Source organism: Equus asinus, chromosome 8 (genome assembly GCF_041296235.1).
Source record: "Equus asinus isolate D_3611 breed Donkey chromosome 8, EquAss-T2T_v2, whole genome shotgun sequence".
Lineage (NCBI taxonomy): Eukaryota > Metazoa > Chordata > Mammalia > Perissodactyla > Equidae > Equus > Equus asinus.
The window spans coordinates 42687484-42816773 of NC_091797.1; the positions used below are offsets into that span (position 1 = coordinate 42687484).

At 41.9% G+C, this 129290-nt stretch overlaps 17 protein-coding genes and 6 non-coding genes across 24 annotated transcripts; 16 read left to right on the forward strand and 7 right to left on the reverse strand.

The window, feature by feature from the left end:
• Window positions 1-11501: 11501 nt before the first annotated feature.
• On the forward strand, window positions 11502-11572 carry TRNAG-GCC (transfer RNA glycine (anticodon GCC)). Its single transcript has one exon. It is a non-coding gene; the product is annotated as a tRNA-Gly (tRNA).
• A 376-nt stretch (window positions 11573-11948) lies between these two features.
• Window positions 11949-12020, forward strand: TRNAM-CAU (transfer RNA methionine (anticodon CAU)). Its single transcript has one exon. It is a non-coding gene; the product is annotated as a tRNA-Met (tRNA).
• A 4225-nt stretch (window positions 12021-16245) lies between these two features.
• On the reverse strand, window positions 16246-18454 carry LOC106823452 (histone H2B type 2-E). Its single transcript, XM_070515448.1, has one exon. It carries the CDS (start codon window positions 18452-18454, stop codon window positions 18074-18076), a length of 381 nt encoding a protein of 126 aa, XP_070371549.1. The 3' UTR covers window positions 16246-18073.
• Window positions 18455-18768: 314 nt separating this feature from the next.
• LOC123288470 (histone H2A type 1) lies at window positions 18769-19161 on the forward strand. Its single transcript, XM_044777086.2, has one exon. The coding sequence runs from the start codon at window positions 18769-18771 to the stop codon at window positions 19159-19161; it is 393 nt and encodes a 130-aa protein (XP_044633021.1).
• Window positions 19162-20262: 1101 nt separating this feature from the next.
• On the forward strand, window positions 20263-24651 carry LOC106823468 (histone H3.1). Its single transcript, XM_070515447.1, has one exon. The coding sequence runs from the start codon at window positions 20264-20266 to the stop codon at window positions 20672-20674; it is 411 nt and encodes a 136-aa protein (XP_070371548.1). The 5' UTR covers window position 20263; the 3' UTR covers window positions 20675-24651.
• Window positions 24652-29681: 5030 nt separating this feature from the next.
• On the forward strand, window positions 29682-30510 carry LOC139046079 (histone H4). Its single transcript, XM_070516851.1, has one exon. It carries the CDS (start codon window positions 29682-29684, stop codon window positions 29991-29993), a length of 312 nt encoding a protein of 103 aa, XP_070372952.1. The 3' UTR covers window positions 29994-30510.
• A 352-nt stretch (window positions 30511-30862) lies between these two features.
• On the forward strand, window positions 30863-32216 carry LOC139046078 (histone H3.1). Its single transcript, XM_070516850.1, has one exon. The coding sequence runs from the start codon at window positions 30863-30865 to the stop codon at window positions 31271-31273; it is 411 nt and encodes a 136-aa protein (XP_070372951.1). The 3' UTR covers window positions 31274-32216.
• Window positions 32217-34406: 2190 nt separating this feature from the next.
• Window positions 34407-36547, forward strand: H1-5 (H1.5 linker histone, cluster member). Of its 2 annotated transcripts, none has more exons than XM_070515449.1 (2): window positions 34407-35161; window positions 36319-36547. In XM_070515449.1, exons 1-2 carry the CDS (start codon window positions 34485-34487, stop codon window positions 36545-36547), a joined length of 906 nt encoding a protein of 301 aa, XP_070371550.1. In that variant the 5' UTR covers window positions 34407-34484. The 2 variants fall into 2 exon arrangements, with proteins under 2 accessions (XP_070371550.1, XP_044633016.1); XM_044777081.2 differs by lacking the exon at window positions 36319-36547 and adding an exon at window positions 36036-36174.
• A 437-nt stretch (window positions 36548-36984) lies between these two features.
• On the forward strand, window positions 36985-37365 carry LOC106823476 (histone H2B type 2-E). The gene has a single exon (XM_014829188.3). The coding sequence runs from the start codon at window positions 36985-36987 to the stop codon at window positions 37363-37365; it is 381 nt and encodes a 126-aa protein (XP_014684674.2).
• Window positions 37366-44837: 7472 nt separating this feature from the next.
• LOC106823473 (histone H2B type 1-N) lies at window positions 44838-55801 on the reverse strand. Its single transcript, XM_014829186.3, has 2 exons — window positions 55207-55801; window positions 44838-45706 (listed from the first exon to the last, which is right to left on the reverse strand). The coding sequence occupies exon 1, from the start codon at window positions 55690-55692 to the stop codon at window positions 55312-55314; it is 381 nt and encodes a 126-aa protein (XP_014684672.1). The 5' UTR covers window positions 55693-55801; the 3' UTR covers window positions 44838-45706; window positions 55207-55311.
• Window positions 55802-55886: 85 nt separating this feature from the next.
• On the forward strand, window positions 55887-57918 carry LOC106823469 (histone H2A type 1-D). The gene has a single exon (XM_070515450.1). The coding sequence runs from the start codon at window positions 56018-56020 to the stop codon at window positions 56408-56410; it is 393 nt and encodes a 130-aa protein (XP_070371551.1). The 5' UTR covers window positions 55887-56017; the 3' UTR covers window positions 56411-57918.
• Window positions 57919-62718: 4800 nt separating this feature from the next.
• On the forward strand, window positions 62719-62997 carry LOC106823478 (large ribosomal subunit protein eL43-like). The gene has a single exon (XM_014829191.3). The coding sequence runs from the start codon at window positions 62719-62721 to the stop codon at window positions 62995-62997; it is 279 nt and encodes a 92-aa protein (XP_014684677.1).
• Window positions 62998-64037: 1040 nt separating this feature from the next.
• On the forward strand, window positions 64038-64507 carry LOC106823480 (histone H4). The gene has a single exon (XM_014829193.3). The coding sequence runs from the start codon at window positions 64078-64080 to the stop codon at window positions 64387-64389; it is 312 nt and encodes a 103-aa protein (XP_014684679.2). The 5' UTR covers window positions 64038-64077; the 3' UTR covers window positions 64390-64507.
• Window positions 64508-70490: 5983 nt separating this feature from the next.
• LOC106823477 (histone H4) lies at window positions 70491-72289 on the reverse strand. The gene has a single exon (XM_044777080.2). It carries the CDS (start codon window positions 72272-72274, stop codon window positions 71963-71965), a length of 312 nt encoding a protein of 103 aa, XP_044633015.1. The 5' UTR covers window positions 72275-72289; the 3' UTR covers window positions 70491-71962.
• A 3167-nt stretch (window positions 72290-75456) lies between these two features.
• Window positions 75457-76804, reverse strand: LOC106823472 (histone H2B type 1-C/E/F/G/I). The gene has a single exon (XM_070516852.1). The coding sequence runs from the start codon at window positions 76802-76804 to the stop codon at window positions 76424-76426; it is 381 nt and encodes a 126-aa protein (XP_070372953.1). The 3' UTR covers window positions 75457-76423.
• Window positions 76805-77111: 307 nt separating this feature from the next.
• On the forward strand, window positions 77112-77504 carry H2AC13 (H2A clustered histone 13). Its single transcript, XM_014829183.3, has one exon. It carries the CDS (start codon window positions 77112-77114, stop codon window positions 77502-77504), a length of 393 nt encoding a protein of 130 aa, XP_014684669.2.
• Window positions 77505-79149: 1645 nt separating this feature from the next.
• On the forward strand, window positions 79150-80169 carry LOC106823479 (histone H3.1). The gene has a single exon (XM_014829192.3). The coding sequence runs from the start codon at window positions 79153-79155 to the stop codon at window positions 79561-79563; it is 411 nt and encodes a 136-aa protein (XP_014684678.1). The 5' UTR covers window positions 79150-79152; the 3' UTR covers window positions 79564-80169.
• A 2002-nt stretch (window positions 80170-82171) lies between these two features.
• LOC106823470 (histone H2A type 1-H) lies at window positions 82172-82870 on the reverse strand. The gene has a single exon (XM_070516853.1). The coding sequence runs from the start codon at window positions 82847-82849 to the stop codon at window positions 82463-82465; it is 387 nt and encodes a 128-aa protein (XP_070372954.1). The 5' UTR covers window positions 82850-82870; the 3' UTR covers window positions 82172-82462.
• A 246-nt stretch (window positions 82871-83116) lies between these two features.
• LOC106823475 (histone H2B type 1-C/E/F/G/I) lies at window positions 83117-83780 on the forward strand. Its single transcript, XM_014829187.3, has one exon. It carries the CDS (start codon window positions 83157-83159, stop codon window positions 83535-83537), a length of 381 nt encoding a protein of 126 aa, XP_014684673.1. The 5' UTR covers window positions 83117-83156; the 3' UTR covers window positions 83538-83780.
• Window positions 83781-90967: 7187 nt separating this feature from the next.
• Window positions 90968-91039, forward strand: TRNAQ-UUG (transfer RNA glutamine (anticodon UUG)). The gene has a single exon. It is a non-coding gene; the product is annotated as a tRNA-Gln (tRNA).
• A 5386-nt stretch (window positions 91040-96425) lies between these two features.
• Window positions 96426-96497, forward strand: TRNAQ-CUG (transfer RNA glutamine (anticodon CUG)). The gene has a single exon. It is a non-coding gene; the product is annotated as a tRNA-Gln (tRNA).
• Window positions 96498-98796: 2299 nt separating this feature from the next.
• Window positions 98797-98868, reverse strand: TRNAM-CAU (transfer RNA methionine (anticodon CAU)). The gene has a single exon. It is a non-coding gene; the product is annotated as a tRNA-Met (tRNA).
• A 23044-nt stretch (window positions 98869-121912) lies between these two features.
• TRNAV-GAC (transfer RNA valine (anticodon GAC)) lies at window positions 121913-121986 on the reverse strand. The gene has a single exon. It is a non-coding gene; the product is annotated as a tRNA-Val (tRNA).
• Window positions 121987-129290: the final 7304 nt, after the last annotated feature.

Consider the following 129290-nt stretch of genomic DNA (forward strand, 5'->3'; position numbering starts at 1 on the left):
CCAACAGTCTCAGTTTGCCCTGGACTCTCTAGGGTTTAGCATTGAAAGTTCTATGTCCTGGGAAACCATTTGGTCCTGGGAAAACGGGGGTAGTTGGTTACCCTATGTGTAACTAGACATATCTCTGGAGAAAACATCAATAATTTTCATCAGATGACATCAAAATAGTTTAACTTTTTACTTAGGCTCAACCCCTGGCTACTATTCTTCAGGAAGAGGTTGGATTTTTCTGATTTTCAAGTTACCTCTTTGGTCAGGGCCAGCTTCAGCCATCTTTGATAACTGACATTCAAATAGGTATACTTGTATCTGTTTCTACGTACATCCTTCGCAGATACCTCTAACCTCCCATACACACACACATCAACTTATGAGTATTTAGACTAACTTATGAATATTCAGTCTCACAGATCTGAAACCTGAGTGCCTTTACTGAGAATTAGACTGGACAAGAAGATATTTGACAGATACTTTGTAATCCAGTTGAGTTAGTAGTCAAATTTTAAAAAGTCAGCTGAAATCTAGGAAGAAGAAATCACATATAATATATAACCAGGTAGGTGATGGAAAATCCATCCAAGGTCACCTTTATGACCTACATTAAGTGAGGTCATAAAGGTGGGTGGGGCCCTGATCCAATTGGATTGGTGAGGTTGTAAGAAGAGACACTAGAGTTCTCTCTCTCGACACACACACAAAGAGGTCATGTGAGCACACAGATTAGGTAGCTGCCTAAAAGCCAAGAGAAGGGACCTCGGAATAAAGCCTACTTTACTAGCACCTTGATCTTGCACTTCCCAGCCTCCAGATCTGTGAGAAATAAATTTCTGTTGTTTAAGCCACCAGGTCTGTGCTATTTTGTTCTGGCGGCCACAGCAGATTGATACAATGTTCAAGGCCTGCCCATCCTTCTGTATTCCCTGTCCCTGAAAATGGAAGCGGTTTCCTCTCAGTGGCCCCCGTAGGAAACTTGAAAGTCAACCTTTACTGCTTTCTGCAATTTAATTTTGAAACTGTCTTTTCCAGAGTTTTGGCCTCTCTTGACTGACCAGCTGCCCCTATTCTCCATGAATTTCTTCTTCTGAAGTCAACACTGGATGATCTTAAGGATATAATATGCCGATTTCTTGTGGGAATAATGGAAAGGGACATAAGAGATAGTCTATAGTTTAGATTCTAGACCAACTTCCAAACGGTACGGTTGCGGTAACCAGAATCTAAAAAGAGAAATGAAGCTATTCTAAAGAGAAACACCAGGATTTTCTTCTCAGTGTCACCCCTTAGGACCCAATGATCTGAGTCAGGGTACTTAACTTTAGCGAATCCTCGTCTTTTCCTTTTGTTTATTTTGGTCATCTGGAAAATGGAAGTAATATTTGTGTTTCAAGGTTGCCGTGAGGATCACGTGAGGAAATTACCATATATGTGATTTGCACACAGGAGTGCACGAGAGAAGTCTAGAAGGATAAACAGCAAAATAACTTTAGTAATGGTTATTCCTGGGTGGTGAATTTCCAGTCATTTTGGGAGTAATTTTATCTCTTAAAAGATGTTTTTCTGTAGTCGATATGTGTTACATAATAAAAAAATAAAACAATAAAAGAAAAAGGAAAAGTGTGCAAGGGATATGATCAAAGTTTTCTCAAATTATAAAATGTTTTCTAAGAAAGAGAAAAAGTGTTTAACTTCATGGGCAAGGAAATGCAAGCGATGAAATTCTACTTTTTAAAGTTTTAACTTAGCAAATATATTAAATGTGAAACCCTATGCAGAAGAAGCTGCACTTGACATAATTACCAAAAAACATGCTGTTGGGGCCTTTCTTGTTCAAAAGAGAATGCTCACTCAGATCCTCTTGACACTAAACACAAACAAAACATCTACACACTGTCACAAGAAAGTTCTCGAATGCCCTTCAGATTGATTTCACCTCCTCTGTAAAGACTTCTTCCTCTACCCTTGTTCACACGCGGGCATCTCGCAATACTTTACACTGTGTCTTTTAAAATACTGCATAGCCATCACTTCCCAGATGCCTCTTATCCCTAAAACTGAAGTCACTTGAAGTTGAAACTGTCTTCTCTTCATCACTCATTTTGTGACTCCTCTGTGCCTGGTACAGGGCTTCAGACACCCTGGATCTCCAGAAAGTTGAGTGGCAATTATGTATTTTTATATTAATAAGTGTCGACACAAAATAACCAATAACCATTCTACAGGTAAGAGAAATAAGGTGAGTTTATTATGAGCCAGAGTGGGGATTATAACCCAGGAAGGCCTCAGAAAGCGTTCCAGAGAAGCATGGTTTTCAGTACAGTCTTATATTTTTTAGAACAAAAAGGATACGTTAAATACACCCAGGATACATTTTCAAAGCTCCAAAGAGGTCTTTAGTTGCAAATTAGCAGGTCAACATGACCCTGATGTTGGGAAAGGGACTGATACAGGCATTACCACAGGGCATAGGAGGGGAGGTATGGTTCTCACGTTAAGAGAGTGCATTCTTTACTTTAATGGTTAAAGCAGATCTACAACCTATGTTTGATAGGCCATAAGGCAGCCTTCTTTAGTTCAAGCTGAATCAGTTTGAACTTGAATAGTTATCCCATATACCTCAATATGTGAAAATCTCTTGACATAAGGTATAAATATTCCTATATTCAATTCCTGATTTCATTCATTATCATTGAGTGACTGAGGACGAGTGACTTACCCTCTCTACTCCCTCAACTGAAAAACGAGGACAGCAACCCTGGCATCGGAGGTTCTTTGAGAGGTGCTCAGGGAAGTACGCACTGAGTGTATTTTACGTGGCCAGCACTTCAATGGCATTTTCCTTTTTTTTTTTTTCACTGAATAGTATGCCATTTTATGGATGTATTATCATTTGTTTATCCGTTTTCCTGTTGGAGGACATCTTGGTTGCTTCCAGTTTTCGGTGCTCATGAATAAAGTTTCTATAAACATTGATGCACAGGTTTTTTTTAAAGCTCCAGTCACCTTGGGGATGTCAACCTAAATAAAGAAGTAAACTGAGGCAAGCCCAAATTACCAGAAATTGAGTTTACTTGGGAATAGCAGAGGAAATTCATGTCAGGAAATGTATGCTGTAGCAAGCTACAGGCAAGTTCATTAAGGGTTTAGGGTGGGCTGTATTTATAGCAAGGAGGGCAAAGAGGGGGAAGTCCAGCCAGAGTTCAAGCAGTAAATTCATTGGCTTGAGGATGGGGAGAGATTCTTGGCTAATGTTCATTGGTCAGGAGATAAGTCTTGGTCTTCTTCAATCAGGCATGTATGGGAAATCAGTCTTTCCATTCTTAAATTTCCTTCCTCTGAAAGTGTATGCATGAAATTCTCCATTTCATATCCTCTGGCTCCATTTTAGATTGAAATCCTTTCACAGGGTCAAGGATTTGAATCTCACCACTGCCCAGGGGTCCTGGGAATTTTGAGACTAAAGATGCACATTCCCTGACCTCTGGGATTTTCACTTCTTAGAAATTTTCTCGTTGTCCATCAGCTTGTTACTGAACCAGGTTCATTTTTGCCCACCTCTCAGAAAGCCAAACACCGAGATGACGAGATTGCAGCAGAGAGAGGATTTACTCACATGGCAGCCACATGAGGAAGCGATAGCATGAGCCTCACATTCACTTCCCCGAAAATAGGGACTCAGGGATATTTATGGGATGGGGACAAGGTGGTCTGAAATGTGGAGGTAGATGATTGGAGGTGAGGAGATGTGAGGTAACTGATGATCTGCGCAAGCATAGTCAGACTTCATGCCTCTTCAGAGGGCACATGCTCACAAAATGGTGGCGTTAGCATGATCTGAGGGTGAAGTTTTTAGCCTGTTGATGTCAAAAGGCCAACTATCAGACCTCTGTGTGGGCCCAGTTGATGAGCTGGTGGTCTCGACTGGCCTGAAGTGGACAAGCAGTTCTAATTCCTGAAAAACAGGTCATACATCCATTACCATGGTGACCCAGGCTCCAGGAAGATGTTATCTATAGGAGCCTAGTGGGAGTCAGATAGCATATTCCTAAACAACACAGTTAACAATGGGCAGGTTAAACAGCTAAAAGCTATAATCAGTAATTGCAAAAAGGAAAAAAACTTTAGTTCCTAGCTACTTAATCATCAACAGTTATTTGCCGGTTTCAAGCTTACCTCCTCAAATTAATGAAGACCAAGCCTGCCCCAGGGAGAAAAGCCCAAGGCATCCTGCCCTATATACTGATCTATGTCATCCTCCTGGGAAGCATAGGACATCCTGACCTGATCTGATCTGATTCTTCTCCAAAGTTATAGGACCCCTGATAACCAGACTCCACCTGCACTGATCCCATTTTAACGAATTTTTTACATGATCTTTCTTTTGTCTTGTAAAGAAACAACTTGCATACCTATGCCTTATAAATTTAGCCCAACCCTCAACTCATTGCAACTCTTCACTGCCCCTGGGTCCTGTCCCCATGTTACTCCATGCTACTCTCTGAATAAAGGAGCACTACTACCAGACCTTGAGAGTCCAAGAAATCTTTCTTTCGACTCCTCGGCTTGCTGAGCCGGCATTAAGATGAGCCTCCCCCACACCTGTAAATTCACTGTCTTCCACCTTTGAGCACACTTTTCTCTCTCCCAGGGGAACTTCCTATTCAGCATCCAACAGACAGCAAAATTATTTCCTCCACATTTTTACAAACCTGGTTTCCACTGCCTGGATGTCTCTGGGAAAGAGAAAGAGGCAGAGCAGGGTTGGGCACAGGAAAAGCTCCTCTTTCACCCTCACGGAGTAGAAGTTACTCTTTTGTAAGAGAAATTTACATTTATAAGATAAATCTCCATTTGTAAGAGTGTCTCCCACTCTGTCCCATGAAGAGGAGAATGACAAAAATCTCTGGAAAGTCTTATCAATGGAGAAGGCACCAACATAAATCTGCATAACAACCTTATCCTTCTTTATTGTGCTTTGCCTGAAAATCTCCCATAACTAGATTCCCCTTCCCCCTCCAACATCTTTCTTTTGTCGTTAGCTGCAGAGGGTATTTAAGGTGGTGGCTTGAGTCACTTCTGGGACTTACTCAGTTTTCCTGGGTCTCTCCCCTGTATACAGGAGGTATACATGTTATTAAACTTCTGTTTGCTTTTCTCCTGTTAGTCTGTCTTTTTATTACAGGGGTGTCTCAGCCAAGAACCTAGAAGGATAGACGGAAAATTATTTCCCCCCCCACAGGTGTGACATCAGGGAGGCTGGTGTGCCTTAGTGAAGTGAGCAAGGGAGAGAAGAGTAGGAGGCAGACTAGAGGTAGAGGTATGAAGATGTTGATGCAAAATAATCAATAACCATTCTATAGATAAGAGAGGTAAGGTGACTTTGACTTGAGCCAGGCTGAGGACTATAACCCAGGAAGGGAATCTTCACAAAGGAAGAAAGCATTCTGGAGAAGCATGGTTTTCAGTACAGTTTTATACCTCTTTAGAACAAAGAACATACATTAAACACTCCAAGGATACATATTCATCAAAGTTTCACAGAGGTATTCAGCTGCAAACTAGCAGGTCAATATGACCCTGATGTCCAGGAAAGGGAACTTACCTTCAGGAGTATTAATATGGGCATTACTGACACTGGTGGGCATAGGAGGGGAAGTATGCATCCTTATCTTCAAAGAGGGCATTCTTTACTATGAGATAATGTTTAATGCATTCTTTACTTTAATGGTTAAAGCAGATGTACAATCTATGTTTGATAGGCCATAATCAGGCTTTTTAGTTCGAGCCAAATCAGTTTTGAACCAGAATAGCTACCTCATATACCTCAATATGTGAAAATCTCATGTCAAAGGGAATCAGAATATGCCACCTCAAAATACGCCACTTTAGTATATGGATTATTTTGTGCTGAAGGCAATGGAGAATCAACAGATGCAGAAAGAAACCTTGGAGTTTCCCTTAGCTGACTAAGAGCAGAAAAATCTGAGAAATGAGGACTGCCATAAACCTCTACTCTGGGGGAATTTTATGGCCATGAAGAAGACGGAAAGTCAGCACCAAGATGAGTCTGCACAAACAAACGTTACTAAAACAACCTTTATCTTCTGTTAATTTCCCCATATATTTCCTTTCCACAATTTATCACTCCGACAAGCCCAAACCTCTCTTTCGTTTGTCAAGTTATTTCTCCAAAATTTTTCACCCCTTTTGAAATGATATATCAGCTTCCATGTCTAGCTACTTCCTTGGCTTTTTCACTTATTTTCTGTGGAGCACCTGTGCACATAAAATTAAAAATAAAATCTGTGTGCCTTTTCTCCTGTTAATGTCTTTTGTCAGTTTAATTCCATCTTTGAAGATAAGGATGCATACTTCCCCTCCTGTGCCCACCAGTATCAGTAATGCCTGTATTAATACTCCTGAAGGTAAGTTCCGTTTCCTGGACATCAGGGTCATATTGTCCCAGTTACTGAACATAAGAGGGTAGAGGGAAAGCTTTTTCCTCCCCTTCAGGTAGGATGGGCCACTGTAGGATTTGTCTTTCACAGTGGGTGAGAGGGTGCCACTGGAAGTTATGAATAGAGGAGGTACATGACAGATTATAATACAAACAGGGCAGAAGCAGGGAGAGAAGTCAGGAGAGTATTGCAGTAATTTAGGTAAGAGATGCTGGTTGCATGGACCAGGGCGGTAATGATACAGATGGTGAGCAGTGGTGAGATTTGGGCTACATTTTGAACGGAGAGCTGACACTGCTGAAAGATTAGACATGGCCTATGAGAGAAAGAGAGGAGTCAAGAATAATTCCAGTTTCCAGATATCCTCTTCTCAAGTCTGTGGGGATGACTGAAGAGGAGCAGACTATGCCAACCCAAAATATGCCACTTTGGCATATGGATTTTTTTTTTTTTTTGAGGAAGATCAGCCCTGACCTAACATCTGCTGCCAATCTTCCTCTTTTTGCTGAGGAAGGCTGGCCCTGAGCTAACATCTGTGCCCATCTTCCTCCACTCTATATGCAGGAGGCCTGCCACAACATGGCTTGCCAAGCGGTGCCATGTCTGCACGTGGGATCCGAACCAGCGGACCCTGGGCGGCCGAAGCGGAACGTGCACACTTAACTGCTGCACCACTGGGCTGGCCGCATATGGATTATTTTTAATTAAAGGTATTTGAGAGACAGCCAGTGGAATAAGGACACTCCTTTTACTCTGTCTCATGTCATTTTTACTGTTAGACCAGCAACAGAACCTAGAAGGGTAGAAAGAAAATTTTTCCTCTTCTACAATCATTTCGAATTAAAGTTAATTAAGAAATAGCCAGTGCAAGAAGGACATTCTCACACTCCTTTCTCCCCCTGAAAGCAGGAAATAAATCTCCCATGTGAAAGATACCCTCCTTTGTACCGGAAGAGTAGAAGGCATCCTTATCACCAGAAGTAGGGAATTTAGGGCCGAGAAGGTTGTATAAACCCACCTTGTTACCTCGTTAATTTACTACCCCAAGCCCTAACTCTTTGTCCTGTCAATCTTCACAAATGTATTGTTTCTATTGTCTAAAAGATATAAAAGCTGCCTGCTTTGGTCATTTCTTTGAGTCGTATATCTTTATGGGGCTCCCACATATAAGAAATTAGTTTTTCTCCTGTTAATCTGTCTTACGTCAATTTGCCTATTAGACCAGCCAAAGAACCTAGAAGGGAAGAAGGGAAAAGTTTTCCACCCCTACACCTGCATCATGGCTCACGTCCAGCAGAAGAAAAAGGAAATCTCTTTCAGTTCTTCAGTAGAAGTCCTTATCTTCAAGGTGAGTAGGTCGACATGAGTATGTGCCCATTTGGACCAAGACAATACAGCCGGGGGAAGCCCTGCATCGAGTAGGTTAAGCCTGGATTTCTGAAGCAATTACTGCCAACAGGGTATGGCAGTGCCCTGATTATGGTTCTTTAAGTGTGGTATGACCTGAGAATTTGTTACAAATGCAAATTCTTGGGCCCTACCCCAACTTACTGAATTAGAAACTCTAGAGTTTGTGGCCCAGCAATCTGTGTGTAACTGATACCAGCTCAACACAAGGTTGACATAAGGGAAGCCACATTATAGAAAAGAGACCATATTGTAACTTTGAATGACCTCTGATTAACTAACCCAACTGGATTGGCACCCTCCAGGAGATATACATGCTCTTTAGATTTCATGGCCCCTCCCAGCTGCGATAAGGTGATCACTTTGTTCTTTTGAGTTCCCTCGTAATGTGATGACCCCCAGACAGAGATTCTATGCTAATATCCAGGACAACTGAAAGATCTGGTGTGGCCACTCCCAGTCTGCAAAACCAGAGGGTCAACATTCCTATCCCCCTCCCCTATAACCCACTGGCCTATATATCTGCTTCAAGATCTGTGGCCCCCCTTAAGGTGGTTCTTAGTTAGTCCCCCATCTTCCTCCTTGTTGGCAAGCTATAATAAAAACCCTTTCTCTCCTACCACCTTGCCTCTCAACTGTTGGCTTGTCTTGTGCTGAAGAAGACCCCCTTTCATGGTAACATAACAAGCCCTCTAGGGGATTCTGATGCATGCTGAAGTTTGAGAACCACTGGTTCAAACTAATTGGAAGATCTTGAAGTTGGAGCTTTGTATTGTTAATTTGAAGAGGCAAAAGATGAATGCTGAGGAGTCAATCAACATTGTGCCCCTCAAGGGTGTACTATATGTACTGTTGGGGAAGTGGGAGAACCCCCCCCCCCACTTTTCCTTAAGGTTCTTATGGCTGGTCAAATAATTAAAGAGGCAGGTTAGCAGGAGAAAATCAAACGAAGTTTAATAGCATGTATACATGGGAGAAACCCAGGAGAAACTGAGTAACTCAGCCATCTGGCTAAGGGTGCTTGTTTAAATATCTTCAGCTACAGACAAAGATGATATTGGGGCTAGTGATTTGGAATTTCAGAGGGGAAGCCAATTTACATGGAGATGGAATGCAAATGTTTGTTAAACAGGTTTTTCTGGGCCCAAAAACGGTTTTGTTAGTGTCTTTTTATCACATCTATATTACATTATACTATAGCCATCATATGGTATGAGCTCCTTCCTGGAACAGGCCTTCTATGTTAAATTCTTTTAGGTAGTTTTTGGGGGGAGGTCGGATGCTCTTCCTGAGTCTTCTGAGCCTTTATTGTCTTCAGCTCAACATAATCCGCATACATGAGTGGTACATCTTGGGGCAGCCTGCCCTAATGCCATCATACAACACCAAGATAAGAGGCGCAAATTCATTCATTCGTTCAGTTGATAAATACTTACTGAGCATCTAGTAGGTGCCTGCATGGTTTCAGGCATTGTAGATACACCAGGCATCTGTTTGAGGTCTCTAATCTGGTAAGAGGACAGAAAATAAAAGTAAAACTTATGGTATGTCAGAAGGAACTAACTGCTATAAGAAAAGCACAAAGCCAGAAAAAGGGGAGGATGTGTATGTTTTTCTGAGGGAGGGTGTTGTCTGTCAAATAGAGTGTTCTGGAAAGGCCTCAAGGATAAAATGACATAATTCATAATAATAATGACATAATAATAATAATAGACACTCTTAAAGAGGAGAGAGACTGAAGGAGATGAGAGACCTGGCTGAATATCTGAGGGAAGAGCTTTATGGGCATAGGGAAGAGACACTGTAAATGCTTGTTCTGGGCTTGTGCTTGGAGGGTTCTGAAGAGCTGCATGGTTCTTCATGGTTGGAGCCCAGTGAACAAGGCCTGGAGTGAGAAGAGAGGAGGTGTGTGTCGGGGGAGGCAGGCATGGAGGGCCTTGTGCATGACTTTAAGGAATACAGGTTAACGTATATCCAGTTACACATTATCTCCTCCCCTCCCCTAATCTAAGCTGAGGCCCCATGTGTTGCCTTCATACAGGAGAGGCTGCAGCTCCTGAAGAGGGTAGGAGTGAGAATGAATGAATGAGCAGCACGGGGAGGATGGTACTTAATGAAGACAACCTTCCCAGTTAAGAGGGAGAAGAGAGACACCAGAACTACTGGAGAAGAGATTCATCCTCGGCCCAAAGCCTGAAATTGAGTGTAAATGCATGTGTGTGTGCACAAGCTTCTGGGGAGTGTGTCCAGGTCTTTTATCACATTTTTGCAGGGATCTGCGAAACCACATGTTAAGAACTTCTCACTCTAAGGGAAGATGATCAGAAGCAGCAGACCAGCGCCCTTGGCTTTGAGCAATGGTGAGCTTTTAAAGGTGTGTTTAACTTCTGAGTTTAGCCCTTGTGTTTGTACTCAGAGACGGCAGAATTTCCCTGAAAAAGAAAAGGATTGCTGGGAAAATTTGCACTTCATGGGAAAATTACAGCATACCCTTCTGTGTCACCTGATTCTGGTTCTAGGGGAGCTATTTTACAACTCTGTAAATTGTAGGTAACTGACAGCAATAGAAAATAATTCGTGTCTATAGACATGCAAATTAATTCTGTCCCGTGATGGGACATTTTCCCCCTTCCCAGCTCCCTTGGGCCCCCCTCCCCACTACTGAAAAGCCAGTTTTGACCTTATTTACGCATTCTTTTCAGTATTCCTGCTGTATCAATGACACCCATTCTTTGCATTCTCCTGTGAACTGGTAGGACCACCTCATCGGTTACCCCATTAATCAGTAAAGTAAAATCTTCTAAAAGAGGTTCCTTTTTATATTTGTCTGAAAGTCATGATCGTACCTTTATTGGGAAAATTATCTTTTAACGAGACTTTTGTTCGCGATTTGACTGGAAGGAGTTTCTCGTGCCACCTCCATAACCATGGCAACCGAAGCAGACGGCAAACCCACAGAATTCCTTAATCCCCAGTGATCAACAGACAACAACGCTGGGCTCCAGTTTCCCTTCCCCTTCCCTCTGGCTCCTCCCCTCCCTTTGCTCCCCCTTTCCCCTCCTTCTTCCTCTCCTCGGGTCTCTTCCTCTTCGATCCTCCTTTCCCTTTTCTTCTTTCTGTCCCGCCCTTGTTCCCCGTTTCTTCTACTCTTCTTCCTTTCAGGAGCTGCCCGGGCGTGGAGCCTCCTCAAAGACACAAAATATTCCCCGCCTCCCGAGCAAACTGGGGAATTAGGCATCCAAGGCTTCCGGGGATGCTGAAAAGTCCGGAGCCTCAGAGCACTCCACAGTTAGATACCCAGGGCCCTCGAGCGGCGGCGGAAAAGATGCCGAGGGTGCTAGATGCCTCGCTAGTTGCGGGGCCGAGGGGCTAGTGTCGCCGGAGTGGTCCGAGGGCGCCGCTGAGACGCGCCAGGGACTGGCCGCCCACGCCAGGGCCGGTCGACCCTGTCGCGGGGGACGCTCCGAACTTGCAGTGAAAGGGGGATTTTCCTGAGAAGAAACGAAGAAGGAGCATTATGAGGTTCTAGTGAATAAGAGCGAAAAAGGAAGCATCTTTTTGTAAAGGAAATATAAATATTTCGATAAAAATAAGAAGGAGAAAACATTTCCATTCTTAGCAGGAAGGCTTCCTCGCCGAGCATTGGTGGTTCAGTGGTAGAATTCTCGCCTGCCACGCGGGAGGCCCGGGTTCGATTCCCGGCCAATGCAGCGATGTGTCTGAGACTTTTCTTTTTTTTCCTAATTCTCCCAATCATCTTGGAGATGCTCCAGTTTAGAAGACGAATACTTTTTCCATTTGAATTTTGACCTAATCTTACATTCTGTGACAATAAGACCTGGCTCGATTCTGCCAGGTGAAAAGGACAGGTTGGCGACGGGCTGTTTTCCTAATAGGATGGTCGAAATTTTGCTTTCAGAATATTTGAAGTCAATGTACTCTGGATTCATCTACCTGTTTGAAGCATGAGTATAACCAATGAATGACGTCTGAATTAAAAAAAAATCATTTTATTACATTTGGAAGCAGAAACCTTTAAAGGAACATAGAATAAAGGACTTACTTCAAAGCCACTGTCGCATGTCTAGCAGAGTGGCGCAGCGGAAGCGTGCTGGGCCCATAACCCAGAGGTCGATGGATCGAAACCATCCTCTGCTAGTTGTTTGTTTTCCCCCTGGAACATATTGGAAGCATTTAAAATATTAATCGTCCCAACTCTGTACCTAAAAAGACCTTGGGCAACCGCAGGGCAAGTATATTCAGACCACGGATGGCTTGTGGTCAAAATAATTCACAAATCGGAAAGTTTTTAATTAAGAAATGTCAAGTGCTCCGTCTCAGAAAGCAGAGAATTAATAATAACCCATCAGCGGCAAGGTCTCCATTTTTACCTGCTCCCATACTGTAAACAAGAATGCACATTTAGAGTTCAAAAGAACCGTATATCACTAATTTCAGTTTCTCTAACTCAGTTATAGGGAGTTGGGAGTATTTAACGACTCTCCCAACAATCCCTCCGTTTTTGTTCCGTTTTCCTCCTTAGCACTTATCACTATGTAGTATACAGTATATTTTATTTATCCATTTAGTATTTTCTCCCCCATGGGACATAAATTCACAAGAGCAGAGATTTTTGTCTGTTTTGCCACTGTGGTTGCTATAGTATCCAGAACACAGTGTGGCTCGTGTTAGGCGCTGGTGATTTGGTAAATATGTTAAAAGTTGCAATTTCTAATACACCAAACACCAATTTTGACATTATTTTTCACCTTCTTTTTCTACCTTTTAAAAAATTACAGAAGAGTACAAAAATGGCCACACAGAATTGATCTACTATTTAACATTATGGCATATTTGCTACAAATCTCTCTTATATTTAAAGAAAAAATAAACCCACATAAAACTGAAGTACTCTTCAACTGCTTCCCCACTCCTAATATCCCCTTTCTCAGGGCAAATCTCATGAATTTGATGTGCATCTCTCCCATTTCATTTTTTTTTTTAATGACTAATTTTCATTTGCAAAGAGGCTAGGAACACCTAGCATGAATGCTTTCATTTAAATAACACAATGTTTATGTTCAAAAGCATTTATTTTATGAATATCCACATCAAAGGCTTTCCTTTACAATGCTGTTGATATTAAGTCTATTTCTGTGTGTTAATTTATGACAGATTACCTACAAGCATACCTAATGTTTACACAGGTGTCTAGAATGGGAGGTCAAAGGGCTATATTTGATTTTCAGTCGGTTACAAAATGGAGGCAACGTCTTTATCAACTTGGCAATACAGGTTTTAGAAATCCTGTCATTAAAGTTCTTTTATTGACTGTATTTAATTGTTTTGTCACATGAAATTCCCATCACAGTAAAGAACCACAGTATTCAGTTTAGGTGCTAGGTGAGACCCCATTCCATTTTCACTTTGCCTACATAATATGCCCATATAATTCCCACCTGAAATGAATTTTAAAACACTATTCTCAGTGAGAAGCTTTCTACTCTCACAGATCACCAGAGGCACATGTGATTAATCTAAAAGAAAAAAATTGCCAAGAATGATGAAATATTATTCGCTATTTTCTCCTGGGTTCTTTTTAAGAAATGGATTTTCAGTTTGTTCTTGGATAATGTAAAAATAGATTGAGCATCTTCTCAAAGAGGTAAATTATTTACCTCCTAATCTTCTACAAGGCACTAATTCTGCTCTCTAAGAAGAGTTTCTTATTAACAAGCATAAAAATGAAAAGAGAACACCTGTATTAAGATAGTCATTTTGAAAAGAACCAGGGACCGTGGGGCCTCAAAGCACACTCTCTGTATATAGCACTGCTTTTTCCCAAGATTGAAACGAAGCTCGTCATATGTTACATTTGCTAGCGACAGTTAACAAATAACCCTCATGAGATTGATTTATGTTTACCACCAGATTATTTCTGCTAGAAGAGACTTCTAAGATCACTTTTGGTTGAGGAACAAGGGACCAGGAAGATCAGACAACCCCTTCCTTGCAGCTGCAGAGGAACAGATCCGGTAGGGCTTCATAAAACGGACCTGGCCACTGATGTTTCTGATGAAGGATTTTCAAAGACATCAACTTCAGAGATTGTTACTCTGATCTATGAAAGTAACATTTAAATTCTGTCTGTACGTGATTGTTTTTCTCTTTAAAAATATATTGCCCTAGTAATAAGATGCTAATTGGCATCTCCTTTTTGCCTCAAGATCATTATCTTTGTGATATTTCTTTGTTAAATCAGAAGAAGACAATTGATTCTTCCTACTTCACCCATATGTGTGGAGGTAAAATAAAAAAAATTAAATAAAATCAATGATTCACTAGATAGATAGCTGATTTAAACAGAATTCGAGAGTAGAATTTGAGAGCATATGCTTCATTTAAATAGACATAAGGGGCTAAAAAGGGACAAAGAGAAGCTGGGTTCAGGGAACAAGGGTAGATCATTTGCGGCAGGCAGTGATACTGGGCAGGGAAGAGGCGGAGCTTCAGTTTAAGATCCTTGTGGCCTCTACCTTCCTCTTTCCTCTTACTCATTTTGTTCAGAAGAGATGGGAAGGAACACTAAAGAAAAGGGAGGGAATTTTGAGACAGGACCAAAGAAAAGTAGGTAGAGGAGAACATATTACAATAAGACAAATGTAACATAATTAGAAAAGAATAGGTTTATTTATTCAGATAAGTATTCATCCACAATAAACAACGCGAAACACCTTTCACCATTTTTACCTCATTACAGGTGGTGAGCTTGAAGGATTTTAATTTTTTTTAGCTCACTTCTTTATCCATTTACTTAACTTGCGGAAAGTAGCTCTTGAATGTCTGCTGTGTGTGTGAGCCCGTGCTCTGCCCAGAGCTGCCCAGTGAGGAACAGATACTTTTCAGCTGAGGAGTTAGGAAGCTGCGGAGATCTGGGCATTGGACCTGGGCTGTGGTGGCAGGGAAAGTATACTGGGCAGCTTGTCATGGGCACAGAAATCCCTGTTAATGTCCAGAGATCTCCAGCTGTGAGATTAACGGTTTGATGAAGCTTGCAGACATTTTTGGTTTACTCTGCACCATGTTATATATTTTTTATTCATCACCCATATTGAAAATTTAGAATATTCCTTATTAAAATGCATATCCTCTTGGAAAACTGAAAGACTCACTGTCCCTGGGCCTGCAGCCCCACAAGGCAACAATCAAGAGAAATCGCGTTGCACGGGCTTCGTATTTCTCAGTTCCCACGTGTTAGCTGGCATTTATCAACATCCTTGGGCTCCGGTTGTTCTTACAGCAGTATCAAGATAGGAAACTATGCTATTAAAATGGGGAAAATGAAATACAGTGTCGAAAGTCTGTGTGCTTCAAGAAAAATAGCAAAGAGCTCCTTTGTGGAGATGAGGCATGGATTCTAATATCCAGCCAGTTTTGCTCTTGTCTGCTGGGCCCTTGTGAGCATTTGACTTAACCACCAGTTTAGGGAATATCACAACTGTCTCTTTAGCCCCAGTTTAAGTTAAATGTAGACATTTTATGAAAGACAATTTGGAATAGAAGGTTGAGATCAAAGCATGGAGAGTGGCCTTAAGTGTTGAACTGTGTTCCCCTCAAATTTATGTTTGAGCCCTAACCCCAATGTGACAGTATTTGGAAATAAGGCCTTTGAAGAGGTAATTAAGGTTAAATTAGGTCATAAGGGTGGGATGCTAATCCACTAGAACTGCCCATGCGCAGACAAAAGACCATGTGAGGACACAGCAGGACGGCCAGCTGCCAGCCAAGGAGACAGGCCTCAGGGGAAACCAGTCCTGCCAACACCTTGTTCTTGGACTCCTGGCCTCCAGAACTGGGAGAAAATAAATTTCTGTTGTTCAAGCCACCTGGTGTGTGGTATTTTGTTGTGGCGGCCCCAGCAAACTAATACACGCATTTTAATAGACGTTTGGACTTGGCTAAGCAGTAGACACTGTCAAAGGAGGACTAAGAACAGAAACATTTGGAAAGGAAAGGAAAAGTCTCCCTTCAAAGAGGGCAGAGCATTAGACTTTGGGGAAAACACACACACACACACACACACACACACACGGGCAAACACACACGTATATAACGGGGAGGGAACCTGCAAAATGACCAAGGTTACCAAGTTTACATTGGCCTGTTTATGGTGGAAAAATTGCAAGTTAGTCACCTCATAATTATAAGCCCTGACATATCTTCAAAGAGCAGCCCAGCAAACATTACAGGTATCATTGTTTTGTCAGGTGTTTAGGTTTACAGGAAACGTTCAAGCGTTTACTACTTTGAGGACCAGAACTAGAGAGCACATAACCCTATCATTTTTAATTTATTTTAATGTGCACAGTATTTTGGTTTTTGATTTTTTTTATTTGGACAGCTCTGACCAAACCACAAAACTCAACACGCCTTTCTCCCTCTCTCACCCCCTCTCATGCCCACGAGTCAGTCTTGGAGAAAATGAACTCCAGTGGTTGAAGGGAGACAGAAATGGCAACTCTCACCTACCCCAACTCACTGATTGTCAGCGGAAAGTTGCTGTTAGGAAGGAAGCGTTTCGATTGGATCTGGAAAACACAGCGCCTTGGACCTGTGCTTCTGCCTTTTTGCCACAAGATGGCAGAAGAGGGCAATAGTTCTATGCCGTCCACACTGAGTGTAATGATCTCTCAGATGATCTCTCAAGGACGGAGGGAAAAAATCTGTCAGAAAAAGAGCAAAGAACAAAAGGAGGAGATGAGTATGATGCCGACGAGTGCAGGAACACGATGAAATTAGGGGACTGCTCTCCACCAAGTTGGGTAGCTTGTCGGTGGGCTCTGTTGTCAACCCCCAAGCCTTAATGACTGGAGCAGGGACAGGGGAAAGAGAACTCCATTCTAGGGAAGTGAATGACAAAGCCCCTGACCTGTTGGCATGACTTCGGGGATGTTTGTTGCCTGCGACAGGAACAAGACTGTTCGTCTGAGATTGAATCCATTCCCACAGCTTAAAGGAAAGTGACAATAGAGAAATACAGGGAAAATTAAGGGATGATTTTGAAGCCTGGAGTAGGGATGCGGGTGGAGGGCTTGTTATTTTGTGTTAATGAAAAAATAGATTTACAATACCAATCACTTGCTCAAGGGAGGGGATGACAGGGTGGCAGAGGATGTTAACGCTTTGAAATGCAAGAAAGGAGAATTTAGGCACTATTGAAAGATGCAGGGGAGGGGGAAATTGAAGGACTTTCCTCTTTCCACTGTGCTTTGGAAGTCTGCACTCCCTGGAATTGCTAGCTAGCCCACGCTTTTAGACCATTTTCTGTCTCCGTGGTTTTTTTCTGCTTTTCTTTAAACACTGGGTTCTCTGATTTCTGTCGCAGGATTCCTAACCGTGAACTCTCAAATCTCATCCTGAAAACTGCCCTCCTGCCCCTTCACCGATGAGGCCAGGCATACCTCCCAGCCAAGGCATTCTGATTAAACGTTGGGAGAACGCGGCTTTTCCAAGTTGCTGGATTCCTTGTCAAATATTTTATGCCTAAGGAGCTTCCCCGACCTTTAATGTTCCCGCTGCGCTTTGACATAAATAATTTCAATTCACCCTAATATCTCCGTAGGGTACGCAGGGTTGATGTTAGTGACTATTCGGTGGTGTGTGGGAAATGGGCACACACAAGTTAACTTCGCTCAGCATCCGACTGCAGAAGACAGAATGTTAATTTTCAGTTTATGACTCTGGCTCCGGAGTCTGGTGCACTCCCGCGGATAACGAAGTCATAGTTTTACTTTCCAGAGAACCTCTCAGAACAGCACAACCCGACAACAGACTATGTGGCAAATGGCAGCCCATGGCGGGCTTTTCAAATAGTACCGCTGCCCAATCAGGAACTGGTACGTCAACTTGCATTGATACAGTGTAGGCAAAAGCGAAAGTTTTGCTATCGTAGGACAAAACTGAAATTCTTTTTCAAAGGGCGTCAAAGGAGCAGTGAAATTTGCATCCCACTGCGCCTAAATGTTTAGCCAAAACGCGCGTGGCGGGCTTTTTTAACATTTTACCCTTCTTTCCAGTTTTCTTCTGCTCCCAAACCAGCCCCCAACCCTTCTAAGAGAAAGTAGACTACAGACAAAATGCACCAGCTATTTCTCTGAAAGTGTGGGTGGCTCTGAAAAGAGCCTTTGGGTTGTGGTTGGCTGCGGGCAGGCTCACTTGGAGCTGGTGTACTTGGTGACGGCCTTGGTGCCCTCCGACACTGCGTGCTTGGCCAGCTCCCCAGGCAGCAGCAGGCGCACGGCCGTCTGGATCTCCCTGGAGGTGATGGTCGAGCGCTTGTTGTAATGCGCCAGGCGCGACGCCTCGCCCGCGATGCGCTCGAAGATGTCGTTGACGAACGAGTTCATGATGCCCATGGCCTTGGACGAGATGCCGGTGTCGGGGTGGACCTGCTTCAGCACCTTGTACACGTAGATAGAGTAGCTCTCCTTGCGGCTGCGCTTGCGCTTCTTGCCGTCCTTCTTTTGGGCCTTGGTCACCGCCTTCTTGGAGCCCTTCTTCGGGGCAGGGGCGGATTTAGCTGGCTCCGGCATAATAGAAATGAGTTAAGTCCTCCAGAAACAAAGAATGTGCGCCAGGTGGGTCGTGACTTTTTTATTTACAACTGCGTATGCAAATGAGATATAGCAAAGTCCTACGTCTGATTGGCAGATACCAGGGATGACGTCCACGTCAATATTGTCCAATCAGAACACGCATTCAAGGAACTGTATTTGTATTGCTTAAAATAGAACTTCAGCTTTAGCCAATGAAGCAGCTTCTTTTTCGCGCCGAGCTGCAGCTATAAAGTGTGCATGTTTCTACTTTCTATTCAGTCACCTCTGGGGTAGATCACAGGTATTGCATTATGTCTGGACGAGGCAAGCAGGGCGGCAAAGCTCGCGCCAAGGCCAAGACCCGCTCTTCTCGGGCGGGCCTGCAGTTCCCCGTGGGCCGAGTGCACCGCCTGCTCCGCAAAGGCAACTACGCCGAGCGGGTCGGGGCCGGCGCGCCGGTGTACCTGGCGGCGGTGCTGGAGTACCTGACGGCCGAGATCCTGGAGCTGGCGGGCAACGCGGCCCGCGACAACAAGAAGACGCGCATCATCCCGCGCCACCTGCAGCTGGCCATCCGCAACGACGAGGAGCTCAACAAGCTGCTGGGCAAAGTGACCATCGCGCAGGGCGGTGTGCTGCCCAACATCCAGGCCGTGCTGCTGCCCAAGAAGACCGAGAGTCATCACAAAGCCAAGGGCAAGTAAAGTCTGCATTCATACTTAAGTTTCTAAGACAAAAGGCTCTTTTCAGAGCCACCCACCATTTCTGTGGAAGAACTGAGCACTTTGTTCTACCTAAGTTTTTAAAACATTAAGTATCCAATCTCTTGATTTTACCAAGTTAACCTAAGAAGGGTAAAGATCATTCAGTTTGTAGTTCGTTCAGTCATAAGGCCACGAAACCCTCACTTTTGTTGTCCCCTCCGGAGGAATACACCGTTCTGGGTAGTTAAAAAGCAGATTTCTAGTGGTTTGCTTCAGCAAATAGTTAAATATTATGCCAATTTTTTTGGTTTTCTTTCTGAGTCTATCACTGGCAGAGCTTGAAAGTCCATTGGTCAACTAAAACTGTCTTAAATTCCAACGCTCTTTTCAGTGCTACCCCTATTTACAGGAAAAGCTCTAACACTAATCAATGTAAATCTATCACCACTCCATACCTGCTGACTAAATTAAGTACACAATTTACATATTTAATAGTCCAATCAGCTGTTTGATTGCATCAAAATCAGTTAATGAAGATGCCATAACCACTCACTGGTATTTAGTCACGGACGTATCAAGCTCCCCGTTCCCCACACCGTGCTGGGCAAACTAAAGTTCTGATGTTCCAGGGGGCCGGTGTGCCAGAGGCTATTTGAGAATTTTCTTTGTTCTAGGTCTTGGTACAGTAATTAAAAGCAGAACTTAATGGTGCAGTTACGAAACGGTACTACTTTTTAGAGAGACTAACGAATATATTCTGCTGTAAATCTTTTCCACTTTGAAAAGGGAAAAAAGCTCCAATGAAAATGCATTTCTTAAAGGACAATTTAGGCGCTGACTTCCACAAATTCCAGGTCAGATTCCCTTTTCACTGGTGGAACCTTAACATTTTGCTCGAAAACAGTAAACTCAGACACGATGGAGTACAGCATGGAAAACAAAACCGTTTCCGCGGTGGTAGGAACCAAATGAAGATTAGATTAAGAACCAATCAGGTTACGCCTGCAACCATTCTGACCAATCAGGATCGGATCATCAGTATAAAGCCTGGTTCGGCACCAATTCTCCAGTTGCTCGTTTCTGCAGCATAAGTTCTCTAGCTATGGCTCGTACGAAGCAGACAGCTCGGAAGTCCACCGGCGGTAAGGCGCCCCGCAAGCAGCTGGCCACCAAGGCGGCTCGCAAGAGCGCGCCGGCCACGGGCGGCGTGAAGAAGCCCCACCGCTACCGGCCCGGCACGGTGGCCCTGCGCGAGATCCGCCGCTACCAGAAGTCCACCGAGCTGCTGATCCGCAAGCTGCCGTTCCAGCGCCTGGTGCGCGAGATCGCGCAGGACTTCAAGACCGACCTGCGCTTCCAGAGCTCGGCCGTGATGGCGCTGCAGGAGGCGTGCGAGGCCTACCTGGTGGGGCTCTTCGAGGACACCAACCTGTGCGCCATCCACGCCAAGCGCGTCACCATCATGCCCAAGGACATCCAGCTTGCGCGCCGCATCCGCGGGGAGAGGGCCTAGACTGTCATTCCTAACCTTTGTGGGGCGCGCATTTGTCTTTTTCCTAAAGGCTCTTTTCAGAGCCACTTCTATTTTCATTCAAAATTGCTGCTGCACTACTGGTTTGGGTATTTAAAATGTAAACTCGGGGAAGCGTTGATGAAAATTCCGAAGAAAGAATGGAGTTTGCTCCAATAACTAGGGTATCTTATTTTCCTATGTACAAAATAGGTTTAATAAATGTGACTGCTAAGACCGTATGTGCTGTAGAATTAGCTTCTTAAGCAAGGTAACAGCAGTTACCCTTTAAATGCAACGGTGTTTCTGCACGGTCGTCAGTTGGACCCTTGCGACTGCTTTGACTCAAATAATCCACGTGTAAAGAATTAAAGGGAATCAGTTAACAAGAGAGGAACTTTGCCAATGCCAAACAAGTAAAATAGGGTTCACAGCAATAGACAATTGGCACCTTCCACCCTCACTCCCTCCCCCACCGCGGGTATAAACAATCTGGGAGAAAATTTCTGGTTAAGTTTGTTCTCCGATGTATCCACACCACGTGGAAAAGCACCTTGCATGTTGGATTGTTCTGTAAAAGTAAACTGATTTGAAATGGAAGGGTTTCTTCTAGTTTAAGTTGGACAATGTTGGGTTTTTGCCTACTATCTAGCAGTATGGGCAGACCTCCCATTCTCTTACTGATACTCAATTTCTTTTATACAACTCCAATAAAAACAAAAACCTAGAATTTGGCTGAAACTAGCTCTTTACCAAGAAAACAGGCTAGTGTTCAGACTGAGCGTTTTTGTTCTGAGAATTGAGTTTCTCGTTGTTTAGCAGTAACACCTGGTAACTCTATAGCATAAAGCAATGAAATGTCTACTCTCCTTCACAACCATTCTAAGATTGTGACGTAAAATTAGCAAATTAGCCCTCTTTTTTGTTTCCCGGCTTCCAGGAGCCTGTAATGCAGACGTGTGCGTGAGGAGCCATCCACAGGCACCATGCCATCAACATCTGGATGCTGAGCCCTGGAAGCCAATCATTTGACATACTGGTGACTTCCCTGAGGTAGAAGCCACAATGAGACCATTTGGGGTAGTGACACCCACTATCCCACCTGAGAGCACCCCTATGACTCATATCCCTTACATGACGACGCTCACGTTTGCAATACTAGCTCCGGGAGAGTGTTCCCTCCAACTCTGTGTGAACCTATGTTTTAAGTCAAATAAGTTTTGCCCCATTTTCTCTCCCAATAGACTGTACATGTCATAAGGCTAAAGATTTTTTGTCCTGTTCACTGTTGTATATCTAGAATAGAAAAAGCCTGACACTGTATTCTAGTTGAATGAATGTATTGTTAATTTTCTACCTTTTAGACACAAGGTAGCTCCCAGTCAGCCTCAGGGATTTGCTGAGCACTTCCCACCTCCTGCATTAGACATTTCATCCCAGATAGTTTTTGTTGCCACTATTTTGATTCCCATGGTGAGTAGATAAAATATCAATGACAACTATGTAAAGCTTTACAGTTTCCAAAGTATTCTCACATCTTTTTTGTATGTGAACCTGATAGTAGCTCCTGGAGTTTAGACAGGACATATATTACTCCCTCAGTAGTTCTAGAAGTATGTTTTTGCCAAAGTGTCCAAGTATTAGGGGACAAAGACGGTAGATCTCAGTTTGGGATTCTTTCAACAAATCCTAAAAGGGAAGGAGGAGATCTGGATAAGCCTTCAATGGTTGTAGGAAAATAAAGAAGAATTAGTTTTAAAAAAACCAAGCTGGCCAGAGGCAGAAAGCCCTGTTTTCCTTTAAGTGGACAGCAGAAGTTACGCTGTTGTCTTCCAACTCCTCAGCAAGGACATCTGCTGGGGTTTGAGATGCTTTTGAGATCCGAACTTCAGATCTCAGGAGTGTACTATGACTCTGTAAGGACATGTTCTATTTGAAGCCTAAGTTTGGGCATATATAAGATGGTTTTCGGAAATGATCAAAAAGTCTTTGATAATCTTCCCTTCAAAAAAATGGGGCCTAATTCCTCTCCCCTTGAGAGTGGGCTGTATTTAGAGACTGGCTTCGAGTGAACAGAATAAAGCAAATGGCATAACGTCAAAAGGATGGTGAGCTACTGCAGAGACTAGGTCATAAGGGGTACTGTGCTGCCCACTTGCGCTCTCTCAGGTGACTTGCTCTGAGCGAGCCTGGCTGCCATGTTGGAAGGACACTCAGGCAGCCCTGTGGAGAGGGCTGCATGATGAGAATCTGATGCCTTTTCCAACAGGCACTGAGGAACTACCAACAGCCCACGTGAGAGAGCCATCTCTGGCCCCAGTCAAACCTTGGGTCACCACAGCCCCTGCTGACAGCTTCACTCCACTTCTTGAGAGACCCTGAAGCAGACCCATCCAGCTAATCACTTTCTCATTCCTGACCTTCAGAAACTGTGTGAGATAATATATTTATTGTTTTAAGCTGCTAAGTTCTTGGGTAATTCATTACACAACAATAAATAAAGGATGCCATAGAAAAGACAAGAATAGTTAGGAGACAGCAGATAGACTCCACTGGTCTGGGTGAGATGGCCACATCCCGCAGTGCTGCACCTCCCCACAGGGAAGGCTGGACTCACAGGAACTTGCCTTAGTCATTGCTCACGAAGTAGCAGGATTCTCTTTTCCTGCTGTCCAGAGAGGCTGGAGACCAGCTTAGGACTGCTAAGGATCTAGAAAGAGGATGAAATCTATTGGCTGTTCAGGTAGGGCTGTGTTGCAGGTACATACCTGGTATGATCACTTCTAGCTATCAACTTTGGAGGGGAAAAAAAAATCTCACTTCTTTTTCTTTTAGTTCACCTAGCAAAGAGTAAGACTCCAAGGAATCAGATTCCACGTGACCAGACGTTGACTTACAAATCACTATTCAATATTTTTTTAAAAAAATTTGCCATTTCCCAGCAGAATAGCTAACAATTAAAATTTGTATGTCCTTCACTTTATAAAGCTTTTTTACATTTATTGTCAAATTTGATTATTAAAAGAAAATTGTGAAGTAAGTTGCAACTGGGAAACCCTAATTAAGGCCCAGCTATTTCACAAAGAGGAATTCTTGGCTTGGGAAGGATGGCATTAATGCAGCCTGGGCTAGAGACTACAGCTGAATCCTTCCTGGTCTCTCTCAGGAGCCAGCCCTTCTTTATGGAAAACTTCTACTTGTCAGAGGTACCATTTCTAACGGTCAGATATACTTGTTAAACAAACCATTACACATCATTATTCTGTGACTCTCCTTTTTCCAGACCCCACACCAATATAGGCTAACAATCAATTAGATTACAGGTTATGTTAGATGCCATTTTCCTTAACTATGAAATGAATGCTTTATTTCCTCGAGACTTGCTAGCAAGGTTAAGTGCAGTAATACAAGAAAGTGTCTAGCTCAGTGCCCCAGAGAACATATTAGTTACACAATACGTACTCATTGAACCTAATTTCATCTCGGAATCTTAGTTTGGTGCACTTCTCATAGAACTGGGGAAATACAACCAAATCCTCTGATAAGATTAGATTGAGGAGTCACTGTTGTCATTGATTGAGATTTTAGAAACAATCCAATTTGATCAGTAACACATAAGCAAGTCATTTTACTGATGTGACTTCTGCTGATGGCCAATCCTATTTCTTTGATGATATCTGTTAGTTTCTGTCTCACAAGTTGAAATTTCTCCATGGTCTCTTCCAATTCTGGACACTATTTGGAACACAGGAACGATCTCTGCTTAGCAGGCAGGAAAGATGTTGACACAATTAGATGAGAAAAATGCTTTCAGAACTGCTCTCCCCAAACTCCCCTCCAGAAAGCTTGAAGCTCTGAGAGGATATAAACAGGAAAGCAAGCAAAGAAATGAAGAATTCATTATAAATGAAGCTTGGATGATACTCACTCTGCAATGGGATCTGCAGCCAAAAGTCTTTCCCACTGATGTGGTTCTCGTTATGAAAGAGGTTCTGAAATGTAAAAAATGGATATTTTATATATCTTTGCCAATGATAATAAGGTTTCTGATATGGACAAGATTAGAAATAGTATAGGAACTGGTAGAAGCTACATTAATTTTTTTACCTACATTAGTGGCCTGGAAGAGGGTTTATAGGAATGATAGTTCTGTGTAAAGAAATATGCCTTGAGTGTATTTATCTCTTATCTTGAAGAAAAAAATCTCAGGTTTTAAATGAAGATACGTGAATGGTTAATAATTATATGAAAAATTTTTAACTCCACTTGTACTCAGATAAACGCAAAGTAAAACAACAGTGATTAACACCCATCAGATTGGCAAAATCAGAAAGCTGGGTATAGTATAACCAAGTGTGGGTATGGGAGGTAGAACTTACTTTCACGTGTTGGTTTACTGATGATGGTTTTGCGTGAGATATTTTGAAGAACTGGCTAACTTACTTAGTACAACTGGGTGCACCCAGGATGATGCCCCAAGGAAACTCTCCTATAGACCCATAAGAGGACAAACCAAGAATATTCATTAAAGTGCTATTTGTGATAGCAGGAAGATAGACATAATTCAAGAGACTGAATAAATAAAATATAATGGATGCATAATAAGAAATACTCTTTCTTCGAAGGTCAAGAAACAAGTAAATGGCAAAAATAAGACTTGAACCCAAGGCTCAGTCAACCTTGCCTCAACACACCTGTGCAGGATCTCCAACAACATTTTCTCACTCTACTTCCAAATAACTGGAAATAACCACCAAAACCAAAGGCACCAAATCTAAGTACTTCTTAAAGAACGTGACTTCAGAACACCAGTGGCTTAGTCTGCTTGGGCTGCTATAACAGAATATCATAGAATGGGTGGCTTATAAACAAGAGAAATTTATTTCTCACAGTTCTGGAGGTGGGAAGTCCAAGATCAAGGCACTGTCAGATTCAGTGTCTCCTGAGAGCCCACTTCTTGGATCACAGGGGGCCATCTTCTTCTCGCTGTGTCCTCATATGGTGGAAGAGAGGATGGATTGCTGGGGTCTCTTTTATAGAGGCATTAATCACATTCATGAGGGCTCCGTGCTTATGACCTAAGCACCTCCCAATGGCCCCACTTCCAAATACCATCATATTAGGGATTAGGTTTCAATATATGAATTTTGGGGAACAGAAACATTTAGTCTATGCCAACCAGTCTGCTTTTAAGAATAGAAGCTTAGGAACTGTGTTCTTAGCCTCTGTCCCTGTTCTGAAGCCAGGAGGATGAAAGAGTGGGGGACCCCACACCAGGGACCCTCACCTTCATTTTGACTCTTGTTCTCTCAATAACCAACCCTGGAGATGTTACTAAGGTGAGGTGAGTGAAAGAGAATCAGAGTTCCTGGCAACTATTGTTTGATATATTTCAAATATGGAAACCAGTTAAATTAAGAGAAACTTAGAAGGGAATATGAAAACCATCATCGGTCATATGGTAGTAAGAAATTGAGGAAACAAGGCAGGGCATTACATAAAACAAGGAAGGAAGGCCAGGCTGAAAAGCTGTGTATTTTGGAGAACACATTTAGGTCTTGAGAGAATCTGAGGAGAAAGTAAGGGGTTTCTCTGATAAAAGAGTTTTGCAAATCAGGTTTCCAGCTATGAGGAGATAAGTACGGCAGAGTGAACTTCAGGAAAGAGGGTGTGGTAACACAAAGAGGAAGAGGCCTGGGAAGACAGTGGATTCTGTGTCTTCAAATTTCTTTAACTGGTCTTAATAGCACGTGGAGGCATAGAAGCTTAAGGCAGCTTAAGGTTGAGAGAAGGGATGGTGACTGCTCTGAGGTGTGGGACCAAGGAAGAAGGGAAACTCCATGCTTCCATGCTTCCATGTCTCATATTTAAGGGTCTGATCTGGTAAAAGGCCAATATATGTGGAAGGGTGAGACACTGCGGAATGGAAGAGAAGATTTGAGAGGATAAGTTCATGGAGTGGAAAACACTCCAAAGGGCTAGTGGTGTTTTGGATTAGTATATGTGTGTTTATGCATGAGTGTGTACGTGTTTTGGGGACAGGAGAAACGAGAATTAGGAGAGCTACTAATTACCAGTAAGCAAATTAATTTTATGAAGAACAATGAAAGAAAGGTGAAAGAGCTGTAAAACACAAGGTACCAGCCAATTCCGAAGCCTTAATCAAAACAAACCAAACAAAATCAGGTGTCAAGGAAATAATATGTAGCATATCAAATTGAAAATATAACAATAGTGAAAAGGCTTGAACCCAAAACTTGAAACTAATAACGTTAAGAAATTGTCAACTAAACAAATATGGATCAGTAAGAAACCCCCATAACACTGGAAAGGCAAGTACACCCCATTTATTCTTCTAATTAAGGAGGAAAGGAATCCTGTGGAATTTAAAACTGTCAATATTTCTTTTGGAAAAGAATCTCTCTCCTAAAGTGAGAAAAAAGGATCCTGATGCGGGGTCGGTGAGCCGAGGAGTCGAAAGAAAGATTTCTTAGACTCTTAAGATCTGGAAGTAGTGCTCTTTTATTTAGAGAATAGTGTAGCATGGGGACAGGACCCATGGGCAGTCAGAGCTTTTGCTGCCGCTGCTTCTGCTGCCCCCGCTGGCAGGGGGACAGGGCCCATGGGCAGGCAGAGCCGCTGCTGCTGCCCCCGCTGGCATGGGGACAGGACCCATGGGCAGGCAGAGCTGGTGCGTGGGGACAGGACCCACGGGCAGTCAGAGCTCCTGCTGCTGCTGCAAAGTTGGGTGGAGAGTAAGGCTAAATTTAAGGCATAGGTATGTGAGTTATCTCTTTACAAGACAAAGAATATGTAAAAAAGTTAAAATGGTATCAGTGCCCGTATGGTCTGGCCATTTGGCGGCCCCACAACTTTTAGATAAGAATCAAACCGGATTGAGTAAATGGCAGAAGTCAGCACTTGAATTTTATCCTCGGCTAAAGACAAAGGAGAATTTGTGGGGGGGGGGGGGGACAGTTACATGAGGTTGCCAGACAGTAACCAACTTAAGTTCTTGCCTCTGGCATTGATTAAGAGCTTCTAGAGATAAGACCATCCCCCCCTTCTTCCTGGCACAGAGAGGGAGGCATCTTCACAGATAGAGGTTTCCCTTAGAAATGTAAATGTTTCCCAACAAAGGGGCAAACAAATTCCACTCCTTGGAGCCTGAATCTCCTCTGTAGTTTTAAAACTAACCAGGCTAAAAATCCTCATCATAAGCCATTTTAAAATTAAGCAGCCTAAAAATCCTCATCAGATTCTAAGTATTTATCCCAATTATTCGACAAGAATTTTTTGGGCAACTCATGTCAGTTAGCATTATTATTTGCTAAGAAAAACAAAAAGGAAGCATTTTCATAGTACTTAATTTAAATGGAAGAAGATTCTTAAGTTCTTTTTAAGCTAAGAAACACACAGAGTCAGTCTATGTGTTTCCTCTGCAGGTGGGAGAAGAGAATTAACAAAGTATCTAATTTAACAAAACGAGTTATAACTTTTGAAAGATAGATGTGAATATCAATATTTCCAGGGCAAAGCACTGTCAAAGCAACCAAACCAAATTACAGATCTTTCAGAGTATGTTACCTTCACCAGAGAAAGGAGCACTGATAAGCTTTTTTCAGTGTTTCAAGACCTTGTCCTGAAAAGATTGGCCTTAAAATAACGTATTCAAGAACAGCTGCTAGCACGAAGCAAAATGCTGCCTGGTTTTTCTATAGTTGCAAGGGAAGAGGATCTCTTAGATTATTCCACCAGCTGATACAAGGTTTACACCTTCAAGGTTAAGCACTCAGATGCCAATATGACACAGGGAGAAAAAGAGGCCAGACTGCAAACACAATAAAAAATAGATGAATAGAACATGGACATGTAATGTTTTGCACATACAGTAGTCACAGAGGAGTCTATAAAGACCTTGGAAACTGACTCCTAGAATAAAATTAGATATTTGTTAAGGAGCAAATAATCAATCACTCACTTTGAAATAGAAAGGGTAAACATTACTGTTGCTGGGGAAAAGAGAAAGGTGAACGTGGGTGGAAGAAGGCAAAGTTTCCTGGGAGAAATGGAATTTGATACCTGGAAGACAAACCAGGGCCAGAGGGAGGTGATTCCAAACAGCTGGAGTCATGGAAATCATCCACCGCTCGATCTTTCAGTTTCTTTTCCTGGGACAGAGTCGTTCCTGATCTCTACTTTATGCACTTTATTTGCAAATTGAAGGTACAAGGTTTCTGGGTGTTGATTTCCCAGTTCAACAAAGAAGGGAAGGGGGAAGAGGGAGCTCTGAAAGGCGTTTTCACTAGCTCATCGATTCGTCAAGGAACTGGTGGGTAAAGCTGATCTTCTTCAAATTTCCTAAAGTGTTTCTAAGCCGGATGGAGAAAATTTGAAAAGCCCAGTTCTCTCCCCAAAATGTGGCAGCGAGAGAGGAAAGGGAAAGCTAGACGATAGGATGACTAAAAGGTAATGAAAAGTGTAGAAAAGTCAAGTTGAGAAAGGTGAGGAACTCCACCTTGAGGCTATCTATAATTAGGCAGCATTAATTGCAGTCAGCCACTTCTCAGGCTAATCGAGATTATACAAAGGCACTTTGCATACGAGAAGGTTTCACAAACGCTCGCAAATGCCTGTAATCACAGCTCAGGATGGGCCACTCAATTTCAGCAGCCACAAGGCGCTAGAGCAATCGATTCTAAGAGGTGACAGGAACAAAACAGACCGCAAGGCCTGACCCAGACAAAGGAATGGCTTCTGGCAGTGGGAAAGCGCAAAACACTGTAGGGGGAGAAATTAGACAGAAATTTTTAATTAGGCATGTCTTTGGGCCAAAGAGTTTAAGCACCGCCCTTTCCATTTTTCCTGAAAACATGGGCAGGGCTTCGGGTCTGTGAATTCACTGAGCGGATATAGCTGGCTCGGGGCAGTTCTCAAACAGGTCCGACATACCACTATATAAAACACTGCCGCAGAGTACTGAAAGGCTGTATTTGTGTCAGCTGCAGATATGTCAGGTCGTGGTAAAGGCGGCAAGGGTCTGGGCAAAGGAGGCGCAAAGCGCCACCGTAAGGTGCTGCGGGACAACATCCAGGGTATCACCAAGCCCGCCATCCGGCGTCTGGCCAGACGCGGCGGCGTCAAGCGCATCTCCGGCCTCATCTACGAGGAGACCCGCGGGGTGCTCAAGGTCTTCCTGGAGAACGTCATCCGGGACGCGGTCACCTACACCGAGCACGCCAAGCGCAAGACGGTCACCGCCATGGACGTGGTCTACGCGCTCAAGCGTCAGGGTCGCACTCTCTACGGCTTTGGCGGCTAAATTTGTCTTAAGTCACTGTTTTGCTACTCAAAGGCCCTTCTTAGGGCCAACCACAAGATCTGTCAAAGAGCTGTAGGCGTTTTTCAAGTGCTCCGTTTTTCAGTAGGTAACAGCATCGGGTTGCTGTTTTCCGGGAATTTATGATCTGTGATAGTAATGTCCATAAAACATGGCTTGCGTTTCGGTAGCCTCCCACCTCAGCTCCCGCCCCTCCAGCATCTTCATCACCTAGCAAAGTGACGTTATCCAGCCAATGTTAAACATACGCTGCCTGTTTTTACAACGATTAAGCGACAGGCGAGCTCATATTTACTGTCGACAACATTCGCGCTACAGTGACAAGGGCAGAGTAAAGACAATACGGCCCTCTGCCTAAAATGCTATGACTTTTTAAAGGTAAAAGAGTTGCTTAACCCTTGTTTTAGTAAGCTTTGGTTCCTAAGCACTCTGAAATTTCAGAATACTGGCGTAGCTCATAGTGGCTGGAATTTCAAGCCGCTTCAATGCTTTCATGTAACATTCTCAGTTCCCTTTCATGTTGTCTTTTTGTCGGGAATCCAATCATGAAACCTTTCGTTTAAAATTAGTGCAAGGTACTTTCAGATTCTGAAGACAACATTTTCTTGAGAATCTCGATGCATCCTAGAGGCTTTTTAAAAAGCCAGGAAGATACTTTGCACATTATCTTAGGTGAAGTCGAGGCGGGAAAATGCTTCCTTTCTTTACTGAATTAAACCAAGAACCAATTGTGTGGGCGGGGCAGGGTGGGGCAGCAGTCTGCTGTCGAATCAGAACGCGAGGGGCATTATAAATACTGGGACGGCTCGCTCTTACTCTCATTAGTGCTAAGTAGTTGGCTCTGCTTCACTATGGCTCGCACAAAGCAGACAGCTCGCAAGTCCACCGGCGGTAAGGCGCCCCGCAAGCAGCTGGCCACCAAGGCGGCTCGCAAGAGCGCGCCGGCCACGGGCGGCGTGAAGAAGCCCCACCGCTACCGGCCCGGCACGGTGGCCCTGCGCGAGATCCGCCGCTACCAGAAGTCCACCGAGCTGCTGATCCGCAAGCTGCCGTTCCAGCGCCTGGTGCGCGAGATCGCGCAGGACTTCAAGACCGACCTGCGCTTCCAGAGCTCGGCCGTGATGGCGCTGCAGGAGGCGTGCGAGGCCTACCTGGTGGGGCTCTTCGAGGACACCAACCTGTGCGCCATCCACGCCAAGCGCGTCACTATCATGCCCAAGGACATCCAGCTCGCGCGTCGCATCCGCGGAGAAAGAGCTTAAGCTTTCCTAGTGCTAATTTGATATATCTACCAAAAGGCTCTTTTCAGAGCCCCTCAGTTGTCACCAAAAAGGAGCTGTTCTGAACAACATGCAGTGGCCCCATATGAAAGAAAATGCGAAGAGTTTTGATGGAATAGTTATTGTGGGTTCAGTTACTTTGGAGAACAGCCTGTGGAGGTGGCTGTGTATTCTGTAAACCCAACAACTTCATTCCATGGGAACTCCTTGCTCATACTCTGTGCAGTGAGGAGCTGTTTTCTGGATAAGCATTCTTAAAATGGTTCAACCATTTCATAAACACTTGGCTACACGAAGTGACTGAAGGGAAGCGGACTCATGCCTTAGGAAAGCTGTAGTTCAACCTACTGTGGATAATGGTGCAAATGACAAGTGTAGCTTAATTTTGCCAAAGTATCCCTGTAATTTGACTTAAAATGTATCTCTTAATCTTTTCTGTGACACTAAGAAATAGAACAAGTATTGTCATGAGCGTTTAAAAAATTTGGTAGCTTTTTTGTTGCTTTGTAATGTTTAATAAAAGCATTTGTTCTGGGCTCTGCATGTGTGTGATTATATGGTACATGGTGGGCCCACAAAGGCCTTCATGCTTTGACTTGCAGGCTGTCGACTGCAAAATGAGCTCCCATTAGCTAAAAAAAAAAACAAAAAATTTGCCCAAGTGTTTTCAAAATGTGTCTGTCAGTTTAGGAAGTTAGATTTTCATATTTTAGGTGTTTTTCTCCAAATAGAGAATAAAATGGAATTAAAGATGAGATGTCATTTTAAAGTTTTTCATTGTTTGCACACTTACAATTTTAGGTTTTCTAACCAAATTGGAGTCCTTATTAATGTCCAAAATGTTCAGCTTTTTAAAAAGTCTCTTCACGTGCTCTTCATGTATGGCTATCATTGCCTCATTTTGCTGTTTACCTTTTTGGGTACTCATCCTAACTCCTGGAGGTAGCAGTTATATGAAGGCAAGTTTTCTCCTGAGTGTTTGTAGGCAGGTCAGCCACCTGGGCCTGCCTTTCTTTCCCCTATCTTCATATTTGCCCTTCCAGAGAAGCATTTTGGAAACTCTTGGACCTGATTCAGCAAAATGGTTCTGATCCATGGAGCCAGAAGCCTACAGACTAATTTAGAGCTCCTTTAGTGGCTGGCTGTTAGGTGTGGGGACAATATGATGCTGCCCCTTCCAAGCTTCAAAGATGCTTCTCTCTCTCCACCCCTTCTAGGATCTCACCATCATAATGGAGCTGAGGCCAGGTGTTCTAGGTTCAAACTCAGAGCTGCCAATTACTAGCCATATAGGCTTTGGCAAATTACTCATCCTCTTTCTGGGACTAAGCTGGTACAGCTGTAGAATGTGACTAATTGAAACTTGTAGAGCATCTTAGGTTAGTTCCTGGCACTTAGTAAATGCTCGGTGAGTGTTAGTTCTTGTTGTTATAACCCTCTCCTGCCCCTTAAACATGGAGGGTTTTTTCTCTCCGGAGCTTCTGAAAGGTTTGTGATAAAAACAGCGGAAATGCTTGATCAGAACATTTTCTTGTTAAAATCTTTTAGTTCTCAATTTGCATTGTTCTGAAAAAGGCAAATCTGTAGCAATATATCAACTGTGTCTACATGGAGGAGTTCAAAATACAGCAAAAGGGGCAGATAGTAAATAGTTTAGTTAGGTTTTGCAGGCCACATATGGTCTCTGCCACATCTTTCTTTTCTAACACAATTTTAAAATATAAAAATCATTCTTAGCTTGAGGGTCATACAAAAACAAGCCACCGTCCAGATTTGGCCATGGTTAAATAAAGTTTCAACTCCAGGAGCTCCTGGAGAGAAGATGGAGTGTGTTGGTTAACAGTTTTTCACAGGGAAGCACTGACTGCTGATTGCACTAGAGATCATAGCTATTACCTCATCTACTGTTGTCCAGGCACAAAATCCTGTCCATTCTCCACCCCACCCCCAAATAAATAGCAAACTTCACTCTCCATTCTAACTCATGATTGTTGCCTCAACTCCCTCAGATGTTAGCGTTTTCCTGAATTCTTCAGAACCTCTCTATATAACCTCCTGTCCTTCAATACCCAATCCACCCTTCTCATAGTCAGTAGTCAATTATTTTTCTAAAATACACATCTATCTTCACTTAAGCACATAAAAAAAATCCACGTTGATGTCTTCTGGTTGTTTACAAAAGAGGGTATTCCTGACGGTGCAATTTAAGTGTTGATGGAGGCAAGGAGTTTGAGTGAGAGCGTTGGGAAGAGCACCTTGAAAACCTGACAAAGTCCCATGTCATCTAAACAGTTTGTGCTCTTGAGGCCTACTGGAAGAAGGTTTCAGAGTTTTTCTAAAGCGCATTATCTGGGCTAAGCATTTTTCATCCTTATTTAATGGATTTACATAGGAACTAAAGGGACAAAGCATCTCAATCAAAAACATACCGAATTTAAGTTTGAATTTGAATCCAAGTCTTCAGATCCTGAAGCCAAAGCAATTTCTATTCTTCCTGCTGCAAAGTGGAAGAAATCACTCTGGCAATTGAACTTTTCCAGGCTACGAAATACTATTCTCTAAAGACATTGGCATGTGGAAACTCCCAGGAGGCAGAACCGGTTTTTAAAGTAAGGTCTATGTGGTTAACTTGGAGCTGTAGGCAACCAGCCACCCTATGCCTGTGTTACTTGCTACAGTTTGAAACAAAGTTTATGCCCAAACCAAGTAGCCTAGTGTCTTTCCTCCTGCAAAAATCAAAGGCCTAATTTAGGGACAAATCCTTTTAAAAAACGTTCACTTGATACTTAATAGAAATTTATCGCAACGTGCAACTAACTAGCGCGATGCCTGAAGCCAGGTGGATTCATATGAAAAGCTGAAGGGATTTTTTAAAATATCTCTCATCAACTGCGCGTGACTCATGAAAACACAAACAAATACGTGAACCTGAAGGCTGTTTTCCTCCTTTGGAGCTTCAAAGCCTCAAATTCTGTACTATTATTTTCAGCATTTAATCAAATTTTGGGGACTAAGAAACACAATTTGGGAGTCCAACCGGGAGAGGCGGGTGCCTGAGGGCGGTGGATTGGCCGCTCCACCAATCACAGGGCAGCACCGGCTTATATAAGTCCCGGGCCCGAGCACTACAGCATTGCAAAACTTGCTCTTTGGATTTTGAATCTCTCTTCCTCTAGCGGGTACTCTCATCACTATGTCGGAAACCGCTCCTGCTGAGACGGCTGCCCCGGCGCCGGTGGAGAAGTCTCCTGCCAAGAAGAAGGCAGCCAAGAAATCCGCGAGCGGTGGCGCGGCTAAGCGTAAGGCTACCGGGCCTCCAGTCTCTGAGCTGATCACTAAGGCGGTGGCCGCCTCTAAGGAGCGTAATGGCCTGTCTTTGGCTGCACTGAAGAAGGCCCTCGCGGCTGGCGGCTACGACGTGGAGAAGAACAACAGCCGCATCAAGTTGGGCCTCAGGAGCCTGGTGAGCAAGGGCACCCTGGTGCAGACCAAGGGCACCGGCGCTTCGGGCTCCTTCAAGCTCAACAAGAAGGCGGCTTCCGGGGAGGCGAAACCCAAGACCAAGAAGGCGGGGGCAGCAAAAGCCAAAAAGCCCGCAGGGGCCACCCCTAAGAAGCCCAAGAAGGCTGCGGGAGCCAAGAAAGCTGTGAAGAAGACCCCCAAGAAGGCCAAGAAGCCCGCGGCAGCTGGTGTCAAGAAAGTGGCTAAGAGCCCCAAGAAGGCCAAAGCTGCTGCCAAGCCGAAGAAGGCTGCCAAGAGCCCCGCCAAGCCCAAGGCAGTGAAGCCGAAGGCGGCGAAGCCCAAAGCCTCGAAGCCTAAGGCAGCCAAGCCCAAAGCTGCAAAGGCGAAGAAGGCGGCTCCCAAGAAGAAGTAAGTAGTCGGCGTTTAGGACTGACAAAACCCCAAAGGCTCTTTTCAGAGCCACCCAGAGGTCTCCGAAAATAGCTGTGCACTGAGTCACCTATGCTATCATTAATGTCACCTTCTCACCGGTTTACACAAGAGCTGTGAAACAGTACATTTTTTTTCTTGACGTGACATAGGTATTCGCAGCTTTTCTCCTGCTTGTCGTTTTAAAGCGAAACTGTTAGTGTTCGCTAATGGCGTAGTAAGCAAAGTTCAGGCGTTTAAATCCTAAACCCATAGGAGTTAGGAGCCGTTGCCAGTGGCACCCCCTGTAAAACTGTCCCAGAAATCTTGTATGAGTCGGTGACGGTCGCTTTTTAAGATGTTTGAATTCTCGGTGCGTAACAAGGGAGAGGCTGAAATTTGAAAAGCCCGCGCCGCGTTACCATTGGGCAATTCTTGCTCAATCGGCAGTCCTACTTAGATTTATGTGCCACCTAAATGCCAGTTAATATGCTACTTTAGGTGATCGACTGGCAGTATATGCATCCATATAAGCCACAAGATCTAACCAGGGGAGGAGAGGGGCAAGTATCCTATACGTGAACGCTATAGTGCATTTAAGATTTTAAAACTAAATCGACACAGAATAGAAAGTTAGCTGGTACAGCTGTGGAGGTATATACTGAATTTTGCTTTTTCTGAACGGATATGTAAAATTGAATTTAGTGCTTGGACACATAAATTGTAAGCTCAACAAAACATTACGTGTTGGTCATTTTTCTTTGACTTTTAAAGTCTATTGCAGTAATCAAGATGAAATACCAACTTCTAACTACCCTTACCAATTTCAGGGCCTAATACTGTTCTTTCCTAACAAAATTCCTGTTTTTTGCAGACGCTCCAAGGAAAGCACTATAGTAGGGATCCAAGAATCCTAACATGGCATGTAAAATCTGAACATGAAAACTTATTCCTTAAAATTACTTGCTAAACTTGTAGACGAAACGATTTCCTTCTCCCAGTCAACAGTGACAACCAGATGAAGTGAAACTATTGTCCCAGCTCTTCTGTAGAAATAGTAGGTGGCTCTGAAAAGAGCCTTTGGTTCGGAAGAGGTTGTTATTGAGGCCTTACTTGCCCTTGGCTTTGTGATGACTCTCGGTCTTCTTGGGCAGCAGCACGGCCTGGATGTTGGGCAGCACACCGCCCTGCGCGATGGTCACTTTGCCCAGCAGCTTGTTGAGCTCCTCGTCGTTGCGGATGGCCAGCTGCAGGTGGCGCGGGATGATGCGCGTCTTCTTGTTGTCGCGGGCCGCGTTGCCCGCCAGCTCCAGGATCTCGGCCGTCAGGTACTCCAGCACCGCCGCCAGGTACACCGGCGCGCCGGCCCCGACCCGCTCGGCGTAGTTGCCCTTGCGGAGCAGGCGGTGCACTCGGCCCACGGGGAACTGCAGCCCGGCCCGAGAAGAGCGGGTCTTGGCCTTGGCGCGAGCTTTGCCGCCCTGCTTGCCTCGTCCAGACATCGTTGAACAGCACTAAGCAGAGAAAGTAAGATCTGAATTAAACCACTCAAAGCTGCAACACTTATAGTCTTTACTAGGCGCGAAAAGGAAGCTGTGTCATTGGCTAAACTTACAGTTTCACTTAAACCAATGGAATTGTGGTTTTGAAATACTTTATTTTCATTGGACAAATATGTGACGTCATCCAGATTTCACCACCAATCAGACACGTGATTTTGTCAATCACCCTATTTGCATAAGAAACTGTAAATAAAGGGGATACCTACTACCCCACACTCATTCTTCCTTACTTTTCCGCGTCTTTGGCAGTTGATTTTCGTCATGCCAGAGCCCGCCAAGTCTGCCCCTGCCCCGAAGAAGGGTTCCAAGAAGGCGGTGACCAAGGTCCAGAAAAAGGACGGCAAGAAGCGCAAGCGCAGCCGCAAGGAGAGCTACTCCATCTACGTGTACAAGGTGCTGAAGCAGGTCCACCCCGACACCGGCATCTCGTCCAAGGCCATGGGCATCATGAACTCGTTCGTCAACGACATCTTCGAGCGCATCGCGGGCGAGGCGTCGCGCCTGGCGCATTACAACAAGCGCTCGACCATCACCTCCAGGGAGATCCAGACGGCCGTGCGCCTGCTGCTGCCCGGGGAGCTGGCCAAGCACGCAGTGTCGGAGGGCACCAAGGCCGTCACCAAGTACACCAGCTCCAAGTGAGCCTGCCGGCAGCTACCCACAACTACCCACAACCCAAAGGCTCTTTTCAGAGCCATCCACGCTTTCTAAAGAGAACTGGCACCCAGTTTATCCCGTTTTAGAGGAAGACAAAGGCAGGTTTTAATCCGAACCCTTTATTGTTCCTAATTTTGTACAAAAGTTAATTTTTGGTCTTGTGTGTTTTAAGTAAGATTTTTTTGTGTGCATTACAAAGATCAAATCCAAAGTGAATTTTGTTGTGCTTATTTCACTTAGTATCCAGACTCAGTGCTGAGAGTCACTGATTAAATTTGTGGCTAAAAGATTTCAAATGCTCTTTCATGTGAAAAAAAACCCCTAACAACTCTTAGTGAAAATCATTGGATGAACATCTACTTCCTTTACAGGTTACACCACCATTTTTCATCTCTACCCACCAACAGTAGGATGCCCTGAATATCACATCAGTAATAATTAGTATACTTTTAAAAAATTTTATCCTTGTGCTTTCTGGCTTTTTGTGTGTGTGTATGAGGAAGATTGGCCCTGAGCTAATATCTGTTGCCAATCCTCTTTTTGCTTGAGGAAGATTGTCACTGAGCTAACATCTGTGCCCATCTTCCTCCATTTGTGTGGGATGCTGCCACAGCATGGCTTGACCAGCGGCGCTCATTCCTCGGTCAGGATCTGAACCTGTGAATCCAGGGCCACCGAAGAGGAGCACAAGAGCTTAACCACTATGCCACTGGGCCGACCCCTTCACTTGCCTTTTAATGTTTCACCACTTTTCAGGATGGCATTTCTGTACACTGATTTTTACATGGTCAAAATTTTTCTTGGGAAAAAAGTTTTAAAATGTAGGTCAGTTTCTTTTCTGAGTCAAGTCAACTCCATGATACATTTCATTGTATTCCCCCCTAACCTTTTTTTTTTTTTTTCTATAATAAGGGAGACATTCTAAATGAAATGGCAATCTTTTTGAACTAAGAAAGAGAGAGAGTGGCAGGAGGGCATTTTCCCCCCGAGGGAAGCACAATCTCCCGTGTTTAGGCAGGTGTTTTAGAGCTTGTTCAAGAATCAATGTGGGAATACAAGTCCCTACGATTCTAGAGACCATCAGATATTAAGATCTTAAAGTCCAGCATCTTTATTGTCTTTCTAGCTATTACTCAATCTTTTTCCGTTAAAGGACAGTAGGCCCTAGAAGGGCTTGTGTGAATAAAAAGCACAAAATTTTGGCTGAACTCTTTGAGCTCAGAGAGCAAAAGACAGAGTTAAGCAACCAAATCCACTGACACAGACTGTGGCTGTCTTCCCTCCAGCCTTGATAAAGTGGCTGGAAACACTTGGATAATAGTAATGAGGTTTAATATTAGTCCATTTCCTTACTACATCAATCAATATCGAATATAAAATTACTACTATTACTGATGCAGTGAAGAAATCAACTAAATTAGGCTCACAAAGGTACAATTATTTCCTGAAATGTACCTTAGAGCTGTTCTCTTGATGTAAAGTCCCTGTTCGTCTACCATCCAAATCCTGTTTTTCCTTCAAAACCAACCCCAAATCTAATATCCTCTGAAATCTTCCCTGATTATTCCAGTTTGCATTTGTTTCCCTGCTTGAAGCTTCTCTAGAGTTTTTTCTTTCCTGTTTCCTGTTTCAACCTCTTCCACATCCATACACCTTGCCTATGTGCAAACTGGGACCTCCCTCTCTTTCCCGTATCTTTGCAATTTCATCTCCATTAGACCTAATAATTTCAGAAGTGTAATTTATTTCTAAATAGTCTTCTTATAATATTTAACATTTTTGTTTTTGTTTTATAATCCTTTTTTTTCCTTTGGTGAGGAAGATTGCCCTGAGTTAACATATGTTGCCAATCTTCCTCTTTTTGCTTGAAGATTGTCCCTGAGCTAACATCGGTGCCAATCTTCTTCTACTTTGTATGTGGGATGCTGCCAAAGCATGGATTCATGAGCAGTGTGTAGGTCTGAAACCAGAATCTGCACTGCCTGAACCGCAGGTTGTGGAAATGGAGCACGTGAATTTAACCGCTATGCCAATGCTTTTTTAACTGACATTACCTATCTCCTCTATTATGGTTGGTCTATGAGACCTATAGTGGTACCCAGTTTTGAAATTAGGAGACCAATTCCTAAAATATTTGGCCATTTACTTCAAGAGGCCAGCATTTTGACTTCTCTGAAACCCATTTTCAGTATCAGTAAATTGGAGATAACAGCAATTCATAGTCACATGACTATTGGGAGAATGGGTGAAAATGCTTTGTGAGCGCTTTATGAATTGTGGATTATTATGCACAAATATATTTTTATATATTAAAAATGAATCTTATACATTTATTTAGTATTTGAAAGGGTTAGGACATTTTCACTTACTCATCGAACTGAATCTCAAAGTTCAGCCCATACAGTGTTGACTATAGTTGTTTCCTAGTTCATTTTTAAATTCAGTAAATATTTGTTGGCTACATATTATTTCCCAGAAACTTCTCTAGGCACCGGAATTATAGCAGTGAACTAAACAGAAAAAGAGTCATGGATTCATAGAGTTTATTTTCTCTGATATGTCAATATGGGAACAGACGAACACATAACAAAAAGAGTGTGAGAAGATATTAAATGTTTGGGAGGAAGACAGAGCATAAAATGAAGATAGGGAGTGGTTTTGTGTTTTCCCCTTTAAATAATATAATCACAGAATGCTCATCAAAAAGGTGAAATTTTAACACCTATGAGATGAGGGAGTGTGCCATTGGGGAAAATTATTCTAGGCAGAAAGAAGAAGGAACAAGTAAAGAAGCTCTGTGGTAGATCTGAAGTGGGGAGGTGGCAGTGTTGAGGGGTGAGGAATACCTGGTTTTAGTCAAGGCACAGCAGGTGGCCAATGTGGCTGGAATGGAGGGAGCAAGGAAGAAAGTTGGAGGTGGGGTAACTGAGGTAGGAAGGGGGCTTTCCAGAATGTGTAGGACCCTATATGACAGAATAATGGCTTTGGATTTTATTGTGATATATTTCAAATTCTCAGTAGCTGCAGAAAGCTGTGGATTTGGGGTGATCAGCTGTGACTCATCTCAACCCATGATTAAGGACTTCAAAGGGACAACATGCAAGGTGCTCTGTGTGTGAGCACCATTTTGCTTCTTGGCTAAAACCTCCTAGGGAGGTTAGAGGAAAGGAGGATTCCTAGGTTAAGTCAGGGCATCAGGGACCCCAGAGAATTACCAGACCCTTTCCTACAGATATGAGCTCTAGGCCCTTTACTCACAATATTTACTTTTTGTTCCAGAACAGTATCCTTCTCCACAGCCTCCTGAACTGAGCAAATTCTTGTGGGAAAATCACCAATTTTGAACCTGCTTCCAGCTGGGGTCACCAGGGACCACACAAACCAAGGGCCTCTGACAAATAAGACTGTCTTTCAAATACTAAATGCCATGCCTACCATTTAATACGTATGTCCACTCCTGAATTTTAACTTTTCTGCCACTTTTTTCTTTAACTTTTTCTGGCTGACCTTATTTCCACCTTGTCTCAAGCCAAGAGAGCAAAATCTCTCATATTTCTTGTCATGGTACATTGTCCATAAAACTAGCTAATAATCAAATGACCGCTCTCACTGGATCAGTTACATATTCCCAGTTTCTCATTCCTCTTGCATCCAGTGGTTCATTGGTGGTAGAACTTTGGAAAAAAAATATGTCATTGCCTTGCTTCCACCTCAGAGATTATAATTTAATTGATCAGGAGAGAGGCCTGGGCATCTGGTCTATTTGAAACTCCTCAGATAATGCTAATGGCTATGGGGGTGGAGAGGAACACTGTGCCCACCATTGGAAGTAGCCTCTAAGGTCTCCCAGTGACATCCTGCCTTCTGATATTTGTGCCCTTGTGTAGCCCTTCCCACATTGTACTAGGGTTAGCCAACAAAATATGGCAGAAGTGATGGCACGTCACTTCCAAGGTTAAATAAGAGACTTCCATCTTCATCCCTCACACTCTGTCTTGGATCACTTGCTCCTGAGGAAGGAGAAGGAAGCCAGCCCTTGTCGTAAGTAACCCTACAGAGATGCCCACATGGTGAGGACTGAAGCCTCCAGCCAACAGCCATATGAGGGAGCCTTTTCTTGGACCTTGGGAGGGAGCTCCAGTCCCAGTCAAGCCCTTCTTCCCAGGTTGAACCTCCTCCAAGAAACTTTCCTGATTGCCATGTTCCAGAATAATATTTACTTCTCCAAATTCTTACAGCAGTTAATATTAAATATAGTTTAATGTTATGTTATTATTATTACTTATATTACACAATATTATATTTCATATAACTTCACTTATATATTTATAATATATAAATTTTCTATATTATCTAATATAATTAGCATTATATTAATATTAAGATATAATTTATATATTTATATACCATATCTAGATATATAATTTATTTAGAAATATAAAATGTCATCATAGTATCATTTTGCTATGTACTGTTTTGACATTGCTTACATTGTTTTATTCAGTAGTGTTCACACTTCAGTCATTTGAGTGCCACTTTTACAAATTTTTTTCTTTTTGTTATATCTAGGTACAATCTATACTATTATTTACTTAAGATTTTTCTTTAAATATACTCTTTAGAAGATGAAATCAATTTATTTTAAAAGACAACTTTACATCCCTACTCTAGTGGAAAATTTCTACCTCTGACCATAAACAGAAGGTCAATGTAAAATAATATTTTTAAAATATACATATTGTTTAATGCCAGTTTTATGCTGTTTGCTGCCTACTACTTTGAGCCTGAGAGTTGTTCTTTGTTATACAGTTAGAAAAGGGGGGGTGAGGAGGTGTTAAAACATGATAGTCAGGCCTTAAAGACCCTCAGCACGAAACTGGCTCTTCTCCAGTTACTTGAAGATTTAAATAGAGTAGGAAAGAGAATGATATATTCACTCTCTGTTGCAACATTTCAAACACCAAAGTCCGGGGAGTAGCCCCAGGGCTGAGCGGTTAAGTTCGCGCGCTCGGCAGCAGGCGGCCCAGTGTTTCGTTGGCCTGAATCCTGGGCGCGGAGATGGCACTGCTCATCAAACCACGCTGAGGCAGCGTCCCACATGCCACAACTAGAAGGACCCACAACGAAGAATATACAACTACCTACCGGGGGGCTTTGGGGAGAAAAAGGAAAAATAAAATAAAATCTTTAAAAACAAAAACAAAAACAAATACCAAAGTCCACATACTACTTACAACAATTTCCCATGCCCCCAGTGGTACTTCATACAGATCTGGGAAAATGCCAGTTTAATTAATGTATTATTTAATTGAGCCACTATTATATGCCTAACTCAGGAAATATAAAAATATACAACCCAGAGAAGCTCACATTGTGGTGGAACACATAAAAATTATACTTATTTTTATTTCTCACACTATTTAACAAATACTTATTTTCTTGAAAGAAAAAAATCTATACAATGCCTTTTTCGTAGTAACTTTCACATAGGAACCTCATCCAGGTCCAAGAACGTGCTCGGAAGCAGTGTACGTCATCTCATAAAGTCCTTCTGAGAAAACTGGGGCCTTATTATTGGCTCCATTTTGCAGAAAATCAAGAGAATCACAGACTTGTTAAATTTTCCAAGATACCCAGCCAGCAACCATGGAGTAGAGCATCAGTCTCCAAAGAGTTTCCAGGGCCTGTGCTCCTTCCATCTGTTAAGGCTGCTTGAGTAGCTTCTTTATTAATGTGGACTATCAGAATGACCTGCTTTGGTGCTCTACCCAGTTTTTATATTTTCAGTATTTTATTCTCATTCTTGTTTTTCTCTTGCTTATTGCCCTATACATCTGGAAATTCTTGATTCAGTTTTCTCTAATACATTGCTATTTGTGGGGCTACTGAACATCAGAGTTTACAGTATGGCTCTGCACTTAAGGATCTGCCCTCAAGGAAAAAACTGTACAGCGCTTACATCTTGCTTTTGGAATATGGATGAAAAATAACTTTATCAGCTGGCATTTATTAAGTGTGTACTATCTTCTAGACACTGTACATTCTCTAATTTATTTTTCCAATCCAATGAGGCAAGTACTAGCAGTATCTTAGGTTTACAGACAAACAGACAGATGATTCAGAATGTCACATTATATTAATGTGTTGGCTGCTATATTAGTTTGCTATGGCTGTCACAGCAAGTTACCCCAGACTGGGTGGCTTCAACAATAGGAATTTATTTTCTCACAGTTCTGGAGGCTAGAAGTTCGACATCAAGGAGCCAGCAGGTTTGCTTCCTTCTGAAGGCTGTGCGGGAAGGATCTGCTCCAGGCCTCTCTCCTTGGCTTACAGATGGCCATCTTCTCCCTCTGTCTTCACATGTCTTCCCTCTGTACATGCTTATGCCCAAATGTCCTTTTCTTTAAAGGACACTTTTCATATTGGAGAAGGGCCCACCCTCAAGACCTCATTTTAATTTAATTACCTCTTTAAAGACTCCATTCCCAAATACAGTTACTGTGGCACTGTGGTTAGAACTTCAACATAAAAATGTGGGGGGGGCATGGATATAATTCACCCCGTAACAGCTGCCTTCCTTTAAGTAGAATAGCCATAGAAATCAGGGGTGCTCTGGACTAGGCCTAGCTTTGGTTCTTTGACAAAAAGCAATGAGACTGACAAGAGGAAACTAAGAATAAGGAAAAGTTAATGTTTAAACTGCTATTTCAAAAAAATCTATTGAAAATAATTAAACAACATTCGTGTGTCATCTACAGTGATACCTTTTAGTCTTCACGTGCACAAATCTGGACCGCTACCCTCTGGGAGCGAGAGCATAGAGGGTCTTCCCATTGGGGCTGCTGCTTCAGAGAGATGACTCTCATGGTCTATTTCATGACAGCCTTGAAGGCAGAAATTACGGTTAGATGTGAGATATACTAATAGCTCCATTCAGGGGCCTGGCCCGGTGGTGTAGCGGTTAAGTTCGCACACTCCATCCCGGAGTTTGCAGTTTCAGATCCTGGGTGTGGACCCACACACTGCTCATCAAGCCATGCTGTGGTGGCAGCCCACATACAAAAAATAGAGGAAGGTGGGCACAGATGTTAGCACAGGGCCAATCTTCCCCACCAATAATAATAATAATAATAATAATAATAATAATAAAATAATAATAACTCCATCCATTGGGCAAGTTTCTCTCTGCTCTTTGGCAGCACGATTTAGCTGCAAATTGGCACACATTTCAGACAAATGATATACAGGGTGTCTGCAAGCACTATGTGATTGCAATTTTTGAACGTTAACTTTTGGAAAAGTTACATATAGATTTTAGTTTATCTTAATTTCAGTACAATATTCAACAGGGAGACTTTGCTATACATGCTTGTTGCCCTCAGGAAAGGAAAACATTATTAATTGTATGATGATAGGGAGGAGTTATATGACCCTCCAAAGAGAATTTGACCAGAGTTCCCCAAGAAAAAGTTTCCATTTTATTTTTTTCCTGTCCTTGGGAACAAAAGGAGGAAAAACATTTTTTAAGTAAAGAATGGCATCTTATTTGTGCTATTAAAACAAATATGAACAGCTCATCTCCATTTATTTCAAAAGAATTTAGTTTGATGGTATAACAACAGACCACAGAATCTATCATTTTTACAGTGAAGGTCACTGCCATGAGGTTCATAAACAGACTCTGTCATTGATCCTCCAGCTACTTAGACAAAGTACTCCCCTTTTCTGTGCATCAGTTTATTCATCTATAAAATAGATACAGAATGATAGCAGCCTTAAAGGTCTATTGCAGGCCATTCATCACCTTCCTGCAGAGAATGAACTGACGGCAGGGATACTGGAGCAGCAGGGCACAGTGCAGACGAATTTGTATGTATTCTTCTATAGTTCTTAACTCCATCAAATTACAAGTGAAAAGTTATTTAAATTATGGTTTGTAGCTTGTAGAAGTCTGTGGGTGGGAGTAAGCAACTACTGCAGGTTGATAAAGCTGAAGAATTAGGCATCCCAACTTAAGAAGTCAGGACGGTATTCAAAGATTTCCCTCCATCTAGATTTTCCAATCCAACAAAAACACGTTAGAGGATCATCAGGGCGGCAGAACTGGTGAAGCCATTGTAGATGTCACTCTTAGCTCTCTGATGAACTCAGTGTTCTGATGGCTTGAGAAGAATCGTCTTAGTGCAAGAAGTGGTGGATGTAATTGTAGAAAACAGGGTGGAAGTGAAAGTTCAAGGAAGAAAGATGTGATTAGCAGATAAAAATGTCCTAGTTGGTGAGGTGAAGATGTTTGAGTGGTTGAATGTTAAGCTCCTTGGTGTGAACCCTGCAAAAATATAGAGCCAGAATGAAATGCCTATACTTCAAGAAATTTGACTCAAATATGACATATACTTTTTTAGGTACATCCTATTTCCTTTACCAATAAGGTGGTGGAATTAATCTCTGTGTTTTTAAACTTTGTACTTCACAGACACTTTAACTATAAAAGTTACTGATTTCTTTAAATTTATAAACATGACTTCTTGACTCAACAGTATAGTGTTTAGTCTCTTCCTCTAGTCCTATGACCAGTTATTTATTTACATTCAATTGGCCATCTCTTTTCTTTGGTCATTCACAACTAACTCACCATGGCAACTGATTTGCTAACTTGAGCATCATTAGTGAGAACTTGAGTTAGTACATGAGGAATCCATCCCTGGACCAGAGGGAATGACTGTACCGGCCCATATCAATTTTATACAACTGCATTTTAAAGATTTTAAGGATTGGAAATCCTAGAGAAATTTAGGTGCTGACGTTCAAAAAGCATGTTAACGACTACTATACTATTGATTATATTTCCAGTAATGGTAGACTAGACAACTCAAATCAACCCTAATGCTTAAAACAACTACAAAACAATCTGATTGAAGGGATCAGGCAGCTATCAAGAGAATGAAGAATTACAGAGCCAAGAATCGGAAAAAGAAGAAAACCCAGAGTATTATGCAGCTGGAAAATAAGACAGAAGGAAAAGCTTCATATGCTGTTATGGAATGATCTTCAAGATATATATTGTCAGTGAAAAAAGCACGTTAGAGAAAATGGTGTGTAAGATGTTACTGTTTATCTAATAGAGGGCTGTTAAGAATACATACATATATTGCTTATAATTAACAAACAATGGAAAGATAAACCATAGTATGAAAAGTTGACCTTGGAACTACGTAGAATATTTTATGTAATAATAAAACCAAATTTTAAAAGCCCAATCCTTAAACATAAACAGCAAAATGAAGCAAATGGATCTGTGTATCCAGATGGTAACATAAGCACACAGGAAGGAATGTTCCAAATACTTTTAAAAAACAGTAGTTCCAGCATTCCTAGTGTGACATACCCTAAGGCAGAAGCTCTCAAACTTTCCAGTCTCATGACCCATTTACACTCTTAAAAAGTGCTGAGGATCCAAAGACATTGTGTTTCCACAGGTTATAGCTATTGACATTCACCTTATTAGAAATTAAAACTCGGAAAATATTTATCAGTTCATTTTAAAATTACAATAATAAAGCCATTTTAACATATCTATTCTACAAAGATAGCTATATTTTTCAAAATAACAAAAGATTTAGTAAGAAGAGTAGCATTGTTTTACATTTTGCAAATATCTTTAATGTCTGGCTTAATAAAAGAAAAAGATTCTTGTATTTGTTTCTGCATTCAATCTGTTGCAATATAACTGTCAAGTGAAAATGACAGTGGAAAAGGAAAGTAAGTTTCAAGATAATTATGAAAACAATTTTCTCCTCACAGATCCACCAAAAGGGTCTCAGGGACTTTCAGGGTCCCCAGACCACAGTTTGAGAATCACTGCCTTTAGGACAAAAAAGAAAGCAAAGCTTTCATTTATTTATTTAGTAACCATATTGTTGGTGGTACCATTGGGGTGGCTGTGTCAGAAGCTGATACACAGGATAATTTGAGAATGCCTCAGGAATTAGAGTTTGGATTCCCAACAAAGGCAGTCATTAAAATGAAATTTGCTCTTCTGAAATGAAATTTCAGTGAGTGAAGCATCAGTGGGTTTCTCAGGGAGCTCTTTTTTGAGCCTTGATCTATAGGACTGCAGGAGGTGGAGCTTTCGCTAATGTAAGTACAACAGAATCTTAAGAGCGAGAGAATGGGTGCTCTCTGGGGCACATGATGCTGATCTCAGCCATGTAGGGATCAATGACCTGGGAAAAGATGAATTGTGAGATGTGCAGTGTGAACTTCATATTCAGTTCATCATAGTATTTGTTCCAATTGATTGTTATCATGGATTCTTGGCTTTTTACATGCTGAATCTATTCCAATTAACAAGAACGATTTTTCTGTTTAATCTTAATTCTCAGATTAGCACTACTTACACAGTGGGGATTCTTTCAGTCTTTCTTGCCTCTCTCCTGCTCTTTTTTTTTTTGTATGGAAGATTGGCAACAGATGTTAGCTCAGGGCCAATCTTCCTCTATTTTATGTGAGAGGCGCCACAGTGTGCCTTGGCAAGTGGTGCTAGGTCTGTGCCCGGAATACGGGAATCCCCGGGCACCGAAGCAGAGCCTGTGAATTTAACTACTCCACCACTGGGCCAGCCCCTATTGCTCTAACTCTTTTTATTGTTAATCCAGAGATCTGAGATCATCCTTGCTTTCAGTCAGTATGATGTCCTAGACTCATCGGGAATTCCCTTGCCTCAAAACTTGTAATCAGTTCCTCTTCAAGGACTTTAGCTTCTTGCATAGAGAGAGAAATCTCCATAGCAGGGTTTATGTTCGATTATTCTGCACGAGTGCTGATGTACCCAGCTAGCTCAGGGGACCTTGAGACCACTTTAATGACACATTAAAAATACTGTTTGTAAAGGCTAAGTGCATGTTACCCTTTACACTGAAAGTTTTTTATCTTGTCCTAGCATAAAATACTTTTTTAATCTAACTCATTTTTCTTCCTGAGCTAACAGCTTCGAAAAAATTTTAGAAAGCATACAATGGACTCTTATCCAGGTACATATTAAAAGAATTCTCATGATACATTAGGAATTTTAATATTCCACTTTGATGGGCTAGCCCAGTAGTGTAGCTGTTAAGTTCCAGTGCTCACTTGGGGGCCCTGGGTTCTCCAGTTTGGATCCCGGGTGCAGACCTACACACCACTCGTCAAGCCATGCTGTGGCGGCATCACACATAGAACCAGAAGGACATACAACTAGGATATACAACTATGTACTGGGGCTTTGGGGAGGAAAAAAACTCCAAAAACCATTGCCATAATATTCCACTTTGAGCTTTTGCAAAAATTAATATAGTCCACAGCTAATAAATATGAGAATACTCTTACTATGGTGGGGTTTTTTTTCAATGTATAGTTCCAAATGATTCTCCCTGTCATTATCATCTGCACACCAGTTATTTCTAAAAAATGGAATTTTAGCATTTCTAACCACTCTTACTCCAAGAGGACACCAAAAAATACAAAGGCCTTGAGTGTCCTGTTTCTGATTATTCCATTAATTCCACTAAATATGTATATGCAAAATATATGTATAATATCTATATATTTCAGTGTATGTTTGAATGCATAAAGTGAATTTTGCTTCATGGACTATATAGCTAAAATTTGGAAGGATAGGATCTATCTATACTCCCCTTCTCCCTACTGTTCCGTACCATGAGCATGAAGTATTTGGAGACTGGACAGACTATGCCTCTGTGTTTTTTGGCACCTTCTTGGAATAAGAATTTTGTAAAAATTAAAATATAAAATATTTTAGTGTATATGTCTACAAATAATACATATTTTATATGTATATACTATATGCATCATAAATATATGCACATATATAAGCACATATGCACTCATAATGATTTTAATTGCAGGCAGCATTGAATTTCAATTTCTTAAGGCTTTTGCCAAATACAAATACATTAACACATACAGAATACCTTAATATTCCACTGATTTATTTTCAAGATGTCAGTTAAAAATGTTGGAAACAAACAAGTAAATTAAGATGAAGCTACAGTGGAATCAAATTAATAAAGAATTATTTTTAAAAGGCTGGTGTTACATTTATACAATGGTATCTTTCAAATTTGAGTGGGAGAATTTTATATGGTTCCATATTCTCAAAACACTGTTTCACAAGAACCAACTGGTAAAAGACACTGGTATATTTGGATTATAACATATTTTAGATGCAACTCCATGTTTACATCACATATACATACTCCTAATATTAATTAAAGTGCAACTTGATAGTTTTCTTTTTGTTAGACAAGTGCGGGAACTTCAGACACTCACCATCATCAAACATTTAGTTCTATGCTGATCCTGAATATTTGCATGAATAGGCCATCCTTATACTCTCAATTTTATACTCTGTATTGCTTTCACAATTAAAGCAGACATGATATAAAAAATCATTTTTAAAGAATTAAAACACATCAAAAATGTCAATTTATTAATGGATCTGTTCTTCATTCTAAGCATCTGAGGAAATCCTCTGGGAAATATTTTGTTTCTATGTTTTATTATAACATATGTTAAAATTATTCTTTTTAAAGTCATGTCTAATATAAAAATTCAGAAATTTGGAATTATAAATAAATTATAAAGGAATATTATTTATTTTAATAAGCACATTAATTAATAATTTAACTGTTAAATTAATTGATTTGATTGAACTATCAATTTAATTAATTTATTAAGAGATAATTAATATTCATTACTTTGATATAATATACATTATATATAATATTATATATTATAAATAATTATAAATAAATTATAAATACAGTTTCCAAAAAGATATAGTCCAGACCTATTCAATCTGAATGTGAGACGAAGATTCAAAGTAGTGTGCCTCTTCCCCGGTCTCAAGACCTTAGCCTTGAGAGACTTTTCACGGTAGGCAGTCATTTACATCTTGCCATATGGCAAATTAAACATATTAAGTCACCTATATATTTTCATAGGCAGTTTGAACAAACAGGAAATTTGGCATCGAGTGGTCAATTGGTAGAATAGCGTATGTTTTGTTGTTCTTGAGTGACAAGATAGTTCAGAAGTCAACTAGCTAAATACGTAAGAAATGCATAAACAACTATATGTTGCATATCTTTGCCTTTCTTTTTTTTAAGACTTTATTTTAGGTTCACAGCAAAATTAAGAGGAAGGTACAGAGATTTCCCATATACTTTTTGTCCCCACATATGCATAGCCTCCCTCCTTATCAACATCTCTCACCACGATGGTACATTTGTTATAAGTGATGGACCTACGCTGACACATCACAATCTCCCAAAGTTCATAATACATTAAGCTTCGCTCTTAGTGTTGTACATTCTGTGGTTTGGATAAATGTATAATGAAATGTATCCATCATTATAGTATCATATAGAATTTTTTTCTAAAGATTGACACCTGAGCTAACAAGTGTTGCCAATCTTCTTTTTGTTTTTCTGCTTTTTAATCCCCAAATCCCCCCAGTGCATAGTTGTGTATTTTTACTTGTAGGTCCTTCTTGTTGTGGCATGTGGGATGCCACCTCAATGTGGCCTGATGAGTGGTGCCATGTCCGCCCCCAGGATCCAAACCAGCGAAACCCTGGGCCGCAGGAAACAGAGTGCGCCAACTTAACCACTCGGCCATGGGGCTGGCCTCTCATATAGAATATTTTCACTGCCCTAAAAATCTATCCTCCACCAATTCATCTCTCCCTCCCCCCAAATGCCTAGTAACCATTAATCTTTTCACTGCCTCTATAGTTTTTGCCTTTCTCAAAATATCATACAGTTGGAATCATATAGTATGTAGCATTTTCAGATTGGTTTCTTCCACTGGTAATATACATTTAAAGTTCCTCCATGTCTTCTCATGGCTTCACATCTCATTTCTTTTTAGCACTGAATGATACTCCGTTGTCTGAATGCATTACAGTTAATATTTATCCATTCACCTACTGAAGGACATCTTTGTTGCTTCCAAGTTTTGGTAATTATGAATAAAGCTGCTATAAACATCCACGTGCAGGTTTTGCATGTATACAAGCTTCAACTCCTTTGGGTGAATATCAAGGAGCACACTGCTGGATAGTATTGTTTAATAAACTACATTAAGCATTGACCTCACAGGTCATCCATAAACACAGGTTGCAACCCCCACTGCTTCTCCAAATGGCTGCACTAGGACCTGGCCTGAGTCTCTGCCCTTGTGTCTTGAAATTTAAAGGTTCTCCTCAAATTAATATCCTTGGCATCCCAGTGTTCCCTTACAGCTTTTCACAATTTCTCCATTAAAAATAATTGCTTATTTCTAATGTAAACACAGACCTTTGGCTGAGGCACTTAAGTTATTCTTCCTTCTATCAGGTGTGGGAATTGTTACAGACCTGCAGTGGGTGGGGTTATTTGTCCTCAGAGTCTATCCCCATCTAGTTCTTAGCATTGTTCTTTGCACTTTTAGGCCCTTAATAAACCCTTAATTTGAATCAGTCACATCATTGACCCCTAGGAATACTTATGTGAGTGTTCAACTCTATAGGAGTTGATAGAAATTTTTTATCATTATTCAGGTCTGTAAAAATTTCCTTGTGTTTTTGTTAATTTGTTTGTTTTTTACTACCTCACCTCTTCTTTACTTCACGAAGTCTCCCAACAGGCAGCATTTTTATGATTTAGTGACAATATCAGAAAAGGTGAACCTCTGAAATAGAAGTTAAAAGGTGTTAGGAAATGGATAAACTAGTCATCTGTAGAAGTAATACGCATTTGAGAAGGTTTGGATATTTTTGGAGGATGAGATGCATGCGTGTTCCGCATCAGGGAATCTAAAATGTAACTAAGATAAGTGGTAGCCAAATTAAAGTGCCCAATACAATGTCATAACTGAAGGATGGTAAACTACATGGAATCTAGACAGGAGTGAAAAAAGAGTTAAGCTTTGTCAGTACATTTTGAACAATCTCCATGGAAGGAAGTGCTGTTTCCAATGACAAAAACATAAATTTCTCTAGGCTGAACAAAGGCCATTTTCAGGTGACATAACTTGGAAAAACTGTCCTTCAGAGTCTCTGATCTATTTCTATGCTCCAATCAGTTCCTTTCTGTTCTATAAATTGTTCTTTAGGGAAAAAAAAATAATTGACCTAAAATTATTTGGGGCAAATCACATGAATTCTTGAAGATACTAAGTATAAACCCCAGTGTAAAACAATAAAGTGACATCCAGGTTTGGATTAGCTCAAATCAATTTCCCAAGGCTGATCAATGATAGCATAAATTAATCAAGATAACTTCAGCAACAAAGGGTTAGACCCTTACCTTAGCTCACCAAGGTGCAAATAACCCACAAAATCTAGCTTTGAGTTTTTTTTTAAAATTTTTCTCGCCCTCTCTTTTAGAAATTTTAACTTTCTAACTACTGGAGTGTAATGAACTTGACATGTAAACCTTGTATAGAGGGGCCACCAATTTCTTCTGCATGCTCCTTTCTATTCTGCCCACAGGCTTTAGCCGGCCCCTCCTTCATATTCTTCTAGACATCTTCCCCGCTGACAATTCCAAGTCATCAAGCACTCTCTGATAGACCAAACTTATATATATATGTGAATATATGTATATATGAATACCTATATATATATATATATATATGACTATATGGAGAAAATATATATATATATATATATCCTGGGCCTGGAGAATGTGTTTAGGTAACTTAATCTCTCTAAATGCTCTTCCCATTTCCTCTCCTGAATTTCATCTGCTGTTTCCTCATTCTGTAAAACAAAACAATATCAGAATTTTCTGCCAATGATCTGAATTAATGGATGAATGGACAGGATCAAAGGCACATGTACTCTGAAAAGTAGTGATAAAAAAAACCCCAAATGTATGGCGAGTATACTGTCCTCAAATATCTTGAGAGGGACATGGTAGGAGAGAAGATACATAAATGAAAAAGTATAATTTCTCTTCTAACAGAATTGAGGGAGGGATATACATACATATATATTTAAATACATAAAATACATACAAAATACACACATGCACATGTATATATACACACCGCCATCAGGGAGCTGTCACAGAGATTTTGAGAAGCTGTATAAACAGGAAGTTTACAAGAGCTGGAGGAGCTGGAGGAGCTGGAGGGGGCAGCTACTGACTCTAACTGTAGCCAAAATCTTGAGTGTTTTAAGTCCACAGGCCATTTTAATGACCTCTGTCTTCCTTTTCTCCTACTCTTTAAAAGAATGTTAATATTATCTAGAGAAACACTATTAGGTTCTCACGTATGAACTTTCCTTTTTGACAAATATACGATGCCTAGAACTTGTTTCTATACACGGGTTGTTTCCCTCTCTATTCTATTTTTCAGCACAGTATCTGATACATAAAGGGAATACATGTAACGTCCACTTAAAGTATAAAGCAAAGTATATAAAACACTCATGATAGAACTAATCCCAAATCTAGAATGTCGGCGTATTTACTGGTTTTTCCCTATCCCCTTGCTCTGCCTTTATCCCTGAGGTACCCACTGCCTGATATTTTAAAAAATTTATTCATGAAGTTCTCTTTAACAGATACTTTGGTTCTATTTTTGAGCTTTATAAAATGTTATATATGAAAGTTCTGAGATTTATGTTTCTGAAATTCAGCCAAGTACTGTGTATTTCAATTATTTTCTCTGCTACATGATATCCCATTGTGTGAATATACCTCAATAAATGTGTTTGTTCTTTTGGCCATGAACGTGTGGTTGCTTCTATTTTGCTGTTAAGAATAGCGCTACTCCATTTTGTATGTCTCCTGTTGCGTGTGCACACAATATTCTCATGTAAACACCTCAGAGTGAAATTATCAGTGGAGTGTTGTAACTGGATAAAAGGTATCGTCAAAAACCTTCAGCTGATACGGTTCAATGTGGAAGCGTTTCCATGCCGATTCCCGGCAAAAACCAAATAGTTTGAAATATGCCATTCCTGAGGGCTTAAAATGCAGATGGATTTTGACTTCCTGAATTGGCGAGGGGGTGAGGGAACAGCCCTTCTCCTGCTCTACTTCCCAGTTTCTTAAAATTTCTTCCACTTAATAGAGAAATAGTAAATGCAAGTCCCACAGAGAGAAAAATATGCAGCAGACCCTGACAGAAAGGGTAGCGAGTAAAACCTAACCCCTTTCGTAGGGGAATTTCACTCAGAGAAATGAGGAGAGGGTGAAATGGCAGATTTCCTACCACAAAGCCACACTTCCCAGAATTCTCCCAATTAGGACAGACTCGCAAAGGGAAATCGGTGGTTAATTTCAAACTGCCCGCGCAGCGTCTGGATTGGCTCTCGGTGCCAACGCGGCGCCTGACTGACGCGTAAATTGGGTTCACTTCCATTTTTTTTCTTCTGCCTTTCTAAGTTAGTATGTGGCAAATCCAAAGTCAGGGAAAGGGAAGAGAGCCACCACAGCCCCCAAACGTAAACTCAAATAATTGAGACGATCTATGTTTCTTAGAGTGTGCCAAGCGCTTCATTAGTTCAGGCACGCGGCAAAATGAAGGACAGCGCTCAAGGAATTGCTGGCGAAAACTTCTGCTAGGGTAACATTTTTAAAGGTGAGCGGATTTTGTTTGGGGACAAAGGGTACATTGTTTTTCTTTACTACATTTATCTAATGAACGTGATGCTTGTTCATAAATGTCTCGAGCGTTGCTGCATCACGTACATTGTAGTGAAAATAAACTCGAACAAGATCAAGATGTGGAAACGCGGAAACGGTTCCTCTGTAGCAAATAAGAAACACTTACCGCTGTAAAAAGCGAGTGCCAGGTCTCTTTGGAATACTGAGTGGCTCTGAAAAGAGCCTTTGGAGTGTGGGCCTAGCTTGACGAGTCACTCCGCTGCAGACGGGCTCACTTGGAGCTGGTGTACTTGGTGACGGCCTTGGTGCCCTCCGACACCGCGTGCTTGGCCAGCTCCCCAGGCAGCAGCAGGCGCACGGCCGTCTGGATCTCCCTGGAGGTGATGGTCGAGCGCTTGTTGTAATGCGCCAGGCGCGACGCCTCGCCCGCGATGCGCTCGAAGATGTCGTTGACGAACGAGTTCATGATGCCCATGGCCTTGGACGAGATGCCGGTGTCGGGGTGGACCTGCTTCAGCACCTTGTACACGTAGACCGAATAGCTCTCCTTGCGGCTGCGCTTGCGCTTCTTGCCGTCCTTCTTCTGGGCCTTGGTCACCGCCTTCTTGGAGCCCTTCTTCGGGGCAGGGGCCGACTTAGAAGGTTCAGGCATGGTCGACAACGATGGCAGAAACACCAGAGGGTAATAAGAAGAATGAGTATGAGACTGTAAATGTCCTCTTCATTCACTGCTTCTTATACAAAGAAGGCAGTGAATAAAGTCCTGTCTCTGATTGGTGGAGAATCCTTGAAACGTCATGTTGATTTTGCCCAATCAAAATAAACATATTTCAAAACCACGATTCCATTGGTTTAAGTGAAATTGTAGTTTTAGCCAATAGTACACTTTCATTTTCGCGCCCAGTAAAGACTATAAGTAATGTAGCTCTGGTTGGCTCAATTCAGACATTAGTCTGGTCAGTGGTTGCATCTTCATCATGTCTGGACGAGGCAAGCAGGGAGGCAAGGCTCGCGCCAAGGCCAAGACCCGCTCTTCTCGGGCCGGGCTGCAGTTCCCCGTGGGCCGAGTGCACCGCCTGCTCCGCAAAGGCAACTATTCCGAGCGGGTCGGGGCCGGCGCGCCGGTGTACCTGGCGGCGGTGCTGGAGTACCTGACGGCCGAGATCCTGGAGCTGGCGGGCAACGCGGCCCGCGACAACAAGAAGACGCGCATCATCCCGCGCCACCTGCAGCTGGCCATCCGCAACGACGAGGAGCTCAACAAGCTGCTGGGCAAAGTGACCATCGCGCAGGGTGGTGTGCTGCCCAACATCCAGGCCGTGCTGCTGCCCAAGAAGACTGAGAGTCATCACAAGGCCAAGGGCAAGTAGAAGTTTGGCATAGTGTGCAGCTTAGATCTCCTGTCCAAACCAAAAGGCTCTTTTCAGAGCCAACCACTTTATCACAAAAGTGAGCTGTGTCTTCAAGTGACATTGTTCCAGGATAGCAGAGAGATGTTGAATATGAACTAATACTATAAAGAAAGTTTGACTAAGTCATTTAAAAAGTATATTGTTATATTTTCCTAAGGCCCTGAATTAATTTGCCTTGTAAAGAACAAAACCCTTACTGAATAAATACAGCTTGAATTTGATAGACCCGCTAGAGCAAAATTTGGATATCCTGGTGATAACCTGTGTAGGATTAAATGTCCATCTGGGACAAAAATTGAGCACCCTATGATTTGGTCTTTGAATCTGACTAAGGACACCTCACCCTCCAAAATGGGGATGCTGTAGTAATCCAGGCAGGTAAATTCCTCGTTTCGGTATCCGTTCAGGCAGAGAATACAATTCATAAAGGACTGTTTACATAAATGGTAGTGAAGTAAAGGTGGTGTGGAATTGATTAGGAAGGTCGTGTGCCTTAACAACAAATATTACGAAAGGTGGACATTGTAAATCAGATTCTTTACCTTACCACATCAGGATCATATAGTCCTGGTATTGCCGATTTTTGCTGTCCCCTTCCCCCACCATCATCACTCAGCCTTCTCAGATCACCAAGTCACCCCAGCTAGAGAGCCTTCAATTCCTCTCCACCTAAGTGCACATCAGCTAGTTTAGTTTTTCCTCATGAATATATCTTAATGGAAATGAATTTCTATAGCATTTCTAGTCCATTGGAATAAACATATTTTCCAAGTCTTGAAATATTTGTATTTCCTATATTTAAATCTCAACTACAATCACATGCAAATAATATTCCTTGGAATAAAAGTGATTGCAGCAATCACAAAAAGGAGGTAAATACTACCTTTCTTTCCTTTTCTTTTTAGCTTATGATTATTTGATGTTGCAGTACCCAAATCCTGATTTCTATGAATCTTATAATTCAATTTTTCCCTCTTAAAAAGTCATCTGCATTATTTGTGTAAGTTTTAAACAACTAGAACTAGAAATGTCAAGTAGAATAAGTGAAATAGCTCCAAAGGAGACCCCCTTGACTTCTTTCGTTTTTAATAATATAATATTATGTTGTTCTTATTATTGATGTTGGTGATGCAATTACTAGCACTTGCTTTATTGCATTGTTTCTATTCCCCCCTTTAAGAACCACCACATTGTTAAAATCATACCATTATAACTATTGTTGTGGTTTGATTTATCAAATCAATGAACCTATAATCAAATAACTGACAAATGAATATAAATTTTTATATTTTAGGTAAAATAAAATATTCAAGTGTGATATGTATATCATTGTTTATAATTCCACTTTTTTTAATTAATTGACTATTACGCCAATCTCATTGGAAAAAGCACCTACGAGTTTACTTGATACATGAACAGGAACTATCCACATAATCAGAAACAAATTAAAACTTGGATTTAAAAGTGGAGATAACAAAACTTTCAAAAAAATCTTGCTGGGGCCAGCCCAGTTGCCTGGTGGTTAAGTTTGGTGCACTCCACGTTGGTGGCCCAGATTTGGTTCTCTGGTGTGGACCTACATCATTCATCAGCCATGCTGTGGCAGTGACTCACATACAAGACAGAGGAAGATTAGCCACAGAGGGTAGCTCAGGATGAATTTTCCTCAAGCAAAAAGAGGAAGATTGGTGACAGATGTTAGCTTAGGCAAACGTTCCTCAGCAAAAAAAAAAAAAAGTCTTGCTAAATAATTTAGATATTTTTAAGTGCAATTAAATCCTGAAGAAGTTTTTAGAATGTCATGGTTTATACTTTAAAGTTATTTTCATAAAAGGAAAAGTTCAATTTCAGTGGCAGAAGATTTATGAAAGTATTATTTAAACTTCCTTTCTGGAGTTAGTCTTCTTATTAATTTCTCTCTTTACAGACTCTGGACAACTACAAAAGCACCCCACAGTGTCTTTCCATATTAGATTTATTGTGCATCTTATCCACTAATTTACAAAGTCCCTTAGAGACTGAGTTTTATTTATATTTACATCTCCCTAGACCCTAGTTTAATGACAAGCCCATAAAATACGGTCAACAAATTTGTTAATTTCATAATAAAATTAAGTGATATAAAATAAGAGCAAAAAAGAAGTTGAGATTAAATGAGGATAAGATTGCATAAAGGAAAATGTAGGGATTGTTAAATGAATATTCAAAGTAGTTAAAATGGAGGAGGCCGACTTAAGATCAGAGGGGTCCATGGGGCAAAGACCAGTTGGAAAGACTTATCCTGCCTTATCACTTCACGATAGTAATTTATCTGGAAAAAGGTTGATCTGGATGACCTTGTTAATTGAGTCTACCTCCTGCTTCTTCCAATCTATCAACAATCTCATATTTAAATAAATGCTACTGATTTTAATGAAAATTAATTACCTACCGGAATAATGAAAAAGCTTGAGTGACTTTGGGGTCCAGTAGTTTGGAGGAAGGCAGGGACACTGGACAAGGGGCAAAAACTAAAGGCGGAGAATTAGGGAGCTCCCAACAATACACATTTCTGAGGCTCCCAAATAATGCCTTTCTCCTAAGATTGTTTTTTGTAGTTTTTATAAGTTTCTCCTTTTCCAGACTTTTATCTCCGCTTACTACTGCAACTGTTTATATAAAAATATTAATTTTACTGCTGTAGTGGTAGTGTCTGAGAGTGGGGTTTTCGTAAAGATGGAGCAGGAATGGGTCCTTTACTGTGACCATCCTCCACTTATATTTTTAGTTGTTAGGATACTAATTAAAAGCTGTTTCAAAATAGAGAATACTTGATAAAAATTTACATCCATATATCAGAAATTTGCACAGAAGAACAAGGTAATAAATGTTTATTTTATTCAGGCTAATAAATATTAAAATGTACTTTGACCAAAAATAAATGTCAATAAAAATCTATAAATGCATGTTTAAAATGGCTCTGGACTTGGTGTTAATAACAGATATGTAGTAAAAACAAATGTTATTTAATATATTATTTAATATGAAATATACAATATTTTAATGTATCTTTTTAGTATTTATTAATGTAAATATATTTTAATATACTTGATAGATATATAAATGAAGAACCTAGGAGGGTAAAGGAAAATTTGTCCCTCCCCCACACTTTCCAGGTTCTTTTGACTGGTCTATTAATTAAATTAACATAACACAGATTAACAGAAGAAAAACAAATTTCATTTCTTATGTACTGGAACCTCACATAAACATAAGAGGTTCCAGGGCAGTTAGGCAATTGAGGCTTATATGCCATCCTGAGATTTGGAGAAGGGGATGGGGGCCTGAGGCTTCAATGGGAAGGAAGACAATTCACAGGAAGAAGGAAAGAGCAAATGTTTGATAAACAAATGTTTGTCAAGCTATGCAGAGACAATGGGACACAGAGAGGAATTTGAAGAAACAGGCCCTGCCAATCTCCCCCACAGTTTACCACACTAGCCCATAATTTTCGTAGTTATCTCTGGTGATAGCTCTCTTCCTGGACCAGGCCCCCTATCTAAATTCATTCAGGCAGTTAACAAGGAGGTAAAAAGCTCTTCCTCAGTCTCCTGGGCCTTAATTGTCTTCAGCTTAAAATAATCTACATGCCAAAGTGGCACATTCTGGGAATACTGGTTCTGAACCCATTCAATATAAATACAGAATATTTTAAATCTAGTTACTAAAAATAAAAATTACTTATTATATTAAATAGAGGTAGGCTCTATACTCAGTATTTTATAACAGTTATCTCCATTAATTCTTACAGTAACTTCATGAAGTAAGTACTCTTCCTACTCCAATACAACTTTATAGATGAGCAAAGATTTTAGACAGCATAAGCAAGTCAGCTAAAATTTGGTCAGTAGAGAAGATTTAATTTAAGACCAGGTTTTTCTAACTGCAACGTTTCAGCTTGTAACCACTTTTCAAACAAACAATTGAAGAATGAGAGGTTACATTAAAATAGTTATTAGAGTTTTAAAAATTATATTAGTGTTGAAACAATTTCAGAGGATAACCCTATATTTGTTGGGGGGAAATAAAAAAGAAAATTCACTGTATGAATAAAAGATTATTCCATTTTAAATATTGTATGAAAATCAAATCTTTAGTTTGGTCACTAAAAAATAAAAGGCTTTTTAAAAAACTAGAAACACCAAGTTTCTGGATATGAGAACTTGATTTTTAAAGGATTTTAATTCTATTCCAATTAATTTATAAAGTTAATGCAATTATGATTAAAAGCCCAAAGAAAATTGTTTTCAAAGTCCACAAAATGATTGCCCAAAAGAGGAATCTTGTGAAACTAGATTAGGAAATTTTGAAAATAAATAATGAGGAGAACTGCGGTACCAAATTATGATCTCTAATACAACTACAGTTTAAATTTTTTGATGTAATAGAAAAGAATAACTTGGGGGAGGAAAAATTATTTTCCCTCCACCCTTCTGGTTTCTGTGACTGAGACACTCTCCCACCCTGGTAATAAGTCCGATTAACAAGAGACAAACAGAAGTTTAATAACATGTACATCTCATGTACATTGTGGGAGATCAGAATTGGCCACCCCAAAATGTATCTCTTTGCCTTGCCTTGATTATTTTTAAGAACAAAAGACTCTGAATGAGACTTTGACCTTCCCCCTAACTGCCTGAAAGAATTTAAGAGAGAAGGGCTTCCTGTCCCCGGGACAAGCCATCACCATAGATAACTCTGGGTATCCATAGACTGTGAGGGTCCTTGTTAAGCCCATTCTTATCAAAGTTCTGTCTACCAAACACTTGCTTTTCCCTTTCCGTGTGAATTGCCTTCCTCCCCTTTGAAGTCCCAAACCACTATCCCCAACACTCTCCTCTGTCTTTAGCCAAAAATAGTAGTTAAGGGAACAGCCTCCCCCATTTTGGTGAGTTGCTCAGTTTTCCTGAGTGTCTCCCATGTATACAGCTTTGTTTGATTTTCTCCTGTTATTCTGTCTCAGATGAATTTAATTCATAGCCCAGACAGAAGGACCTAGAGTGGGTAGAGGATTTGTCTTCCTCCCCTGCAATATGTGCATGGGAGACACCAAGGAGAACTTAGTAAAATTCCCCTAAATGCCCCAAGCCACCACCTTAAAAGACATCTTCAGCTAAAGACAAAAGAAAGATGTTGGGGTGAGGGGATGAAAGGGAAGTGGGGAGAGGGGGAGACCAGTTATAGTGAGGCGGGAACCAGCCTAATGAGACAAGGCCATCTGCAAGGCCCCAGGCCTAATGAGATAAGGCTCTAACAAGATGGGCCCTAACCAATAGGCAGGCTAGGAGATTCAGATAGAGGCCACCAAGATCCCCATTCCACAGCCTCAGGGCTTTCCTGGGTTTAGGCATGTGCCCCAGCACCCAGGAGTCCACTGAATGTGACCCTAGGCCCATCAGCATAGTAAAAAGCACACCCAGGGGTAGAGAGCTAGCATGTTAATGATACATGCATCACATGAGGTGGCATATTGAACAACAGCACAGGTGCAGGGAAAGCCCATCTCTACATGCCATGACAAGGCACTCCTCCCCAGCCTTGGCCTAATAAAATCACCACAATCCCGCTCCCTAACGAGCTGGCCAGCTGCCCCTTTCCTTTCTGTACCTGCTTTGTTGTGCCTCTCCTGTGCACAAGCTAATAAAACTTTTACTTTTCTGCTCCCATTGGTTGTCTCTCTTGATTTCTATCCTGGGAAACAACAAGAACTCAATGTTCTGGTAACAATAGGAGGTTGCTAGGAGAAGCACAGTGAACAAGGGTAAAGTTGTTAGGCAGATTTAAGTTCTGTATTTTCTTCACTGATGAGAATTTCTTGTGATTTAGAGTCATCATTCTGTTCCTGGAACACAAAGGGAGATACCCTTACCAATGGAGATTTCCCTTATAAGTGTAAATTTCCCTTACAAAAGGCTAAATTCTAATGTTTTTAGAGCTTCTCCTGTATATTTTTTCTCAAAAATAATCCTTATGAGAAACAGGCATATTTTAGAGTGGCACATTCTGCTACCCTTCATTAGAATTTTCAGTATAGTATAGTATACCCAAGTATAGTGAAGAAGTAAACTTATGTTAAATGTGGAAAAAGTGAATTATTAAAAAAACTAAAACTGGCTGCTAGGGAATTGGTTAAAATTGTACTATGGAGAATTCATAAGAAGGAATAATAAGCAGACACTAAAAATAACTTTTTTCACTCTCTGGGCTCAGAGCTACTTTGCAGTGACATGGCTAAACACGCCAAACAGGTAGGAGTCATTGGTAAATATGCTGTCCATTATGGTGCCTCTCTCAGGAAAATGGTGAAGAAAATTGAAATCAGCCATCACGCCTCGTACACTTGTTCCTTCTGTGGCAAAACCAAGAGGAAGAGACGGGCTGTGGGGATCTGCCACTGTGCTTCCTGCATGAAAACGGTAGCTGGTGTCACCTGGACCTGCAATCCCTCTTCTGCAGTCACAGCAAAGTCGGCCATCAGAAGACTGAAGGAACTGACAGACCAGTAGAAGCTTTGCCGTTTCAAACATTGTTAGCCTATAACAAATGGGTTTGATGCGGGGTCGGTGAGCCGAGGAGTCGAAAGAAAGATTTCTTGGACTCTCAAGGTCTGGCAGTAGTGCTCTTTTATTTAGAGAATAGTGTGGAATAGCATGGGGACAGGACCCATGGGCAGTCAGAGCTTCTGCTGCCGCCGCTTCTGCTGCCCCTGCTGGCATGGGGACAGGACCCATGGGCAGGCAGAGCTGGTGAGTGGGGACAGGACCCACGGGCGGTCAGAGCTCCTGCTGCTGTCCCCGCTGGCATGGGTACGTGACTTATTTTTACTGGAAAATAAAGAAAAAGAAAAAGATGATGTAAAAAGTCATTAAATGATTTCAGTGCAGATGGGGTCTGGTTATTGTGCGGTCATATAACTTTAGATACGAATCTGGCCATATAGATCGGCATGCAGGTGAGGATGCCCCGGGCTTCTCTCCCTGGGGCGGTCCTAATTCATACCATAAAAAAAAGTCCACTAGGTCGTATAGTTTGGCATGTAGGCCAGGTCACCTTGGGCTTCTCTAGCTGGGGCAGCCTTAATCCACATCAGGTTCATTTAAGTAACAAGAAAAAAATTCTCTTTTCTCCTTAGATAAGGGAAATTGAGTAACATATAATGTGTAAAGAGGTTCCAAAACTCCAAGTCTGCCATTGTGCAAATTTTCTTTGAAAAAATATGTACATCTATCTCTTCACCAAGACATTGAATTAGCTAGCAGTGGTGATCTCTGCGTGGTGGGATAACGGGTTGTTGTTCTTTTATTGCTTATCCTTTTTTGTATTTTCCACAACATCAATGTTTTGCGTTCTCATTCAAAAGTAATTTTTAAAGTCTTAAGACGTGGTAACAAAATAGTTACTACGGTTCAAAACACAGTACAAGGGAACATAAAAAGACCTGTGTGCTGCCAGTAGATGCCCCTCCCCCACTCAGGGGAGAATTCCCGCCTCCTTTCTTGCGTTCTCAATTCGGTCCGCCAACGGACCTATAAAGGCCTGCATCGGCCGGCGTGGCGACAAAGCGTTGTGGGGTTTTGTCTCTCACCATGTCTGGTCGTGGCAAAGGCGGCAAGGGCCTGGGCAAAGGCGGCGCCAAGCGCCACCGTAAGGTGCTGCGGGACAACATCCAGGGCATCACCAAGCCCGCCATCCGGCGCCTGGCCCGGCGTGGCGGCGTCAAGCGCATCTCCGGCCTCATCTACGAGGAGACCCGCGGGGTGCTCAAGGTCTTCCTGGAGAACGTCATCCGGGACGCGGTCACCTACACCGAGCACGCCAAGCGCAAGACGGTCACCGCCATGGACGTGGTCTACGCGCTCAAGCGCCAGGGGCGCACGCTCTACGGCTTTGGCGGCTGAGTGTTCGCTCTGTCAACTCCGTTCACGTAACAAAAGGCCCTTTTCAGGGCCCCCCACCCTGTCATCTGAAGAGCGGTGACGCTGGCTTGACATTCATGTTCCGTGGAACTAAGTGTCCAGACCACAACAGGCTGGAGTCACTCCTCTACGTCGCCATTTAGCGCCGGGCGGAGTCGCCTGCGTGCTCCACCGCACCCGTGTTCAGCAGAGGTCCCCACTGCTGTTTACCAGCCTTTTAACCAACAACTTTTACAAGTGCAGTTAGTAGGGGATCTTGATTTAGTTTGCTCAAGGAGATAAGCTTGTGGGGAGTCTTTAGAGGTTGCTATGTTCCGTCTAAATGTAAAACGTGTCTAGTCGACTCAGGAGGTCACTGGTATATTCAATGTGCCTGGAGGAACAGTAAATAACCTATTGCTGATCTCAGTCATGTTTACCACAGCGAGTGGAGAGAACAGTTTAAATTACTAATAGACTTGAGTGTGTAAAAGTATTGAACAATGACGCTCATAATCGGCACTCGCTAATTTACGTGGTGAAATGTCATTGGTGATTACAAACTCGTCAGAGACAGTTACAGGAACTGATTCAGATACAGCAAAAGTACAAGGTTTATGGACCACGTGTGGAGGGCAGATGTGTTCTGAGACATTTTTTTCTTAATTTGAGTTTATCACTAATGTAAACATGTGTACATGAGAAACGCATTTATTTTTAGCTCTTGAAAAATTGTCAGATCTGGCATCGATGACCAGACCCATGTATACTTGGGACATAAAGAATAATCTCTTCATTTAAGATGTAAAAAAGAAAAAAATAATTTAAAAGTTAAGATGTAAATATCTTGTTTTACAACTTTACTACCAAAGTGATGCAAGATGGTAAAAGGTTTAAGCACAACTATTAGAAGCCGATGGCTTGGGATCAAAGCTATGCCTACAGTTTCTGTGAGAACAGGCTAAATTACCTATCTTTTCTGGCCTCAGTTTCTTCATTTAAACAATCACGTGATGACGATAGTAATAACTAGCTCAAAGGATTGTGAGGATTAGTGAGTTGATAAATGAAAAGTGCTTAAATACCAGTGCCTGACACACAGTAAGTGCAACATGAAGCATTTATTATTACTCATTTATGCCTCGACTCTAATTGCATCTGACTTTGTGACCACTGGGTGTGAGCAACTGTATTTAACCATCACATTCCAGTCAATATTCAGCTAACCATTGCATGATTAGATTAGGAGACATTCTAGTCTCCGTTATGGTGCCATTGGAAATACCCTAATGTCCGATGTTTTTTTCAAACAATTTTTACAAATGGAGATTGAAGAGGTTCAGAATAGGCCTCCCCAAGATGTGCTACTTTGACATGTTGAATGTTTTGAGCTACAGGCAATGGAGACCTGGCAGGCTCGAGAGAAACTTTACCTCTCCCTTAAAGAATTCAAATTGAGAAGCTTGCCCATAATGAGCTATTACTGGAAATAAATTTTTTCTCACCTGTCTGTATGGCGTCTAATTACTGAACATCTGTTCTTCTTATTGTTCTGTGAATCACCCTCATCTCTGAAGCACCAGGCCCTCTTGCCTCAAGATGGCATAAATACCTCATTTTACCCCTCTGTGTTCAAACCTCTCAAGTATGTGGGGTCTGTGACTCTCTCATGCATGTGGGGTTCTCTTATGTATGAAACTAAATTTTATTTTTTCCTGTTAATCTATCTTAATTTGATTTATTAGACCAGCTGAAAGAACCCTGAAGGGTAGAGGAAAATTCTTCCTCACCAACAAGCTATTATCTTGATTATTTCTACAATATCATAACTGTTTGTATTCACAGTCTGGGTGGTAAATGAAGGACAGGACAAGCCTTCCTTCGCTTTCCAAGAGTGCATTCAGCATAACTGGATAGGTTTGCTGTGACTTTTGTTTTCCCCTAACTCCATGTTCTCACTAACTTTCTATTAATCTCATCTCATTTTTCTGAATAGAATAGAATTTAACTGCCAAAAAGAAACCCAGACATTATGTGGACCAGAGATCTCTTATGTGACAACATGTAAGAATTACGTGGAAAAGTTTTTCATTTGTTTAAATATCAATTACTAGTTCTTTCTCTAGACCAATTCAATCAGAATTTCTGGGGTTGGGTTACCTCAAATATGACTCATTAGTCCTTCCCATTGATACTGGTCCCACAGATCTTTTCCAATCTAGGAGGACATCTCAGTCTTTTAAAACCATTGTTTTATCAATTTCAACTTTAAATAAGAGAACACACTCAAAGGCTGTAGAACTGTAAGCCCCAAAGCTCTGAGCCACATTAAGGGACAAAGGATCAATCCTTTGGTGTAATGAGAGGCTACAGGTTCTGTTCAAGAGTTCAGGTTCTTACCTTTCTCCCAAGAGAGGATTTAGTTCAAAGCTCACAGGTTTATTTTATATATGGTTAATGCATCAAAGTTTGTTGCATAAAAAGATCTTGCTATAAACATCTGCTAGATTCAGTGGTCAGAGACAAGACATCAAAAGCCTAAGACAACAGCTTAGCTTTACTTTCCAGCTGTACTGGGAAAACTACTTCTAAAAAGAAACCGTAGTCTTTACTCTAAAATCTTAACGAAAAGTGTAATGACTAAATGCCCTGAGATTTAGCATGTATTACTTAACATAAATTTGTTAAGGACTCTACCTTAGAGAGTATACCTTAATAGAGTCAGTTAGGAGGGGTCTCTGTTGATAGCATCAGGAACATTACTTAATTCATTTATTCACTAAATATTACTGATTGACTGCTGGCTTCAGCCACTGTGCTTGGCCCTGGCGATATAGCAAAGAAAAAAATTCCTGTCCTCATAGTATTTATTTTTTACTAGGGAAAGACAGAAAATAAACTAATACAAAAATCACTTTGCTGAATACAGTGGCCGATTATTAGCCTTCATTTTATTTGACCTATTGGAAACATTGACATAATTGACCCTACAATTTCTCTGTGATATATTTTCTTCACTTGGTTCTATTTTAGCGGAGGCTCTGTATCTATTGCTAGTTCATCTTTTCTCCCAAAACCCTTAAGGTTGGGGGACACAGGGCTAAGTTTTTACTACTACTCTCTCTATGCTCACTCTTTGGAGATCTCACCAGGCTCAGGCTTTAAATACCATCTGTACATCAATGACTTCCAATTTTATATCTCCAACCCAGCCTTCTCTCCCAAACTCTAGACTTGTACCCGACTCCCTACTTTCTTTCTTCATGTGGATGTTTAATAGACATCTGAAGGTTAACACGTCCAAAATAGAACCAATATTCCCCCCTACTAATCTCCTTTCATGAAAAGACTTCTCCATTCAGTTAATAATAACTTCATCCTTGTCCTTTTGCATACTTACTTACATTCAACTCTTCCAGAAATCCTCTTGGTTTTGCCTTCAAAATATATATGGAAACTGATCAATTCTCAATACCAAAATGCTACCACTCTGGTGTGAGGACTATCATCTTTCCCTTAGATTACTGGCTTCAGTCTCCTCAGCGGTTTCCCTGCTTCCACTTTTGATTCCCCACTGTCCTGTGGAAAATTACCTTGGTGCCCTGGTAGCCTTCAAATACTACACTACCAGGCGAGCTCCCCGGACACAAAAAGATTCAGATAAAATGTTGGGGATGCATGGTTTTTAAAGTCAATTTAAACACATAGCATGAAACAAGGGGAAAGACCTGGGGTAAGATAAGACTTAGGATAAGGGTGCAAGGAGATAAACCACAGTAGCTGAACCATGGGTTAAATAACGTTCGGATATGTTTCTCTCTGTTGTATCAGCCTTCCTGACGGTGTGCAAGCAAGGTGTGATTATGAAGACAGGAGTCCAGGTTTGGGCAAGAAAGTCCACAAACAGAAGGTACCCTTGGCCAATGACAGGCATTTAGTCTATTGGAGATGATTATGGCTGGCCACAGTTGTTGCTCACGGTCTGCCTGTCCGATAGCCATGGGTTTTAGTTGTGTATCTTGGGCAAAGGACACATGGGGCCAGAATGGCTATCACGGGTGGGTGAGTGAATTAAGGTACCACATATCCCAAATATATTTAGTGTATCATGAATATTTATTGCCTCCAGTATCTCACGTGTCCAGGTGTATCAAGTACAGCTAGTGCCTCAGGAATATTACGCATCTCTCCGTCCTTTACTCCTTTCTCTGTATACTTAACACACACATGCTCTACTTTCTAACTACTAATATGTATTTAATGCATCTTATGAATTTCAGCCATCACATTTCTTTCTCCGTAGCAGAAATAAAACTCTGCAAATAGTATAAGAAATACGTATTTCAACATGTTTAGAAAACCAAGATCAAGGACTTATCAAATATAATCAGGCCATTAGGTATTTTATAAAACAGTACTTTAAATTTTATCTTTTATTCAACTTGCTCTGTTTTAATGGCATAGTTGTGAAAAGGGATAAAGGCCTACTTGTTTTAAGGAGGATCAATTAGTTTTAAGCCTATGTTAATAATCACATTCCTGTGAAAAAGCATTTTGTATAAAATCCAATCACTCTTCTGTGTTGTTTTGTACACAGGCCAATCAATATGTATCATACTTTCTACAGAGTCATTATTCCTAAGTACTCCTGACAATTATCAGAAGTTCTTCTAATAGAGTATCTTTCTAAAATTTTAGGAATCAGTTTGAAAAAGACAGCAACTGAAAGTATAAGAAGGCTTTAGTAAAGAAACTTTAACAACAATCAAATCAGTTCATTCATCCTAAGTCATTAATTCTTACTTTTCTGATCTTGGGTTAGGTAGCCTGCTTCTAATATGGCTTGGAAAATCTTAAATCAGTTCTGTGGTAGAGTCTGACAGGTACCCGGTACGGTTATTTATTAAAGTTCTTTTGATGCTCTGGAAAACTCAATTTCAGATCTGTATTTTGTAGCAGGAACCTTTAGAGACAAGTGTTTGGAGAAACAGTAACCATCTGTTGATGATAAGAGAGAATATATCTGGTTAATTTAGTAGATTAATCAATATTATAATATGGAGTGAGATAGAATCCTCTATTTAGGTCTAGTGAAGACACTGACAAATCTCCAAGGGCCTTCTGATATAGCCCATAAAGTATTTGCTATTATTGCCACCAAATGAGAAGGGCATTTATACCCAGGAACAAAATCCGTTGGCAGTTTTCTGTTAGTGTTTCATATGAATATAAGTATGCTCTATCCGACTTAAAAAGTATAATTGCTAAAAAAAAAAAAAAAAAGGGAGAGGGCCGGCCCAGTGGCGCAGTTGTTAAGTGCCCACATTCCGCTTCAGCAGCCCGGGGGTCGCCAGTTCAGATCCCAGATGTGGACATGGCACCACTTGACAAGCCATGCTGTGGCAGGCATCCCACATATAAAGTAGAGGAAGATGGGAACGGATGTTAGCTCAGGGCCACTCTTCCTCAGCAAAAAGAGGAGGATTGATAGCAGATGTTAGCTCAGGGCTAGTCTTCCTTAAAAAAAAAAAAGGATACTTGTTAAACATTTATATTAACATTTTATCGAGTTAACTTAGGGATGTGTTTCCTTTTTTTGATTTGCCCTCTTTTTTTATATGGCACAATATATAGCAGAACAGTTCTCATAATTGTATACTGCTAATTACAAACATAAAGTAAATCTTTGCTTATAAAATGAGAGAACAAATATTATGTGTGGCCTAGTGGCCACTTGGGAAACTACAAAAATAGTTTAGATATGAGTAACACCTTAACGGTTTTATTATTCAAAATTTGAGGCCTGGATTTAGAAAAGATATCAAAAATTTTCTAATATTTCTTTACATCAGGCTAAGAATGGAGGTCATAGATTTCTAAAGAAAAATGCTAAAATAATAGCTGTAAAAATAGCACTTAAATTGAGCACAGAATACTTAGGGATTTTTTTGGTGCTTGTTTTGTTCGTAAGAATCGAGAGATGTCAAAGTTATTCAAGAAATCAATGAAAAGCCACAAACAGATAATAGACCCTCAGAAGGTGATGGGAAAATATAGTTAAAAACAAAATCTCCTGATCCAGAAAAACCTCTCCACAAAAGTAATAGAATCACAAGTTTTATTATTGAACAAGCATTAACCCAGAATGTGATGCGCGTCACAGACAGTCTGCTAAAGGGATTGCAAACACAGAAAGACATCTCTCATACAGCTAAGTGGGTACATCCCACTTAAAACAGGAAAGCTTTGCAATTTGGCGTCATGTGATAGCTGATAGGCCCACCTCCTCCAAGGAACCTGGGAGATAAGAGTGTTCTCTTCCTTAACGATTCTATTTCAGAGACACCTCTAGAGTCCTTGAGGAAACATTCCTGAATTGAGAGAGTGGCTAGATGCTGATTTAGCATTTCATTTTACAAAGGTTAACTCTTGGGGGGGCAAGGGAATTTTTAAAGTTTTTAACTTCAGCCTCCAAATATATAAATCTGGTCATTGTTTTCTCTTTTTATGTACATGTGGGCAATTGTTACTTTAGTCTGTGTATCTGCATTTGCCAAGCTTTCCATCAACACCCAAGTTTTCATCTTGGGTTTCTTCCTATGGTTTCTAAGACCTCCTCTGGGAGGATGCTAAGGCCTTCTCTGAGTTTAGGCCTGGATTTATCTCCTAATGTCGTTTAATTCCTTTTCCACTCTGTACCAATGGTCTCTTTTGAGTAGCCCTCCTGGGTTAGAGGGCTGCCTTGTATTTTTTTCATCCTAGAGAACATTTCTATAATTCGACCTCATTTCCTTGTAATTTAGTTAAAAGCCATTTTAATTGCATCCCACCCTCACCAATTGTTCTGTGGGATGTTACTTAAGTTAGCATGTAATTGCTCTACCAGCTTTCTACACTGAGTGCTAACTAGGACTAGAACAAGGGGCCAATGACATACTTGGTCTATCAAAGAGACATGAAAGGGTAAGTATCATTGGTCACAATTGTAGCTTGCAAATTAGCCTGTTTTACAGCCATGAGTTTTATTTGTTTCTTGAGCAGAAGACAGATGGCACCAAAATAGGTGTCACCAAATTGTGGTGGAATTTTAAGTCCTCATGTCTGACCAGGCCACATCTCAGGAATTAGGGCTAAGGTGTCAGGTGGACTTCTCATTCCTTCTATCCCATTCTAACATACACGATGTACCTTATTTACAAATCAGAGAATACTATTCTGCTCAAACCTAAAACCCATGTACTTGGATGTTTCCTTCTGACTCTGTCCTATCATGCTTTCTATTAAAATGGAAACATCCCACTAGAGTACTGTTACCCGATGAAACACTTAACAAATCTGAATTCAATACAACTACAAGCAAACCACCAACTTTTGCTTTCTCCCTAACCCAAGAACGATACATAGAACCTTTTTAGAGAGCTTTAAGGATAAAAAGATAAAATAAGCAATTAGGAATGTAAAGCCAGAAATAGAACGCAAAACCCACGGGCAAACCAGCATCACTGCTCCTCAGGTGAAAGGGTGGGGGCCCTGAAAAGGGCCTTTCGACTTGTCAAAGGAAAAGAGACAAAAGCACTCAGCCGCCGAAGCCATAGAGGGTGCGCCCCTGGCGCTTGAGCGCGTAGACCACGTCCATGGCGGTGACCGTCTTGCGCTTGGCGTGCTCGGTGTAGGTGACCGCGTCCCGGATGACGTTCTCCAGGAAGACCTTGAGCACCCCGCGGGTCTCCTCGTAGATGAGGCCGGAGATGCGCTTGACGCCGCCACGCCGGGCCAGGCGCCGGATGGCGGGCTTGGTGATGCCCTGGATGTTGTCCCGCAGCACCTTACGGTGGCGCTTGGCGCCGCCTTTGCCCAGGCCCTTGCCGCCTTTGCCACGACCAGACATGGTGAGAGACAAAACCCCACAACGCTTTGTCGCCACGCCGGCCGATGCAGGCCTTTATAGGTCCGTTGGCGGACCGAATTGAGAACGCAAGAAAGGAGGCGGGAATTCTCCCCTGAGTGGGGGAGGGGCATCTACTGGCAACACACAGGCCTTTTTATGTTCCCTTGTACTGTGTTTTGAACCGTAGTAACTAGTTACCAAGCCTTAAGACTTTAAAAATTGCTTTGGAATGGGAATGCAAAATTAAAAATTTACGTGGAGAAAATGAAAAACGTGATTGTCTTCATAATATCCCATCACAAGCATGTTCTATGATACATTTAAAAATCTCTAGTAGTTAACAATAATGTGCTTTCTAATTTTTTTCTGTTTTCAAGGAGACCTGTACATAAAAAACATCGTTTACTCTCTCCTAAGAGGCTTATATCCTTTCTCCTCTTTTCCTAGTAAGATGGTATTTAAACCTAAATTCTAAGCAGCCTTTTTGAGATATTCATTTTTCCTAGGCTATCTCTCATGTATACATGTTAACAAACTTGTTTGTTTCTCTCTTGTTAATCTGTCTTTTATTACAGGGGTCTCAGCCAAGAAGTTAGAGGGGTACTTTTCCCTCTCCTACATAATTCACATTTATTCTATATGCACGCCTTAGTCTAAATAAAGCACCTATAACAATCTTTATTTTGTTTAAACTTCTAATACCTTTGCATAAATCTTTACCTAGAATTGCATGTTTTAAAACAACTCCTAAACAGTATCTTATAGCTAAAATAAGGATATAATCACATAAGATCCTCCTTAAGGCTTCTTCTCAATTTCCCCACCTTCAAATATCACCATTGTATCAATAAAGAGAATATTTCATATATACAGTTAAAATCAAGTTATAGTAAGCATAGACAAAAGATATGAAAGAAGAAAGGGAGGGAAGTTTGTCATTACTTTTGTTAGAAAGACTTCTTGAAAGCCTCAGGAAGTTTCTTAATCTTGAGCCGAAAAGAACACAGAGTCTTTGCCCTAAACCACTGTATTTTGCTGAGTGTGCCTACCCTTTCCCAAAACATGGGGCCCAAAATTCATCTGACTTTTGCTCTTTTATTATTCCACAAGAAATTCAAGTATATTTAGCATCTCTAGTAGGACTTAGTCTCTTCTAGACGTTCCACAGTTCTCATGAGACTAACAACAGAAGTAGACTTTTCTTTTCAAAGAACTTAACCCCTGCTTCAGAATAATCAGCTGCGACATTTGGATTTAAATGTGAGTTTGTTAACAATCTTGGCACACTGGAATAGAATACACCCAAGCAAACTGAGGGCATGAAGACTGTAGCCGAGGCAAAAATTTCTCCTCTATCAGGGTCTCTGGTTGGCCTAAGACCTCAAGTGACGTAAAACGGATTAACAGGAGAAAAGCATACAAATTTCATTGATTTTTTACGTGTACATGGGAGCCTTCACAAGAGAATAAAGAACTGAAGAAATGACCAGAGCAGGAAGCTTTTATACCTTTTAGACAAAGAAACAATTAAATTTGTGAAGAATTGAGGAGACAAAGGGGTTTGAACCAGGGATAGCAAATGGTGAAGAAGTAACAAGATTTGTTTATTCAGCCTTCTGCCCTAAAATCCTGTCTGTGGTGATAAGGATGTTTCCTTCCCTCCTGGTACAGGGAGGGTGTCTTTCACATGGGAGATTTATCTCCGGCTTTCAGGAAAGAAGTGGAGGGAGACCAGAGTGACCTTCCTCCTTCTGCCATTTTCTCAAACTCCTTCGGCTAAAGATATTCAGTATGTCAAGGCACCATATTTTGGAGTGGTGCATCTTGAAGCCCATCAGAATGAACAATGGCAAGTCTGTTTCTCCCAAACTCTCCTCTGAAACCCCTTTCTAGAGCACATAGATTGCCCAGGCTGAAAGCTGGACATCATTCCAGGCTTGTCCTTCTTCACCTTCCCCTGTAGGTCACTCTGCAGCAAGCCCTAATCTTTCTGCCTCCTTTATCTGCTAAATCCCCCTTTCCTGCCCTCTTCCTCCTCTTTCTGACTGCTGTCTCTGTCTTGGTTCAGACCCTCACCACTGGCTGCTTTTTCCAGCCTCTTGAACTTGGATCTCTCCCACTTCCAATTTACTCTCAACAGAGCCATCAGAATATAAATCTGAATCATACATTTTACAAGATTTTGAAATCTGCATAGACTCCACCTTCCCCTGGTAGATAAACTTTATAGCCTTCTTCAAGGTGTACAAAGGCCCTCAGTATCATAAGGTCCCCCTCCCACCTCCTGCTTACCTTTCTGCATTTATCTCCAGCCATTCCAGTGTCTCGCAACTCTAAAGGATTACTTCAGCCTACTCTGTGTTCAGATTTCTCAGCCTAGAGTACCCTTCCCCTCCCCCACTACAGGATTTTATCAAATTAGGCAGGCTCCACTTTGCTTACTTCCCAGTTTCTTTAGAGTTATTTTCTTAACTATTTCATCTGAGGATGCTGGGACTTGCCCATTGCAGGAATATTTCTTAGCACATATTAGGCATTCAAGAGCAGTTTTCTGAATAAATGTGAAGGAGTGAATAATGGTGGATGGATTGAATAAGCAAACCTTGAAGTTTTCCTCAAGAAGAAGTACACGCACCACGCTGTACTTTGTTTCCTGCAATCTACACTCTCCAATTCCTTACTCTTGAGTAAAGATAGAACAATAATTCTTCCCCAGGTTTCTGCCACTAGTAACCTAATGCAACCCCCTAAACCAAACATGCCCTTTGGCTTCCCCCGTCATCAATGGCACCAGGCTTTTCTGTCAACATAGAAAAGACACATTGCTTTACTGGATATGTTCATTCAAAGAGAACTGAAGAGGTGGAGAAGGAAAAGAAATTTTGAGCTGTCCAACTCTTCACTCAGCCTGACACAAAGAAAGGACTCAGGTTTACTTTTCAAACCATGCTTGTTACACCACAACTAAAAGCTGTCTAATCCCTTTAACAATGCTTATAATTTTACAGAAGGGCATGGGAGGTGGTGGACCAGGGTGGGGTAAATTGTATGGAGAGGTAACTAGGCGAGAAACAGAAAACAGAACACAACCTAAATTATGCTGTCTCATAACTCAAGTCACCAAGTCTTGTCAGCACTGTTATCTTTAAGATTACCTTAACTTCCGACGATAAAGATAGAGATTTTGATATTGAACCTGAAGTGAGGTTGCTCACCTGTTGCGCAGCAAGCCAATCTGACACGAGATGTAGTGGAAGAAAGTAGGAATTTTATTATAGCACAGTGCTGAGTAAGGAAAAAGGGAAGTTAATGCTGAAAGCCCAAACTCCCTGAAAAGCTAAAAGTAAGGGTTTTTATTTGGGGCTTTATGTGGGGTGGGGGGGCACATGGCCTTGTTGGTTGGAGCTTTTCCACCAGCCTGTGTTTGGCCTTGAGACTACTTGCAGAGGAGGAAGAACAGATGAGAATCCAGGTGGTTGTCCTTGGCCATTTGTCTTCATGGCAGATAGTGGATTCTGCAGCCAGGAAGTTAAGGAGTAAGCAAATTAGTGCTTTGGTTTTAATCCCATAGATGCTGAGCTTAATGTAGGGAAACCCATATCAGGGCGAGTGTCACTATTAAAAAGATTGCATAAGGTTGTGAGCCTGCTACATGTTGAGGAGCAAGCACTCAAACAGAGTGTGAAGAGTGCTCCCGCCTTCTCAACTGAGACCAACTTCCGGATAATGCTCCGACTCCGAACTACAGCTCCAAATGCAATAACCAGCGTTGTCTATCCAGAGAAAAACTGAAAGGAACCCCCAGAAACGGTCCTGACGTCCGGGCTACTCTCACTACACCGCAGGATTTTCAAATACGCAGCCCAAAGGGCAGAGGCATTATTTCCATTTAATTAAGTACAAAAAATTTGAGAATAGAAGGCAACTGGAACTTAAAAGTGGAAAAATATAGATACACGAAGCCAGTCCCAAAGGATACCTAAAAAAATTACTTCACATGGTTATTTATACTTACATAGTTCAATGAAAAATAAAACCGCCAATTTTGCTTTACACAGAAAAATAAAGGTAATAGCGAACAAGCTCTTTCTTGGGAAGTGTTAGGTGGCTCTGAAAAGAGCCTTTGGGTTCGACAGTGCCTACATTGGTCTACTTGGAGCTGGTGTACTTGGTGACGGCCTTGGTGCCCTCCGACACCGCGTGCTTGGCCAGCTCCCCAGGCAGCAGCAGGCGCACGGCCGTCTGGATCTCCCTGGAGGTGATGGTCGAGCGCTTGTTGTAATGCGCCAGGCGCGACGCCTCGCCCGCGATGCGCTCGAAGATGTCGTTGACGAACGAGTTCATGATGCCCATGGCCTTGGACGAGATGCCGGTGTCGGGGTGGACCTGCTTCAGCACCTTGTACACGTAGACCGAGTAGCTCTCCTTGCGGCTGCGCTTGCGCTTCTTGCCGTCCTTCTTCTGGGCCTTGGTCACCGCCTTCTTGGAGCCCTTCTTCGGGGCCGGAGCGGACTTGGCGGGCTCAGGCATTCTGAACAGCTGCAAAGGTAAATGTACAAGTAGAAAAACCACAAGCGGCACCTCTTTAATTACAGTCTCTTATGCAAATGAGGTGGAGTAAAGCTCTCTGGTGATTGGTGGTGACTCTTGTGTGACGTCATCTGGTTTCGCCCAATCAAGATACTATTCTGCACAGTCGCGTTTCCATTGGTCTAAATGAAAATGAAACATTAGCCAATCATACAGCTTGCTTTTCGCGCCCAGCAGGGCCTATAAAATATGCATTTCAGCACTTTCGTTTCAGTCAATTCTGACAACAGCTGCTGCATCCTTAGCGATGTCTGGACGAGGCAAGCAGGGCGGCAAAGCTCGCGCCAAGGCCAAGACCCGCTCTTCTCGGGCCGGGCTGCAGTTCCCCGTGGGCCGAGTGCACCGCCTGCTCCGCAAGGGCAACTACGCCGAGCGGGTCGGGGCCGGCGCGCCGGTGTACCTGGCGGCGGTGCTGGAGTACCTGACGGCCGAGATCCTGGAGCTGGCGGGCAACGCGGCCCGCGACAACAAGAAGACGCGCATCATCCCGCGCCACCTGCAGCTGGCCATCCGCAACGACGAGGAGCTCAACAAGCTGCTGGGCAAAGTCACTATCGCTCAGGGCGGTGTTCTCCCGAATATCCAGGCCGTGCTGCTGCCCAAGAAGACCGAGAGCCACCACAAGGCCAAGGGCAAGTAGAAGTCGACTCGTTTTGCAGCAACTCAAATCTCCCAGTCAAACCAAAGGCTCTTTTCAGAGCCACCTTCTGTTTTCTTGGAAGAACTGAGCACTAGCTTTTAAAGCTTGAACTCTGTACTTGTGAAACGCAATATCGGTAGTTGGATTAGTCTCGTAACTCGTGTGATGTAGAGTCTGTTCACTCTCAGATATCATCACCCCCCCTTGGCCATCACGAGCCTGTAAGTGAAGGAAAGTACTGGCCGGCGAGCTATTTGCTTTCTGAGAGGCAAATGTGGCAGTTTTAAAACACTTGTTTTCTGGCTTTTATTAAAAACATCCCGCAGATCCAGAGGTCAACTCAAACTTCTATGCTAGGCCAGAGGCCACTTTTGGAGCCTTTGGATTTGTGAGAAAGACCTAGTTTCATGTCTAAATTTGTTTCACATTCTTAAACTAAGGGCATTTTAAATCAGCTTTTTTATTGGAAAAATCAACTGAGGTGCTTGATAAAGTGATCATGTCAGGATAAAAATTCTAAATTCTGCTTTTAAAATGTGGTTTTCTTTGTCTTTTTATTGTGACTTAAAGATCTTGTTGAAACACGCATGGAATTAAATTCTCCTTTTTTAATAGTTGGTAACTTCTAGCCCTGGGATGGGGGATTAGGTGTATCAGGTATCATGCAAGGGACCTATCCTATGGGCTTTGCCAGTTGCTAGTGAGAACTATTGGATGTGGATGGAAACTCAGGGAGTGATTCAGCTTGTCCTAACCAGAAGTTACTGGTGATGGAGAATTAGATTCATTAAGAGCTAAGGATTTACAAGTAACTCGTTTAAATTAGAGACATACACACTGCTTCATGACCATGATGAAACCAGCACCCCACTGCCCCAAATTAATGAGACAGTAGATTTCTGTTACAACTTTGAATTTCTAGGATAGTAGAACAAGAAATTATGCTACAGTGAAATTATATTATCTTAAAATGAAAAGAAATCCTTGTAAGGATGCATTTGTCTGTGAAGTTATTAGCCCTAGAATTCCTCATATGCAAATCAGAGTTTTCTTGCTGAAAAATAAAAAAAATTCTTAAACTTTTAAGTGTTCAAAGAATAGAAAATTGAGGGGAGAGGATACAGAATTGAGCTGTCTAGTATAGTAACCACTAGCCAATTGTGGCTATTGATCACTGGACACGTGGCTCGTCTGACTTAAGAAGTGCTATACATGTATGATACACACTGGATTTTGAAGACAGTGCAAAGTAAAAAGGAATTTAAAATAGCGAAGAATTTTGTTGATTACATGGGAATATTTTGGGTGTATTGAGTTAAATAAAATACATAGTATTAAAACTAATTTCTCCTGGATTTATTTTGTTCTCATGTGGATCCTAGAAAAATTTCTAGTGTAGCTCGCATGTCTACTGGAAATCTCTGGCATAGAGTGAATAACTTTACAGGGAAAACAGAAAAAAATGTTGAGGGCATGGTACCTAAGAATATCAGAGGGTTTAAGGCACAACAAATAAAAATTCCGAGTCCTTTAACCAATCCCGTGACAGTTGGGTAGTTCTGGCCTCCTTTTGTCCAATCAGCTTCTGACTGTCACTATAAATAATGCGGCCAGCCTTCACTTTTTACACGAATCGAACGTTCAGGCCATGGCTCGCACAAAGCAGACGGCTCGCAAGTCCACCGGTGGCAAGGCGCCGCGCAAGCAGCTGGCCACCAAGGCGGCTCGCAAGAGCGCGCCTGCGACGGGCGGCGTGAAGAAGCCCCACCGCTACCGGCCCGGCACGGTGGCCCTGCGCGAGATCCGCCGCTACCAGAAGTCCACCGAGCTGCTGATCCGCAAGCTGCCCTTCCAGCGCCTGGTGCGCGAGATCGCGCAGGACTTCAAGACCGACCTGCGCTTCCAGAGCTCGGCCGTGATGGCGCTGCAGGAGGCGTGCGAGGCCTACCTGGTGGGGCTCTTCGAGGACACCAACCTGTGTGCCATCCACGCCAAGCGCGTCACCATCATGCCCAAGGACATCCAGCTCGCGCGTCGCATTCGCGGGGAAAGGGCCTGAGCCTCAAGGTCTCCCATTCATCCCCAAAGGCTCTTTTCAGAGCCGCCCACATGTACACGGAAAAGGACTGTTTCCTTGTAATCCTTACTGATGCTCGTTTTATCCGTGGCACATAATCCCAGTTTCCTGGCATTTTATAATCTAGTCTTTCAGACTGGAAGCTCCTCCAGCAGGGACTGTATCTGGCAGTTAAGTTCCCTACAGGTGCTCTTCTCTGTCGTGACCGGCTACTGCCCCAATTTACACTACCAGTTTTAGCTGTGGTGTAGGTTAATCCTTTATCCCTAATACACAAATTCTCATCCAAGCATTCAAGTAGACTTTACTGCACATTGACTTGTATAGGTATGTCATCTGTATCTATCAACTTGGAAACAAGTGGAAAGAATAGTTTCATTCTTAGTACTTTTTAAAAAATTAGATAACTAGTGCAACGTTAAACCATCTACTCGTGATCACCCTCATTACCTTCCTGTGAGTGGGGTCATGGGGAGTAGTGGAACCTATGATTTTCCATGTCTGAAGTAAGCGTGATGCTAATACGTTACCAATTTAAACTGTTTTGATACCTCCTATTTGAATCAGCATCTTAAGCAAAATAAAAGAGTCCCCTTTCAGTAATCAGTCTTCCTCTGGAAAGGAGGATAAAATACTTGGAGGGAAGCAGTGACCTCCCTGCCACTCTGCCCTCCTTGAGGGCCCTACTGATCCAAACTAAAGCCAGTTTCTAAACAGGTTGGTATTGAGTGTGTAAGCAGTGCCTTCTTTCCTTCTGGGGTGGGAAACAGAGCTAGCTATTTATAAGTCAGGGAGGGTCCACAACAGAGATAGCCATTTCTACACTGATCACTACTTTTGCTGGCTGGATAGGGTACCCTATCCTGGAGATAGGCAGTCAATATATTTCTCTGAATTAATCTTTCAGTTCTGATTTTATGAAGATTTATTCAGTGGCAGTGAGTAGGTCTAGTTATGTGGACATTTGTAAGGATGTGGACACAGATACTTCATGTCTCTCAAACATTCCATGTGTTGAACTGTCTGTTAGCCTTCTACAGGAGCTCTTTCTGGACTTTCAACTTGCTTTCATCACACCATACAAGGAATTATTTTGGTATAGTGATGGCACACAAAAAAGAATATTCAATGACACCAGACCATTTAGGCTCATGCTAGTAGGTAGATGGTGATGCCAAGTACTAAGATAAGAATCATTAGGGAAGTAGTGATGATGAGTGTAGGATATGATTTTGAGTTTTGTGGAGATATTCAAGAATTTCAGAAAGTAGATGAATATTTATGTCGGAACTCAGGAGATAAGTCTAGGATGGACGTAAAGATTTGGGAGTCATTAGTATAGAAAAAGTGTTTAGAGCCAGCCCTGATGGCCCAGTGGTTAAAGTTCAGCGCGCTCGGCTTCCACGGCCTGCCTGGGTTCGGTTCCCCCAGCGCGGAACCACATTCCTTGTGTCAGTAGCCACGCTGTAGCGGGAGATCAGATAGAAAAACCAGAAAAACTTACAACTATACAAACCTATGTAATGGGCTTTGGTGGGGGGCCGGGAGGGAGGCGGGAGTGGTTGGGGAAAAAAAAAAAAAAGAGAAAGATTGGTAATAGATCTTAGTTTAGGGCGAATCGCCCCTGTGGAAAAATAAAAGGAAAAAAGTATTTAAAACCAAGAGAGTGGCCTACAGATCCCTTCTGTTTTCTTCCTATGTCTTGTAACCTCTTATTGCCAGTATCAAACTTCTTGTCATTTGTCCGCATATATCAGAAACCATGTGTCTGGTGATGCTTATTTTCTGCTGGAATCCCTATCCTTTCCTCTAATTCCCAAATCCCTTTAATCCTCAGATCAGACGTTCACCTCTATGCTTTTCTAATATCCTGTGCTTACTTCTCTTGCTACATTGTGTGCTTGTTAATTGTTTACTTTTGTATGTTTCTCCCATTAGACTGAGTTTCTGTAGGACAGGCAGTGTTTTATTAATATTGTATCCTCAATGCGTGATACCTAAGTGTGAAATAAATATCTATGGGAAGCTTAAGTATGTTAGAATGAAAGAGGAAACAAAAGAAATAGTCTTTGTGTCTGTTTTTTGAAATTGCAAAACTGGCAAGCGTCATGTTTGGATCTTTTCCAAGGCCTAGAATAAAAGGACCTTGTTATGCCCAAATAGACTTACGGACAAGATACCAGTCTTTTATCTCGCTATGCCTCTTAATGGCCTTTGACATTTTCAGAAGAGGAGTTCATATTTTTTCAAAGTGCAGGTCTCTGTCCTTTGCTTTTGGAACCAATTTACTAGCTTCCAGTACCACTGTTGTTATAATCAAGCTTGGACCACTGTACTTGAACATCTGCATATTTGGCACTATGGTAATGTAGTCAGGTAACATATAAATACAAATTACATGCAAGTGCTTTTAGTTAGCTGTGTTCAAAGCAAGTTAAACTTTTTAAAAAGGATTACTAAAATTAAGCTAAAAACTAAAACCCCCAGTGGGTTTCTGTGCTTCATTTATAGAAACTCATGTGTTCCTCCAAGAGATCCCTCAAAGGTGTATAAGCACATCACCTAAAGCGCCTACCGCTAACTCCACACATGAGCCTAGATATTCATCTTGGGTCAATTTATTGATCCTGCAGATTCAACTATAATGACTTCGCAGTTATACTTGTAACACAAACATCAACTTACTTTTTTAGTAAAGGCTGCTAGATCCCAGTACTTATGGACAAGATCAAAGTAGCTAGGACTTTAGCCTAACTAGCAAGAGTGAGTGATGTTCAAAAGTTGTAGTGAGTAAAAAACTGAAGCGCAGTGTCACCTTTTTCATGATTATAGAAGTGGCTCTGAAAAGAGCCTTTTGTTTAGTTGCTTCCAATCCTGGTCTTTACTTGGCCTTGTGGTGGCTCTCGGTCTTCTTGGGCAGCAGCACGGCCTGGATATTCGGGAGAACACCGCCCTGAGCGATAGTGACTTTGCCCAGCAGCTTGTTGAGCTCCTCGTCGTTGCGGATGGCCAGCTGCAGGTGGCGCGGGATGATGCGCGTCTTCTTGTTGTCGCGGGCCGCGTTGCCCGCCAGCTCCAGGATCTCGGCCGTCAGGTACTCCAGCACCGCCGCCAGGTACACCGGCGCGCCGGCCCCGACCCGCTCGGCGTAGTTGCCCTTGCGGAGCAGGCGGTGCACTCGGCCCACGGGGAACTGCAGCCCGGCCCGAGAAGAGCGGGTCTTGGCCTTGGCGCGAGCTTTGCCGCCCTGCTTGCCTCGTCCAGACATCGCTAAGGATGCAGCAGCTGTTGTCAGAATTGACTGAAACGAAAGTGCTGAAATGCATATTTTATAGGCCCTGCTGGGCGCGAAAAGCAAGCTGTATGATTGGCTAATGTTTCATTTTCATTTAGACCAATGGAAACGCGACTGTGCAGAATAGTATCTTGATTGGGCGAAACCAGATGACGTCACACAAGAGTCACCACCAATCACCAGAGAGCTTTACTCCACCTCATTTGCATAAGAGACTGTAATTAAAGAGGTGCCGCTTGTGGTTTTTCTACTTGTACATTTACCTTTGCAGCTGTTCAGAATGCCTGAGCCCGCCAAGTCCGCTCCGGCCCCGAAGAAGGGCTCCAAGAAGGCGGTGACCAAGGCCCAGAAGAAGGACGGCAAGAAGCGCAAGCGCAGCCGCAAGGAGAGCTACTCGGTCTACGTGTACAAGGTGCTGAAGCAGGTCCACCCCGACACCGGCATCTCGTCCAAGGCCATGGGCATCATGAACTCGTTCGTCAACGACATCTTCGAGCGCATCGCGGGCGAGGCGTCGCGCCTGGCGCATTACAACAAGCGCTCGACCATCACCTCCAGGGAGATCCAGACGGCCGTGCGCCTGCTGCTGCCTGGGGAGCTGGCCAAGCACGCGGTGTCGGAGGGCACCAAGGCCGTCACCAAGTACACCAGCTCCAAGTAGACCAATGTAGGCACTGTCGAACCCAAAGGCTCTTTTCAGAGCCACCTAACACTTCCCAAGAAAGAACTGGTACACTTTGTCTACCAATTCAAATTGGGTGTACTTTTTAGGAGGGACTATGGGTGATATCTGCAAACATTTCTGATGTCAACTTTGTTCTTAGGTGCAGAAAACTAACATGGAGTTAGCATAAATATACAGGAAATAAAGGAACAAGTTAATATCTGAACAGCTTTTCAGCTCTTTAAAAGGTAGATGGCTCTGAAGCCTTTTACAAGTGAGGACGGAGCTGCAAGATACAATGGAATCGGTCGCCGAAGCCTTTAGAGGGCGCTTGAGCGCGTAGGCAAAGTCCATAGCGGTGACTGTTTTACGCTTGGCGTGCTCGGTGTAGCTGACAGCATCCTGGATCACCTTCTCCAGGAAGACCTTGAGCACCCCGCGGGCCTTCCCGTAGATGAGGCCCGAGGTGCGCTTAACTGCTGCGCCGGGCCAGACACCAGATGGCAGGCTTTAGTGGTGCCCTGGATGTTGTCCCGCAGCACCTGACGGTGGCGCTTAGCACCACCCCTACCTAGAGTCCCGGTCCTACCCTTGCCACGGCCGAACAGGAAGTTGAGGGTAGACCAGAATTCTAAGGACAAAAGGAAAACGGCGCATCCGTGAGGGGAAAGAAAAAGAAAAAAAAAAAAAAAAAAAGCCCAGCTTTTTATTTGACTCCTTCGGACCAAATTGAAAACTAGAGGAACGTAGGCGGGAAAGCCTCGCAGTTCTCGATCCGCCCCCTTCCTTGTTCCAAACAAAGGTGGAGGAGGAGGTACCAGCCAAGGCTGCCCCCGAGTCACTGAGGCCGTCTTTGGTAAAGGTGAGGCAGGCTGTTCGGTGGCTTCGCAGGGAAGAGAGGATGCTGTAGACTCAGAGATGTGAATACATTAAGCAAGAAAAAGGGATTAGTCAGTGAATGTGCGTCTCCACTTGCTTGCCAAACTGCAGATGTATGCACAAGGTGTAGTGAAGGTCGCAGACCAAGTGGGATTAGGAATGGAAGGACTGGCTTGGGACCCCAGCTCCATCACTTGCTATGTTACCATAAATTTAACCACTCTTGAGTACTGATCTGTAGAATGAATGTACTGTTAGCAAGCACAGTGTACAGCATGGCATGTTACAGTGCTCAACGTCTGTTAACTTGTTGGAACAGCTCTATTTTTCAATAAGGCAAAACAGAAGTAGTTTACCCAAGGTCACAGCAAAAACTAGGGTGAATGCAATTTAAGCAGCCAAATTTAAGAGTCTATGCCCTTAGCAGTAGAATCTACTGCCTATCGTAGGTCACAATCCCCACCTCTGTACAGGTGGAAAGTGTAAATGAAGCACTGAAATAGGCTTTTGCTTTATCAGCCACTCTTACATGGCAACTTTTCATTTATTCAAGTTTATTGGGCATTAACCACATTCCTAGTGCTGTGCTAGATTCTTAGCCCAACTAGGCCACTTGGTTACGTGTCTTGCAGCAAGTTACATAAGATAGGGATCTCCATATCTTTCCTCTAAAATGGGAATAACTTGAAGATTGCAATGATAAATTTAAAGTTTAGCAGAACTTAGTCACTCAATGTTCTTTTGTCCTTTTTGCCTTTGTATCTTTGCATATGTATCAGAATCATATGAGATACTAAATGCGAAGGCCCATTATTACAATAATAAAGCATTGTTTTTACAGGAAAGCCAGTAAATCAATGGGGCTCTGGCTAAATTTCTGTTAAAGATCTTCGGCCATCTGGTTGCATTACAGTGTTAACAAAACTTTAGTAATGCTTTTTTTATCACCTTTTCCAGTTTCTAAAAGAAATCTTGGTAACAGTAGACTAGCTCAAAGTGATCAGTAAACGTTAACTATTTCTACCCTGCCTTCTAATAATCTTCAATGGCTTTATTAGGAAACAAGGTGCCAAAGTGGATTTAGAATGTTTTTCTTGCTGCCACCAAAACCCAACTGTATTTCCTAAACCATTTTTCCACCCAATTAACTAACGTTTTATTCAGCATCTATTATTTGCTATAGGCCGGTCATTATATACTAAAATAGGAATGGAAAATCCTGGATAAGGCTCCCTGACTTTAATTCTCAGCCACTGCTGGTGGCCCTGAAAATTAGTAGAACTTTCATGGAGGAAATTTTGGCAATACCTATGAAAATTAAAAATGCATATATCTTTACACCCAGCAACCCTGCCTCTAGGAATTTACCATTCTTGAAAATGTGCAAAATGACATGTGTGCAGGATTTTTCAGCAGCCCAGTTTGTAGTACAAAAGACTAGAAGCAATCTGCATGATCAACAATAAAGCAATAAATTACAGTACACTATTCTACCTGATGGTAAAAGCTAATGAGAAGGCTCTTTTTCGAAATAGCAGCTAGTATTTATTGCTTACCATATGCCAGATAATGTCCTAAAAAGTTCCTTACATACATTGAATCATTTAATTTTCATAGCAACCTTTTAAGTTAAATTACTATCGTTATACCTGCTTCACAGATTATAAAATGGAGGTTCTGAGAGGTTGAGAAAATTGCCTGAGGTTGCACAACTAAGATTAAAATGTCTAGCTTCCAAATCCATATATGTAACCACTGTGTACTATACGACCTCTCCAGGTATTGATATGTGATGATCTCCAAGATTTACTGTCAAGTGTAAAAAGCAAGGTATAGAATGGTACACAGTTGAATTTTGTATATATATGTTTGTATACATGTAAAATATCTGTAGAGGGATACTAGATAAACTGCTAACATTTGGTTGCCTCTGAGGAAAGAAAGCTAGATGGCTTAGAAGGAGGGATGGATGGAGGATCTTTTCGATTGTAACCCTCTTTTGCTCTTTAATTTTGAATCATATATACGCATTGTCCATAAATAAATAAGTAAATAAATAAAACACATAAGATAATAAATGCTTCCATAGAGATGTGTATGGAAAGCCCAAGGAGCACAGAATAAATAATATTACCAGTGGGGGTAGGAGGAGTACAAAATTGCATTCTAGGCAGATGAAGTAAGAAAGTGGGTATCAGCATTCAAGGAATCAGAAATGGTGGGTGGGGCTAAAGTCTACAGAGACAGGCAGAAAGGAGCAGCCCAAAGGGCTGAGCATGTGGTCTGACTGAAAGTTACCCCAAGGGCTTCCTCTGTACTATGAGCAGCCTTTTCAAAATGATGACAGAACTTCAGGATGAAACAACTAGATATGAGCTGTGAAGAGCTTATCAAGTAAGATTCTGAAATATGCACAATTCTAGATGCCAATTTAACATTGTATGGTTAGTTAAATGGAGCAGACTCTCAAATTATTTGTTAAATTAATCTAGCAATCAGGATTTTCTTTGTTCCTCTGAGCACGAAGGAGAAAAAGAAAGTACCATTGATCTCCTTTGAAACTAGTACATAGTCCTGTTTTAGTAACCAGTTAAAAAGACAGATGTCAAATACAGCATTGTTACCCTCACAGCACAGGATCAAATAAGCCAATGGATAGAATTGCATGCTGCATAGATATCTATCTAAGGGCTGTGCAACAACGTCTAGTGTTTGGACGTCCTAGGAGATCCCTTACAATCAAGTGACATTCCTGAGTTTTCATTAATCGAGAACAAACAACTCGGTGGTAGTTTTGAATACTGGCTCAGAACCCCATGCTGGTCAAGAGAGAATCTAACAACGCATTAGATCACATTCTTTTGACTACTTTTATAAAGGAGATTTGTAACTGTAGCTTCAGGGGAGAGGGGCTACTTGCTTAGTTTTTTGACAATCATCTTTTTAATGATAGATTTCCATTTTTAAAGCTAAGTTCTGAAATTTTATTAGTCAATATTATAAGAAAGAACAGGCCTGAGTTGATATTTTACATGGAGAAATAGAAAAAAGGCTGCAGAGGATTTTATTTCATAACAAGAGAATAGGGGGCATGTAGTGTCCTTCAATAGGGCTTTATCTTCCACCACCCAGGAGGTGCCTCTTTCTAACATACATATTGGCTGACTGTCAATAATATCCTTTGGTTTTTGTTATTTTCATATTTTTAGCATAGATACAGTCCCCATCTTCTTTCAAGCAATTTTTTTTTCTGAATTTGTTCGCTGTAACCTCATATTCTCCTATAAGAACCTACTCTTTCATCTGTCTCAGAAGGTTTATAAGATCTGAGCTATAACAAAAGTCTAAATAATCCATAGAGCTTAGGGCTAGAAAACCTTACGCAGGGTCCTGCAAACCTGACATTCTCCATCAGCCTGTCTTCCTCTGCAGTGTTTCCATGAGCCTCAGCTGCTAGAAACTGGATGTAGTAATGGAATGCTTCAAGCAAGGACTTTATTAGGATGCTTGCATCTGAGGAATATATTCACGATAACAAAACTCACAAGAAATAGTCATCAAACTAGAATTCACTGTATTAATTGTAGTGGGAAATATGCCTGGCCTAAGAAATGACCACAAATTATTGATCAGAAAGTGCTTTCATGAGCAAAGAATCAGATTAAATGAAGTCACTGGATTCCTAAGGAATGTTTCCACTAATCTTTAACAGCATTATAACTTGTCTCTTTCCTCTTGGTATAATTGTATCTTAAACAGTCATACTCGCAATCTAACTTGAACCAGTTCTCTCTCTGTGAATGGTTTTCAGCTCATCAACCCCTCTCACATTTCAGTTTTCCTCTGTTCAGATTCTAAGCATTCCGTCTAAACTCCCATGCACATATCTGTCATTAAATTCTTGGCATTTCACTTTATTTTCTATCATTTTCTATTTGACTGCATGATTTCTTAATATCTGAGAAACTAGAGGCTTGGGAGTGCTTTGTAAGAATCTCATCCATCTTATTCCTGCTCATATTATGGCCAGCTTCTATTTCTATACTTTGTCTTAAAATTCTGGGAAAGAACCTCACTTGAGGCTTATAAAACTGAATTCCTGGATGACAGCTCCACAAGATGCACTCACATGTTGGAGACGTTAGTACAGTTCAGGCCCTCAAATGTGTTGATTTGTAATCTTACTATCTGTATGGGAAAAAAAAGACTACAGACTCCAAATTTTAAAATAAGACTTTGTCATTTATAAAAGTTCTGCTGTAGGAAGAAAGAAAAAGGGACAACAAGACCTGCGTACATAACCAAGCAGATGAATCCAACCCCCCTTTCAGTGACCCACAGATCTTTCTGTCCCCATCCATGCAATGAAGGTAGGAGTTAGAACTTTTAGATACCAGGACCCTGGTTCCTTGGCAAAAGAAAAATCAACTGAGGATCTGAGGTCCCAGAGGTGTGACTTCACCACCACAAAGAGGCAAATGCCATTTTGGCTACTGTGCAATCACGGACAAGTCAGTAACACTCATTGCACCAGTTTCCCTATCTGCAAAATAGGGGTAGAAAATTAGCCCATTTTCACCAGGAAGTTGTTTGAATCAAGTAAAAATATATGTAACGGGGAAATAATTAAGCATTATTCATTAGGAAAGAAGAATAATATAGAAATTATTGCAAATTCCAGGTATAAGTCAGGCAAATCATTAGAGAGCCAGTAATTTTACCTCTATGTGACCCCATCAGCCGGTGTAAAGAATATTACTTTATTTAACATGAGCACCTATTATATGACAGGCACTAGTCTAGCCTTGAGGATACATAGTAAAAAAAACCCTGAAAGTTCCTGTTCTTGTGGCACTTTGAAGGGAGGAATGAGCCTGATAATAAAAAAATAAATTAATAAAATCCTTAATATGTCAGCAAGTTGATAAGTGATTTGGATAAAAGTAAAGCGGGAAGGAGTAGGGAGCTGGGGGTTGCGACTTTCAGCAGGGTATGCAGACAAGGCCTCACTGAGGCTCCTCGGCGTAAAATGATGAGAGAGTGACTACCTGGGGGAAACCACTTTAGGTGGAAGAAATGATCCAAGTCAGGTCCCTGCTTAGCATGGTCTGGGAGGACCAAGAGGGGCCAGTGTGACTGGAGCAAAGGGAGCCATGGGGTGAGAAGACTTGAGCTTCACAGGTCTGCCTCTTTTTCTCTTAGTCCAAGTTAATTTCTGCATAGAGCTCCAAAAACCTGCAAGTTCTTTAAACAGCTGCTGAAAAAATGAAGTGTAAAATAAGAGAAGATGGCCCTCCCTCTGCTAGGATATAGATCTAGGAAACCAAACAGTATTATAACACTACCCCGAAAGAGATGAATTCTAACAAGGGAGTCTTGGTCTCAGCCGTACTCCCGGCACCAAGACCGGAGGCTGGAATGTACACTGAATGACATCCCCACAAGCATCTTTTTATACATAGTCCCTAGAGGGAGTTTTCTCATCCCTAATCATCTACCTAATGTTTTTTACTTTTCACAGTTTGTTCTGCTCTCAGAGCCAACAATTTTGTAAACAATCATGATTTTCGAAAATACATAGCAAATTCTTAAATAGGCCGTAAGAAGACATGGACCCTGGTGTTGGCTGAAGAATTACTTATGGTGGCAAAAAATTGGAGGCAGTCCTATTGGGTAATACTGAGGGACTTGACAGGGAAAATTCCTGAATGTGGAGTTGTTCTGGTTACTTTTACTGCATAATAAGCTTGGTGGCATAAAACAAATATTTTTATTATAGTATAGTAAACATTTATTACATTCATGGACTATTCTGTGGTCAGGAATTAGGACAGAGCATAGTGGGGATGGCTCTCTCTGCTCCAAGATGTCTGGGGCTTCAGGTGGAAGCTCACTGGCTGGAGGTGATTCTCGGGATAGCTGTTGAGGGCTAGAGTCATCTGAAGGCATCTTCACTCATATGTCTAGCAACTGATACTGGCTGTCTGCTGGGACTGTCAGCCAGAACACTTACACGTGGTCTGGGCATCCTAAAATTACGGTGGCCTTGGAGAGGTCAGATTTCTCTTACGATAGCTCAGGATTCCAAAGGTGAGTCTCTCAGGACACCCAAACGCACGCTGTGAATTCTCATCTCAAAATAAAAGTCAAAATCCTAACAAGGTCCTACACAGCATTGCCAGTAGTATATGAGAAGATGATTCAATGAGAGGGTACTAAGGCGGGAGCAGGGATTTCACTGTTAGAAAAGGCCCTGAAAATCCAGATGTAGTATACAAGGTCGTTTAGCAAAAATTGTGCCATCCTAAGGATAATTCGTTGTGTAGGACTGTCCTGAACATTGCAGGACTTCCAGGATCTCTGGTCCTGCCCTGCAAAAGCCCGTTGTGCCTCCAGCCATTGAGACAACCAAACACTCACGCATTTTCCAAATGCCCCTCTAGGGGGCAGTGTAGTTTTGTGGAAAACCATTATTTACAAGTTAGGCTCTAATGTCTCGGGGATGAATATTTGTCACAAGAGATACCTGTTACGCTGTCCTACTTGTTGGCCCCATGGTGTAATGGTTAGCACTCTGGACTTTGAATCCAGCAATCCGAGTTCAAATCTCGGTGGGACCTTCCCTCTTTTTTTCCACTTCATTTTTCTCCATGCGATCTCGTCCCTTAAAACTAGCATTTTCCCTGTAATCCAGCCCACCATACTTCGGTCATAATGAGCGAAAGTATCGTTGTCAGTCTTCGGAAGTCGGAGCCCATCTCCTGGAGCAAGGCCACGTGCAGAAACCAGTACGGCCAGAAGCAGCCGCCGATCCTGTGACCTGTGCTGAGATCCGGGTGAGGAGCGGCTCGTCTCTCCGTTGCTTCCCCTTGCCTTGATTCCTAGGAAGGAATTTGCGTATGAGTACAAAAGGACTTCCTGTTTTTAAAAGAATAACCATGTTACTTTAAGACTGGAAAAAGGAGTCTAAAACTGAGAAGTGATAAATACCTGATTTGAGGGCGATAAACTTGGAGTGGTTTTGCCCTCCCTCCTGGCTTTACTCTGTCGAACGCTCTCCCAGGATGGCGTCCAAGCCCACACAAGCAGGGCAACTGGCTATGCAGTCCGTGGCCTTAACCACTTTCAAGCCACCTCACTTCACATAGTTGCAAATTTCTTCGATTCTTTTGTAGACTTGCTTTTACAAATGCCTCTCTCTGCGTTTCAGTTAAGTTGATCTGTGTTGTATTGCTCTTCAGCAAGCCCAGAATGAGCAGCTTTTGCTGTCACCCTGGAGCATTCTAATACAAGTCCTTTCCACTTGCTGGGAACAGCTTTCTACATTTTAAAGATTGCTGCCCTAACCTGCCCACATCTCCAGCCTCATTTGTCACCATTCCTGCCACACACACACGTCCCAAAACTATCTTCTGGCCGCCAGCCACGGGAAAAGCATTTCTATTCTTCCATTTTTTTCTGCTCCACATTTTCCACCTGCAAAATGTTTTCGCCTTCCCCTCTCTGCCCTCATGTTACAGGGTCTAACTCTCTACTCATTCCTCAAATATGAACTTACACCTTTCAGTCCTTCTCATTGGCTCTGTTTATCTGGATATCTGGGCTTAAGTGCTCCATCTGTGTTTTCTCAGCACCCTAAAATCCCCTTCTCATACTGATGAGGATTATTTTGGGCTGGTTACTTTTGAAAGCTGCAGACAGGAAGGAAACTCTGAAGGGTGGAATTTGCTTGCCCTTTGCTGAGAGATATTAGATTTGTGAAGGAAGTCTCTATCTGCAGGGGTGTCTCCCTCTCTGCACCAGGAGGAAGGGGGGATGACCTTATCTCTAGAAACTCTTAATGAGGAAGCATAGGACATCTTGACTTAGTCCGATCTGATTCTTATCTAAAGTTATAGGACCACCCAATAACCAGACCCCACCTGCACTGATACCATTTTAACGATTTTTTCATGATTTTTCCTTTGTCTTATAAGGAAATAACTCACATACCTATGCCTTATAAATTTAGCTCTAACCCTCAACACATTGCAGCTCTTACTGCCCATGAATCCTGTCCCCATGCCTGCAGCTCTTACTGCCCATGGGTCCTGTACCCATGTTATTCCACACTGTTCTCTAAATAAAAGAGCACTACTGCCAGACCTTGAGAGTCCAAGAAATCTTTCTTTTGACTCCTCCACTCACCGAGCCCACATCATTTCCACCTCATATTTTTTTTTAAAGATTTTATTTTACTTTATTTTATTCTCCTTTTTCTCCCCAAAGCCCCCCAGCACATAGCTGTACACTCTTCATTGTGGGTCCTTCTAGCCGTGGCATGTGGGAAGCCTCCCCAGCATGGCCCGATGAGCAGTGCCATGTCTGTGCCCAGGACTCGAACCAACGAAACACTGGGCCACCTGCAGCAGAGCACGTGAACTTAACCACTCGGTCACAGGGTCAGCCCCCACCTCATATTTTAATTGCTTGTTTAATACTCCCTTGAAGCCAGGTACCTGAGGGTTACTATAGATATTAAACCAACTTGCTGTTTTCCTGTCTAACTGGAGGGGTGACTCAGGGGTCTCAAGGATTTGTGAGCTTGTTTTTCAGAGGATTTCTGAGCTTGTTTTGCAGAAGAAAGAGAATGCCTTCGGAGAGGTTGCAATCACCCAGGACCGGCCATTGGCAGTCGTTGAAGCCCAGAAGTCAGATGACCCAGGGGATTATGGGGTGTGACCCCTTTGTTTCTCTGAAGCTCCTCCTGCCAAACCCCTTAGCTGTATAAACCCCCCTGCTTCTGTTCTTGGGAGGCAGACTTGAGCAACCCCAGGCTCCCACTTACTCGTTTTGGCCAATTTGAATCAATCTGTCTCCATCTCCAAGCACTGATGTCTCACTGTTTGGCTTGCTGCGCACTGGGCACACAAATTTGAGATTAAGAGGTTCAGTATCACCCTCTCTCCTGTTCTAAACAGCAAGTTCTCCTAGTGGAGAGACCAGTACTGTGGCCTTGATCACCTTTCAGCTCTCAGTCCCACAGTCCCTGGCTCCTGTTAGGAGTTCAAAACTACTTGTGGAGTGCATAAACTTTCATCTAATCTGGTCTGATCACCCCAGAACCCGGGATAGCTCATGTCCACGTTTGGTTCCAAACCATCCTGCTCCGTTTCTTCCCAGATTTCTTCTCACTCCTTTTCCTTCAATAATCCCAAATCTATGCCCACTCTGAGACTAAGTATTTGTCCAAGACTGAGCAGAAGTCCCCCTGGAGGTGAATGTCAGCCATGAGTCTGTCTTAATGACCTCGTTCAGTAGCTAACGGTATGGGCGGGGGGCGGGGGGGGGGGGATGATAGGAGATTGGACCACTGCTTTTTGAATGTTTTGAATGAAAATTCGCCTTAGGGAAGAAAGTCTCCTTTCACTACATTCTCGTCCTGAAGTCAGCACCTGCCTAGTTTTGTTACCTATTGGCAGTAGGGAGCCCAGTGCCCGCCATGGGCCTAGCCTCTGGAAAGCATTAACTGCATGTTTGTGATTAAATTGAAGATTTTTGACTGCTGCACAGAAAGCAAAGATTTAGGCAGAAGGTGCTCCTGTTTCCTTTCTGAGGGTGCAGGAAGGAGACATTAGCCTCTGAACTCTGCACTTATTCATCCCCTACTGCGTGTGGCTCTCATCACTGTTCGCCTAAGGGTGGGATGCTGACAGGGCTGGAGGATGTGGTCCGGGAGAAACGCAGATGTGTTGTCTCTGCCGGACCCAGCTGCTACTGCTCAAGTCACAGGCACTTCCTGCACATGGCGCACATTTGTTAACCTATCAGAAGGCCTCAGGGTCAAGGCCATGGGAACTATTTTTCCCTTTGGCATTGGAAAATGTGATTGAACTAGTGTGTTCATCCCTGGTTGGTTTTGTCGAGGGACTGGAAATCTATAGGCTTTCCCCAAGAAGATTTAAAATCATCTCCTTTGTAAGGACCTGTTCCTTGTTTCCACCAGGCTTTGACAGTTTGGTATCTCCCCTGGAGAATTTTATCCTCTCTTCTGAGGATTTCCCATCTCCTCTGCACAAGAAACAAACGGTCCTTGCCCATTCTCAGTCTGTTCTAGGCTTGAGAAAAACTCTCAACCCAGCTTTCCAGAGAAGAACTGAAGGGGAGGAAACTTTTTCCCTTTTTCCCTTCTAGGTTCTTTGGCTAGTCTAATAATTAAGTTGACTTAAGATAGATTAATAGGAGAAAAACAAATTTAATTTCATACATATAGGAGCTCATAAAAATATGAAACTCAACCAAGTAACCAAAGCAGGCAGCTTTTATACATTTTAGATAAGGAAACAATAAATTTGTGAAGAATTGACAAAGAAATTTGGGCTTGGGGTAGTAAATTAGTGAAGAAGTAACAATATTCATTTATACAGCATTCTGGGTCCTAAATTCCTGTCTGGTGTTAAGGATATCTCTCTACCTCCTGGTACAGGGAGGGTATCTTTCATATGGGAGATTTATTTCGTGCTTTCAAGGGGACAAAAGAGAGTCAAAGCGTCCTTCTTGGACCTGCTGATTCTGAAGTAACTTTAATTCAAAATAACCAATATGCCAGAGTCGCACACTGTGGGGTGACATACTCTGCTCTGCTCCAGAACTAATTTAAAGACTTTGTCCAGTAAGAGCCATCTTGCAAAAATCTCGTTGCAAGGGAATCCTGCAGGAAGTCTGGTATTTACAGGGAGAGTTACAGAGTTGTGGGGGATTTTGTTGTGTGTTTGGGGTGTTTTGGCGGCGGGGGGGGGGTGTTGCGCTTTACCGTCTGTGTCCACAAGAGGGCGCGCCGTCCTCTAAACCGCCTTCAGTGCCGCTTCGCTTAAAATCTGAAGTCCTGGGAGGCAGCCCCAATCCGCAAGCCTCGAAATTCAATTTCCACTAGGCCGGCTTTCATCTGGCAGGCATTGAATCGCGGTACACTACTTGGAGAAAAATGGGTTCCCCTATACCATTAAGGCAGTTACCGAAGCACTCACTCCTAAATTTATGCTGCTGAGTATCTTTGCGCTTCGAGCCAGCCAAACGCCAGCAGGGGAGTTTATAAAGATACCGCGTTAGGACGCGACTCAAAACATTCAGAACATTCACCAAGATCCATCACAGAAACTGACTTGTGTCGTGGGTTTTCATAAAGAGTAGGCCTGCATGTGTGTGCGGGAAACCGATATGGCAGGTGGGGGTGGGGAAGGTTCTTTGTGTCCATTCGGAAGTCTCCCAGCGCGTATTTTCCCCTGGTGAAAGGGGAGCGGGAGGACCGGAGGGCTGTGCTCTGACCTGAGAAAACCCCCGAGGGGCCTTGCCTTCCCCTACCCCCTCGCTTCACCGGCCCCCGCTCCGAGCTGCGCTCCCAGGGCTGCAAGGTCCTCCTCCAGCCTCCGCGTCCAAATACTTTTCTTTCAGTTTTCCCTAAACACCAATGTCTCCCCCGTGAGTTTGGTAAAATCTTTCCATAACGCATCCGCAAAAGCAACATACACCACCTAACTGAAAGACGATTTTCCGTGAAAGCCATAGGATCTCATAAAGTAGTGAAAGATCTCAGGTCTGCCTCAGGTTCCTCACCTGTGAAATAGTGATCATGGTCCCCGTCTCACAGGGAGATTGTGAGCCTGAGGTGAGGTAACAGTACAAAACACTTGTCACAAAACCTAGCCCTCGGTAAGGGCTCAATCCTGTTTAACGATCTCATTTGTTTTCCAGTGTGGAAAGGAATGGAGGCCGCGGAGCGCAAGTTCCGGAACCACTCGGGAGGAGATGCAGGGGTGGAGGGGAGGATTCCTGACGTTTGAAAGTCAAGATTTCACTTTAAGACTCTAGGTAAAGGATGTTTGGGTGCAGGCATGTGACAGGTAAGCGTCCATGACTTAACCCCAGAGGAGGAAAAGCAGAATGTGCTTATACATTTTAGACAACCAGATCAGGGGACTCAGGAAGAACTATATCATCAAAGAATTTATGAAACACTGGCAGTCAGCAGGCCCCATGGTGTAATGGTCAGCACTCTGGACTCTGAATCCAGCGATCCGAGTTCAAATCTCGGTGGGACCTAAAACTGACCTCTTCAGTTCTGTTCTATTTCCGTCTCTCCTTTCTGTAAACTATTGGTCATTTTGCCATTTCTACCAAATCTTTCTTATTCTGGCTCCTAGAAAAACAATTTTCAAATAAAATGTGCAAGAGATATTTTAACTACAATCATGAATCCCGCTCCGTCTTTCTTCCCCATTTGCCAGTGGTATTGTGTGTGCCCACGGGCATTGGGGGGAAGTTGAGCTGGAGACACACACATCTAGTTTGGGTTTAGTGGCATGTATTTATGGATGCTGTGGTCTTTTCATGTAGTTAGGCTATTGCTAGGAATACTCCTACTGCCCGTTGTGCCAACTCACTGGGAGTCGTGACAGGAAGATGCAGGGGACAGAGGTCATTTCATGACATGGACATCTTCTGTGGCATCTGGCACTGGAAGTATGAGGAGAGTGGAGGAGAAACAAGGTTTGAAATGTTTGAAGACAGAAGACAGTCTGTGGAATATTCTTCCAATCATTAGTAAGTGGAAGATTCAGTTCTCAAAGAAGGCTAGTCAAAATACAAGTTCTTTCCCATCAGGAATGCACTTGAAAATGCAGCATAGACAATTATAACATACTGGTATCTTTTATTTTTTTCTTTCCTGCATCGATGAGAATCACATGCAACAACGTTTATCAGAACTCCTGAGACTGCAGGCGAGTCTGAAACAGTGCTACGAAAGCGAGGGGCCCGCAGCAGTTCATAAACGAAAAGAACAGGAACAGAGGACTTTCCAAATTCAGGACAACAATCTTAAAAATGTGCATGACTTTACTAACAGTGACTTAGAAACCAGAGAGATGCTTTTCTAAACAACTGTTTATGGAAAATAGATTTCAACCAACCCTGCTAGAGGAAAGATTGAATTATTTTACCAATCTCTGTATAGAAAATATGACAAAATTTTGTCATATGGAGAGGTGATCAAAGACTACACAGCCAAAATGACCCAGGAAAAGAATATTATAGAGACATGTCAGATAGTTAATTAGTAAAATATTATGTCACTTTTCTGGAATTTGTAGGTTTTTGGTATTTAACAGCCTTTTTTTTAAGTTATTTTTGTATTAAGGTATAATTGCCATATTACATTAGTTTCAGATGTACAACATAATGATTTGATATTTATATATATTGCAAAATGATCACGACAATAAGTTTAACATTTGTTAACTTAGGCGAATGTTAAATTAGGCTTAGGCTTTCATTGAAGCACACTTTTATTAAGCCTTTGTTGCTCAAATATTTCTTACGCAAGCGTTTCCAATTAAATTTTTTTTCTGAGTTCTCTTATTAATTGCAACATGTTTTATAATTTTATGTTTTGTATTGAAATCACTAATCTCTCTGGAACTTGATTTTTACATGGTTGAGAAGTAAATGTCCATCTTTGTTTTCTTCCATAGGCAAAGTTAGTTGTACCATGACTATTTATTTTTGAAACTACCTTTGCCTACTAAATTGAAATATTAACTTCGTCGTATGTTAAGTTCCATGTATCTTTGTATCCATTTTCTCAGTTTACCTATTTCCTTCTACGTAGACTTGCGACAGTGCTAAGATCTTCTGGTGTGATTTTCTTTTCATACATTTTACTTCCCCTAGAGCATTCTTTCCCTGGTATTTGACATTTTCAGGGACAGGGGAATAAGACAATAAAGTTGGGGAGGTTGGAGATTCAAATAATGTTTCATTTTGTAATTTCCAGCTTCTGGTAAAGAAATGAGAACAAATTGGGCTGCTGATGAGCATACATATGAAGCAGTTGCCTGGGGTAGAGAAACCCCAGGGGTTGGATTCCAGTCCTTTGGAGCTCTGGTTAGAAATGAATGTAATAAATCACACACAGGAATGAACAAAAGAGTGAAAAAGCAGGATTCCCCCCAAGTAAAAAAGGCAACGTAGGTTTACAGTAACCAATGTTCTCAGGCAAAAATAAGTAACAGTGTTCTTCCTTTGACTATAAGAAAATGTGCAAGAAAAATATAAAATCATATTCTACCTTAGTGCGTATTCTATCCAGTGGAAGATAGAACATTAATTTTTTGCAACATGGAATTTGTCACCTCCTCTTCCTCTACTATGGTGGTAAGATTTGTCTCTATTTTGAAATGAGTGAGAAGGAAATTACCCAGTCACGTGGGAGCGAAAGAAGGAAAATACCAAACACATTCCTAGGAAATAGGTACAGCGTCAGAGGTGAATTTTATGAAATCAGTTTCCTCAGAGGCTGTCTTCTCCCTGAGACTCTGGAACCTACTTACTTGAAAATATTTAGCAGAGGATGGTTTCGATCCATCGACCTCTGGGTTATGGGCCCAGCACGCTTCCGCTGCGCCACTCTGCTCTTGGCTTGACTGTTCTACTCTTCTTCTTTATCATGTAAAAGATAAGCCACTTTGCCAAAATAAACATTTTTCATTTTCTTGTCTGTTTGTCCTGCACTTCCTCCATTTTTCCCCTTTCCTTTCTTGGCCTTTCTAAGATCGCTTCCTTCAAGAATCAGATGACCCTTGCAGTCATTTCCGAGGGAGGCGCGCTTCCCCAATCTGCAAAAGATGTGTCCAGCTGTGACATCTTTTCTTTAGATGCTGCTCTGAGCTCAGAGGAGGAACTTTGAAGTATGTCAAGCAAAGCCCTCGGAAGTCCTTCCTCAGGAATAACCAAGGAAGGCATGGAGTCATACTTACTGTCCTTAGGGAGGAAGTATATTAGCCAGCATACTCTGTTTCCCGGTCAAGAAAATTTCTATGAGGAAACTAGAAGCAGCATTTCCCTGTATTGCCATTTGCAGCCTCCTGGGCACCTGGTCTACCCATGCAGGCCTCTGCCCTTGGATTCATGAAAAGGGGCTTCTGATCCCTTTAGGTCATGTCTGCAGACAGCTCTCTCCCACCCTCAGGGAATGTCTGCTCTCTCAGACCGATGGCCTGGATAGAGACCTCTGACACACTTTTATCCTGTGCTTTATTGGCCAAGTCCCTTCCTCAGCTTTCCTCTTGGTCTTTTCACCAACTTCCTTCTGTCTTTTCGGGGGTTTCTCTGTCTTCATTAAAAAATTGTTTTTCCAGTCCTAGGTGACCATTATTCTTCCAGAGAAGGAAAAATAATTTTCCCTCTACCCTTCGAAGTTCTTGGCTGGGAACTCTGTAACAAAAGATCAGCAAAAGAAAAACAAACAGAAACTGATTAACATGTATACCTCATGTATACATGGGAGATACCCAGGGAAAAAGGAGGAACTCATAGTGGTGGCTTAGAACTAAGGCTTAAATATCATCTTCAGCTAAAGACAAAGGAAAGAAACTTATAGAGGAGGCCAGTTCTGGAGAGGTGACCAGGAAAAGCACGGTAAACAAGGGTAAGGTTTGTACACAGATTTAAGTCACTGCCTTCTCCATTGATAAGGGTCTAAAGTTGTCTCCAGAGGTTAATCTTTGTCTTTCCTAGTAGAAAGGGGAGGACAGACAACTTCGTAAATTTATGTCCTGCTTTTAGGCAAATAGAGGGAGGGCAGAGAGCTTTTCTTAGATCTGCTGCTTCTCAGTTGCCCTCAGCTCAAAATAATCCTTAGGCCAAAGTGGAATATTTTGGAGTGGCATATTCTGCCACGCTTCACTCTCCAGCAATTCCATTTGAGTTTTCTCTCTTCCTTCTGCAAGAAACAGGTCGAGACACTGGGGCAGATATATTGAGGTTAGGAAGATGTTTCAGAACAGAAGTGTGAGAAAACTGGTGGGAATGATTCGTGTGGACAAGTTAGATTCTGAGCAAATCAGATTCAGTTCCCAGAAGGACTTGACCTGGGGCCACTAGATTTGGAGTCCTGGGAACTGTCACTTACCCCGTAAGGATGAGATTTATCACCTTCTTTTAATACCCCAGCTCCTGTTGCCTGGAGCCTGAGTTTTCACTGGACCTCTCACTCTGCCACTATGAAGGCTCCAGAGCCTCAGAAGGCTGCCCGTCATGTGCCTGAACAAGAATCTCGATGGAGAAACAATTTTATACCCCAAAGCCAGAATTCCTCACCCGTCCTCCCCTCCACCAAGGCTTTCCCTTTCAAGGTATTTAAGGCTATAGCACCTGGGCCTCTGGTCACTGGAAAACCAGTGAGACAGTGGAAGGAGGAGATTGAGAGCTTGCCATGTGACAAGCAGTGCTTCCCTCAGTTACTGCTCACCTTGCAGTTAAACGTCATCTGTTTTACACATGAGGAGACTGGGGCACACATCTGAGATCCTTCACCTGCATGCGCTACTTCATGTCCACGATATTTATCAGGATGCTATCTTATTCCTAAAAGGTAAAGGATCTGGCACTTCGGAAGAAAGGTAAAGGTAAAGGCATTCCTAAAAGGTAAAGGAACAATTTTAGGGGATTTTACAGAAATTATGTCAGGAGAAGCTAGACTTACCAGAAACGGAAATAAGTGTGATAGAACCACGAGGCTGGGAAAGTATTCTTGTACTATGCGACTGTTCCCATAAAGAGAGTGGGAAGGAGATGAGCGGATCCTGATGTGGAGGTTTAGAGAGGAAGGGGTAGAGGGAATCAGCAGTCTTCCAAATCCAGAACTGAAACAGAGCCCCCCGTTTCCGATCCCATCGTCAGGAACGATACCCAGGGAGAACCCCCAAATGTACCTACCGACGTTTTTCGGCCACTACCTCTCGCGTCCCTTTCCCCGCATTCATAGGGGGACTGGCAAGTTATAAAATTCTGTAAAGCAGTCTTTGCTGCTTCACTGGGGGCTCAGTGTCAGTTTTCCGAAGAAAATTTCGCAGAGAGCTTGGGAGATGGCCTCAGCGCCGGAGCGGTGGGCAGAGCTCTCCTCCGAGCGGGTAGATTCGGTCGGAGAAATGCAGGCGAGCAGCTCTGGCACCTGATTGCGTTTTCGGGGCTCGTGGGGCGTCTGTGTTCCAGGGACACCGGCCTTTCAGAGTTGACACGGAGTCCCTGGGACGCGCCGCCTGCTGGAGACCGCGGGGAAGAAGCAACCCCGGCGGGGACCCGCGCAGCCGGTTCCGGTTTCCTGACAAGACTTTGGAAACGCGGCTTTGAAAGGCTGTCCTCACTAAGCCCTTCGTCGCCTCTTTTCCACACGTTGCGAGTGAGATCCTCGTCCCCTCAGCCAATTTTCCACGAGGCGAGAGGCCAGGATGAGGTCGGTAGGGACCGTTTCCTGTCTGCACCAGGGACTGGAAACCTCAGGAGAGAGGCTGAGTGAAAACGCTCCACCGGCCATTCACACTCGTCACAACGTGGGATGGGATCTGAGCCGCCAGGTGTGAACAGGTGCAGCGAGGCCCACTTAAGTTTCGTCACATTAAGTAGCCAGACGCTGCATCACAGCCAGAAGACCTGGCATGTTGTGTTGCCTGTCACATCTATGGTTTAGGCTAAGAAAATTTAGGGATGGGGCATGTTATGGACTGAATGGTGCCTCCAAAATCATATGCTGAAGGCTTAACACCCAATGTGACTTTATTGAGAGACAGGGCCTTTAAGGAGGCAAGTAAGGTTAAATGAAGTCATAAGACTGGGGCCCTAATCTAATATGACTAGTGTCCTTATAAGAAGAGGGAGAGACACCGGAGATGTGTACTCACAGAGAAAAGGCCCCAGGAGGGTACAGGGAGAAGGCAGCCGTCTGCCACCTCCGGAGAAATCAAACCTGGGACACTTTGATCTTCAACTTCCAGCCTTCAGACTGTGAGACAATAAATTTCAGTTGCTTAAGCCACCCAGTCTGTAGCATTCTGTTACGGCAGCCCCAGCAGACTACACAGATGTCTATTGTGTGTATGAGTTTGTCAGTCAAACCTTAAGACTCCCTGCAATGTTTATGCAGAGTGGCCAAGCTGCCTTAGGAGTGAGGTCAGTAGTGTTCACATGGTCTCTTAAAAATATCAGTTTCTAGATGTACAACTTCCGGTTTTACTCTTTCTCATATCTTACCCTTAGGTGGACACACCTGCCAGGACGGCCTTAGGTTCCCCTTTGTCACTGCCTCTTGTAAGGTTCACCTTTTTCAAACTTTTCAAAAGAAAACACCTTTTGCCACTGCTGAGACCATGATGGCCTGGAGGCTTGCCGGCTCCTTCACGAATGCCTGGTGGGGCTAGCCCAGTGGCAGTTAAGTTTGCGCATCCTGCTATGGCGCCCCGGGTTTGCTGGTTCGCATTCCAGGGGCGGACATATGCACGGCTTGTCAAGCCATGCTGTGGCAGGCATACCGCATAAAATAGAAAATGATGGGCATAGATGTTAGCTCAGGGCCAATCTTCCTCAAAAAAAAAAGAATACCTGGGCCAAGAAGCCAGCGCAAGTTGTGGGGGGACTTCGCCATTGGGAGGACTTGCTATAATTCTGGCCCCACTCAGCCCCTACATCAACTACGCCATCATGATCCACCAGGCCACACTCTACAACTACTCAGTGCCTCTCTGAACTGATGGGGACATGCGCAACATGCCCAGCCAACCCCATGACCCCAGGGCCCAAGCTTGGAGTCGCCGAAGAAACTGTCAGCACCTCCACTGACAGGAGGAGGTCCCTTCCTCTGTGGCCTCCAGTAAAAATGTGAAAACTGAAAAAAGAACTCTTATCCTTTAAGAATATTAATATAGGGGCCGGGTCGGCCTGGTGGCGAAGCGGTGAAGTTTGCACGTTCCGCTTCTCGGGAGCCCTGGATTCGCGGGTTCGGCTTCCGGGTGCGGACCTGGCACCGCTTGGCAAAAGCCATGCTGTGGTAGGCGTCCCACATATAAAGTGGGGGAAGATGGGCATGGATGTTAGCTCAGGGCCAGTCTTCCTCAGCAAAAAGAGGAGGATTGGCAGTAGTTAGATCAGGGCTAATCCTCCTTAAAAAAAAAAAAAGAATATTAATATAGTTAATTGCCCTGGAGGGTAAAAATCCTCTGGAATAAATTAAGATACAGTGTAAATATTGATGTCTGAAAAGCCCCTTTAAATCAGAACACTGGGCTCAGTTCCAGTTGCTTATTTCACATAAATTCACAGATGAGGATGTAAATATTTCCTTATTTCCTTGTAAAAGATCTGTTGTATGACTGAGGATAGAAATTACATACACTGGCAATAATATAGAGTTTTGTATTTCTATGAAATTTTATTTGAAGTCCTAGAAACAACAATTATTAATTTTTGCCAACATTTTTCTGATACCGTAAATCTACTGCTGTGAGAGAAGGATCTGTTCCCGGCCTCTCTCCAACGGCTTGTAGACGGCCATCTTCTCTCTGTGTCTTCACGCTGTCTTTCCTCTGCGTTTGTGTCCCAATTTCCTCTTCTTATAAGGACACCAGTCATGCTGAATTAGGGCCCACCCTAATGATCTCACTTTAACTTAATCGCCTCTACAAAGACTCGGTCTTCAAAAACAGTCACACTCTGATGCATTGGGAGTTAGGACTTCACCATATAAATTTGATGCGGGACACAATTCAGCCTGTAGCAGATGCATACGTATTAAGGATTATCGTCTCTTCTTGGAGAATTGACTCCTTTATCATTAGGTAATGCCCCTCAATATTCCCAATAATTTTCCTTGCTCTGCAGTCTACACTGTCTGACATTAATATAGTTTAACATAGTTACTCCAGTTAATATACAGTTTAATAGAGTTACTCCAAGTTTTCTTTTGAGTGGTGTTAGCATGGTCTATCTTTCTTCATACTTATGCTTTTAATCTGAGTCTTTATATCTAAAGTCAGTTTCTTGTAGACAACATATAGTTGAGTCCTATTTTTTATCCACTGACAATCTCTGGCTTTTAATTGATGTATTTAGGCCACTGGGGTTTAAGGTGACTATAATATAGTTGGATTGATATTTACCATATTTGTGCTGTTTTCTATTCATTGCTCTTCTCCTTCTTTGTGTCTTCCACTCTTTCTACATTTTCTGGCTTTAACTGAGCACTGAATAAGATCTCCTTTTCTCTCCTCTCCTAGCTTATCAATTATACTTTTTTTTTGGCGTTTTTTAGTGGTTGTCTGAGTTTGCAGTATCTACAAAATTTACACCTAATCCAAGTCCACTTTCAAATAACACTATACTTCTTCATGAGTAGTGCGAATGCCTTATAACAGAGTATTCCCAATTGCTCCTTCCCATTCCTTATCACCTTGCTTTCGTTCATTTCACTTATCCATAAGCTATCATCACTGAATATAATGTTGTTATTATTATTTTGAAGAAACTGTTATCTGTTAGATGAACTAAGAATAAGAAAAATATGGAGGCGACCTAGTGGCCTAGTGGTTAAGTTCACGCTCTCCCTTATGGTGGCCTGGGGTTCACCGGCCTGGATCCCAGGCAAGGACCTATGCACCGCTTATCAAGCCTTGCTGTGGCAGGCATCCCACATATAAAATAGAGGAAGATGGGCACAGACGTTAGTTAAGGGCCAATCTTCCTCACAAAGAAAAAGAGAAAAAGTTATTCTCTGCAACAGAAACAGTCACAGGTACTATTCTGCTGCTGATGTGTTCATTGGCTGATAATTGATCTTATAAAAAGATCTTGTGCTAAATTCCAGAGACTGTGAACAGTCGTGAATCTGAGGATTCAAGGGACTTTCAGTCCCTTCACTTGGGGTAGGAGGTTCCCTGTCTTACGGCTGTAACCCCCAATTCTTTATGGTCCCCTACAATATGCCGGGATCTCTACTAAGCAGTAGGGTAAGAGGTGCAGCATTAAAGACGAAACACGGGTCTGTCCTCAAGGAGCCTTCACCCATGAAAGAGACACAAACACCAACATCAGCCTGAGTCTCTAGGGAGACCCACGGAGAACTCTGCATGGGAAGCGACCCTGCCAAATGGAAGGATCAGAGAAGCCTTTCCAGGGGTGAAGGCATTCACACCGGGTCCTGAAAAATGACTACAATCTTATTGTGCTTCTTGCTTCCTGAGTCTTAGGCCTTGTTTTTATGTTTTCGTCACAGGAGAGTGAGCTGCTGCCGAATTAATAAACTTTGTCCTCCTGGGAAAACTGCCAAAGGCGATGAGGCTATCAAAGAAGCATTTCCTCAGGGTAGGAATAGAGAACACCCGGATTCTGCTCCTGCTCCACTGCCAGGACCCCTAGTCTGATGCAGCCAGAATAAAGCGTGGACTCCATCTCTTTGTCCATAAGCCAAGGCCCCTCTTCTCCCAGAGACAGTGTGTACCTCAGTACATTCTTATTCCCATGGCATCTGTCACTCTTCATCAAGTGCCCACTGAGTGTCCAGAAGCCAGGGTTCTGTCCTAGCAAACATCCAAAATGATCCACACAGCCATGGAGTCTCAACTCCATGACATTTCAGCAAGAAAAGACTTATTTTTCTCCAACCACTGCATTAGGATGTGTCTTGTTAAATCTCTCTTTCCTGTCATGTGAGCAAATTCCGTGATGGAGGACACATTTGGTTATTAAAATCATGTTGTTAAAAATTTTCATCTGAAACCAGATTTCTTAATTTCACAGTCTCCCCACAGTTCGGGCCTGAGGGGGGATGGAGAGGCAGGTAAAGGAAATGCAGGAGAGGCAGAGGAGGGGGCAAACTGCCTGCTGAGAGAGGAGGAGGGTGCAGGGTCGGGTGAGGCTGAGACACCCCCTCCCCACTTCTTCAAGGCCCAGCTTCTCTATTGTTTGCAGAGCATAAAAGGGAAAGAGACTTTTGTCTCCTCACTTAACTGGCTGCTGCCTGAGGCCTGTCTCTATTGTGGTTGCTGCTTATAACAAAGACTGGCCCAGACACCTTCTGTATGGGGTGAACCTGTAAGTAACCCCTCACCTGCAAACCACACTCCCTACGAGGAGGCGGGCGGCACTGACCTCTCGCTCTGCTCTTCCTCCCTGGTCTTCCTGTAGAGACAGGGAAGAGGGATCGAGATGGTGGCTGGTCTTCAGAATAGTCCTACCACCTTTAGTAAGCCTTGAGGAAGGCAGATGGCCTCATTTGGGGCAGCGTTTTTAAGAATACGGAGTATTGAATAAATCTTGTTTTTCAATAAACACCACAGTCTCTAATCAAGAACAACTAGAAAAGTCCTGCTCACTATCTCTCCGATGAACACTGCCCACTGTGAAGGCTGAAGGGTCCCCATTGCTGTACGGTCTCTCTCAGTCCTGCTACCTGGGCTTGCAAATGAACCCACAGGGCTCCAGGAGTAAACAGACATCAAGTGCGCTGATGTGCAGGGTGAAGGGAGCCTCCCTTAGTGCGCCTCCCAGATTCCTGCTCCTGTCTTGTCACCTGGCCTCCTCCACCAGGAAGCCTCCGGGAAGGGACTCCACCACGCAGGATTAGGGATGCTAGCTCTGAGCCCAGGCTCTGCCACGGGATCACTGCCTGACACTTCATCTCTCTACAACTCCTTTCCTACTCGCGTCGCAATAGTCACCATCCTTTTTCAACAGCTCTCTGAACTGTTTCAAAGTATTAATACTTCTGATAACAAATGTGTGGGCTTTTTCCTCACACCAACCAATTCTCCAACTCTCCAGACACCAACTGGCATCCTACAATTCAATTCCGTTCTGACACTACCTAGAATTAGCGCAGACCTCACAGGTTAAGGGCTCAGTCCCTCAGGACTGCCCTCACTTCAGACACCAATTGCAAGTCACAGGTCTGCCGTACTTCTGATCAACTGGCCACAAATCTAGGGTTCCTACGATCTCCTCTTTAGGTTTGATAATTTGCTAGAATGGCTCACAAAAAATTTGCCTGGGTCCCTCGAAAAACTCAGGAAAGCACTTTACTTATTATTACCAGTTTATTTTAAAGGATACAAATGAACAGCCAGATGAAGAGGTACTCAGTGCAAGGTCCAAAAGGGTCCCAAACACCAGAGCTTCTGTCCCTGTGGAGTTGGGCTGTGCCACCTCCCCGCACATGGGTTCATTCACCAACCCAGAAGCTCTCCAAACCCCATCATTTAGGAGTATTTATGGAGGCTTCCTTACACAGGCGTGATACATTAAATCATGGTGGTTGCTCACTGAACTCAACCTCCAGCCCCTCTCTCCCCCCCTCCCCGCGCCCCCCCCCCCACCTCTCCAAAGGTTGAGGGGCCGGAACTGAAAGTTACAACTCTCTAATCATGTGGTTGGTTCCTCTGGGAACCAGCTCTCATCCTGAAGCAATCTAGGGGCTTAGCAAGAGTCACCTGATTAACATAAACTCAGGTATGGTCGAAAGAGGCTTATAATAAATAACAGGAGACCCTTCTCTCAACCTTATCACTCAGGAAATTCTAAGGGTTTTAGAAGCTCTTTGCCAGGAACCAGGAAAGAGATCAAATGCATATTTCTTATTATATCACAGTACCTCAACAGCTCAACATGTACTTTGAAATATTATCTACCCCACAATGCTGTGAGGTAGTTTCTAAGAATAAAGATGACAGAATCAAATAGAGTGACCGAAGGCTTACATGACAGGACTATCGAACTGCATAAAACGTAGGAGCAGAATTAAAAGACATGGGGCGATGATGTAACTCTAAGACCAACAATGGTGAGAAGCTACTTGCATTCTTAGGCTAGAAGGGACAAGAGAGAGAGAAGGTACCAAAACCTGGTGAGACCTGTCGGAGACAAACTGTGGCCTTCTATAAAGCAGTATATCCATTGCCAACCGGGGGCCTAAAAAGGAAGAAATTAGGAGAATTGATATTCTGGCATCTCACTTCTCCCACCCTCCAATCCTCATTTGGTACTTCTTGTTGGCTGAATCTAACCAAAAACCAGTGTACAAGGAAGTTCAATTAATATAGTCTATAAAAATAATCTCCCTGAACACAGAAAAGTGGAGGAAGTTTGAGGGGGGGATCTAGAGGGTCAAACAAAAAATGTACAGCACTAGGTATTACTAGATATCAGAGATGAGGAAACTTGCCTGGGTCTCTCCAGACATCGGACCCCAAATCTTCCTCTTGAGAGAAAGATCCAGGCAGTGCTCCAAGTACGGCTGTGCAGTTCATGCACTACACAGAGATGGTGGGCAAGGGGCCAAGCAAGGGCGGAAGGACAGAATGTCCTCTGCTCCTGAAGCCATGTGCCCTGGGGCAGAGCTGAATTTGCCCAGAAAAGGTGAATTTTCTAATTTGCCCTCTCAGAGGGGGCAAAATTTTTTAATCTGCATAAAGTCACAAGTAGGGTAGCAGTGGTCCTATTCCCAAGTGACAACCCCAGTCCCTACTAGCTCTGTCAGTCTTTTCCAGGGTTGCCATGTGCCTGTTTACAGATGGAATATTAGTCCTGTCAGCCGTCTCATCGTGTGAACTGGCAGGCAAACACGTCCTCCAGGACACGTTATCCCTCTTTGGCTGGTCTGTGTCCTGTGCTCCTTCCAGGCATATTGGCACTGTGATTCAGCATTTACACTGGAGGAGGAGCAAACAAGGGAATCTGTTTCTTTATCTTTTTCAGCTTCTAGAGGCCACCTGTATTCCTTAGTTGGTGACCCCTTCCTGGCATCACCCCAACCTCTTGCTTCCACCCTCACATCTCCTACTCTTGACTGATATTCCTGCTCCCCTTTTATAAGGACTCTTGTGATTACATTGGGTTTACCTGGATAGTCCAGGATAATCTCCCAATCTCACCATCCTTATCTTAATCACATCTGTAAAGTCTCTTTTACCATATGAGGTAACACATTCCCAGGTTCTAAGGGTTAGGATGTGGACATCTTTGGGGGACCACTATTCTCCTCCACACCCCTCGTTTACTTTTTAGGCGTGAAATGGCTAGACCAGTGTAATTCCATCCCCTTCCTTCCTGTGTATGCGTCAGAGAAGATTCATGCAGGGCCCTCATGCTGCTGAACTGCCAATACACTGTGCTGTTGGAACTGGCGTGATCTTCTCAGTGTCCCTCAGCTGGGGCTTCTTTCTTCTCAATCCTTCTGGAAAATCAGGTGAGGAAAGTGCTATGTAAGACACGAGCGCCCATGGGCGAGAACTTCTGGAGAGAGGCCTTTTCCAAGGCCTCATCCCTGAGGCCATAAGCATAATCCATTTCTCCTCTGTACAGTCAGAAAAGGGCTGCTGTCCTTCACAGCGTCTCGCAAAAACAGCCACTTTGGTTGAAAGTAACTTATCGAGGATTACAACCTCTGCACACAGCCTTGCAAGTGTGTGCTCAGTTTTCTTCTCATTCATAAATAACGTTGAAATTCATGTAGGCAAACCTAGACTCTAATCTTAGACTAAAGACACCAAGTCGTGTTGTGGGGAAGAGGACTGATTGTCCAAATCCCTCAGTCAGGAAATAGTGAGGCAGTTCTTGAATCCAGGTTTAACTCCCACTTTTGTGTTAAACTTTTAAAAATGGCACTTCTATTATACCAATTAATTCACTGGTTCTGAAACACCGGTTTTCATTGCCAGCAGCTCCAGGAAGAAAATCAGGGAAATGGTAAGAGACCTAAGGGAAAACTCTGTTTTTCTCCTCTACTCTCAAGACTTTCAATAGCAGATGTGTGGGGTTTTATCCCACACCAACCAATTCTCCAATTCTCATCAGACATCAACTGGGTGTCCTTATAAATTTTACTCACTTCCAGGTAGACAACTATCTACCTGGAAACAGCATCTGATCCCATAGGCTCAGCCCCACAAGAATGTCCCCATTTCAGAAGTCAATCGCAAGTCCAGGTTATCACCTGTACTTCCAACTGACTGGCTATATATTGGGATTCCCCTTCCTCGAATTCAATCACTTGCTACAACAGCTCAGGAACTCATGGAAACGTTTACTTATATGTTTACCAATTTATTATAAAAGGATAAAACTCAGGAACAGCCACATGGAAGAGATGTATGGGAGAAAGAATGTGGAGCTTCCACGCCCTCTCAGAATATGCCACCCTCCCAGCACCTTCAGGTGTTCACCAAGATGGAAGCTCATCCATCTCATTTTGGGAAGTTTTATGGAGCTTAATCTACTGGCACTCCCCCCTTCTTCACCCCCCAACCTTCCCAGAAGCCCATGAGTGAGGCTAAAAGTTCCAACCCTCTAATCATTTGATATTTCTGGTAAACAGCCCCATTTTAAGGCTATCTAGGGGTCCCACCCTAAGTGACCTCATTAGTAGAAACTCAGGCATGCTCAAAAAGGGCTCCTTATAACAAAAGACACTCGTATTACTCAGGAACTTCCAAGAGTTTTAGGAACTCTGTGCCAGGCACCAGGAACAAAGAGCAAGTATATTTCTCATTATACCACAGGGACTTTTCTTAAAATGACCTTAAAATAACCAGATTGGGCCCAACATGGAGTCACTTATGATAAGCCCCACTTCAGCAAATCAAAGCCTAACTAAATTTCTATGCTCAGCTCTCCCAGAAAAGGAAGCCCTAGGCCAACCAATCAGGGCTTACCGGCTCAGCAGAAGTTCCATGACCTGGCTCCAAGACGTCTTGAAGGTAACCCTGCTTTAACCAATCAGCAAATGCCAGTATAACTTCCCTTGTTCCTGCTCACTTCAGTCTATAAAAATCTCTTGCCTTGTACAGCTCTTTGGAGCTCCTGTCTGCTAGGTTGGATGCTGCCCAATTCATGAACTGCTGAATAAAGCCAATAAGATCTGTAAAATTTACTCAGTTGAATTTTGTCCTTTAATAATGAGTTGTTCTTTATTCTCCAATGGATACTTCCAAATTGTTTGGGACTAAAACTTTCATTTTTTTATGAAGTGATGTTGATGGCATTTGAAAACTAAAGCCACTTAGTGGGAGAGCACCTTCCCTCCAAACCCATGATTTAGGTTTTATTTTAGGCTTTGGATGATTAGAGTCTTATTGGTTGTTGAAATGCTGGGAATATGGGTGAATTTCTCCATGAGAGGTTCCCTGTGGGCTGGCCTCCTGCACAGCTCCTTGGAAACTGTGTATAGCTAGCTCTTAATGCAGAGTGCCTGAGCAGCAATTCAGGTCATCTGTCTACCCTAACTTGTAAGCTTCAAATTCTCTAGTCCTTGTTCACACCAGGGAGGATCTGGGGCTCCCCTCCTCAGGAATGCTGAGCTGGCAGAACAGTGCTGGAGCCCAGTTTCTGCTGCTTCACGCTGCTGTTGGATCCCAGCCCCTATTACCCTGTGGCTGGTGCTTCCCTAATCATGCAGCTGAAAATTCTCACAGCCTAAGAACCAGGGATGCTCTCCAAGAATCAACATGTAGCTCTGAAGGATCTGCACACTCCCTACTGTTCCTTCATGGTGAAAGACTCCTAATAAGCACCAGCCCAGCAGCCTGGGTTGTGTACTGTCAGGTCACCTGCCTTCATTGAAAAGAGCCAGAGCCCCAGCACATGGCACTGACTGAGCTCCCAGCAAAAAGCCAGCACCAATTTGCCAACCATGGAAGTGAGACTTCTTAAAAGTGGATCCTCCAACTGAGCCTCTCCAGTTGACACCACTTTAAAAAAAGACAAGCCGACCCTGACCAAGTTGCAGATTTGAGAGCAAGATGAATGGTGTTTCATTTTAAGCTACTATGTAATGGGGTGATTTGTTTTGCAGCAATATATAAATGGAACAATAAAAAGCAAAAGAGAATGCAAGATCTTTTTCACCCTCCTTAGTGACGGAGAGATGTTAAGTGCTCAGTTTCAAATATGCTGAGTGTAAGATAAATGGTTACTCAAGCAGCGATGCTCAGTAGGTAAGTTCTGGACTGCACATGTGAGGGGAGAACCAATAAGTTTTCTTGAAGGGCCAAGAAAGGATTATATCAAGGTATTACATATGAGATGGAGAGAGAAAAAAGGCCAAAGACTAAGCTTTGAAGAATGGCTTGGAGATGGCCTCACAGAAGGGAACTTATAAGAAAGGGTAAGAAAGAAAGGAGGAAGAGTGTGGTGTTACTGATGACATGGGAAGAGTGTTAAGAAGTTTAAATATCGAGAGGGCAAGTAATATTAAGACCAAAGACTGTCAATTGGAATGTACAACAAGGTCATTGGTAGTGATGTAGGCTAATGCCACATTGGAGTGGGCTGTAGATGGCATGGAGGGCATGTGGTTGGAGACAGTAAACATGTAAATTCAGCTAAGAAGGGAAATTGATAAGTAGTGAAAGAAAGCATGGAATAGGGACAGATTCTTAAAGGCATTTGTGTTCGACTTAGGACTTGAGCATTTTTGAAAGGAGCTGTGCATGTGTAGGGGTAGGGGGTATACAGGAATTCTCTGTGCTTTCTACTCAATTTTGCTATTAACCTAAAAAATTAATTCTATTTAAAAAAAAAAAAGGGAGCCAGCCTTGATGGCCTAGTGGTTAAAGTTCAGTGCTCTCACTGCTTAGGCTGCCCAAATTCACTTTCCAGCCACAGAATCACACCGCTCATCTGTCAGTTGCCATGCTGTGGCAGTGGCTCACATAGAAGACCTAGAGGGACTTACAACTGGTATATACAACCATGCACTGGGGCTTTGGGGAGGGAAAAAAAAAAAGGAAGATTGGCAACAGATTTTAGATCAGGGCAAATCTTCCCCTGCCAAAAAGAAAAAAAGGATGGCAGATGGATTCCTGAGAAAATAGGAGGAAACAGAATTGAAGTGGAAGAAGAGGCCCTCTTCCTAGGGAGAAGGAAGAACATCTGTATTACAGAGGAAGGAATGAAAAAGTGATGACTACAAACACAGAGACATATTGAAATATATATGAATTCAAGACATGCACAATTTTTTAACTTTAATTTAAATGTACATTTTTGGACATAAAGTTAGAGCTCTCCATTTATTCAACAATATCTGAGGATCTTTTATGTGCCCTGTGCTGTGGATACAGCTACAAAAAATGCATGGTTCCTATCCTCCGTGCAACTTAGAACTAATAAAGTATTTAAACTCTTTCAAGCTGTGTTTTAATATACATTAAATAAAACAAGTAATAATAATATTAAAGTATCCAGAGTGTTAAAAGGTAAATTGAGGCATATTAAAAATTTTAATAGTTTATTTGAGCAAAATTTTGAGTCAAGCAGTATCCACTCTAGCAGATAGAAAGGAGTTCCAGGGAACTGTACAAAATGAAAGACTTTTGTAGGCAGAAGGGAGAGGGAACAGCCAAGTTCCTCTACTATACCATATACTAGGCAAAAAAGTAGATTGGTTATTGAAGGTTACTTTCCATTAGGGGATGGGAGGGGTCTATCAGGCTGATTACCTAACTAGTGCTGATCAGATGATTCCTGATTGACTGGTTTAAGATTCCATTTCTGGGAGAACCAAAATTGTAATTAGTTAAGTCTCAGTTTGGTGATGTGGGACTTAGCATAACTGACTCCATTTTGGGTCTGTTTTCTTGCCTTTTAACAAGAGTGTTAAACATTCATCAGTGTGCCTGTCCTCATTAAGCTGTACTTTTAGCAGCAGTCACAGTAAACTCAGAACAAGACGAGGATGCCTATTATGTCCCTACCAATCACCATGGTTGGCCCTGGAGGCCCTGATCAGTACATAGTGCTTAACACAGCAGAAATCTAAAAGTTAGAGGACACAAAAATCAGCTCAAAATGGGTTGAAGACTTAAACGTAAGACCTAAAACTGTAAACTCCTTAAAGAAAACAGAGGGGAAAAGCTTCATGACATTGATCTTAGCAGTGATTTCATGGATACGACACCAAAAGCACAGGCAAGAAAAGCAAAAATAGACAAGTGGGGACTACATCAAACTAAAAAGGAACATAAAAGGAAACAATCAACAAAGCGAGAAAGCAGCCTGTGGAACAGGAGAAAATATTTGCAAACATATATCTGATAAGCGATTAATTCCCCCAAATGTATGAGGAATGCCTATGACTCAATAGCAAAAAAAACTAATAACTTGATTAAAAAATAGGCTGAGAACTTGAATCGACATTTCTCCAAAGAAGACATACTAATGACCAACAGGTAATATAAAAAGATACTGAACGTCACTATCATCAGGACAATGCAAATGAAAACCACAATGAGATATCTCCTCACACTTGTTAGGATATCTGTTACTGAAAAATAAAAGATAAGTATTGATGAGGATATGGAGAAACTGGAAATTTTGTACACTGTTGGTAGAATCTAAAATGGTGCAGCCACTACAGGAACAGTATGGAGGTTCCTCAAAAAATTAAGAATAGAATTATTAGGTATTTATCCAAAAGAATTGAAATCAGGATCTTAAAGAGATATTAGTACTCCCATGTTCATAGCAGCACTATTCACAATAGCCAAGATGTGGAAAAACCTGAATGACTGGTGACTGTTATTTACATACATACAATTGAACAGGATTCAGCCTTAAAGAAGGAAATTCTGCAATATGTAATAGCGTGACTAAACCTTGAAGACATTACGCTAAGTGAAATAACCCAGCGACAGAAGGACAAATACTTCATGATTCCACTTATATAAGGTATTGAAGATAGTCAAACTCATAGAATCAGAGAGATGAATGGCAGTTGCCAGGGGCTGGGGAGAGGAGGAGAAGAGAGAGTTGCTAATCAGCATAAAGTTTCAGTTACGCAAGACGAGTAAGTTCTAGAGATCTACTGTACAACATCGTGCTTCGAGTTAACAATACTATATTGTACACTTAAAAATCTGTTCAAGAGGGTGGATCCTGTGTTATGTGTTCCTACCACAATAAAATAAAAATTTAAAAGAGAAGAAAAAATAAACTAGCTGTTTTTAGACCATATTATCCTGAATATATATATATATTAAAAAGCTATAACGACTACAATTCTTTGGTATTGCTGCAGTAATAAGCAAACAAGTGGAAATATATATACAGTCTAAAAACCTATCCATGTATTATAGAAACAGTATATAGTAAAAATGGCATCTCACATCAGGAAAGAAATGATGTTATACTCAAAAAAATCATTTCAAAGTAACAGCTTCTCAGTGTGGAGAAATAATTAGACCCTTGAGCTACACCATAACAAAAAAAGAAAAAGAACCTAAAAGACTGAACATTACAATGAAAAAGCAAAACTCTAAAAACCTTAGAAGAAAACATGGGAGATGGGGTTAGAAAAACATTTTTTAAAACAGACCCTAAAAGACTCAGCAATTTGAGGTACTGAACGCATATCCAGGGAAATTATAAGCTGGGGTGGGTGGGAGGGGAATTGGGGGAGGGGCAGGTAACACTGTGCTCCCTTCAGAAGGATTTGTCATTGCCTGAAAGCAAAAACAGCTTGCTGTGTCTGACAATCAGAAGTGGATGAATAGAATGTGATATATGTTCATTGACAGAAACCCTCTCAAATTTAAGTGCAACAAATTAAATTTAAATATATTGACAGGAAATGATTTCTAAACATCAAGTGGAGTGAAAAAAGAATGATGCACGTAGTATAACATATTTATATAAATTTGAACAATAACGCCAACAAAGATCTGTATCAGTTACGGACAAATATACAAACAAAAGAACAAAAAACGAAGGGCTTGGAAGGCCACACCGAATGAATGATAATGGAGCCTATGGGGAGAGGAGGGAAGGGAGGGGAGTAAGCCCTGGGACGATGGATAAATAAGATGCTGCTTCATACGTAAACATTCATTTCTCACTAAAACTAAAAAGACTAAGCAAAAATAACAAAATATTAAGTACTTCTGGATTGTGGATATCTAGGCAACTGTCGACATGCCCATTTCTAACCAGACCAGCACACTATCTCCATCATCCCTGCAGGAGCCTCTAGAGTAAGTGCTGACCAACACTTGGTCGGGCAGGGGCATCTCCCTGTGCCAGCAACTTAAGACCTTGCAGGATGCCTTCAATGCCACCGCAGAGTGGAACACACCCTAGAGCTTCCCAGACATTCCCCTACTCCTGCCACCTCTGCCTCCAATTCTACTGAGATGCTGCTTTCCCACTGGGGGATGCATTCCCCGCGGGCTCTTATTGGTTTTTCCATTGGCGGCTGCATTGACAGCGGGTTCTGTTTGGTTTTCCCATTGAGGGACAGATGCCCAAAGGTAGTTCTGATTGGTAGTTTTTAAACATTTGCCAGCTGCTTTTTCCCAACAATCCCACCCAACCCTAGTCCCTGAGTCCCTCACCCTCTCAGTGGAATGCTTTTGTGAAGGGCAGAAAGTTACCTATGTCTGCCTACAGCCTCTCATCTTCTTTGAATAATAGTGCTAGTGCTGGCCATTACTTTCAGGGGGCTCATTCAGGCTGTGAACAGGATTGAGGTCTACACCCTGCTCTGTCCTCATTGGCAGGTGTCCTGAGCTGATGCCATGCCCTCCTCCCTCACCTTTCTGAGCTCGAAGGCATTCTGCCTTGCTGCCAAAATGATGTCCTTGTTATTTCCTTTTTTAAATGAAAATATCTTTATGGCTTTTTATATGACGTCTTTGTTGAATATGTGAAGCAACATAGGAAAATTAAAAGCTCTTCCAGAACCTTAAATCATATTACTAAGCAAAATAAACCAACTCTGAAAAGACTCCCTACTGTGTGATTCCAACTACATGATATTCTGAAAAAGGCAAAACTATACAGACTATAAAAAAGATCTGTGGTTGCCAGGGATTGGGGTTCGGAGAGTGCATGGGCAGAGCATGGAGGATTTTTAGGGCAGTGAAACTGTTCTGTACGATATTATAATGGTAGGTACGTGAAGTTATACATTAGTTCAAACCCCCAAATGTACAACACCAAAAGTGAACGATAATGTAAATTATGGACTTTGAGTGATTAAGATGTGTCAATGTAGGGTCAGCAGTTGTAACAAATGCACCATTCTGGTTTCCCTCTGCATCTCCTCTCAATCTTGCTGTGAACCTCAAACTGCTCTGAAAAAATTGTCTTTAATAATACTAAAAAACAAAACAAAAACAAAAAGAACACACGCACATAAAAAAAGAAGCCCCTGAAAACCCGCTCAAACATGTATAACAATCAGATAGTTTGGTCTAGCCCAACGCAAACACATCTGTATATATCTGTTTTTTTAAACTTCTAAACTATAGTTGTTATTCCATTCTACTGTGCTGTAATCTATTTTATTAAATCCCATTTATTGGAAATCTGTTTGTTTCTAGTTTTTCTTTCTCATAACGACATCTCCTACGAACACACCTGACCCCTGTGCCTGGGACATGTTGTCCTTGAAGGGTAGCAGAATATGCCACCCCAAAATATGCCACTTTGGCATAAAGATTATTTTGAGCTGAAAACAATAGAAGAGGAGCAGATACAAGAAAAGCTCACTGTCCTCCCCTATTTGCCTAAAAGCGGGACATAAATTTGTAAAGGTGTCGCCCCCCCCCACCTTCCTACCAAGAAAGACAGAAGTTAATCACAGAGACAGCTCTAGACCCTTATCAGCGCAGATATGGCACCAGAGGAATCTATAAAACAAACCTTGCCAAAACTAGCCCTTACCTACCATTAGTTTCCCCGTATATTTGCCTTCCCACAATTTGCTACCCTAGAAGATCAAAGTCCTTTTCCTTTGTCTTGTCCCTTCTCTAAAAATGTATTGTTTTTTGTTAAGATGCTATATAAGCCCAAATTCTAACCACCCCTTTGAGTTCCTCATCACTGAGTTCTGTGTATTCAAGATGCACGTTAATAAACTTCTGTTTTTCCCTTATTAATCTGTCTTTTGCCCAGGGCCCTAGCCAATAAACCTAAGATGGATAGAGGGAAAACAGCTTTTCCTTCCCTAAATCTTCTTCCTCAAGGCTGACCACTTGCTTAACTGACTCCTTAATTTCTGATTCAAATGCCCAAACCCTACAGGGAGCCTATCCTGACTTGACTGCTCTGAAGCTGACAGCTTCGGTGGAGGCTTCATTGGAACCATGGATTACAGAGCCCTGGGGCTGGCACTTTTGTTTCTTGTGCTCTGAGAAGGTGCATCTTGTGTCTCCTGTAGAAAAAGTTGGAGTCTAAAGAGACTGGAGACACAGATCCTGCGGAGAGGTCACTGCTAGAGTCATGTTTACCACCTTCCCCCAGGGCTTAAGCATTCAGCTGCTCTTTCACCGGGTCTGTTTTCTGCATATCTCTGTGATTTTAACTTTGGTATTGTGCTGATCTCAATCTGTTTTTTGTTAGTGTTTACTTGACACTGAAAAATCTACCATCTTGCTACATAGGCATCTGCATTAGTGGTGACTGCTGCATACTAGGAAGATGTTTTAGCCACTGCAGTTCTTACTCATCCTGGTGAGGGACATGCAGGTAGCCTCCACTCTCTGCTATGTCAAATTGTGACTATGATTAGTCTCCGTAAAGTCACCTATGGCACTAAGCTGGAATTTCACTGAGGAACATTCCTAGAAGTGGGATCACTGAGTAGTAGTTAACAAGGCTTCCGGAATAAACACTCATCATGCCAGTACAGCAAAATCTAAGACCTAGATTTCTAAGACTACACTCAAGAATTCCATGTAGAAATTCATACCTAAGTTTTTATCATAATTATTGGAAACAGAGAAAGGATATCTTGCTCACATGTGCCTGAGAAAGTCCCATGGGAAGGTTACCCTTGAGGTAAATCTAAAAAACAGTAAACTTTAGGTAAAAAAAAAAGTAGGGGAGATATTTTGAGCAGACAGACTTTTTAAGTTTGGGTTCTTTCTATTAGTAAACATTTCTTTGTTACTAATAACCTAAAAATATTTTCAGCACTGTCATAATCTTTTATGGGGCTGTCTTTTTAATAATTTTGAAATAACATAGGTAAATCCATTTTATAGACTCTCATAATAGATATTTCTGCACGTGGAGAAGATCCATGAATTTCCCAGTAAATCTCTGCCCAGCAAAAGCCCAGTAGCCCAACTGTGGATGCTCCATCAATTGATGCTCTTAGATTACCATCACGATCTTCTCAATGATACAATTTCAAGTATCCCTGTCTTGTGGGAGACTTTACCTGGGTCTCTGACCAGAGACAGAAGTGTAACTTTTGCCTTGTGCCCACAGCAATCTAGGTTGTTCGGGAAAGAGAGAGCTTTTCTTTTTTGTTTTATAGTTGTGATCTTTTAAGCCAGGTTCCTGGGTACTGGTCTGTCAATTGATTGTGTACAAGTGATGGCCTTATGATGACAATTCAACATTCTGACACCAAACAAAATAATGACTATTCTTCCATAGTCTTCATGGATTACAGGGTTTTGCTGTATAGTTGTAGCAGGGAATCTACTATTTGGGTTTGTGAGATTGAGTGTTACCAGGATCTTGTTCAGTTGTGCTTGTTAGAAAGAAAGAAACTGTGCTCAGCCACTACAGAAGGCAATTTGGCAGGATCAATCAACATTTCAAATTCATATGTCCCTTGATGTGTATGTGATGAGTGTGCAAAGTACACCTGCACACAATAGAAGTTATTATATTCAAATTATTCACTATAGCATTATTTGTAACAGAAAGATTGGGGAAAACCTATTTATCATCATAATATAATTAGTTAAATAAATTATGGCATATATACAAAATGGAATAATGTGCACAATTAAAAGATAATAAGGAAGATCTTTATTCATTTAGTCATGATTACTTCCAAAGATATCTCTAAGTGAAAAAAGCAAGGTGCAGGACAATGTGTCTAGATGCTACTACCATGGGGATGGGGTGAGAGGGAATATATGTTTGTTTCAGATTGTACATGCACTTTTAAACCTCTAGAAAGATAACAGGAAACCCACGACAGGGGTAACCTGTTGAGGAGGCTGCGAATGGGGCAGACGGCAAATAGATGCAGGAAGGTGATGTTCATGGCATCTGTACTGAGGATGTTTGAACCAAGTGAACGTTTCACCTCTTTTAAAAACTGAAGAATTTAAGAAACACTATAAACTCATAGGAAACGGCAAGAGTAGTCTCTGGAATGGTAACGAAAGTGAAGTTCCTTATTCAAAACATAAATACTTTAAGGAAAAATTATAAACACATAATAAACGGGGCTGGTCGGAGGACCAAAACTGATCCTGAGTCCTCGCAGCGCAGAAGCGCCATTTGAGGCCACTCGGGGAAACTCGAGGCAAAAAGAGAAGCAAGCTCCAGAATGGCGTTCAACACTGGTCCTGGAGGTGCCGTGAAGACAAGCCTGGGAGTCTGAGGAGAATCATCGGATCCAGCGAAAATCGGCCCCGCCTCTAATGACTTTCTACAGAAATTGAACCTGCCACTAGTGACCTGAACCTGTGAATCCAGGGCTTATAGGTGTCTCAGTAGGTCAGACCAAGATCGCCCATTCTGACTCCAACCCTTTGAGGAGTAACGTTGACTACCACAAGGACTTCCTAATGGACACGGAAGAAATGCTCTTACCGTAGCATCTTCGCAGCGGATTTTTTGGGCCAAATCCACAGAAGTGAAAGAACTGAACTCCTTATTTCAAGTCGATCAGCCGTTTTTGGTTTCGGTGAGGAAGCCCGTCTCTTTTTATTCAGGCACAGGTACAAGGAGGGAAAGGACATCTTCCCTTTTTCCAAAAACATGCAAGAGTGAGCACAGGCATTCTCTTTCTCAAGCTCTTTCCACTCACAGGAGGTTCTTTATTATTGTTGCTTTTTGGTTTTGTTGTTAAAATAAGGAGCTTACAACCATTTAGATGGTTTACAGCATTTATTGAAGAAAATGGGTCAGTTGCGACTGGTGCATTATGGAAGGTGGAAATAGGAAGAGTTAGGGAATTGCCTGCTTTATTAGAGCCAAACGTTAAGTGACAATGCAGGCTTAGCGTGATTTTAAGACATAAAGAGAAAAGAAATTATTCTGTTAATTACGTGATTAATTAGTTTAGGTGATTTGAGCATCATGAGGATAATGCCGCTATTAGGAGTTTGGTCCTCAAATCGGCCAGATCAGGGTCTAATTCCTCCGCCAGTTTCTCTATAAGTGCCAGTACGCATATCCAAATGAGGTTGCCACTATTTTCATGGAAAATCTTCTCTTTGCTTCAGCAATTAAGAGCAGAGAATAGAGTCCTCAATTCCCTGCTTGTCTCAAAACGGAATTCTGTGCCGCCTTAGAAATCGCTGAGAAAACTCCCTTTGCAGAAAACCCAAATGTCCTGCCCTCGGGATTCCAAGGAAGCCAGTCTCATCCTTCGCGTAGCAGGAGGGGGTCTTTCGCTGCAGGCGCTTCCTCAGGTCAACGTCACCAGGAACCCTAACAGCCCGGCGACTGGAGCTAAAAAGGGAGAGTGGGGCCCCGGAATCTATCGGGCAGCCGGGGGAGGTAGTACGATGCGGGCTTCAATGTGGCTCCGGACTACGGAGGGAGCGAGAAGGTTCGTGCTTCTGATATAAACAAAGATTATATTTGGTTCAAATGGAGACTGTCAGGAACAAAAAAAGAAATAAAGCAAGAATAATAGTAATAGACACCGAAGAGAAACAAGAGTATGTTTCCGCCCGGTTTCGAACCGGGGACCTTTACGCGTGTCAAGCGAATGTGCTAACCACTACACTACGGAAACACCTGTGACTGTCAAAACTGAAGGAAGTATGTCCGAAAAATCCAGATCTGGAAATCTTTTCAGAAGTTTTTTTGGTGTGGTCCTTTCATATCTCTCAGATTTTCTATTCGTTAAAATCAAGAATACTACGTCTTGATGGTTATTTGCCAAGCAGATATTAGAACATATATTCACCAGATATATTTACGAGAATGTCCAGCAATCTATTCATAACAGCACTCCAAAGAATGGAAATTTCCCAAGTGCCCTTCCATAGCTGCATGAAAAAATAGAATGCAACAAGAAAGAACAAATTACAACTTATATGGATGAACCTCACAGACTTGTTAGCCAAAAGAAACCAGACACCAAAAAGGACATACTCTATAACTCAAAGTGTTTAAAATTTACAAAGTAGGCAAGACTCTTTCCCACTATTAGAAGTCAGAATAGTGGTTCCTTCTGGAAAGAATCGGGGGATGTTCTTGATTTGCATGCTGGTTCCCTGGGGGGTTCAGCTTGTGTAGAATCATCAAGACGAACATTTATATATTGGGGGGAGGGTTTTATTGGAGGAATTGGCTTATGCCAATTGTGAGGGCTGCTTAGGCAAGTGTTAAATCCATAGGGCAGGCACTCAGATAAGATAGGTCATCAAGAAGGGCAGGCCAGAAACAGTATCAAAAATATCAATGAAACCAAAATTTGGTTCTTTGAAAACTTCACCAAAATTGACAAGTGTTTAGCTAGATTGAGCACAAAAAAAAAGGAAGGAAGAGGAGACAAATTACTAAAATGAGAAATGAAAGTGGTGATATAACTACAGATTTTACAGAAATAAAAGTGATTTTAAGAGAATATCATGAAAAATTGTATGACTGCACATTGGATAACTTAGATGAAATGGACAAATTCCTAGAAACACACAATTTACCAAAGCTGAAAGATGACGAAATAGAAATTTGAATAGACCTATATCTAGTAAGGATATTGAAGCAGTAATCAAAAATGTTGCAACAAAGAATTGTGTAACCCAGACGGTTTCACTGGTGAATTCTACCAAACATTTAAAGAGGAATTAACATCAATCCTTCTCAAATTCTTCCAAAAAGTTGAAAAAGAGGGAACATTTCTTAACTCACTCTACGAGGTCAGCATTCTCCTGATACCAAAGCCAGACAAAGACATGACAAGAAAAGAAAACTGCAGACCAATATCCCTTAAGAATATTCTTGTAAATATTCTCAACAAAATACTAGCAAACTGAATTCAACAACATATTAAAAGGATTATGTACCGTGATCAAGTAGAATTTATTCCTGGACTGCAACGATGGTTCAACATAGGAAAATCAATCAATGTAATATACACCACATTAATAGACCGAAGAAAAAACCCATGTGATCATCTTAATAGATGCAGAGAAAGCATTCGACAAAATTCAAGATTCTTTAGTGACAAAAACGCTGAATAAAGTAGGAATAGAAGGAAATTTCATCTTCATGATAAAATCCATTTATGAAAAACCCACAGATAACATCATATTCCATGATGAAAAATTGGAAGATTTTCTTCTAATATCTGGAACAAGACACGGAGGCCCGCTTTCACTACTCCTATTCAGTATGGTATTGTCAGTTTTAGTCAGAGTAAGTGGGCAAGAAAAATGAAATAAAAGTCATCTAAATTGGAAAGGAAGAAGTAAAATTCTCTCTGTTCACAGGTGACATGATTTTATTTGTAGAAAATCCTGAAGACTACACACACAACACAAACGTTAGGGCTAACAAATGAATTCAGCAAAATTGAAGGATACAAAACTCAACATACAGAATTCAGTCATGTTTCTATACACCAACAATGAACCATCCAAAAAAAATTAAGAAAACAGTTTTCTCTACAATTACATCAGCAAAAATAGAATATTTAGGAATAAATTTAATCAAAGTGGAGGAAGATGTGTACCCTGAAAACTATAAGACATAATTGAAAGGAATTAAAGAAGATACCAACGAATGGGAAAACATCTGTGTTCAAGGATTGTAAGACTAATATAGTTAAGATGTCAATAATGCCCAAAGCTATCTACAGATTTAATGCAATCCTTATCAAAATCCCAACATGTTTTTCCAAAAATATAAAAATCTATCATAAAATTCATATGGAATCTCAAGGGAGCCTGAATAGCCAAAACAATCTTGAAAAAGAAGAAGAAAGTAGGATCACTCACTTTCTGATCTCAAAACTTACTATAATGCTACAGTAATGAAAACAGTGTAGTACTGGTGTACAGCCAGATGTACAGACCAATGGAATAGAACAGAGAGCCCACAAGTAAATTCTTGCATATGTGATGAATGGATTTTTGACAAGAGTGCCAAGACCACTCAATGGAGAAAGGATAGTCTTTTCAACAAATGATACTGGGAAAACTGGATATCCATATGCAAAAGAATGAAGTTGGACACTTACCTTGCACTGCATACAAAAACTAACTCAAAATGGATCAAGGACCTAAATGTAAGAGCTAAAGCCATAAAACTCTTAGAAGAAAACATTGGGGAAAATCTTCACGACATTAGATTTGGCAATGATTTCTTGGATATGACACCAAAAGTACAGGCAACAAGAAAAAAAAATAGACAATTTGGACATCATCAAAACTGAAAACTTTTGTGCAAAGGACGCTATCAAGAGATTGAAAAGACAACCCATAGAATGGGAAAAAATATCTGTGAAGCATATATTTGATAAAGGATTAATATCCGGAATATATAAAGGACTCTTACAACTCAACAACAACAACAAAAAACAATTTAAAAATGGACAAAGGACTTGATTAGACATTTCTCCAAAGAAGATATACAAATAGCCAATAAGCACATGAAAAGATTAAAAACATCACTAGCTATTAGGGAAATGCAAATCAAAAGCACAATGAGATACCACTTCATACCCATTAGGGTGACTAGTATATTTTTTTTAAAAAGAAAGAAACTAACAAGTGTCAGGGAGGATGTATAAAATTGACATCGTTATGCTTTGTTATTGAGAGTGTTAAGTGGTGCAGCCACTATAGAAAACGGTTTAATGGTTCCCCAAAACGTTAAAAATAGGGGCCAGCCCTGTGGCCTAGTGGTTAAGTTTGGCACACTCCACTTCTGTGGCCCATGGGTTCAGATCCCAGATGTGGACCTACACCATTTGCCAGCCATGCTGTGGCAGCGACCCCCACGTAAAATAGAGGAAGATTGGCACAGATGTTAGCTCATGGCCACTCTTCCAGAGCAAAAAAAAAAAAGTTAAAAATAGAATTACTATATGATCCAGAAATTTCAATTTTAGGTGTATATCCAAAAGAATTGAAGGCAGTGACTCAAACAGGTACTTGTATACCAACAGTCACAGCAGCATTATTCAGAACAACCAAAAGGTAGAATTAAGCCAAATGTCCATCGACACATAAACAAAATGTAGTATATACATACAATGAAATATTATTCAGTCTTAAAAAGGAATGAAATTCTGATATATGCCACAATATGAACCAACTTTGAAAACATTATGCTAAGTGAAATAAGCAAGATACAAAGGAAAAATATTGTACAATTCCATTTATATGAAATACCTAAGATAGTCAAATTCATAGAGACAGAAAGAGTAGTTACCAAGGACTGGGTATGGGGGGAATAAGGAGTTATTGTTGAATGGGTACAGAGTTTCAATTTGAGGTGATGAAAAAGTTCTAGAAATGGATAATGGTTATGGTGGCACAACAATGTAAATATACTTAATGCTACTGAATTGTACACTTAAAAATGATTTAAATGACAAATTTTACATTATATATATTTTACCACAAGAAAAAAAATGCCCTAGAAAAAATATGTATAAAAACTGTAAAGTAAAAGGGATACAGAAAGATATACAACACAAAAGTTAACCATAAAAAAAAGTAGGTGTGAGTGTATTAACATAAAAAAAGGTAGACTTTAAGACAAAGAGTATTACCATAGAGACATTTCATAATAAGAGGGGCATTTCATAGTGTTAGAAGAGAAACATTTTATAAAAGGGAGATATAATAATTCTAACTGTGTATGCATCCAATAACGTAATTTCAAAATACACAAATAAAAAAGACATGAAAACTTGTGTCCACACAAAAATCTGTACTCAGTTGTTCATAGCAGTTTATTTGTAATAGCAAAACACTGGAAGCAAACAAAATGTCCCCCAAACTGTTAATGATTAAATAAACTACCATGGAATACTACCCAATAGTAAAAAGGCAAGAATTATTGATACAACAAAATGGATGGATCTCAAGGGTATTAGGCTGAGGGAAAAAGGCCAATCTTAAAAGGTCATCCAGTGTATGATTACATTTATATAATGTTCTCAAAATGACAAAATCACAGAGAATATGAACAGATTAGTGGTTCTCAAGGGGAGAGGGAAGTGGGTATAGCAACAGGAGGAAGAATTTTGTGGGGCTAGAATCATTTTGTATCTTACTTTTGGTGATAGTTACATGAATCTATATGTGATAAAATGACCTAGAACTATCATGTGAACATCTTGTACCAATGTCAAATTCCTGGTTTTGATTGTGCTACAGTTATATGTCATGTAGCCTTTGGGAAAATCGGGAGAAGGGTATAAGGGGCTTGTCTGTACTTTCTTTGTAATTTCCTGTAAATCTATAATTACTTCAAAATTAAAAAGTTAAAAAAATCTGATGGAACTAAAACTAAAAAAATACACACTCGTGGCTGGGGGTTTTACCATACTTCCCCCCAGTAATATATAGAACAGATAAAAATACAATCAGTAAGGATAAAAATGATTTGAACTACACTCTTAACCAAACAACTTGACCTATTAGACTTGTACAAGACAATATCAAACAACTGCCGAATACTCTCTAAGTGCAAATGGAAAATTCACAAAACCTGGGCCATTAAGAAAATTTCTCTAAATTGTTAAAGGACTGAAATAACAAAGTGTTCTCTAATCAATACAGAATTAAACTAGAAATCAGTAACAAAAAGGAAGTGAGAATATATCCAAATGCTGGGAAATTAACATCACACTCCTAAATTACCCATTAATCAAAAATGAATTACAAGAGGAATTAGAAAATAGCTTGAACTAGAAAATAATGAAGCATAAAATATCAAAATTTGTGATTAGCCTCTAAAACAGTTTTGGAGAGAAAATTATAGATTTAAATGCATATTATCCAGTCAGACATGTAAGAAGTTGGGAGTCACCACTCTGTCTCAAAAACAGGTAAAAAACTGAACAAACTGAAAAAAACAACTCTTGTTAGATCCATCAGAGAACTGAGGTCGCAGGGCAATCCACTGACCCCAAAGTGGACAGAGAGACAGGCGAATACACAGAATCACCCCTTACCGGAGCAGAAACCCACAAGCACAAACCTCTGCAGGGAGGAGGGCTGGGGCAGAAACTGAACTGTAATTGAGGACTTGCTGGAGGGTTAGCTTGGACAAGTCTGAGAGATAAAAACCTCCCGGGCACCCAGTCGTCTGGGTAAATTTTACCTCCAGGAGCTCAACCAGTTTCTTGCAGCAAATATGGGAGAAAAATCCCTTTGTGCTTCTGGCAAGGGAAGAGGAAAGGAATCATTTTTAAATATACCAGAACATTCCGTTCTTCTTAACAAGGTCTGCCCTCAGGAGAAACTAGTTAACCAGAGCCTAACTCCTGCGGTTTTATCACAGCCTAACTGACCCGGGAGGAAGGCAAACATCCTCCTCTAGCGAGCTGGAGCCTTTCTTGTGGAAGAAGGGAAATAGTCAATTCTAGCCCCATTTAGACTTCCAAGTGGGAGAAGGCAAATACCTAACTTCCACTCCCTCTAGACTTCCTGAACTACCGAAAGCAGGGGGAAAAACTGAGAAATATTTGTGAAGTTCACAGTTTAAGGACAGGCTCACTCAAAGACTGAGACCTAATCACAGGACTATAGAATGCTTCCCCTCCCCCACATCTTACCATCACGTTACTAAAGACCTATTTACAGCAGTTCCTTTTATCCAGGATGTCACGTCCAGCTAACAAGAAAAAATTATAAGACATTCTAAGAGACAAAAAACACAGTTTGAAGAGACAGAGCAAATGTCAGAACCATGTTCAGATATGGCAGGGATGTTGGAATTATCAGATCAAGAATTTAAAACAACTATGAGTAAGATGCTAAAAGCTCTAATGGACCAAGTAGACAATTACAAGAACAGATGGGCAATGTAAGCAGTGAGATGGAAATTCTAAGAAAGAACCAAAAAGAAAGAGATCAAAAACACTGTAACAGAAATAAAGAATGCCTTCTGCTCTGTGAAAGACACTGCCAAGAGAAAAAGATACGACAGACTGAGAGGAAATATTTTCAAAAGACATATCTGATAAAGGACTGTTATCCAAAATATATAAAGAGTTCTCAAAACTCATCAACAAGAACACAACCCGTCAAACAAGGGACCGAAGACCTTAACAGATCCTCACCAAAGAAGATATACAGAGGCAAATAAACATATGAAAAGATGCTCTACATCATATGTCATCAGGGAAATGCAAATTAAAACAACAATGAGACACTACCACACACTTATTAGAATAGCCAAAATCCAGAACACTGACAACACCAAATGCTGGTGAGCATGTGGAACAATGGGAACTTCTTTCATTGCTGATGGGAATGCAGAATGGCACAGCCATTTTAGAAGATAGTTTAGCTATTTCTTACAAAACTAAATATATTCTTAGAATACTATCCAGGAATTGCACTCTTTGGTATGTACCCAAAGGAGTTGAAACTTACGTCCACAAAAAAACCTGCACATGGATGTTCATAATAGCTTTCTTCGTAATTGCCAAAACTTGAAAGCAATCAAGATGTCTGTCAGTAGATGAATGGATATATAAACTGTGGTACATCCAGATAATGGATTATTATTCAGCGCTAAAGAGAAATGAGCTATGAAACCATGAAAAGACATGAAGGAAACTTAAATGCATATTACTAAGCAAAAGAAGCCAATCTCAAAGGCTACACACTGTATGAGCCCAACTATATGACATTTTGGAAAAGGCAAAACTATGGAGACAGTAGAAAGATCAGTGATTGCCAGGGGGTAAGAGGAAGGGACAGATGAATAGGCCAGCACAGATTTCTAGGGCAGGGAAACCACCCTATATGATACTATAATGATAGATTTCACTATACATTTGTCCAGACCCATAGAACATACAATACCAAGGGTGAACCCTAATGTAAACTAAGGACTCTGGGTGATAAG

Excerpts from the sequence above, each read along its gene's own strand:
- LOC106823477 (XM_044777080.2), bottom strand. The coding sequence starts at position 72,274 with ATGTCTGGTCGTGGCAAAGGCGGCAAGGGCCTGGGCAAAGGCGGCGCC.
- LOC106823478 (XM_014829191.3), top strand. The coding sequence starts at position 62,719 with ATGGCTAAACACGCCAAACAGGTAGGAGTCATTGGTAAATATGCTGTC.
- LOC106823473 (XM_014829186.3), bottom strand. The coding sequence starts at position 55,692 with ATGCCTGAACCTTCTAAGTCGGCCCCTGCCCCGAAGAAGGGCTCCAAG.
- LOC106823470 (XM_070516853.1), bottom strand. The coding sequence starts at position 82,849 with ATGTCTGGACGAGGCAAGCAGGGCGGCAAAGCTCGCGCCAAGGCCAAG.
- LOC106823475 (XM_014829187.3), top strand. The coding sequence starts at position 83,157 with ATGCCTGAGCCCGCCAAGTCCGCTCCGGCCCCGAAGAAGGGCTCCAAG.
- LOC139046079 (XM_070516851.1), top strand. The coding sequence starts at position 29,682 with ATGTCAGGTCGTGGTAAAGGCGGCAAGGGTCTGGGCAAAGGAGGCGCA.
- LOC106823469 (XM_070515450.1), top strand. The coding sequence starts at position 56,018 with ATGTCTGGACGAGGCAAGCAGGGAGGCAAGGCTCGCGCCAAGGCCAAG.
- H1-5 (XM_070515449.1), top strand. The coding sequence starts at position 34,485 with ATGTCGGAAACCGCTCCTGCTGAGACGGCTGCCCCGGCGCCGGTGGAG. Across the intron at positions 35,162-36,318 it reads AAGGCGGCTCCCAAGAAGAA|CACGGCCTGGATGTTGGGCA; the intron begins GTAAGTAGTCGG and ends CTTGGGCAGCAG.
- LOC123288470 (XM_044777086.2), top strand. The coding sequence starts at position 18,769 with ATGTCTGGACGAGGCAAGCAGGGCGGCAAAGCTCGCGCCAAGGCCAAG.
- LOC106823480 (XM_014829193.3), top strand. The coding sequence starts at position 64,078 with ATGTCTGGTCGTGGCAAAGGCGGCAAGGGCCTGGGCAAAGGCGGCGCC.
- LOC106823476 (XM_014829188.3), top strand. The coding sequence starts at position 36,985 with ATGCCAGAGCCCGCCAAGTCTGCCCCTGCCCCGAAGAAGGGTTCCAAG.
- LOC106823468 (XM_070515447.1), top strand. The coding sequence starts at position 20,264 with ATGGCTCGTACGAAGCAGACAGCTCGGAAGTCCACCGGCGGTAAGGCG.
- LOC106823472 (XM_070516852.1), bottom strand. The coding sequence starts at position 76,804 with ATGCCTGAGCCCGCCAAGTCCGCTCCGGCCCCGAAGAAGGGCTCCAAG.
- LOC106823479 (XM_014829192.3), top strand. The coding sequence starts at position 79,153 with ATGGCTCGCACAAAGCAGACGGCTCGCAAGTCCACCGGTGGCAAGGCG.
- LOC106823452 (XM_070515448.1), bottom strand. The coding sequence starts at position 18,454 with ATGCCGGAGCCAGCTAAATCCGCCCCTGCCCCGAAGAAGGGCTCCAAG.
- H2AC13 (XM_014829183.3), top strand. The coding sequence starts at position 77,112 with ATGTCTGGACGAGGCAAGCAGGGCGGCAAAGCTCGCGCCAAGGCCAAG.
- LOC139046078 (XM_070516850.1), top strand. The coding sequence starts at position 30,863 with ATGGCTCGCACAAAGCAGACAGCTCGCAAGTCCACCGGCGGTAAGGCG.